We start from the raw sequence: 144,179 nt of genomic DNA, 5'->3' as shown, positions 1-144,179 counted from the left end.
ACCAGAGTGAGAATTTTAGCGTTGCCGGACCGGGAGTCCATATAGGTCAGCGAGAAAGTTCCCAGCTTATATCGGTAGCCGGTGTTGGCTTTCTCAATCTTAAATGGGGATAGGTCACGGTCGCAAAGGCTGATCTCTCCTCCCTTGGGCTAGGAAGGAGAACCTGCAGCTATTTCCCCCTCTAATTACTCTCGACATACCTTTCATGTAACCGGCGACAAAGGTAGGATATACATAGTTTTTGTTGAGAGGTATTGCACTGTGTGAATAATGCAGTAGGGAACAAGCTAATATTTGGAAGTGGAACTCGATTGACTGTAGTCCCAAGTAAGTCTGCTGCTCTTGTCTTATCTAAAACTCACAATTATTTTAGTACAAAATAATCCAACCTGGGTTTAATTGCATTGGGGTTGAATGATAAATACCTAAACAGATAGCCCATCACAAAGCTCAGAAGAGGTGTAATTTTGACTTACGAGGGTAGAATGAAATAGAAGTATATATAAATGGTTATATTACTTCAGCAGAAATTACAGGAGTCCTTTCATTTTGTACATCTATCAATCATGCATTGAAAGTGTTTATAACAAGCCGTTTGGTACATGAACAGCAGATCTTTTGACGGTATCCAATATAATTCTGGAGTGCTAACTCCATTAAAGTGGAGATGAGGTAGATGATCAGCCCTGATCTTATTGAACGGTGGAGCAGGCTAGAGGGGCCGAATGGTCCACTGCTGCTCCTATTTCTTCTGTCCTTATGTTAATCAATAATCTCACCTAATTTAACTGTTGAATTCAATCGTAAGAACATAAGAAATAGGAGCAGGATTAGCCTATTCGTCCATCCGAGCCTGCTCTGCCATTTAATAAGATAATGGCTGATCTTCTACCTCAGCTCAACTTTCCCGCACTGTCCCCATATCTCTCGGTTCCCTGAGTATCCCAAAATCTATCGATCTTGGTCAAGGCAAAATAATACGAAAGTCTGCAGTGTATTTCTGTGATAGTATAATAAAGCCACGCCAACAATTAATCTTCAAAGACTTCTAGTTAAAGCACCGATACTCGGAAATAAAGTAATAACTCATATGGACAAAATATTATTCTGCTCTCCCTGACTGCAGAATTCACAGTAGAATAAACACAACAACAACAAGAACAATTTGTATTTATATAGCGCCTTTAAATAGTAAAACGTCCCAAGTCGCTGCAGAGGAGTATTTTAAGACAAAGAAAATTGACACCGACCCACATAAGGATAAATTAGGGCAGGTGACCAAAAGCTTGGTCAAAGGTCGACTAGGCCTTTATTCACTAGAGTTTAGAAGAATGAGAGGGGATCTCATTGAAACGTATAAAATTCTGACAGGGCTAGACAGACTGGATGCAGGGAGGATGTTTCCCCTGGCTGGGGGGGTCTAGAACGAGGGGTCACAGTCTCAGGATATGGGGTAGGACATTTTGGACTGAGATGAGGAGAAATTTCTTCCCTCAGAGGGTGGTGAACCTGTGGAATTCTCTACCACAGAAGGCTGTGGAGGCCAAGTCACTGAATATATTTAAGAAGGAGATAGATAGATTTCTAGACACAAAAGGTATCAAGGGGTATGGGGAGAGAGCGGGAATATGGTATTGAGATAGAGGATCAGCCATGATCATATTGAATGGCGGGGCAGGCTCGAAGGGCCGAATGGTCTGCTCCTGCTCCTATTTTTCTATGTTTCTATATTCTAAAGAGGTAGGTTTTAAGGAGCGTCTTAAAGTAGGAAAGAGAGGAAGCGAGGCAGAGAGGTTTAGGCAGGGAATGGGTGTGAAGTATAAGTGTCTCCAACGAGGGCGAGTTTTTGTTAGGATGTTTATTGGTGTGTGAATACTGGAGGAGTGCAGAAGCTCACTTTTGGAACTGGGACTAAACTCGTTGTGACACCGAGTGAGTACCAACAAAGTGTATTGAAGTATCTACAATGCCATGTAATGTTTTATTACAAGATTCTGAGTTAAGGCAATATTATTGATCGGAAACTGTTGTGTGGTTTGTGATAACTTATAAGATGGTTCATTCATCTAACAAAAAGGAATACGTGAATTTATGAAGCTGGGGTGGATTTTCCCTTTGCATCACGATTCAGCGAAATAAATTGCCATTTAGAAGGACTACAGGCTGAATTTGCAGTGAGTCGTTAACTTGCACCAAAAAGAGTTGAAGTCAGGTTAATCTTAATACCATATGTCCTCTAAAAGATACAACGTTAAGAAAAGAATGCAATGCAATTAGATTTTTTAAAGTTGAATGGTTAGCATGCATGTCGCGGGTAATAATGAGATGCATATCCTTTGAAAATGGAGCTTCTGAGGTAGATTTGACATACTGATTGGCACTGCAACATGTATAAACCTTGTTATTTTCTAAGGCTGACAACATGTCACCATGTATTCTCGTGGTTAGCTGTTCATAAACACAATCTTATGCATGCGTATTGTGGAGTGGTTATATTTGTTAAAAATAATTATTGTGTGGCGTTAGAATAGGAATCAGAAAGGTCGGATAAGGAATAAGAACTAAATTAATGGTAGAAATATTGTTCAACAACGTACCATTTTTGGAATCTTGGCGATTTCTGCCAGAAACATGTATCTGAAGGATTTTTTTAAGTCTACAATCTCCAATAACTCGTAATCCTGAGAGAGGGTTTGTATTAAATTATTGTCTTGTATTTTATATGAAGCGTACTATCATTAACCAAGACTTGGGGGAAATAAACAGTAGTTATGGCCAATCAACACTGAAATCGATATTTTGCTTGGATTCCAGCTTCCATTCAATATTGATACAATGTCAAAGCATCCTAACTTAATATTATAATATTTTTCCAGGATATCACTCTTATTGATTATTTTTTGACAGTAGCTGGCAACCTCTGCAAATATTTTGACAACATCTTAACAATCTAGTGTGCTTGTTCCCCATATACTTGTGTACTCAAAGATATTGCATAATTCGAATGGCATTATATTAGAATTTGAGGGAGAAATAGCGTGTAACTTAAAAGTAGCAGCACGCGATGGGTATAGAAAAGACGATACATGGTGGTTCAACAGGTGATACAGTTGAGTACAACAGGTTTTTGTTAAGGCATATCACACTGTGTGATTATGGAGGAGGGCTGGAAAAGCTAACATTTGGAAAAGGAACCAGCCTACTTGTAGAACCCAGTAAGTGTGTTGCCGTTTGTTACATTAACAAATAAGATACCTTCACTATAAAACAATGAAGATAGGAACATAGGAACGGGGGGAGGTCATTTAGACCCTCGAACCTGTTCCGCCATTCACTGAGATTATGGCTGATCTGTGACCTAACTCGATATACCCACCTTTGCCCCATTCCCTTTAATACCTTCGGTTAACAAAGATATATCAATCTCAGATTTACAATTATCAATTGACCCAGCATGACCTGCTGTTCGAGGAAGAGAGTTCTAAGCTTTTACCACCCTTTGCGTGTAGAAGTGTTTCCGAACTTCACTATTCAAACGCCTGGCTCTAGCTTTTGGACTATGTCCCCTAGTCTAGACTCCCCAACCAGCGGAAATAGTTTCTCTCTATCTGCTCTGCCAGTTCCCCTTAAAATCTTGAAATCTTCGATGCTTACTGTTTTGTTGTGTTTACATGGTATATTGTTACTTGAAGTTAATTGGCAAGTTGTGCAAATACAGTTACATAGGATTACATAGGTTATACAGCACAGAAACAGGCCATTCGGCCCAACCAGTCCATGCCGGCGTTTATGCTTCACTCGGGGCTCCTCCCGTCTTTCCTCCTCTAAATCTATCGGCATAACCCTCTATTCCCTTCTCCCTCATATGCTTATCTAACCACCCCTTAAATGCATCGATACTACTCGCTTCAAACACTCCCTGTGGTAGCGAGTTCCACATTCTCACCACACTCTCGGTAAAGAAGTTTCTTCTGAATTCCCTATTGGGTTTCTTGGTGACTATCTTATAATGATGACCTCTAGTTTTGCTCTTCCTACAATTGGGCAAGTTATTAGGGGAATAATGTGGCCTTTCGCCAATGGCTGGGTTGATAAGTGCAGACCAATAACAATGGTTTGGAATAATGTTGCAAACTTTAAAAACTGTCTATAATGCGGGTTTTAAGGAGGACGTTAGCACTTTTGAGAACAGGAATAGGTTGCGGGATAATACATAGAATTAAGTCACTTGAATCGTTTTGTCCTGAAATTGTTGTAGACGATAGAAGTGCCGAGTTATCAACGGCAGAAACGTCCTCCCGACATCAAAATAGCAGGAAGGAGTTTTTGTACCGGTGATTGGTACTGTGTGAATGCTGGAGGAGGACTCGGGAAGCTAACATTTGGACAAGGAACCAAGTTAATCGTGGCACCCAGTAAGTCTTGGAAGTCGCAATTCATCACTATTCTTGACCTGGTGTCGAATTTGTTGATCTTGTTGCAAGCATGTCAGAAACTTCAAGAAAAACGAAGCAAAACATAACTATATATTTCCTGAAATCATTTTTTTTTAAACATAAAGCATAAGGAAACAGGTTTGTTGAAGTATAAAGGGCGTTCTGGAGAGGATTTGGCCTTTTTTAGTAAACATTGCTGGAGATCCTATCCCCAGAAATGGAGATAGAGGAGCCGAGGAAGAGAAGGAAAGAGTTGAAGATGGACGGTGTGAATGTACGGGAGGGATGGAAGTTGCAAGCAAAGTTGATGAAATTTTGCCAATTTAGTTGGACAGCAAAAAGTACTGACTGAGTAACTATCTAAAGCGTTGACTAGAAAGGTTTTTGTGCAGGCGTTAGGCGTTGTGTGAATGCAGGGGCAGCAACTCCACTGACATTTGGCGGTGGGACCAGACTGACTGTAGCACCCAGTAAGTAAGAGAGCATATTGTTGAATACAATCAACAGTAACAATCAATTGTTCAAGTGGTAGTTACAGGTGCACGGTTTAATAAAATATTGTTAACTTAGCCAATTAGAAAAGCAAATGGTATGTTGGCCTTTATTACAAGAGGATTTGAGTATAAGAGTAAAGACGTCTTACTACAATTATATAGGGCCCTGGTGAGACCACACCTGGAGTACTGTGTACAGTTTTGGTCTCCTTACCTAAGGAAGGATATACTTGCCATAGAGGGAGTGCAACGAAGGTTCACCAGACTGGTTCCTGGGCTGGGGGATTGTCCTATGAGGAGAGATTGAGTAGACGAGGCCTATATTCTCTAGAGTTTAGAAGAATGAGAGGTGATCTCATTGAAACATGCACAATTCTTACAGGGCTTGACAGGGTAGATGCAGGGAGGATGCTTTCCCTGGCTGGGGAGTCTAGAACCAGGGGTCACAGTCTCGTAATAAAGGGTCGGCCATTTAGGACTGAGATGAGGAGAAATTTCTTCTCTCAGAGGGTGGTGAATCTTTGGAATTCTCTACCCCAGAGGGCTGTGGAGGCTCAGTCATTGAGTATATTCAAGACAGAGATCGATAGATTTTTGGATATTAAGGGAATCAAGGGATATGGGGATAGTGCAGGAAAGTGAAGTTGAGGTAGAAGATCAGCCATGATCTGATTGAATAGCGGAGCAGGCTCGTGTGGCCAAATGGCCCACTCCTGCTCCTATTTCTTATGTTCTTAACTTATATTAATGGATTCTCATTAAATAAGGTAGATTTACTAGAGCTGTTCCAAATTATGAAGGGGTTTGACAGAGTAAATAAGGAGAAACTGTTTCAACTGACAGGAGAGTGGGCAACCAGAGGATTTAAGATAATTGGCAAAAAAAAAAGCAGAGGAGAAATGAGGAGAAATTATTTTTATGCAGCGAGTTCTTATGATCTGGAATGCACTACCTGAAAGGGCGGTGAAAGCAGATTCAATAATAACATTCTAAAGGGATTTGGAAATAAATCGAAACACCATTGATTCAATATTGGTGTTACCTTTTGTGCATTTAAATAAAAGGTACATCAATATACCAATTTATATAATATTATTTCTGTGTACGGTGAAAATAGCTGTCTGTTGCTTCTCAAACAAAGGTTGTTACAATGTTACAGCGGACAATGCGTATAGTGAAGTGTCGAGGATAAATCACAAGGAAATTAAGTAATTGGAATTATTCTAACATCACTGTTTAAATATTGCATCTCTTATTGTAACTGATTGTTGAAATGTCGTCAAAAGTGGACCACATTAGGTTAAAGGGCAGGTTCTCTTTAATGAGCTTCGGATATCCAAGCACAATCACCTGGGCTAGCGTTTGCAAGTAAACCAGTTCCGTGTTGTTCATTAATGTTAAATCACGCTAACTCGTCAGTTGTTAGTTATGTATAGCGAGGTTTCGCAAAAATGATTGTAACATCGAAAATTATCAATATGATCTCTTCAGTTAATAATGTGATCGAGGTTCCCATCACTATCATGAAGACAACTCAATGTAAAACGGATATTTTTTTGTATCTGCACGCTATGCCTAATAGTGTGCATCGTGATGACACATCCCTTGAGGGGTTTTTGTAAACCAAGTTGTCACTGTGGGAAGGATGGAAGTGGTTATAAGCTCATATTCGGAACCGGGACCAAACTCACTGTAATTCCAAGTGAGTATGGAACTGTTTATGTTTGGATTAGGAGCTGCTAGAGATGGATAAATTTACACTGACCAGCGAAATTTGAAAGTGCAAATGGGAATGGTTAGAAACAACATCAAACATTGTAAAAGTTCGATTAAGAAGCAAAGAAAGGGTACTACTGAGAAATACAGCTAGAATTTTATATTACAGTATTGACCATATCATTAACTGGCATATGTGATAGACTTGAACATGAGGAGTTCATAAATCAATTCTTAATTCAATTGTAGCAAAATTAATTAAATATGAACTGTGCTAGGTTCTGTTAGGATTGAAAGTGTTATAGTGTAGATGAGAGAACAGTCTTTCATATAATATGTGAAGTTAGCTCAGGTTAAATTCGACAGTAGGAAAGGAGATTTTAACTGACCCCATAGTGTTAGACTGGAATGTTTTGCAACCAGAACATATTCTCAGGCCACCTAAAATTAGAAGTTGTAACCGTGTATGCTGCCAAATGGAACTGCAGCCAGGGATTGTGTTATGAAATATGTTAGCGTGTGAGTTATAGCAGCGGTAGCAAACTGATTTTTGGAAATGGGACGAAACTAACTGTGGAACCAAGTAAGTGTCGCAAATGGCCATTCATTATTCATATAACTGGACGTAAACCCGGGGATAACATTTACTGAGACTTATGAGCATTTTGCATAGGGCAGGATTGGCACCCGATAATGAACAAAGGGGAAAAAGTTACATCCATTCCCTTTTCTGTGTGTGACTAATGATTAACTGAAAGAAAGCAAACACGAATATTGGCTACAGCTAATTATAATGAAGTGAATTTGCAGTTGGCACCCTCAATTTTCGTGAGAAAGAGTCCATTGTTTTGAAAATGATAAGGTAGCATTTCGTAATGGGACAAAACATAGACAGGAGCAAACTGGGGCTGCACTTTACGAATTTAAATCAGTTTCTATAATTGGAGGATTTCTGGATATGATGTTGCGATGAACGATGGCAACAATGGCACTGAAACTTTCAATTATATTCCTTCCCATCCCTTTCACGGTAGAAATATAGTTTTTGTCAATCTGGTTGTCACCGTGGGAGGATGTTACCAGTTACAAACTCATATTCGGATCTGGCACCAAAGTTACTGTACAACCAGGTAGATATAAGACTGTTTATCTCGACCATTAGATAGAGGTACAGAATCTTTAAATTCGCCGCCGTGAGATATAGTGTGGTTATATAACGATAGGCCAGGTGAAATATAGGACGAGAATTCGAAAGTAATGCTGCAATTGATCGATAAAATCTCATTAATAGTGCTTTGCTGCCAGATTTTGTATCTGAATGCTACTGTGAGTTGTGTTGGGTAGGCATTTTAGCCAGAACGAACCGAAGGCTTTGTGTTGTGCAGTATGGCACTGTGTGAGTTATACTGGCGACAGAAAACTTACTTTTGGAAGCGGAACAAAGTTGACTGTGGAACCTAGTAAGTATCACAAGATGTATTAAGTTAGCGATGTTACGGCCTATAACCCTAGGATGATCGGAAGTCCGGTTAATGAATTGAATTGACGATTATTGAGTAATTTGGATCATTTGGGTCTGAGCAACCATTAACCAAAACGAAGCAAGTAATATCGGCAAACAGGAGTTATATTGTGGTAAAGTTAGGACTCCTTGCTTGAGTTTTCCTGAAGGAATCAGTGCTATGTAAAGGCTGATGTCTGAAAGAGGGACTAAACTCATAGTGAGGCTGAGTAAATGTAAATATTTACATATTTAACTAACTTCTACAATTCGAAGATTTCTGAGCATTTTATACTTTCAGGGAACAAAGTATATTCATGTCAGGGATTGAAGATGGCCGTTGAACTCGGTCCGAACCTATTAATGTTGCTTTAAACGCAGTTTTCTCATGAAACGCCACTTTGAATTAATCTGATTTGCTCTCAGTTAGCCCAGTAACTTGTCCTTATTTAGTGTAGTGCAGCATTTTAAGAAATAACTAATGATGCGATGTCTGGCTGGGACAGGTTTTAGTATCAGCATATCAGGCTGTGTGAACTTTGCTGATAAGGTGATCTTTGGACCTGGGACCAGGCTCCAAGTTATACCAAGTAAGTGGGATGTTTCAGGGTGTGCGTTTTATGTGTTAGACCAGAAAAGAGAAGCATGGCATGGAGTGACTTGAAATATGAATCAAATCCTGTTTCAGGTGATTTTGGCTCATGATTACGTACTTTGGAATTGACCTCCTTCAAAAATGCTAAAGATATGGCGATAATTTGCATCGAGACTGTGTGAGGGAGATGAATCATTGTTCAGGAAGGGATTTTTGTTGCGGGGTGTAATGGTGTGTGAATGCTAACACCTACAAGCTGATATTTGGAGCTGGGACAAAGCTCAGAGTACAACCCAGTAAGTTATTTTATATAGCCACGTTATTTCTCTCCAATAGACTATCTGTAAAATAAATCACATTAAATCTCTTCTTTAGTCTTCCCACATATGATTAGTCATCTTCAAAATAAACTGATGTTTAGCACAATTAATACTGACTTTCTTGAAACAACCGGCACTACTTTGCACCCATCTCTGACTCTCCAAAGACTGTGGGGTGTTAGTTAGTACTGGAGTAAGACTGTACCAGTGTCTGAATGATATTTCAAATCTTCGATGAAGATGTAACCTGATGGCCTGAATGCCATTGAAATAGTTTCCATTGCTCCTAATTTTCCATAAAACATTTTTTGTGGCCCTTGCGTAATCTGCATCAATTGAAAATGGAGTTATGATTAACGTATATTACCACTTTGTTGAGTAGTTTAGAGATAGTGTGCAATGTATAGAATCTAAACGGTGGTAGCAGAATTTTAGCAATGGTGAATGTGCTTATTTTTCATTAGCAACTTGTCAAAAATAGCTTACCTCGTCTGCTAATGATCAGGAAGAAATGATAAAGTAATTGACCCATAACAAACTGACCACAGGACATGGTCTCACCTTTATTGCTTTAAATCAGTGAGTGCCTACGATGTTCACCTTATTTAGGCTTGAAGTTTGATCAAATGTTACTCTCATTTACCGATGAACAATATGTCAAACAATTTTTATCACTTAGTTGTACCATTTTATTTAGAAAGTTCCAAATGTTAGCAGGTTATTGCCAACATAATAGTCTTTAATACAATATGCCAATTATATAAAAGACTATAATGATAGACATAATCTGGAAACGATTTACCAGCTATTGACGTTAACCTCAGGATAATAAAGACGCATGACTGCAATAGAACAACCTAAGCTTTCATTAATGAAGTAACCGACTGAAATTGGGCGGGAAGTGCCAGAAATCATAGCTTCTCTCAGTTGCTGTCAGCCCACCCTGTGCGTTAGAAAGTTGTGAGATGGATCTCCACTCTCTGCCTAAAACATGGAATGCAAGTTGATAGTCCAGGGAAGTACTGAGAGAGTGTTTCACATACAGAACTACTTGGGAAGCATTCGGGGAGTTCTGGTGAACTGATATATAAATGGTAGCCTTACCTTTTTAATGTACAAGCAATGATTTATGTTTGGGTTATAAAGAGTATGAATAAAAAAGAACAGTCATATGTGCCTAATGATTATCGATGGTCATTTAAAACGGTTTGTACAGATAGTTTCACAATAATGGGATTTAGTGATACCAAGTATTCAAATGTAACCGCCAGACAGAGCAGCAATGTACTAAAGTTGTTCTGAAGGGGGTTTTTGCTAAAGGACTAAATGCTGTGTGAATGTGGGAGGTGGCAAGCTTACCTTTGGAAAAGGGACCAAGTTAACTGTTGAACCAAGTAGGTAATCATTAATAACTAAACACTCTCTATCTACTTAACATATGTATACGTTTTCTATACTGCCTACATTGTATCAACTCACTTCTCGAAATGTTCAATTAATCCTCAATATTGGAACATTTATGCCACTTCTTATTGGAGTAGGGATATCATACTTCAGGGTTATTGTCAGCATTATAGTCTTTCATATATATATTCCCTATGTAACAGTGGTATATAGGGAAGCAGCACTATCCTGAGTTCTTGTGAAGGGATATATTACTGTGTGGATTCTGGAGGACATGGTAAAATGGTATTTGGAAGCGGCACCAAGCTCATTGTTAATCCCGGTAAGAACTCAATCATAGTTACACAAAATAATCAGGCAAATTAGTTTGCAAGCAAATTATAAATTTTGGTCAAAATAATGTACAGATGGCCAATGGACACCAAATAAATCTAGCCAGAATTAAACTATAGTTTTACATTCCGTAACGAGGTGGCATTAATGTGTGTGACCGACTGAACTTAATATTGATTTAAATAAGCTGGGAATAATGCAAGATGAGTCACTTGTTAATATTTTAACTTGGAATATTGATAATCTATAAAAATAACATACAGTTGATTTTGTACATAGTCTATATGCTTGGCATCAGGTAAAGGGTTTATGCACTGGTATGTAATGCTGTGTGAATAGTCTCAATGAGCTAATATTTGGATCTGGGACCAAACTAATCGTGCAACCTAGTAAGTGAAGTTTAATTCTGCATCTTTTTGTCATGATGATGATAGTCAAACCACTGTTTTGTTAATAAGTATCGTCGGTTTGTTAAATTAACAGAAAATAATAACTGTCAGGAAAGACTGAATAGGCTGGGATCATTTCATCATTTCTCTAGAACAGAGAAGGCTGAGGTCTTTAAAATTATGAAGGGGTTTGATAGGGTAGACGTAGGAAAGATGGTTCAAATTGTGGGGGAGATCAAAACTAGGGGTCATCAAAATGAGATAGTCACTAATAAATCCAATTGAGAATTCAGGAGAAACGTCTTTACCCAGAGCGTGGTTAGAAATGTGGAACTCACTACCACATGAAGTAGTTGATGTGAATAGCACAAAGATTCATGTAAGGAGAAGGTAGATAAATACACGATGGAGAAAGGATTAGAAGGATAGGCAGAGAGGGTGAGATGAAGTAGGTGGGGGGAGGCTCGTGTGGAGTATAAACACGGGCATAGACCAGTTGGGGCGAATGGTCTCTTTCTGTGCTGTAAGCTCTATGTAAAAGTTATTTGGCATGGAAGATATTAACTTTTAGCACACCATACATTTAAAGGCAAGTGCAAACATTCCAAAACTTAATTCAATAAACAGGTGGTTCTGTAAGAAATAACAAGCGATGCAATGTCTGGCTGGGAAAGGTTTTAGTATTAACATATCAGGCTGTGTGAACGTTGCTGGTAAGCTGATCTTTGGATCTGGGACCAGACTCCATGTTATGCCAAGTAAGTGAGATGTTTAAGGGCGTTTGTTTTATGTCTTAGCACATAAAAGAGAAGCATCCCATCAGATTCTTTGAACTATGGATCAAATTAATTTTTATGTAATTTGGCTCACAACGCTGTCATTGTGTAATTTGGAAATGATCTACCTCAAGAATATCAACGGGGCGTCCTTAACTTGTATGGGGATGTGCGACGGAGATGACTCATTGTTCAGGAAGGGATTTTTGTTGAGGGGTATAACAGTGTGTGAGTGCTGACTCCTACAAGGTGATATTTGGAGCTGGGACAAAGCTCAGAGTTCAACCCAGTAAGTTACATAGATTACATAGGATATACAGCACAGAAACAGGCCATTCGGCTCAACCAGTCCATGCTGGCGTTTATGCGCCACTTGAGCCTCCTTACATCCTTCCTCGTCTAACTCTATCAGCATAACCCTCTATTGCTTTCTCCCTCATATGCTTATCTAGCCTCCCCTTAAATGCATCGATACTATGCGCCTCAACCACTCCCTCTGGTAGCGAGATCCACATTCTCACCACTCTCTGGGTAAAGTTCCTTTACATCTCCATGTTTTTTTCTCTCCAATAGACTATCTGTAAAATAAATCACATTAAATCTCTTCTTGGTCATCCCACGTATAATCAGTCATCTTCAAAATTTAGCACACTTAATACAGACTTTCTTGAAACAACCGACACTACTTTGGACCCATCTCCGACTCTCCAAATAATGCGGGTGTTCGCTAATACTGAGATAAGACTTTACAAGTGTCTGAATGACATTTCAAATCTTCGATGAAGATGCAAGCTGATGAGCTGAACGCTATCGTAATCGTTTCCATTGCCCTTAATTGTCCATTAAATACATTCAAGTAGCCCTCATATATAATCTGTATAAATTGAAAATGGAGTTGGAATTAGCGTATTTTTCTGTTTTGTCGAGTTGTGTAGCGATAGTGGGCAATTTGTAGCAACTAAACGCTGGTAGCATAATTTTAGCAGTGTATCAGTGGTGAATGTGATTATTTTGCATTAACAACCTGTCAGCAATAGTTTACCTTGTCTGCTAATGATCAGGAAGAAAGAATAAAGTAATTGTGCCATAAGAAAGTGGCCACGTGAAATGGCCTCAAATTCATTCTTTGCACACTGAAAGTGCTTTCAATATTCACCTCATTTGAGATCAGATCAAATCTTACTCTCATTTACAGCTGAAAAATATGTCAATATCTAATTATTATTGTTATTTGTTTTCAAGTAACAAATTCCAAATGTTACCAGATTATTGTCAGCATTATAGGCTTTAATATAATGTGGCAATTATATTAAATACTATAATTCTGACAATAATCTGGAAACTAATTGCAGCTATTGACATTAACTGCTGGAAAATAAAGAAACGTGATTGAAATAGAACAACCTAAGCTTTCAGTGATGAAGTACCCGACTGAAATTGGGAGAGAAAAGTGTCAGAAATCATAGCTTTGCTGAGTTGTTGTCACTCCATTCTGCGAGTTAGAATGTTGCGAGCTGCATCTCCATTCTATACTGAAAAAATGTAATGCAAGTTGATCGTCCAGCGAGATACAGAGGGAGCGTTCCACTTTTAGAAGTACTTGGGAAGCATTTGGAGAGTTCTGGTGAACTGATGTATAAATGGTAGCCTTACCTTTTTAATGTACAAGAAATAAGTCCGGCTTGGGTTTATAAGCAGAATAAATAAATAAAATATATAGTCACATAAGCCTAATAATTAGCAATAGTTATTATAAATGGTTTGGACAGATAGTTTCATAATAATGAGATTGAGTGATACCAAGTATTGAAATATAACCGTCAGAAAGAGCAGTAATCTACTAAAGTTAGTCTGAAGGAAGTTTTTGCTAAAGAGCGCATTGCTGTGTGAATGCTGGAGGTAACTATGAGCTTCTCTTTGGAAAAGGGACAAAGTTAACGGTGGAGACAAGTAGGTATTCATTAATAACTATTTACTTACATATTTGTGTGTGTTCTCTGTACTGCCCACAATGTATCAAATCATTTCTCTATACGATCAATTATTCCTGAATATTGGAACATTTATGCAGCTTTTTATTGGAGTATGGATATGATCATCCAGGTATCATGAGTGATGGTTCTGATCAGTGCAGTTAATTGTCTGCCATTATGCACCTTATTAACCTAAAATGATTACCTGAGTTGAACATGATATTGGAGTATGGATATCATAATGCAGGATTATTGCCAGCATTATAATCTTCAAATAAACACTATAATGCTTACAATCATCTTGAAACTAATTACCAGCTATTGACGTTAACGACAGGACAATAAAGACATATGACTGTAATAAAACAACCTAAGCTTTCATTAATGAACCAACCAACTGACATTGGGAGAGAAGTGTCAGGAATCCTAGGTTTGTTCAGTTGGATAGTTGCGAGGTGGATCGCCACTCTATATATAAAACATGTAATGCAAGTTGATAGTCCAGGGATGTACGGAGGGAGGGTTCTACTTTCAGGACACCTGGTGAACTTATATTTAAATGGCAGCCTTAGTTTTTTAATGCACAAGGAATAAATCATGCTTGGGTTAACAACAGAATATCTTTAAAGTAATATATGCTTAATAATTATCCATATTTATTTTAATTAATTTGTCGAGAAATTTCCATAATAATGGGATTCGATGATACCAAGTTTTAAAATATAACCGCCAGATAGAGCAGCAATGTACTAAGGTTAGTCTGAAGGGTGTTTTTGTTAAAGGGTGCAATGCTGTGTGAATGCAGCAGGTACCGATAAGCTTACCTTTGGAAAAGGGACCAAGTTAACTGTGGAGCCAAGTAGGTATTCATTAATAACTTCAGACTGTCTATTTACTTACATATCTGAGTGCGTTCTTTGCACTGCTTACAATGTACCAAAGCATTTCTCTAAATGTTCAATTACTCCTAAATATTGGAGCATTTATTCTATTTGGAGTATGGATAGGATAATTCAGGCAATAATGCAAGATTAGGCATTTGTTAATAATTCAACCTGGAACATTGATAATGCATATATATAACGTACAGTTCATTTTGTAGATAATCAATACGCTTGGCAACAGGTAAAGGTTTTCTGCATTGTGCAAGTAATGCATTGTGCATAATTTCAATTTATGATGTGCAAACCAAGTATTCAAATATAACGGCCAGACACAGCAGCATTCAACTAAAGTTAGTCTGAAGGGAGATTTTGCCAAAGAGCGCAATGCTGTGTGAATGCTGCAGGTTACAAACTAACATTTGGATCTGGGACCAAACTAATGGTGCAGCCAAGTAAGAGAAGTTTAATTCTGTATTTTCTATTATGATGATCACAGTCAAAACATTGTTCTGATAATAAGTATCGTCAGTTCGTTACAATTAAAGGTAACTATCAGCAAAGACTGAACAGGCTGGGGATCAGTTCTCTGGGAAAGAGAAGGCTGAAGGGTGATTAATAGAGGTCTTCAACATTATGAAGGGGTTAGACTTATAGAAGATCTTTCCACTTGTTGGGGAGACCAAAACTAGGGCTCCTCTGTATGATATAGTCATTAATAAATCCAATAAAGAAATCAGGAAAAATGTTTTTACCCAGAGAGTGCTGAGAGTGTGGAACTCGCTACTACATGGAGTAGTTGATGGGAATAGCATAGATGCATTTAACATAAGCACATGACGGGGAAAGGATTAGAAGGATATGCAGAGAGGGTTAGAAAAAGTAGGGAGGGAGGAGGCTTGTGTGGAGCATAAACCCGGGCACAGAACACTTGGGCTGAATGGCCTGTTTCTGTGCTGCCAATTCTATGTAATTCTATGTAAAAGTTATTTGGTATGGAAGATATTAACTCTTTGCACCTCATCAATTCAAAGGGAAAGATAAAAGTTCCAAAACTCATAAAACGGATGGTTCTTTAAGAAATAACAAGAGATGAAATGTCTGGTGATGTCTGGCTGGCGAAGGTTATAGTAATAGTATATCAGGCTGTGTGAATCTTGGTAATAATAAGCTTAGCTTCGCATCTGGGACCAGGCTCAATGTTATACCAAGTAAGTGAGATGTTTAAAGATGTCTGTTTTATGTGTTAGAGCACAAAAGAGAAGCAGGTCAACAAATTAATTAAAATGTGGATCAAATGAAAAAAGTGTCAGAAATCATAACTTTGCTCTGTTGCTGTCAGTCCATCCTTGAGTTAGAAAGTTGTGAGATGGATCCTCACTCTATACCGAAAACATGTAATGCAAGTTGATAGTCCAGCGCACTACTGAGGGAGGGTTCCACTTTCAGAACTTTCAGAAGTATTCAGCGAGTTCTGGTGATCTAATGTATAAATGGAAGCCTTAGCTTCTTGATGCACAAGCAATAATTCATGTTTTGGGTTATAGCAGAGTAAAATGTTAAAAGGCCATATATGCCTAATAACTATCAATGGTCATTTAAAATGGGTTGTAGAGAATGTTTCACAATAATGGGATTGAGTGATCCCAAGTATTCAAATATATCCGCCAGACAGAGCAGGAATGTACTAAAATTAGTCTGAAGGGAGTTTTTGCTACAGGGCGCAATGCTGTGTGAATTCTGGAGCTAACGATAAGCTTATATTTGGAAAAGGGACAAAGTTAACGGTGGAGCCAAGTAGGTGTTCATTAATAACTATAGACTGTCTATTTACTTTAATATATGGGTGTTTTCTCTGCACTGCCCACAATGTATCAAATCATTTCTGTAAATGTTCAATTAATCCTGAATATTGGAACATTTATGCCGCTGCTTGTTGGAGTATGGATATGATAATTCAGGCAATAATGCAAAAATGGGCATTTGTATAAAATATAACCTGGAATATTGATAAAGCATAAATATAACATACAGTTGATTTTGTAGATAGTCAATATGCCTGACATCGGGTAAAATGGTTTATGCACTGGTATGTAATGCTGTGTGAGTAATCTCATTAAACTAACATTTGGATCTGGGACCAGACTAATGGTGCAGCCAAGTAAGTGAAGTATAATTCTATATTTTTTATTGTGATGATCAAAGTCAAAACATTGTTTTGTTAATAAGTATCGTCAGTTCGTTACAATTAAAGGTAACTATCAGTAAAGACTGAACAGGCTGGGGAGCAGTTCTCTGGGAAAGACAAGGCTGAAGGGTGATTAATAGAGGTCTTCAACATTATGAAGGGGTTAGATTTATAGAAGATATCTCCACTTGTTGGCGAGACCAAAACTAGGGCTCATCTGTATGATATAGTCATTAATAAATCCAGTAAAGAATTCAGGAAACGGTTATTTACCCAGAGAGTGGTTAGAATGTGGAACTCGCTACTTCATGGAGTAGTTGATGGGAATAGCATAGATGAATTTAGGATGAGCACATGAAGGAGAAAGGATTAGAAGGATCCACGGTGCACAGTGGCATAGTGGTTAGCACTGTTGCCTCACAGGGCCAGGGACCAGGGTTCAAATCCGGCCTCTGGCGACTGTCTGTGTGGAGTTTCCACATTCTCCCTGTGTCTGCATGGGTTTCCTGCGGGTGCTCCGGTTTCCTCCCACAGTCCAAAGATGTGCGGGTTAGGTTGATTTGGCTATGATAAATTGACCCTTAGTGTTAGGGGATTAAATACGTGGGGTTACGGGGATAGGGTGGGATATGTGTCGGTGCAGACTCGATGGGCCGAAATGACCTCTATCTGCACTGTGGGGATTCTGTGATCTGCAGAGAGCGTTTGATAAAGTATGAAGGGAGGAGGCTTGAGTGGAAAATAAACATGGGTACACGCCAGTTGGGCCGAATGGGTTGTTCCTGTGCTGCCAATTCTATGTAATTCTATGTAAAAGCACAAAAGAGAAGCAGGTCAACAAATTAATTAAAATTTGGATCAAATGAAAGAAGTGTCAGAAATCATAACTTTGCTCTGTTGCTGGCAGCCCATCCTTGAGCTGGAAAGTTGTGAGATGGATCCTCACTCTATACCGAAAACATGTAATGCAAGTTGATAGTCCAGCGCAGTACTGAGGGAGGGTTCCACTTTCAGAACTACCTGGGAAGCATTCGGGGAGTTCTGGTGGTCTGATATATAAATGGTAGCCTTAGCTTATTAATGAAAAAAGTACGTTTATCCTTGAGTGATGAACAGAATATATTTTTAAAAATCAGAGATACCTAATAAGTAACAATGGCCATTTGAAAACTGATTCTGCAGATAGCCTCACAATTATCACATTGGGTGATACCAAGTATTCAAATATAACCTCCAGAAAGTGCATCAATGCTCTAAAGTTAGCCTGAAGGGAGTTTTTGCTAAAGGGGGCAATGCTGTGTGAATGCTGGAGGTGCCACGAAGCCTATATTTGGAAAAGGGACAAAGTTAATTGTGTTGCCAAGTAGGTATTCATTAATAACTGTAGATTGTCTATTTACTTACATATCTGAGTGTGTTCTCTGCACTGCCCACTTCTTATTGGAGTATGGATATGATAATTCATGCAATAATTGAAGAATAGGCATTTGTTAATCATTTAACCTGGAATATTGATAATGCATATATATAACGTACAGTTGATTTCATAGATAATCAACATGGTGGACATCAGGTAAAGGGTTTCTGCACTGGCATGTAATGAATTGTGCATAATCTCAAATTATAATGTACAAACCATGTATTCAAACATAGCGGACAGAAAGAGCAGCAATGAACTAAAGTTAGTCTGAAGGGAGTTTTTGCCAAAGGGCGCAATACTGTGTGACTGATGGAGGTTTCAAAGTAACATTTGGATCTGGGACCAAACTAATGGTGCAGCCAAGTAAGAGAAATTTAATTCTGTATTTTCTATTATGATGATCACAGTCAAAACATTGTTTTGTTAATAAGCATCGTCAGTTCGTTAAAATAAAGGTAACTATTAGCAAAGACTGAACAGGCTGGGGATCAGTTCTCTAGGAAAGAGAAGGCTGACGGGTGAATTAATAGAGGTCTTCAACATTATGAAAGGGTTAGACTTATAGAAGATCTTTCCACTTGTTGAGGAAACCAAAACTAGAGCTCCTCTGTATGATATAGTTACTAATAAATCCAATAAAGAATTCAGGGCAAAGTTATTTACCCAAAGAGTGCTTAGAAAGTGGAACTCGCTACTACATGGAGTAGTTGATGGGAATAGCATAGATGCATTTAAGATAACAACATGAGGGAGAAAGGATTAGAAGAATATGCAGAGAGGTTTTGATAATGTAGGGAGGGAGGAGGCTTGTGTGGAGCATAATGTCGAGCACAGACCAGTTGAGCCGAATGGGTTGTTTCTGTGCTGCCAATTCTATGTAATTCTATGTAAAAGTTATTTAGTATGGAAGACATTAACTGTTTGCACATCATAAATTCAAAGGGAAATGTAAACATTCCACAACTTAACTCAAAAAACAGATGGTTCTTTAAGAAACAACAAGTCACATAATGTCTGGGAATGTCTGGCTGGGGAAGGTTTTAGTATTAGTATATCAGGCTGTGTGAATCTTGGTAATAATAAGCTGATCTTTGGAACAGGGACCAGGCTCAATGTTATACCAAGTAAGTGAGATGTTTAAGGATGTCTGTTTTATGTGTTAGAGCACAAAACTGGAGCAGGTCCACAAATTACTTAAAATGTGGATCAAATGGAGAAAATTGTCAGAAATCATAACTTTGCTCTGTTGCTGGCAGCCAATCCTTGAGTTAGAAAGCTGTGAGATGGATCCTCAACGAAAACATGTAATGCAAGTTGGTAGTCCAGTGCACTACTGAGGGAGGGTTACATTTTCAGAACTACTTGGGAAGCATTCAGGGAATTCGGGTGAACTGATATATAAATGGTAGCTTTAGCTTATTAATGAAAAAGCTAAGCCCTGCTTGAGCGATAAACAGAATATATTTTTTAAATCAGAGATACCTAATAAATAAGAGTAGGCATTCGAAACGGTTTCTACACATAGTATCTCAATTATGGGACTGGGATTGGGTTATATTCAAATATAACCGCCAGACAGAGCAGGAATGTACTAATGTTAGTCTGAAAGGAGTTTTTGCTAAAGGGTTCAATGCTGTGTGCATGATGGAATTGGCAACAAGCTTATCTTTGGAACAGGGACAAAGTTAACTGTGGAACCGAGTAGGTATTCATTAATAACTATGGATTGTCTATTTACTTACATATATGTGTGTGTTCTCGGCACTGCTGACAATGTATCAAATAATTTCTCGAAATGTTCAATTATGCCTCAATATTTGAACATTTATGCTGCTTCTTATTGGAGTGGGGATATGATACTTCAGGGAATAATGCAAGATTATGCATTTGTTTCTAATTGAACCTGGAATATTGATAATGCATATATATAACGTACAGTTGATTTCGTAGAGAGTCAATCTGCTTGGCCTCAGGTAAAGGGTTTCCACACTGGCAGGTAATGCATTGTGCATAATGTCAATTTATGATGTGCAAACCAAGTATTGAAATATAACTGCCAGAAAGAGCAGTAATGAACTAAAGAAACTCTGAAAGGAGTTTTTGCCAAAGGGTGCAATGCTGTGTGACTGAAGGAGGTTTCAAACTAACATTTGGATCTGGGACCAAACTAATGGTGCAGCCAAGTAAGTGCAGTTTAATTCTGTAGTTTTTATTGTGATGATCACTGTCAAATCATTGTTTTGTTAATAAGTATCGTCAGTTCGTTACAATTAAAGGTAACTATCAGCAAAGACTGAACAGGCTGGGGATCAGTTCTCTGGGAAAGAGAAGGCTGAAGGGTGATTAATAGAGGTCTTCAACATTATAAAGGGGTTAGACTTATAGAAGATCTTTCCACTAGTTGGGAAGACAGGGCTCATTTGTATGATATAGTTACTCATCAATCCAATAAAGAATTCAGGAGAAGGTTATTCACCCAGAGAGTGGTTAGAATGTGGAACTTGCTACTACATGCAGTAGTTGATGGGGATAGAATAGATTTATTTAAGATAAGCACATGAGGAAGAAAGCATTTGAAGAATATGCAGAGAAGGTTTGATGAAGTAGGGAGGGAGGAGGCTTGTGTGGAGCATAAACACGGACAGCGAACACTTGGGCTGAATGGCCTGTTTCTGTGATGTCAGTTGTAATTACATGTAAAAGTTATTTGATATGGAAGATATTAACTGTTTGCTCATCTTAAATTGAAAAGAAAGATAAAAGTTCCAAAACTCATAAAACGGATGGTTCTTTAAGGAATAACAAGTGCAGAAATGTCTGGGAATGTCTGGCTGGGGAAGGTTTTAGTATTAGTATATCAGGCTGTGTGAATCTTGGTAATACTAAGCTGATCTTTGGAACTGGGACCAGGCTCAGTGTTATCCCAAGTAAGTGAGATGTTTAAGGATGTCTGTTTCATGTGTTAGAGCACAAAAGAGAAGCAGGGCAACAAATCAATTCAAATGTGGATCAAATAGAGAAAAGTGACAGAAATCATAACTTTGCTCTGTTGCTGGCAGCCCATCCTTCGAGTTAGAAAGTTGTGAGATGGATCCTCACTCTATTCGAAAACATGTAATGCAAGTTGATATTCCAGCGCAGTACTGAGGGAGGGCTCCACTTTTAGAACTACTTGGGAAGCCTTCAGCGAGTTCTGGTGATCTGATATATAAATGGTAGTCTTAGCTTTTTAATGAAAAAAGTAAGTTAAGCTTGAGTGATGAACAGAATATTTTTATTAAAATCAGATATGCCTAATAAATAACAGTGGGCATTTGAAACGGTTTCCACAGATAGCATCACAATTATGGGATTGGGTGATACCAAGAATCAAATATAACTGCCAGACAGAGCAGAAATGAACTAAAGTTAGTCTGAAGAGAGTTATTGCTAAAGGCCGCAATGCTGTGTGAATGTTGGGGGTGCCACCAAGCTTATATTTGGAAAAGGGACAAAGTTAGCTGTTGAGCCAAGTAGGTATTCATTAATAACTATAGACTGTCTATTTACTTACATATATGCGTGCGTTCTCTGCGCTGCCTACAATGTACCAAATCATTTCTCTAAATGATCAATTACTCCTGAATACTGGAACATTTATGCCACTTCGTAATGTGGTATCGATATGATAATTCAGGGAATAAGGCAAAATTTAGCAATTGTTGCTATTTTAACCCGGAATGTTGATAATGCATATATATATAACGTACAGTTGAATTCGTACACAGTCAATCTGCTTGGCATCAGTTTTAGGGTTTCTGCACGGGCAGGACATGCATTGTGCATAATCTCAATTAATGATGTGCAAACCACGTATTCAAACATAACGGCCAGAAAGAGCAGTAATGAAACAAAGTTAGTCAGAAGGGAGTTTTTGCCAAAGGCCGCAATGCTGTGTGAATGCTGGAGGTTACAAACTAACATTTGGATCTGGGACCAAGCTAATGGTGCAGCCAAGTAAGAGAAGTTTAATTCTGTACTTTTTATTTTGATGATCAAAGTCAAAACATTGTTCTGTTAATAAGCATCATCAGTTCGTTACAATTAAAGGTAACTAGCAGCAAAGACTGAACAGGCTGGGGATCAGTTCTCTGGGAAACCGAAGGCTGGAGGGTGACTTAATAGCGGTCTTCAACATTATGAAAGTGTTAGACTTATAGAACATCTTTCCACTTGTTGGGGAGACCAAAACTAGGGCTCATCTGTATGATATAGTCATTAATAAATCCAATAAGGAAATCAGGAAAAATGTTTTTACCCAGAGAATGTTAGAATGTGGAACTTGCTACTACATGGAGTGATTGATGGGAATAGCATAGATGCATTTAAGATAAGCACATGAGGGGGGAAAGGATTAGAGGATATGCAGAGAGGGTTACATAAAGTAGGCAGGGAGGAGGCTTTTGTGGAGCATAAACCCGGGCACAGAACACTTGGGCCGAATGGGTTGTTTCTGTGCTGCCAATTCTATGTAATTCTATGTAAAAGTTATTTGGTATGTAAGATATTAACTGCTTGCAGATCATGAATTCAACGGGAAAGATAAAAGTTCCGAAACTCAAACAACGGATGGTTCTTTAAGAAATAACAAGTGATGTAATGTCTGGGAATGTCAGGCCTGGGAAGGTTTTAGTATTAGTATACCAGGCTGTGTGAATGTTGGTAATAATAAGCTTATCTTTGGATCTGGGACCAGGCTCAATGTTATACCAAGTAAGTGAGATGTTTAAACATGCCTGTTTTATGTGTTAGAGCATAAAAGAGAAGCAGGTCAACAAATTAATGAAAATTTGGATCAAATAGATAAAAGTGACGTAAATCACAACTTTGCTCTGTTGCTGGCAGCCCATCCTTGAGTTCGAAAGTTGTGAGATGGATCCTCACTCTATACCTAAAACATGTAATGCAAGTTGATAGTTCAGCACACTACTGAGGGAGGGTTCCACTTTCAGAACTTTCAGAAGTATTCAGCGAGTTCTGGTGATCTAATATATAAATGGTTGCCTTAGCTTATTAATGAAAAAAGTAAGTTCTGCTTGGGTGATAAAAATAATATACTTTAAATCATAGATACATAATAAATAACAATGGGCATTTGAAAACGGTTTCTACAGATAATATCACAATTATGGCATTGAGTGATCCCAAGTATTCAAATATAACCGCCAGACAGAGCAGCACTGTACTAAAGTTAGCCTGAAGGGAGTTTTTGCTAAAGGGGGCAATGCTGTGTGAATGATGGAGGTTTCAATAAGCTTACCTTTGGAAATGGCACAAAGTTGACTGTGGAGCCGAGTAAGTATTCATTAATAACTCTAGACTGTCTATTTACTTACATATATGTGTGTATTCTCGGCACTGCTGACAATGTATAAAATAATTTCTCGAAATATTCAATTATGCCTCAATATTGGAACATTTATGCCACGTCATATTTGAGTAGGGATATGATAGTTCAGGGAATAATGCAAGAATAGGCATGTGTTTCTAATTGAACCTGGAATATTGATAATGCATATATATAACGTACAGTTGATTTCGTAGACAGTGAATCTGCTTGGCATCAGGTAAAGGGTTTCTGCACGGGCAGGTCATGCATTGTGCATAATCTGAATTAATGATGTACAAACCAAGTATTCAAACATAACGGCCAGAAAGAGCAGTAATGAACTAAAGTTAGTCTGAAGTGGGTTTTTGCCAAAGGGTGCAATGCTGTGTCAATGATGGAGGTTACAAACTAATATTTGGTTCTGGGACCAAACTAATGGTGCAGCTAAGTAAGTGAAGTTTAATTCTGTATTTTTATTGTGATGATCGCAGTCAAAACATTGTTTTGTTAATAAGTACCGTCAGTTCGTTACAATTAAAGGTAACTATCAGCAAAGACTGAACAGGCTGGGGATCAGTTCTCTCGGAAAGAGAAGGCTGAAGGGTGAATTAATAGAGGTCTTCTAAAGGGGTTAGACTTATAGAAGGTCTTTCCCCTTGTTGGGGAGACAGGGCTCATCTGTATGCTATAGTTACTAATCAATCCAATAAAGAGTTCAGGAGAAAGTTATTCACCCAGAGAGTGTTAGAATGTGGAACTCGCTACTACATGGAGTAGTTGATTGGAATAGCATAGATGCACTTAAGATAAGCACATGACGGGGAAAGGATTAGAAGGATATTCAGAGAGAGCGTTTGATAAAGTAGGGAGGGAGGAGGCTTGTGTGGAGCATAAACCCGGGCACAGACCAGTTGGGCTGAATGGTTTGTTTCTGTGCTGCCAATTCTATGTAATTCTATGTAAAAGTTATTTGGTATGGGAGATATTAACTGCTTGCACATCATTAATCCAAAGGCAAAGATAAATGTTCCAAAACTCAAAAAACGGATGGTTCTTTAAGAAATAACAAGAGATGTAATGTCTGGGAATGTCTGGCTGGGGAAGGTTTTAGTATTAGTTATTGTGAATCCTGGTAATAATAAGTTTATCTTTGGATCTGGGACCAGGCTCAATGTTATACCAAGTAAGTGAGATGTTTAAGGATGTCTGTTTTATGTGTTAGAGCACAAAAGAGAAGCAGGTCAACAAATTAATTAAAATGTAGATCAAATTAAAATGATATCAGAACTGATAACTTTGCTCTGTTGTTGTCAGCCCATCCTTCTAGTTAGAAAGTTGTGAGATGGATCCTCACTCTATACCGAAAACATGTAATGCAAGTTGATAGTCCAGCGCAGCACTGAGGGAGGGTTCCACTTTCAGAACCACTTGGGAAGCATTCAGCGAGTTCTGGTGTTCTGATATAGAAATGGTAGCTTTAGCTTCTTAATGCACAAGAAATAATTCATGTTTGGGTTACAAACAGTGTAAAAATGTTAAAAGGTCATATATGCGTAATAATTTTCAATGGTCATTTAAAATGGTTTGTAGAGAAAGTTTCACAATAATGGGATTCAGTGATAGCAAATATTCAAATAAAACCGCCAGACAGAGCAGCAATGTACTAAAGATAGTCTGAAGGGAGTTTTTGTTAAAGGGTGCAATGCTTATCTTTGGAAAAGGGACAAAGTTAACTGTGGAGCCAAGTAGGTATCCATTAATAACTATAGATTCTCCATTTACTTACATGTATGTGTATGTTCACTGAACTGCCTACAATGTATCAAATCATTTCTCTAAATGTTCAATTACTCCTAAATATTGGAACATTTATTATTTATTATTAGAGTAAGGATATGATAATTCAGGTATCATGAGTGATGGTTCTGATCAGTGCAGTCAATTGTCTGCCATTATGCACCTTATTAAACTAAAATGATTATCTGAATTGAACATGATATTGGAGTATGGATATCATAATTCAGGATTATTGCCAGCATTATAATCTTTAATTAAAGACTCTAATGCTTACAATCACCTTGAAACTAATTGCCAGCTATTGACGTTAACTACAGGACAATAAATACATATGACTGTAATAGAACAACCTAAGCTTTCATTAATGAACCAACCGACTGACATTGGGAGAGAAGTGTCAGAAATCCTAGGTTTGATCAGTTTTTGTCACTCCACTCTTTGAGTTAGAAAGTTGCGAAGTGGATCCCGCTCTATAATTAAAACTGATATATAAATGGTAGACATAGCTTCTTAATGCACAAGAAATAAGTCATGCTGGGGTTATAAACAGAATAAAAAACTTTAAAAGTCATTTATGCATAATAATTATCAATGGTTATTTAAAATGGTTTGTCCAGATAGTTTCACAATAATGGGATTGAGTGATAACAAGTATTCAAATATAACCGTCAGACAGAGCAGGAATGTACTAAAGTTAGTCTGAGGGGAGTTTTTGCTAAAGGGCGCAATGCTGTGTGAATGCTGGAGCTAACTATAAGCTTACCTTTGGAAAAGGGACAAAGTTAACTGTGGAGCCAAGTAGGTATTCATTAATAACTATAGTCTGTCTATTTCCTTATATATGTGTGTGTGTTCTCTGCACTGCCCACAATGTATCAAATCATTTCTCTAAATATTCAGTTCATCCTGAATATTGGAGCATTTCTGCAGCTTCTTATTGGAGTATGGATATGATCATTCAGGGAATAATGCAAGAATAGGCATTTGTTTCTAATTTAACCTGGAATATTGATCATCATGCATATATATAACGGACAGTTGATTTCGTAGATAGTCAATCTGCTTGGCATCAGGTGAAGGGTTTCTGCACGGGCGGGTAATGCATTGTGCATCATCTCAATTTATGATGTGCAAACCATGTATTCAAACATAACGGCCAGAAAGAGTAGTAATGAACTAAAGTTAGTCTGAAGGGAGTTTTTGCCAAAGGGCGCAATGCTGTGTGAATGATGGAGGTTACAAACTAACATTTGCATCTGGGACCAAACTAATGGTGCAGCCAAGTAAGTGAAGTTTAATTCCGTATTTTTATTGTGATGATCAAAGTCAAAACATTGTTTTGTTAATAAGTATCGTCAGTTCGTTAAAATTAAAGGTAACTATCAGCAAAGACTGAACAGGCTGGGGATCAGTTATCTGGGAAATAGAAAGCGGAAGGGTGAATTAATAGAGGTCTTCAACTTTATGAAGGGGTTAGAATTATAGAAGATCTATCCACTTATTGGGGAGATCAAAACTAGGAGTCACCAATAGGAGATAGTCACTAATCAATCCAATAAAGAATTCAGGAGAAAGTTATTTACCCAGCGAGTGCTTAGAGTGTGGAACTCGCTACTACATGGAGTAGTTGATGGGAATAGCATAGATGCATTTAAGATAACAACATGACGGGGAAAGGATTAGCAGGATATGCAGAGAGGGTTTGATAAAGTAGGGAGGGAGGAGGCTTTTGTCGAGCATAAACCCGGGCACAGACCAGTTGGGCCGAATGGGTTATTTCTGTGCTGCCAATTCTATGTAATTCTATGTAAAAGCTATTTGATATGGAAGATATTAACTGTATGCACACCATAAGTTTGAAGGGAAATGTAAACATTCCACAACTTAACTCAAAAATCGATGGTTCTTTAAGAAATAACAAGTGATGAAATATCTGGGGATGTCTGGCTGAGGAAGGTTTTAGTATTAGCATATCAGGCTGTGTGAATGTTGCTGGTAATAAGCTGATCTTTGGCTCTGGGACCAGGCTCAATGTTATACCAAGTAAGTTAGATGTTTAAGGATGTTTGTGTTATGTGCTAGAGCATAAAAGAGAAGAAAGTTAACAAATTAATTGATATTTTATCAAATGGAGAAAAGTGTCAGAAATCATATCTTTGCTCTGTTGCTGGCAGCCCATCCTTGTGTTAGAAAGTTGTGAGATGGATCCTCAATCCATACCGAAAACATGTAATGCAAGTTGATAGTCCAGCACACGACTGAGAGAGGGTTACATTTTCAGAACTACTTCGGAAGCATTTGGAGAGTTCTCGTTAACTGATGTATAAATGGTAGCCTTAGCTTATTAATGAAAAAAGTAACTTAAGCTTGATTGATGTTCAGAATGTTTAAAAAATATATATATACCTAATAAATAACAATGGGCATTTGAAAAAGGTTTCTCCACAGAGTATCACAATTATGGCATTGGGTGATACCAGGAATCAAATATAACCGCCAGACAGAGCAGCAATGCACTAAACTTAGTCTGAAGGGAGTTATTGCTACAGGGCGCAATGTTGTGTGAATGTTGGAGCTGGCAACAAGCTTAACTTTGGAAAAGGGACAAAGTTAACTGTGGAGCCAAGTAGGTATTCATTAATAACTATAGACTCTCTAGTTACTTACATATATGGGTGTGTTCTCTGCACTGCATACAATGTATCAAATCATTTCTCTAAATGGTCAATTACTCCTAAACATTTATTATTTCTTATTGGAGTATGGGTATGATCATTCAGGTATCATGAGTGATGGTTCTGATCAGTGCAGTCAATTGTCTGCCGTTATGCACCTTACTAACCTAAAATGATTATCTGAATTGAACATGATATTGGAGTATGGATATCATAATGCAGGATTAGTGCCAGCATTATAATCTTCAATTAAACACTACAATGCTTACAATCATCTTGAAACTAATTGCCAGCTATTGACGTTAACTACAGGCCAATAAAGGCACATGACTGTAATAGAACAATCTAATCTTTCATTAATGAACCAGCCGACTGACATTGGGAGAGAGGTGTCAGAAATCCTAGGTTTGCTCAGCTATTGTTAGCCCATCCTTCGAGTTAGAAAGTTGTGAAGTGGATCCCGCTCTATAATTAAAACTGATATATAAATGGTGGACTAGCTTCTTAATGCACAAGAAATAAGTCATGCTTGGGTTATAAACAGAATAAAAATTCTAAAAAGTCATTTATGCATAATAAGTCTCAACGGTCATTTAAAGTGGTTTGTACAGATAGTTTCAAAGTAATGGGATTGAGTGATCCCAAGTATTCAAATATAACCGCCAGACAGAGCAGCAATGTACTAAAGTTAGTCTGAAGGGAGTTTTTGTTAAAGGGCGCAATGCTGTGTGAATGATGGAGCTGGAGTTAAGCTTATCTTTGGAAAAGGGACAAAGTTAACTGTGGAGCCAAGTAGGTTTTCATTAATAACTATAGACTGTCCATTTACTTACATATATGTGTATGTTCTCTGAACTGCCTACAATGTATCAAATCATTTCTCTGAATGTTCAGTTCATCCTGAATATTGGAACATTTAAGCCGTTTATTATTGGAGTATGGATATGATAATTCAGGTGTCATGACTGATGCTGGATTAATGCAAGAATAGGCACTTGTTAATAATTAACCTGGAATATTGATAATGCTTAAATACAACATACAGTTCATTTCATAGATAGTCAATATGCTTGGCATCAGGGAAAAGGGTTTGTGCACTGGTATGTAATGCTGTGTGAATAACCTCAATAAACTGACATTTGGATCTGGGACCAAACTAATGGTGCAGCCAAGTAAGAGAAGTTTAATTCTGTATTTTATATTATGATGATCACAGTCAGAACATTGTTTTGTTAATAAGTATCGTCAGTTCGTTACAATTAAAGGAAATTATCAGCAAAGACTGAACAGGCTGGGGATCAGTTCTCTGGGAAAGAGAAGGCTGAAGGGTGATTTAATAGGGGTCTTCAACATTATGAAGGGGTTAGACTTGTAGAAGATCTTGACACTTGTTGGGGAGACCAAAACTAGGGCTCCTCTGTAGGATATAATCATTAATAAATCCAATAAAGAATTCAGGAGAAAGTTATGTACCCAGAGAGTGCTTAGAATGTGGAACTCGCTACTACATGGAGTGATTGATGGGAATAGCATAGATGCATTTAAGATAAGTAAATGAGGGAGAAAGGATTAGAAGGATATGCAGAGGGGGTGAGATAAAGTAGGCAGGGAGGAGGCTTGTGTGTAGCATAAACCCGGGAACAGACCAGTTGGGCCGAATGGTTTGTTTCTGTGCTGCCAATTCTATTTAAATTTATTTGGTATGGAAGATATTAACTGTTTGCACATCATAAATTCAAAGGGAAAGATAAAAGTTTCAAAACTGATAATACGGATGGTTCTTTAAGAAATAACAAGTGATGCAATGTCTGGGAATGTCTGGCTGGGGAAGGTTTTAGAAGAAGGGTTCGACCCAAAACGTCAACTCAAATTTCTCTCCACGGATGTTGCCTGACCTGCTGGGTTTTTCCAGCATTTTCTGTTGTTATTTCGGATTTCCAACATCCGCAGTATTTTGCTATCGTTTAGTATTAGTATATCAGGCTGTGTGAATATTGCTGATAATAAGCTGATCTTTGGATCTGGAACCAGGCTCAATGTTATACCAAGTAAGTGAGATGTTTAAGGATGTCTGGTTTATGTGTTAGAGCATAAAAGAGAAGAAAGTTAACAAATTAATTAAAATGTGGATCAAAGGGAAAGACGTTTCAGAAATCATAACTTTGCTCTGTTGCTGGCAGCCCATCCTTCGAGCTAGAAAGTTGTGAGATGGATCCTCACTCTATACCGAAAACATGTAATGCAAGTTGATAGTCCAGCACAGTACTGAGGGAGGGTTACATTTCCAGAACTACTTGGGAAGCCTTCAGGGAGTTCTGGTGAACTGATATATAAATGGTAGCCTTAGCTTCTTCATGAAAAAAGTAAGGCCTGCTTGAGTGATAAACATAATATATTTCTAATCAGAGATAACTAATAAATAACAATGGACATTTGAAAACGGTTTCTACAGATAGTATCACAATTATGGCATTGGGTGACACCAAGAATCAAATATAACCGCCAAACAGAGCAGCAATGAACTAAAGTTAGTCTGAAGGGAGTTTATGCTAAAAGGTGCAATGCTGTGTGAATGATGGAGTTGTCAACAAGCTTATCTTTGGAAAAGGGACAAAGTTAGCTGTGGAGCCAAGTAGGTATTCATTAAAACTATAGATTGTCTATTTACTTACATATATGTGTGTGTTCTCTGCACTGCTGAAAATGTATCAAATCATTTCTCTAAATGTTCAGTTCATCCTGAATATTGGAACATTTATGCCGCTTATTATTGCAGTATGTATATGATAATTCAGGTATCATGAGTGATGCTGGATTAATGCAAGAATAGGCACTTGTTAATAATTAACCTAGAATATTGAAAATGCTTAAATATAACATGCCGTGCATTTCATAGATAGTCAATATGCTTGGTATCAGGTAAAAGGGTTTATGCACTGGTATGTAATGCTGTGTGAATAATCTCAAAAAACTAACATTTGGATCTGGGACCAAACTAATGGTGCAGCCAAGTAAGAGAAGTTTAATTCTGTATTTTTTGTTATGATGATCACAGTCAAAACATTGTTTTGTTAATAAGTATCGTCAGTTCGTTACAATTAAAGGTAAATATCAGCAAAAACTGAACGGGCTGGAGATCAGTTCTCTCGGAAAGACAAGGCTGAAGTGTGATTTAATAGAGGTCTTCAACATTATGAAGGGGTTAGGCCTATAGACGATCTTTCCACTTGCGGGGAAGACCAAAACTAGGGCTCATCTGTATGATATAGTTACTAATAAATCCAATAAAGAAATCAGAACAAAGTTACTTACCCAGAGAGTGGTTAGAGTGTGGAACTTGCTACTTCATGGAGTAGTTGATGGGAATAGCATAGATGCATTTAAGATAAGCACATGAGGGAGAAAGGATTAGAAGGATCTGCAGAGAGCGTTTGATAAAGTAGGGAGGGAGGAGGCTTGTGTGGAGCATAAACCCGAGCACAGACCAGTTGGGCCAAATGGGCTGTTTCTGTGCTGCCAATTCTAAGTAATTCTATGTAAAAGCACAAAAGAGAAGCAGGTCAACAAATTGATTAAAATGTGGATCAAATGAAAGAAGTGTCAGAAATCATAACTTTGCTCTGTTGCTGGCAACCCATCCTTGAGTTAGAAAGTTGTGAGATGGATCCTCACTCTATACCGAAAACATGTAATGCAAGTTGATAGTCCAGCGCAGTACTGAGGGAGGGTTCCACTTTCAGAACCACTTGGGAAGCATTCGAAAGTTCTTGTGAACTAATATATAAAAGGTAGCCTTAGCTTATTAATGAAAAAAGTACGCTTATCCTAGAGTGATGAACAGAATATATTTTTAAAAATCAGAGATGCCTAATAAATAACAATGGCCATTTGAAAACGGTTTCTACACATTGTATCAAAATTATGTGATTGGGTGATACCAAGTATTCAAATATAACAACCAGAAAGAGCAGCAATGCGCTAAAGCTAGTCTGAAGGGAGTTTTTGCTAAAGGGGGCAATGCTGTGTGAATGCTGGAGGTGACACGAAGCTTATATTTGGAAAAGGGACAAAGCTAATTGTGTTGCCAAGTAGGTATTCATTAATTACTATAGATTGTCTATTTACTTACATATCTGAGTGTGTTCTCTGCACTGCCCACTTCTTACTGGAGTACGGATATGATAATTCATGCAATAATTGAAGAATAGGCGATTGTTAATAATTTAACCTGGATAATTGATAATGCATATATATAAAGTACAATTGATTTCATAGATAATCAATATGGTTGACATCAGGTTAAGGGTTTCTGCACTGATATGCAATACATTGTGCATAATCTCAAATTATGATATGCAAAACAAGTATTCAAACATAACGGCCAGACAGAGCAACAATGTACTAAAGTTAGTCTGAAGGGAGTTTTTGCCAAAGGGCGCAATGCTGTGTGAATGATGGAAGTTTCAAGCTAATATTTGGTTCTGGGACCAAACTAATGGTGCAGCCAAGTAAGTTAAGTTTAATCCTATATTTTTATTGTGAGGATCACAGTCAAAACATTGTTTGGTTAATAAGTGTCGTCAGTTCGTTACAATTAAAGGTAATTATCAGCATAGACTGAACAGGCTGGGGATCAGTTCTCTCGGAAAGGCAAGGCTGAAGGGTGATTAATAGAGGTCTTCAACATTGTGAAGGGGTTAGACTTATGCAAGATCTTTCCACTTGTTGAGGAGACAGGGCTCATCTGTATGATATAGTTACTCATCAATCCAATAAAGAATTCAGGAGAAGGTTATTCACCCAGAGAATGGTTAGAATGTGGAATTCGCTACTGCATGGAGTAGTTGATGGGAATAGCATACATGCATTTAAGATAAGCAGATGAGGGAGAAAGGATTAGACGGATATGCAGAGAAGGTTTGATGAAGTAGGCAGGGAGGAGTCTTGTGTGGAGCATAAACACGGACACAGACCAGTTGAGCTGAATGGCCTGTTTCGGTGCTGCCAATTCCATGTAAAAGTTATTTGGTATGGAAGATATTAACTGTTTGCACATCGTAAATTCAAAAGGAAACATAAAAGTTCCAAAACTCATAAAACGGATGGTTCTTTAAGAAATAACAAGTGAAATAATATCTGGGAATGTCTGGCCGGGGAAGGTTTTAGCATTAGTATATCAGGCTGTGTGAATCTTGGTAATGATAAGCTGATCTTTGGGTCTGGGACCAGGCTCAATGTTATACCAAGTAAGTGAGATGTTTAAGGATGTCTGTTTTATGTGTTAGAGCATAACAGAGAGGAAAGTTAACAAATTATTTAAAATGTGGATCAAATGAAGAAAAGTGTCAGAAATCATAACTTTGCTCTGTTGCTGGCAGCCTATCCTTGAGTTAGAAAGTTGTGAGATGGATCCTCACTCTATACCGAAAACATGTAATGCAAGTTGATAGTCCAGCGCAGTACTGAGGGAGGGTTCCACTTTCAGAACTACTTGGGAAGCATTTGGGAAGTTTTGGTGAACTGATATATAAATGGTAGCCTTAGAGTATTAATGAAAAAAGTACGTCCTGCTTGGGTGATATAAATAAAAAAAATAAAATCAGACAGGCCTAAAAAATAACAATGGGCATTTGAAAACGATTTCTACAGAGAGTATCACAATTATGGGATTGTGTGATATCAAGTAATCAAATATAACCGCCAGACAGAGCAGCAATGAACTAAAGTTAGTCTGAAGGGAGTTTTTGTTAAAGGGGGCAATGCTGTGTGAATGCTGGAATTGGCAGCAAGCTTATCTTTGGAAAAGGGACAATGTTAACTGTGGCGCCAGGTAGGTATTCATTAATAAATATAGACTGTCAATTTACTTACATATATGTGCGGTTTCCCTGAACTGCTAACAATGTATCAAATCATTTCTCAAAATATTCACTTACTGGTGAATATTGGCGCATTTATGCAGCTTCTTCTTGGAGTATGGATATGATAATTCAGGGAATAATGCAAGAATAGGCATTTGTTAATAATTTAACCTGGAATATTGATAATGCATATATATAACATACAGTTGATTTCGTAGATAGTCAATCTGCTTGGCATCAGGTAAAGGGTTTCTGTACTAGCAGGTAATGCATTGTGCATCATCTCAATTTATGATGTGCAAACCAAGTATTCAAATAAAACGGCCAGAGCGAACAGTAATGAATTAAAGTTAGTCTGAAGGGAGTTTTTGCCAAAGGGCGCAATGCTGTGTGACTGCTGGAGGTTACAAACTAATATTTGGATCTGGGACCAAACTAATGGTGCAGCCAAGTAAGAGAAGTTTAATTCTGTATTTTATTTTGTGATGATCACAGTCAAAACATTGTTTTGTTAACAAGTATCGTCAGTTCGTTACAATTAAAGGTAACTATCAGCAAAGACTGAACAGGTTGGGGATCAGTTCTCTAGGAAAGAGAAGGCTGGAGGGTGACTTAATAGAGGTCTTCAACATTATGAAGGCGTTAGACTTATAGAAGATCTTTCCGCTTGTTGGGGAGACCAAAGCTAGGGCTCATCTGTATCATATAGTTACTAATGAATCCAATAAAGAATTCAGGAGAAGGTTATTTACCCAGAGAGTGCTTAGAATGTGGAACTCGCTACTACATGGAGTAGTTTATGGGAATAGCATAGATGCATTTAAGATAAGCACATGAGGGAGAAAGGATTAGAAGGATATGCAGAGAGGGTTCGATAAAGTAGGGAGGGAGGAGGCTTGTGTGGAGCATAAACCCAGGCACAGTCCAGTTGGGCCGAATGGGTTGTTTCTGTGCTGCCAATTCTATGTAATTCTATGTAAACGTTATTTGGTATCGAAGATATTAACAGTTTGCACATCATAAATTCAAAGGAAAATGTAAACATTCCAAAACTTAACTCATAAAACAGTTGCTTCTTTAAGAATTAACACGTGAAGTAATGTCTGGGAATGTCTGGCTGGGGAAGGTTTTAGTATTAGTATATCAGGCTGTGTGGATCTTTCTGGTACTAAACTGCTCTTTGGAACTGGGACCAGGCTCAATGTTATACCAAGTAAGTGAGATGTTTAAGGATGTCGGCTTTATGTGTTAGAGCACAGAAGAGAAGCAGGTCAACAAATTAATTAAAATATGGATCAAATGGAGAAAAGTGACAGAAATCATAACTTTGCTATGTTGATGGCAGCCCATCCTTCGAGTTAGAAAGTTGTGAGATGGCTTCTCACTCTATTCCGAAAACATGTAATGCAAGTTGATAGTCCAGCGCTGTACTGATGGAGGGTTCCACTTTCAGAACTACTTGGGAAGCATTCGGAGAGTTCTGGTGATCTGATATATAAATAGTAGCCTTAGCTTATTAATGAAAAAGATAATTTATGCTTGACTGATCAACAGAAAAAAAATGTTTTAATCAGATATACCTAATAAATAACAATGGGCATTCGAAAACGGTTTCTACAGATCGAATCACAATTATGGCATTGGGTGATCCCAACTATTCAAATATAACAGCCAGAAGGAGTAGTAATGTACTAAAGTAATCTGAAGGGAATTTTTGCTGAAGGGCTCAATGCTGTGCGAATGTTGGGGGGTTCAGTAAGCTTATCTTTGGAAAAGGGACAAAGTTAACTGTTGAGCCAAGTAGGTATTCATTAATAGCTATAGACTGTCTATTTACTTACATATATGTGTGTATTCTCTGTACTGCCTACAATGTATCAAATCATTTCTCTAAATGTTCAATTACTCCTGAATATTGGAACATTTATATTGCTTCTTATTGCAGTATGCATATGATAATTCAGGTATCATGAGTGATGGTTCTGATCAGTGCAGTTAATTGTCCTACATTAAGCACCTTATTAACCTAAATGATTATCTGAGTTGAACATGATATTGGAGTATGGATATCATAATTCAGGATTATTGCCAGCATTATAATTTTTAATTGAAGACTACAATGCCTACAATCATTTTGAATCTAATGACCAACTATTGGCGTTAACTAGCGGACAATAAAGACACATGACTGTAATAGAACAACCTAAGCTTTCATTAATGAACTAGTAGACTGAAAGTGGGAGAGAAGTGTCAGAAATCCTAGGTTTGCTCAGTTGTTGTCAGCCCAACCTGTGCGTTAGAAAGTTTTGGGATGCATCCCCGCTCTATATATAAAACATGTAATAACATTTATAGTTCAGCGAGGTACTGAGGGAGTGTTCCACTTTGAGAAGTACTTGGGAAGCACTCAGGGATACCTTTATAATGCACAAGAAATAAGTCATGCTTGGGTTATTAACAGAATATTTTCTTTAAAAAGTCATATATGCTTAATAATTAAAATGGTTTGTACAGATAGTTTCACAATAATGTGATTGAGTGATCCAAGTATTCAACTGTCACTGCCAGACAGAGCAATAATCTACTAAACTTTGTCTGAAGGGAGTTTTTGCTAAACGGTGCAATGCTGTGTGAACCTTGGAGGTAACACCAAGCTTATCTTTGGAAAAGGGACAAAGTTAACTGTGGAACCAAGTAGGTATTCATTAATAACTATAGACTGTCTATTTACTTACATATATGTCTGTGTTCTCTGCACAGCCTACAATGTATTAAATCATATCTAAATTAATCCTGAATATTGGACATTTATACCGCTACTTATTGGAGTAAGGATATAGTAATTCAGGTATCATGAGTGATGTGGGAATAATGCAAGTATGGGCACTTGGAAATAATTTAACCTGGAATATTGATCATGTTTAAATATAACATATATTTGATTTCGTAGATAGTCAAAATGCTTGGCATCAGGTAAAAGGGTTTATGCAGTGGCATGTAATGCTGTGTGAATAATTTCAATAAACTAACATTTGGTTTTGGGACCAAACTAATGGTGCAACCAAGTAAGTGAAGTTTAATTCTGCATCTTTTATTCTGATGATCATAGTCCAAACATTGTTTTGTTAATAAGTATCATCAGTTCGTTACAATTAAAGCTAAATACTAACTATCAGGAAAGACTGATCAGGCTGGGGATCATTTCTCCAGACAGGGCAGAGTGGTGACCTTATCGAGGTCATTAACAGTATGAAGGGGCTTGATAGGGTAGACATAGAGAAGACCTTCGCACTTGTTGGGAAGACCAAAGCTAGGGCTCATCAATATGGGATAGGCACATAAAAATCCAATAATGGATTGAGGAGAAACGTATTTACCCAGAGAGTGTTTAGAATGTGGAACTCGCTTCTACATGGAGTGGTTGATGGGAATAGCATAGATGCACTTAAGATAAGCCCATTGGGAGAAAGGATTAGAAGGATCTGCAGAGAGGGTTCGATAAAGTAGGGAGGGAGGAGGCTTGTGTGGAGCATAAACAAGGGCACAGACCAGTTGGGCCGAATGGGTTGTTTCTGTGCTGCCAATTCTATGTAATTCTATGTTAAAGTTATTTGGTATGGAAGATATTAACTGTTTGTAGATCATAAATGCAAAGGGAAATGTAAACATTGCAAAACTTAACTCATAAAACGGATGATTCTTTAAGAAATAACAAGTGAAGTAATGTCTGGGAATGTCTGGCTGGGGGAGGTTTTAGTATTAATATATCAGGCTGTGTGAATCTTGGTAATAAGCTGATCTTTGGATCTGGGACCAGGCTCAATGTTATACCAAGTAAGTGAGATGTTTAAGGATGTCTGTTTTATGCGTCAGAGCACAAAAGAGAAGCAGGTCAACAAATTAATTAAAATGTGGTTCAAATGAAAAAAGTATCAGAACTGATAACTTTCCCCTGTTGCTGGCAGCCCATCCTTCAAGTTAGAAAGTTGTGAGATGGATCCTCACTCTATACCGAAAACATATAATGCAAGTTGATAGTCCAGTGCAGTACTGAGGGAGGGTTCCACTTTCAGAACTACTTGGGACGTATTCAGCGAGTTCTGGTGAACTAATATAAAAATGGTAGCCTTAGCATATTAATGAAAAAAGTAAGTTCTACTTGAGTGATGAAAAGCATATTTTTAAAAATCAGATATATCTAATAAATAGCAATGGGCATTTGAAAGCGGTTTCTACAGATAGTATCACAATTATGTCATTGGGTGATACCAAGTATTCAAATATAACTGCCAGAAAGAGCATCAATGTACTAAAGTTAGTCAGAAAGGAGTTATTGCTAAAGGGTGCAATGCTGTGTGAATGCTGGAAGTGGCACCAAGCTTATATTTGGAAAAGGGACAAAGTTAACTGTGTTGCCAAGTAGGTATTCATTAATAACTATAGACTGTCTATTTACTTAGATATATGCGTGTGTTCTCTGAACTGCCTACAATGTATCAAATCATTTTTCCATATGATCAATTAATCCTGATTATTGGAACATTTATGCCGCTTATTGGAATATGGATATGATAATTCAGTTATTTTGTGATGGTTATGGGTAGTGCATTTAATTGTCTGCCATTGTGCCATCTATTAAGCGAAAATGATTATTTGAAATGAACATTATCACCTGCAATCATTTGCCTTTGGGAAAACGCCAAATAATGTTGTGTATTAAACAACAACAACAACTTGTATTATCAAACAAAATTTCATACCGAGCCATATAAAGAAACATTAGAATGGCTGACCGAAAGCTTGCTCCATCGCATAGGTTTAATGGGGAATATTAAAGGAGGCAAGAGAAATAAAGATTGGGGAGGTTTAGGGAGAGAATGCCAAACCTCGATGCCTAGGTAGGTGGACCAACCAACTGAAGTTTGGAGAGGAAAATGTCAGAAATCATAACTGGGCTCAATTGCTGTCAGCTCAACATTTGCGTCAGAACATTGTGAGATGTATCCAGACTCGAGAGAAATATATAATCCAAGATGATAATCCAGGGAAGTACAGAGAGACTGGAGCACATTCAGAGGTACTTGACAATCTTTCAGAGAGCTCTGGTGAACTGATACATAAATGGTTGGCCTATATTTTTAATGAACAACTAATAAGTTATTCTTGGGCTATTAACATACTTAAAAATGTCATCTGTGCCCAATATTTATCAATGGTCATTTAAAACGATTTGTAAAGATAGTTTCAAAATAATGGGATTGAGTGATCCCAAGTATTCAAATATAACCGCCAGACAGAGCAGCAATGTACTAAAGTTAGTCTGAAGGAAGTTTTTGTTAAAGGGCGCAATGCTGTGTGAATGTTGGAGCTAACATCAAGCTTACCTTTGGGAAAGGGACAAAGTTAACTGTGCAGCCAAGTAGGTATTCATTAATAACTATAGTCTGTCCATTTACTTAGACATATATGTGTGTGTTCTCTGAACTGCCTACAATGTATCAAATCATTTCTCTATATGTTAATTAACTCCTGAAAATTGGAACATTTATATCACTTCTTATTGGAGTGAGCATATGAAAATTCATTTATTTTGTGATGGTTATGGGAAGTGCTGTTAATTGTCTGCCATTGTGCCACTTATTAACCGGAAATTATTATTTGAATTTAACATGATTACCTGGATCCATTTTCCTTTGGGAAAATGCCAAATAACGTTGTATATTAAACAACAACAACAACTTGTATTATCAACCAAAATTTCACAACGAGCCACATAAATAAATATTAGAATAGCTGATCGAAAGTTTGCTCCAGCGGATAGGTTTTATGGAGAATATTAAATGAGGAGAGAGAAATAAAGAGGTGGAGAGGTTTGGGGAGGGAATTCCAGAGATTGCTGCCTAGGTAGATGGACCAACCAACTGAAGTTTGGAGGGAAAAGTGTCAGAAATAATAACTTGGCTCAATTGCTGTCAGCTCATCATTTACGTTGGAAATTTGTGAGATGTATCCACACTCTAGAGAAACATATAATCCAAGATGATAATCCAAGGAAGAACAGAGAGACTGTAACACTTTCAGAGGTACTTGGCAATCTTTCAGAGAGATCTGATGAACTGATATATAAATGGTAGCCCTACATTTTTAATGAACAATTAATAAGTTATTCTTGGGCTATAAACAGGCTTAAAAAAGTCATGTGTGCCTAATAATTCTCAATAGTCATTTTAAATTATTTGTACAGATAGTTTCAAAATAATGGGATTGAGTGATCCCAAGTATTCAAATATAACCGCCAGACAGAGCAGCAATGTACAAAAGTTAGTCTGAAGGGAGTTTTTGTTAAAGGGCGCAATGCTGTGTGAATGTTGGAGCTAACACGCTTATCTTTGGAAAAGGGACAAAGTTAACTGTGGAGCCAAGTAGGTATTCATTAATAACTATAGACTGTCTAGTTACTTACATATATATGTGTGTTCTCTGAACTGCCTACAATATATCGAATCATTTCTCTGAATGTTCAGTTCATCCTGAATATTGGAACATTTAAGCCGCTTCTTATTCGGGTATGGATATGATAATGCAAGTATTATGAGTGATGATTTTGATCAGTGCAGTTAATTGTCTACCATTATGCACTTATTACCTAAAATGATGATCTGAATTTAACACGATTCCCTGGATCCATTTAACGCCAAATAAAGTGCTGTATTAAACAACAACAACAACTTGTATTATCAAACAAAATTTCACACCGAGACACATAAAGAAACATTAGAACGGCTGATCAAAAGCTTGCTCCAGCACGGAGGTCTTAACGAGAGTCTTAAAGGAGGAGAGAGAAATAAAGAGCTGGAGAGGTTTAGGGAGAGAATGCTCGACCTTCGTACCTCGGTAGCTGAACCAACCGACTGTAGTTTGGAGAGAAAAGTATCAGAAATCATAACTTGGCTCAATTGCTGGCCGCGCATCCTCTGCGCTGGAAAGTTGTGAGATGGATCCCCACTCTAGAGATGCAATATATAATCCAAGATGATAATCCAGGGAAGTACAGAGGGAGGGTTTCACATTCAGAGGTATTTGGAAATGTATTGCAGAGTTCTGATAAACTGATATATAAATGGTAGGCCTATATTTTTAATGAAAAAAATAAATAAGTCATGTTTAGATTATGAACAGGCTACAAATAGTCATGAGTGCATAATAATTCTCAATGGTCATTTATAATTGTTTTGTACAGAGAGTTTCACAACAATGGGATTGAGTGTTCCCAAGTATTCAAATATAACCGCCAGACAGAGCAGCAATGTACAAAAGTTAGTCTGAAGGGAGTTTTTGTTAAAGGGCGCAATGCTGTGTGAATGATGGAGCTAACAAGTTTACGTTTGGACAAGGGACAAAGTTAACTGTTGAGCCAAGTAGGTATTCATTAATGACTATAGACTGTATAATTTATCTACTTGTTCAATTAATCCTGACTATTGGAACATTTATGTCGCTACCTATTGGATTATGGATCTGATCATTCAGGTATCATGATTGAAGGTTCTGATCAGTGCAGTTAATTGTCTGCTATTGCGCACCTTGTGAAAATGAAATGATGATCTGAATTTAATACGATTACCTGCATCCATTTCCCTTTGGGACAACGCCAAATAATGTTGTGTATTCAACAACAACAACATGTATTATCAACCAAAATCAGACACCGAGCCACATAAAGAAATATTGGAATGGCTGTTCAAGAGCTTACTCCAGCGTGTAGGTTTTATGCAGAATATTAAAAGAGGAGAGATCAATAAAGAGGTGGAGAGGTTTAGGGAGAGAATGACAGCCCTTGGTGCCTCGGTAGCTGAGCCAACCGACTGAAGTTTGGAGAGAAAAGTGTCAGAAATAATAACTTTGCTCAATTGCTGGCAGCCCATTTTGTGCGTTAGAAAGTTGTGAGATGGATCCCCACTCTAGAGATGAAACATATAATCCAAGATGATAATCCAGGGAAGTACAGAGGGAGGTTTCCACTTTCAGAGGTACTTGAAAATCTATTGGAGGTTCTGATGAACTGATATATAAATGGTAGCCCAACATTTTTAATTTAAAAAAGAAATATGTCGTGCTTAGGCTACAAACAGGATACAAAATAATCATGTGTGCACAATAATTATCAATGGTCATTTAAAATGGTTTCTACAGATAGTTTCAGAATAAAGGGATTGAGCAATACCAAGTATTCAAATATAACCGCCAGACAGAGCAGCATTGTACAAAAGTTAGTCTGAAGGGAGTTTTTGTTAAAGGACACAATGCTGTGTGAACTATGGAGCTAACGATAAGCTTACCTTTGGAAAAGGGACAAAGTTAACTGTGGTGCCAAGTAGGTATTCATTAATAACTATAGACCGTCTATTTACTTATATACAATTTTGTGTGTTCTCTGCCCTGCCCACAATGTACCAAATAATGTTTCTATATGTTAATTAACACCTGTATATTGGAACATTTATATCACTTCTTATTGGAGTGAGCATATGAAAATTCAATTATTTTGCGATAGTTATGGGAAGTGCAGTTAATTGTCTGCCATCATGCCACTTATTAACCGAAAATTATTATTTGAATTGAACATGATTACCTGGATCCATTTTCCTTTGGGAAAATACCAAATAATGTTGTGTATTAAACAACAACTTGTATTATCAAACAAAATTTCACACCGAGCCGCATAAAGAAATATTAGAATAGCTGATCGAAAGTTTAAGAACATAAGAACATAAGAACATAAGAAATAGGAGCAGGAGTAGGCCAATTGGCCCCTCGAGCCTGCTCCGCCATTCAATAAGATCATGGCTGATCTGATCCTAACCGCCAATCCACTATGACAGGACTATCTCCTGAATCTAACAGAATTAGACACATGAAACAGGAGCAGGATCAGGCTACACGGCCCCTGGGCCCGCTCCGCTACCACAGGGCCATGACCGATCCGAACCTAGACTCATGTCCAAATTCCTGCCCGCTCCCCGTAACCCTTAATTCCCTTTTCTTCTAGGAAACTGTCTATTTCTGTTTTAAATTTATGTAATGATGTAGCTTCGACAGCTTTTTGGGGCAGCATATTCCATGGACCTACCACCCTCTGAGTGAAGTAGTTCCTCCTCACCTCAGTTTTGAAAGAGCGGCCCCTTATTCTAAGACTATGCCCCCTAGTTCTAGTTTCGCCCATCATCTGGATCATCCTCCCTGCATCCACCCGATCCAACCCCTTCACAATCTTATATGTTTCAATAAGATCGCCTCTCATTCTTCTGAACTCCAATGAGTAGAGTCCCAATCTACTCAACCTCTCCTCATATGTCCATCCCCTCATCCCCGGGATTAACCGAGTGAACCTTCTTTGTACTGACTCGAGAGCAAGTATGTCTTTTCTTAAGTATGGACACCAAAACTGTATGCAGTATTCCAGGTGCGGTCTCACCAATACCTCACCAATATGATCCAGCGCATAGGTTTTATGGGGAATATGAAATGAGGAGAGAGAAATAAAGAAGTGGAGAGATTTGGGGAGAGAATGCCAGATATTGGAGCCCGGGTAGGTGAACCAACCAACTGAAGTTTGGAGAGAAATGTGTCAGAAATAATAACTTGGCTCAATTGCTCTCAGCTCAACATTTACGTGAGATTGTTGTTAAGATGTATCCAGACTCGAGAGAAATATATAATCCAAGATGATAATCCAGGGAAGTACAGAGAGACTGTAGCACTTTCAGAGGTACTTGGCAATCTGATGAACTGATATATAAATGGTAGCCCTACATTTTTAATGAACAATTAATAAGTTATTTTTGGGCCATAAACAGGCTAAAAAAAGTCCTGTGTGCCTAATAATTCTCAATAGTCATTTAAAAATTTTATACAGATAGTTTCAGAATAATGGGATTGAGCAATACCAAGTATTCAAATATAACCGCCAGACAGAGCAGGAATGTACTAAAGTTAGTCTGAACGGAGTTTTTGTTAAAGGGCTCAATGCTGTGTGAATGTTGGAGCTAGAGATAAGCTTATCTTTGGAAAAGGGACAAAGTTAACTGTGAAGCCAAGTAGGTATTCATTAATAACTATAGACTGTCTATTTACTTACATATATGGGTGTGTTCTCTGAAATACCTACAATGTACCAAATCATTTCTCTATATGTTCAATTAATCCTGATTTTTGGAACATTTATGCCAGTTCTTAATGGAATATGGATATAATAATTCAGATATTATGAGCGATGGCTCTGATCAGTGCAGTTCATTGTCTGCCATTGTGAACCTCATTAAGTTAAATGATGATCTGAATTGAACACGATTACCTGGATCCATTTTCCATTGGGGAAAAGCCAAACAATGTTGTGTATTACACAACTACAACAACTTGAATTATCAAACACAATTTCACAACGAGCCACATAAATAAATATTAGGACAGGTGACCAAGTACTTGGTGCAGAACGTAGGCTTAAAGGAGCGTCTCAACAGAGGGGAGAGACATAGAGGTGGAGAGGTTTAGGGAGAGAATGACAGCGCTTTTTGCCTAGCTAGCTGAACCAACTGACTGAAATTGGGACAGAAAAGTGACAGATATCATAACTTGGCTCAATTGCTGGCATGTGTGTTAGAACGTTGTGAGGTGGATCTCCACTCTAGAGATGAAACATATAATCCAAGATGATAATCCAGGGAAGTACTGAGGGAGTGTTCCACTTTCAGAGGTAGTTGGAAATCTATTGGAGAGTTCTGATGAACTGATATTTAAATGGTAGCCCTACATTGTTAATGAAAAAAAGAAATAAGTTTTTCTTAGGTTTTAAACAGGCTTAAAAAACGTCCTGCGTGCCTAATAATTCTCAATAGTCATTTTAAATTGTTTATACAGATAGTTTCAGAATAATGGGATTGAGTGATCCCAAGTATTCAAATATAAGCGCCAGACAGAGCAGCAATGTACTAAAGTTAGTCTGAAGGGAGTTTTTGCTAAAGGGCACAATGCTGTGTGAATGCTGCTGGTATCAATAAGCTTACCTTTGGAAAAGGGACAAAGTTAACTGTGGAGCCAAGTAGGTATTCATTAATAACTACAGACTGTCTATTTACTTACATATATGTGCGTGTTCTCTGCACTGCTGACAATGTATCAAATCATTTCTCTAAATGTTCAATTAATCCTGAATTTGCAACATTTATGCCGCTTCTTATTGGTGTGAGCATATGATAATTCAGTTATTTTGTAATGGTTAAGCGAAGTGCAGTTAACTTTCTGCCATTGTGAACCTCATTAACTTAAAATGATGATCTGAATTGAACATGATTACCTGGATCCAATTTCCTTTAGAAAAAGCCAAATAATGTTGTGCATTAAATGACAACAACTTGCATTATCAACCAAAATTTCACACCGAACCACATAAGAAAATATTAGAATCGCTGTTCGAAAGTTTGCATCAGCACGTAGGTCTTAAGGAGAGTATTAAAGGAGGAGAGAGAAATAAAGAGGTTCAGAGGTATAGGGAGAGAATGCCAGAGCGTTGTGCCTAGGTAGGTGGACCAACTGACTGAAGTTTGGAGAGCAAATTGTCCGAAATCATAGCTTGGCTCAATTGCTGTCAGCACAACATTTGCGTTGGAAGGTTGTGAGATGTATCCACACTCTAGAGAAATATATAATCCAAGATGATAATCCAGAGAAGTACAGAGAGACTGTAGCACTTTCAGAGGTACTTGGCAATATTTCCGAGAGTTCTGATGAACTGATATATAAATGGTAGCCCAACATTTTTAATGAACAATTAATAAGATATTCTTGGGCTATAAACAGACTTTAAAAAGTCATGTGTGCCTAATAATTCTCAATGGTCATTTAAAATTATTTGTACAGATAGTATCAAAATAATGGGATTGAGTGTTCCCAAGTATTCAAATATAACCACCAGACAGGGCAGCAATGTACAAAACTTAGTCTGAAGGGAGTTTTTGTTAAAGGGCGCAATGCTGTGTGAAGGCTGGAACTAACAAGCTTATCTTTGGGAAAGGGACAAAGTTAACTGTGGAGCCAAGTAGGTATTCATTGATAACTATAGACTGTCTATTTGCTTACATATATGTGTTTGTTCTCTGAACTGCGAAAAATGTATCAAACCATTTCTCTATATGTCCAAATGATCGTGAATATTGGAACATTTATGTCGCTTCTTATTGGAGTATGTATGATAATTCAGTTATTTTGTGATGGTTATGGGAAGTGCAGTTAATTGCCTGCGATTGTTCACGTCATTAACTTAAAATGATGATCTGAATTGAACACGATTACTTGGATCCATTTCCCTTTGGGAAAATGCCAAATAATGTTGTGTATTAAACAACAACAACAACGGAGTTCTGATGAACTGATATATAAATGGTAGCCCTACACTTTTAATGAACAATTAATATCTTATTCTTGGGCTATAAACAGGCTAAAAACAGTCACGTGTGCCTAATAATTCTAAATGGTCATTTAAAACGATTTGTACAGATAGTTTCACAGTAATGGGATTGACTGATACCAAATATTAAAATATAACCGCCAGACAGAGTAGCAAATGTACAAACGTTAGTCTGAAGGGAGTTTTTGTTAAAGGGGGCAATGCTGTGTGAATGATGGAACTTACAAGCTTATCTTTGGAAAAGGGACAAAGTTAACTGTGGAGCCAAGTAGGTATTCATTAATAACTACAGACTGTCTATTTACTTAAACATATGTGTGTGTTCTCTGAACTGCCTACAATGTACCAAATCATTTCTCAAAATGTCCAACTAATCCTGAATAGTGGAACATTTATGCCGCTCCTTATTGGAGTATGGATATGATAATTCAGTCATTATGAGTGATGGTTCTGATCAGTCCAGTGAATTTTCTGCCATTATGCATCTTCTTAATCTAAAATGATGCTCTAAATTGAATAGGATCACCTCCATCCATTTCGTCAAATCATGTTGTTGATTAAACAACAACAACTTGCATTATCAAAAAAAAATTCAAACGGAGCCACATAAAGAAATACTAGAAATACTCAGCAGGTCAAGCAGCATCTGTAGCGAGAGAAACAGGGTTCACGTTTCAGGTCGATGACACTTCGTCAGAACTGGCGATATTCTGAGGAAGGGTCATCCACCTGAAACGTTAACTCTGTTTCTCTCTCTACGAATGTTGCCTCACCTGCTGAGTATTTCCAGACTTTTCTGTTTTTACTTCATATTTCCAGCATCCGCAGTATTTTGCTTTTGTAAAGAGATATTAGAATGGCTGATCAAAAGCTTGCTCCAGCACGTAGATCTTAAGGAGCGTCTTAACGGAGGAGAGAGAAATACAGGGGTGGAGAGGATAGCGGGAGAATGACAGCCCTTGGTGCCGAGGTAGCAGGACCAACTGACTGAAATTGGGACAGAAAATTGTCAGAAATCATAACTTGTCTCAATTGCTGGCAGCCCATCCTGTGTGTTGAAAAGTTGTGAGATGGATCCCCACTTTAGAAATGAAACAAGTAATCCAAGATGATAACCCAGGGAAGTACTGAGGAAGGGTTCCACTTTCAGAGGTGCTTGGAAAGTTATTGGATAATTCTGAAAAACTGATATATAAATGGTAGCCCAACATTTTTAATGAAAAAAATAAATAAGTGAAGCTTAGGCTATAAACAGGCTAAAAATAGTCATGTGTGCGTAATAATTACGAATGGTCATAAGAAATGATTTGTACAGATAGTTTCACAACAATGGGATTGAGTGATCCCAAGTATTCAAATATAACCGCCAGACAGAGCAGCAATGTACTAAAGTTAGTCTGAAGGGAGTTTTTGTTAAAGGGCTCAATGCTGTGTGAATGTTGGAGGTACCAATAAGCTTATCTTTGGAAAAGGGACAAAGTTAACTGTGGAGCCAAGTAGGTATTCATTAATAACTGTAGACTATTTACTTACATATATGTGTGTGTTCTCTGAACTGCTGACAATGTATCAAATCATTTCTCTATATGTTCAAGTACTCCTGAATATTGGACCATTTATGCCACATCTTATTGGAGTATGGAAATGATAATTCTGATAATCTGCGTGATGGTTCTGATCAGTGCAGTTCATTGTCTGCCATTGTGCACCTTCTTATTTTAAAATGATTATCTGAATTGAACATGATTACCTTTTGGATTTTGCCAAACAATGTTGTGCAAGAAGAACTTGTATTATCAGACAAAATTTCACACTGAGCCACCTTAGAAATATTAAAATGGCTGATCAAAAGCTTGGTGCACAACGAAGGTTTTAAGAAGCGTCTTAAAGGATGAGAGTGGGATAAAGAGGTGAACAGGTTTGGAGAGGGAATTTCCAAAGGTTGCTGCCTAGGTAGCTGAACCAACCGACCGAAGTTTAGAGAGAAATGTGTCAGAAATAATAATTTGGCTCAAATGCTGACAGCCCATCCTGTGCATTAGAAAGTTGTGAGATGGATCCACACTCTAGAGAAATATATAATCCAAGATGATAATCCGGGGAAGTACAGAGAGACTGGATGACTATCAAAGGTACTTGGCAAGCTTTCAGAGAGTCCTGATGTACTGATATATGAATGGTTGCCCTACATTTTTAATGTACAATTAATAAGTTATTCTTGGGTTATAAGAAGGCTTAAAAATGTCATGTTTGCTCAATAATTCTCAATGGTCATATGAAACGATTTGTACATATAGTTTCATAATAATGGAATTGAATGATACGAAGTAGTCAAATATAACCGCCAGACAGAGCAGCAAAGTACTAAAGTTAGTCTGAAGGGAGTTGTTGCTAAAGGGCGCAATGCTGTGTGAATGTTGGAGCTAAGAAGCTTATCTTTGGAAAAGGGACAAAGTTAACAGTGGAGCCAAGTAGGTAGTCATTAATAACTATAGACCGTCTATTTATTTACATAGATGCGTGTTTTATCTCCACTGCCCACAATGTACCAAATCATTTCTCTATATGTCCAATTAATCGTGAATATTGCAACATTTATGTCGCTTCGTTTTGGAGTAAGCATGTGATAATTCAGTTATTTTGTGATGGTTATGCGAAGTGCAGTTAAATGTCTGTCATTATGCACCTCATGAAATTAAAATGATGATCTGAATTGAACATGATTACTTGGATCCATTTTCCTTTGGGAAAATGACAAATAATGTTGTGTATTAAACAACAACAACAACTTAATTCTGATGAAAGATATATGAATGCTTGCCCTACATTTTAATGAACAAATAATAAGTTATTCTTGGGCTAAAAACAGGTTAAAATAGTCATGTGCGCCTAATAATTCTCAGTGGTCATTTTAAATGGTTTGTACGGAGAGTTTCACAATAAAGAGATTGGGTGATACCAAGTATTCAAATATAACCGCCAGACAGAGCAGCAACGTACAAAATTAGTCTGAAGGGAGTTTTTGTTAAAAGGCGCAATGCTGTGAATGATGCAAGTAAGAAGCTTATCTTTGGAAAAGGGACAAAGTTAACTGTGGTGCCAAGTAGGTATTCATTAATAACTATAGACTGTCTATTTACTTATATATATATGTGTGTGTTCTCTGAACTGCCCACAATGTATCAAATCATTTCTCTATATGATCAATTAATCCTGACTATTGGAACATCTTTATTGGAGTATGGATATGATAATTCAGCTACCATGCGTGATGGTTCTGATCAGTGCAGTTAATTGTCTGCCATTATGCACCTTCTTAACCTTAAATTATTTTCTGAATTGAACATGATTCCCTGCATCCATTTTCCTTTGGGAAAATGCCAAATAACGTGGTGCAATAAGCAACAACAACAAATTGCATTATCAAACATACTTCGCACCGAGACAAATAAAGAAATATTAGGATGACTGTTCAAGAGCTTGCTCCAGCGCACAGGTTTTAAGGCACGTCGTAAATGAGGAGGGTGAAATAAAGAGATGGAGAGGATTAGGGAGAGAATGCCAGACCTCGGTGCCTCGGTAGCTGAACCAACCGACTGATATTGGGAGAGAAAAGTGTCAGAAATCATAACTTGGCTCAATTGCTGGCCGCTCATCCTCTACGTTAGAAAGTTGTGAGATGGATCCCCACTCTTGAGATGAAACATATATCCCAAGATGATAACCCAGGGAAGTACTGAGGGAGTTTTCCAATTTCAGAGGTACTTGGAAAGTTATTGGAGGGTTCTGATGAACTGCTATATAAATGGTAGCCGAACATTTTTAATCAGCAATTAGTAAGTTATTCCTGGGCTATAAACAGGCTTTAAAATGTCATGTGGGCCTAATAATTATCAATAGTCATTTAAAATTGTTTGCACAGATAGTTACACAATAATGGGATTGAGTGATACCAAGTATTCAAATATAACCGCCAGACAGAGCAGGAATGTACTAAAGTTAGTCTGCAGGGAGTTTTTGTTAAAGGGCTCAATGCTGTGTGTATGCTGGAAGTAACAGCAAGCTTATCTTTGGAAAAGGGACAAAGTTAACTGTAGAACCAAGTAGGTATTCATTTATGACTATAGACTGTCTATTTACTTAAATATATGTGTGTTCTCTGCACTGCCTACAATGTACCAAATCATTTCTCTATATGTCCAATTAATCCTGAATATTGGTACATTTATTTCGCTTCTATATGATAATTCAGTTATTTGGTGATGGTTCTGATCAGTGCAGTTAATTGTCTGCCATTGTGAACCCAATAACTTAAGATGATGATCTGAATTGAACATAATTACCTGGATCCATTTTCATTTGGGAAAATGCCAAATAATGTTGTGTATTAAACAACAACAACAACGGAGTTCTGATGAACTGATATATAAATGGTAGCCCTACATTTTTAATGAACAATTAATAAGTTATTCTTGGGCTATAAACAGGCGTAAGCTAGTCATGCGTGTCTAATAATTCTCAATGGTCATTTAAAACGATTTGTTCAGATAGTGTCACAATAATGGGATTGAATGATCCCAAGTATTCAAATATAACCGCCAGATAGAGCAGGAATGAACTAAAGTTAGTCTGAAGGCAGTTTTTGTTAAAGGGCGGAATGCTGTGTGAATGATGGAGGTATCAACAAGCTTCTCTTTGGAAAAGGGACAAAGTTAACTGTGGAGACAAGTAGGTATTCATTTATGGCTATATAAACTGTCAATTTACTCACATATATGTGTGTGTTCTCTGCACTGCCCACAATGTACTAAATATTTTCTCCAAATGTCCAATTAATCCTGAATAGTGGAATATTTATGCCACTTCGTATTGCAGTATGGATATGATAATTCAGGTATTATGAGTGATGGTTCTGATCAGTCCAGTTAATTTTCTGCAATTATGCATCTTCTTAATCTAAAATGATGATCAAAATTGAACAAGATTACCTCCATCCATTTCCCTTTGGAAAAACGCCAAATAATGTTGTGTATTAAACAACAACAACAACTTGCATTATCAAACACAATTTGACACCGTGCCACATAAAGAAACATGAGAAATACGCAGCAGATCAGGGAGCATCTGTAGAGAGAGAAACAGAGTTAGCGTTTCAGGTCGATGACCCTTCGTCAGAACTGGCGAAATTATGACGAAGATTCATCCACCTGAAACCTTAACTCTGTTTCTCTCTCTACGGATGCTGTCTGACCTGATGAGTGTTTCCAGAATTTTCTGGGGTTTTTTCATATTTCCAGCATCCGCAGTATTTTGCTTTTGTAAAGAAATATTAGAATGGCTGATCAAAAGCTTGCTCCTCCAACACGTAGATCTTAAGGAGCGTCTTAAAGGAGGAGAGAGAAATAAAGAGGTGGATAGGTTTAGGGAGAGAATGACAGCCCTTGGTGCCGAGGTAGCTGAACCACCCGACTGAAATTGGGAGAGGCAAGCCTCAGAAATCATAGCTTTGCTCAATTGCTGGCAGCCCATCCTGTGCGTTAGAAAGTTGTGAGATGGATCCCCACTCTAGAGGTGAAACATATAATCCAAGATGATAATCCAGGGAAGTACTGAGGGAGAGTTCCACTTTCAGAGGTACTTGGAAAGTTACTGGAGAGCTCTGAAAACTGCTATATAAATGGTAGCCCAACATTTTTAATGAAAAAAATATATAAGTCATGCTTACGCTATAAACAGGCTAAAATAGTCATGTGTGCATAATAATTATCAATGGACATTTAAAATGATTTGTAGAGATAGTTTCACAAGAATGGGATTGAGTGATACCAAGTATTCACATATAACCGCCAGACAGAGCAGGAATGTCCTAAAGTTAGTCTGAAGAGAGTTTTTGTTAAAGGGCTCAATGCTGTGTGAATGCTGGAGGTATCAATAAGCTTACCTTTGGAAAAGGGACAAAGTTAACTGTGGAGCCAAGTAGGTATTCATTAATAACTGTAGACTATTTACTTACATATATGTGTGTGTTCTCTGAACTGCTGACAATGTACCAAATAATTTCTCTATATGTTCAATTACTCCTGAATATTGGAACATTTATGCCACGTCTTATTGGAGTATGGAAATGATAATTCAGATAATCTGAGGGATGGTTCTGATCAGTGCAGTTAATTGTCTGCCATTGTGCACCTTTTTATTTAAAATGATTATCTGAATTGAACATGATTACCTCTTGGATTATGCCAAATACTGTTGTGCATGAAACAACAACAACTTGTATTATCAAACAAAATTACACACCGAACCACCTACAGAAATATCAGAATGGTGATCAAAAGCTTGGTTCAACACGTAGGTCTTAAGGAGAGTCTTAAAGGAGGAGAGAGACATAAATATGTGGAGCGGTTTGGGGAGAAAATGCCAAACCTTGTTGGCTCAGTAGCTGAAACAAACGACTGAAATTGGGAGGGGAAATTGTCAGAAATCATAACTTGGCTCAATTGCTGGCAGCCCATCCTGTGTGTTGGAAAGTTGTGAGATGGATCCCCACTCTAGAGATGAAACATGTAATCCAAGATGATAATCCAGGGAAGTACTGAGGGAGGGTTCCACTTTCAGAGGTACTTGGAAAGTATTGGAGAGTTCTGATAAACTGATATATAAATGGTAGCTCTACGTTTTAATGAACAATTAATAAGTTATTCTTGGGCTATTAACAGGCTTTAAAAAGTCATGTGGGCCTAATAATTTTCAATTCTCATTTTAAATGATTTTACAGGTAGTTTCAAAATAATGGGATTGAGTGATACCAAGTATTCAAATATAACCGCCAGACAGAGCAGCAATGCACTAAAATTAGTCTGAAGGGAGTTTTTGTTAAAGGGCGCAATGCTGTGTGAATGATGCAACAAGGAAGCTTATCTTTGGAAAGGGGACAAAGTTAACTGTGGTGCCAAGTAGGTATTCATTAATAACTATAGACTGTCTATTTACTTATATATATATGTGTGTGTTCTCTGAACTGCCCACAATGTATCAAATCATTTCTCTATATGATCAATTAATCCTAAATATTGGAACATTCTTATTGGAGTATGGATATGATAATTCAGCTACCATGCGTGATGGTTCTGATCAGTGCAGTTAATTGTCTGCCATTATGCACCTTCTTAACCTTAAATTATATTCTGAATTGAACATGATTCCCTGCATCCATTTTCCTTTAGGAAAATGCCAAATAACGTGGTGCAATAAGCAACAACAACAAATTGCATTATCAAACGTACTTCACACCGAGACAAATAAAGAAATATTAGGATGACTGTTCAAGAGCTTGCTCCAGCGCACCAGTTTTAAGGAGCGTCGTAAATGAGGAGGGTGAGATAAAGAGAGGGAGAGGATTAGGGAGAGAATGCCAGACCTCGGTGCCTCGGTAGCTGAACCAACCGACTGACATTGGGAGAGAAAAGTGTCAGAAATCATAACTTGGCTCAATTGCTGGCCGCCCATCCTGTGCGTTAGAAAGTTGTGAGATGGATCCCCACTCTAGAGATGAAACATATAATCCAAGATGATAACCCAGAGGAGTACTGAGGGAGGGTTCCAATTTCAGAGGTACTTGGAAAGTTATTGGAGGGTTCTGATGAACTGATATATAAATGGTAGCCGAACATTTTTAACGAGCAATTAGTAAGTTATTCTTGGGTTTTGAACAGGCTTTAAAATGTCATGTGTGCTTAATCAATGGTCATTTAAAATTGTTTGTACAGATATTGACACTATAATGGGATTGAGTGATACCAAGTATTCAAACATAACAGGCAGACAAAGCAGGAAAGTATTAAAGATAGTCTGAAGGGAGTTTTTGCTGAAGGGCGCAAAGCTGTGTGAACTATGGAGCTAACAAGCTTATCTTTGGAAAAGGGACAAAGTTAACTGTTGAGCCAAGTAGGTATTAATTAATAACTATAGACTGTCCACTTACTTGCATATATGTGTGTGTTTTCTGCACTGCCTACACTGTACAAATCATTTCTCTATATGTCCAATTAATCCTGAATATTGGAACATTTATGTCACTTCTTATTGGAGTATGCATATGATAATTCAGTTATTTCGTGATGGTTCTGATCAATGCAGTAAATTGTCTGCCATTGTGAACCCAATAACTTAAAATGATGATCTGAATTGAACATAATTACCTGGATCCATTTTCCTTTGGAAAATGCCAAATAATGTTCTGTATTAAACAACAACAACGGAGTTCTGATCAACTGATATATAAATTGTAGCCCTACATTTTTAATGAACAATTAATGCGTTATTCTTGGGCTATAAACAGGCTTAAAAAGTCAATGTGCCTAATAATTATCAATGGTCATTTTAAATGGTTTGTACAGATAGTTTCACAATAATGGGATTGAGTGATACCAAGTATTCAAATATAACCGCCAGACAAAGCAGCAATGAACTAAAGTTTGTCTGAAGGGAGTTTTTGCTAAAGGGCGGAATGCTGTGTGAATGTTGGAACTAACAGCAAGCTTATCTTTGGGAAAGGGACAGAGTTAACTGTGGAGCCAAGTAGGTATTCATTAATAACTATAGACTGTCTATTTACTTAAACATATTCAATTAATCCTGAATATTGGAACATTTATGTCGGTTCTTACTGGAATATGGATATGGTAATTCAGTTATTTTGTGATGGTTATGGGAAGTGCAGTTAATTGTCTGCCATTGTGCACCTCATTAAGTTAATATGATTATCTGAATTGAACAGGAGTGCCAGGATCAATTTTCCTTCGGGAAAACGCCAAACAATTTAGTGTATTCTACAACAACAACAACTTGCATTATCAAACAAAACTTCACACCGAGCCACATAAAGAAATATTAGGACAGGTGACCAAAAACTTGGTGCCAGAACCAATGTTTTAAGGAGCGTCTTAAAGGAGGAGAGAGTCATAAAGAGCTGGAGAGGCTTAGGGAGAGAATCAACTTTTGGAGGGGAAAATTGTCAGAAATCATAACTTGTCTCAATTGCTGGCCGCACATCCTGTGTGTTGGAAAGTTGTGAGATGGACCCTCACTCTAGACATGAAACATATAATCCAAGATGATAATCCAGGGAAGTACAGAGAGACTGGAGCATTATCAGAGGTACTTGCCAATCTTCCAGAGAGTTCTGATGAACTGATATATAAACGGTAGCCCTACATTTTTAATTAACAATTGATAAGTTATTCTTGGGCTATAAGCAAGCTTAAAATAGTCATGTGTGTCTAATCATTCTCAATGGTCATTTAAAATGGTTTGTACAGATAATGTCACAATTATGGGATTGAGTGATCCCAACTATTCAAATATAACCGCCAGATAGAGCAGGAATATATTGTCGTTTGCCTGAAGGGAGTTTTTGTTAAAGGGCGGAATGCTGTGTGTATGATGGAACTAACAAGCTTATCTTTGGAAAAGGGACAAAGTTAACTGTGGAGCCAAGTAGGTATTCATTAATAACTATAGACTGTCTATTTACTTAAACATATGTGTGTGTTCTCTGCACTGCCCACAATGTACCAAATCATTTCTCTAAATGCCCAATTAATCCTGAATGGTGGAACATTTATGCCGCTTCTTATTGGAGTATGGATATGATAATTCACGTATTATGAGTGATGGTTCTGATCAGTCCAGTTAATTTTCTGCCATTATGCAACTTCTTAATCTAAAATGATGCTCTAAATTGAAGACGATCACCTCCATCCATTACGCCAAATCATGATGTGTATTAAACAACAACAACAACTTGAATTATCAACCAAAATTTCACACCGTGCCACATAAAGATATCTTAGAAATACTCAGCAGGTCAGGCAGCATCTGTAGAGAGAGAAACAGAGTTAATGTTTCAGGTCGATGACCCTTCATCAGAACTGGCGAAATTATGACGAAGGTTCATCCACCTGAAATGTTAACTCTGTTTCTCTCTCTCTACGGATGCTGCTGAGTGTTTCCAGCATTTTCTGTTTTTATTTCATATTTCCAGTATCCGCAGTATTTTGCATTTGTAAAGAAATATTAGAATGGATGATCAAAAGCTTGCTCCTCCAGCACGTAGATCTCAAGGAGCGTCTTAAAGGAGGAGAGAGATATAAAGAGGTGGAGAGGTTTAGGGAGAGAATGACAGACCATGGTGCCTAGTTAGCAGGACCAACCGACTGAAATTGGGAGAGACAAGTGTCAGAAATCATAGGTTTGCTCAATTGCTGGTCGCCCATCCTGTGCGGTAGAGAGTTGTGAGATGGATCTCCACTCTAGAGGTGAAACATATAATCCAAGATGATAATCCAGGGAAGTACTGAGGGAGGGTTCCACTTTCAGAGATACTTGGAAATCTATTGGAGAGTTCTGATAAACTGATATTTAAATGGTAGCTCTACTTTTTTAATGAAAAAAATAAAATAATTCATGCTTAGGCTATAAACAGGCTAAAATAGTCATGTGTGAATAATAATTACCAATGGTCGTTTGAAATGGTTTGAACAGATAGTTTCACAACAATGGGATTGAGTGATCCCAAGTATTCATATATAACCGCCAGACAGAGCAGCAATGTAGTAAAGTTAGTCTGAAGGGAGTTTTTGCTAAAGGACGCAATGCTGTGTGAACTATGGAGCTAACAACAAGCTTACCTTTGGAAAAGGGACAAAGTTAACTGTGGAGCCAAGTAAGTATTCATTAACAATTTTAGACTGTCTATTTACTTAGATATATTTGTGTGTTCTCTGAACTGCCTACAATGTATCAAATCATTTCTCTATATGATCAATTAATCCTGACTATTGGAACATTTATGCTGCTTCTTATTGGAATATGGATATGATAATTCAGGTATTTCGTGATGGTTATGGGAAGTGCAGTTAATTGTCTGCCATTGTGCATCTTATTAACTTAAAATGATTATCTGAATTGAACATGATTACCTGGATCCATTTTCCTTTGGGAAAATGCCAAATAATGTGTATTAAAAAGCCACAACTTGAATTATCAAACAAAATTTCACACCCAGCCACATAAAGAGATATTAGGACAGGTGACCAAATGCTTGGTCCAGAACATAGTTTTTAAGGAGCGTCTTAAAGGAGGAGAGAGACATAAAGAGCTGGAGAGGTTTAAGGAGAGAATGACAACCCTTGGTGCCGAGGTAGGTCGACCAACCAACTGACATTGGGAGAGAAAAGTGTCAGAAATAATAACTTGGCTCAATTGCTGGCAGCCCAAACTGTGCGGTAGAAAGTTGTGAGATGGACCCCCACTCTCGAGAGGAAACATATAATCCAAGATGATAATTCAGGGAAGTACTGAGGGAGGGTTCCACTTTCAAAGGTACTTGGAAAGTTATTGGAGTGTTCTGATGAACTGATATATAAATGGTAGCCCTACATTTTTAATGAACAATTCATAAGTTATTCTTGGGCTAGAAACAGGCTTATAAAGTCATGTGTGCCTAATAATTATCAATGGTCATTTAAAATGATTTTTACAGGTAGTTTCACGATAATGGGTTTGAGTGATACTAAGTATTCAAATATAACCGCCAGACAGAGCAGGAATGTACTGAAGTTAGTCTGAAGGGAGTTTTTGTTAAAGGGGGCAATGCTGTGTGTATGCTGGAGTTGGAGATAAGCTTTTCTTTGGAAAAGGGACAAAGTTAACTGTGGAGCCAAGTAGGTATTCATTAATAACTATAGACTGTCTATTTACATATATATATATATATATTATATATATATGTGTGTGTGTGTGTGTGTGTGTGTGTGTGTGTGTGTGTGTGTGCGTGTGTGTGTTCTATGCACTGTTTACAATGAATCAAATCATTTCTCTATATGTTAATTCACTCCTGAATATTGGAACATATATGCAGCTTTTTATTGGAGTATGGATATGAAATTCAGATATTATGAGTGATGGTTCTGATCAGTGCAGTTAATTGTCTGCCATTGTGACCTTATTGACCTAAAATGATTATCTGAATTGAACATGATTAACTGCATCAATTTTTATTTGGGAAAACGTCAAATAATGTTGTGTATGATAAAACATCAGCAATTTACATTATCTATCAAAATTTCACACCGGACCACATAAATAAAGAAACATTAGGACAGGTGACCTAAAGCTTGGTGCAGACCGTATGTTTTAAGGAGAGTCTTAAAGGAGGAGAGAGACATAAAGAGGTGGAGAGGCTTAGGGGGAGAATCAACTTTTGGAGGGGAAAATGTCAGAAATCATAACTTGTCTCAATTGCTGGCCGCCCATCCTGTGTGTTAGAAAGTTGTGAGATGGATCCTCACTCTAGAGATGAAACATATAATCCAAGTTGATAATCCAGGGAAGTACAGAGAGACTGGAGCACTATCAGAGGTACTTGCCAATCCCTCAGAGATTTCTGATGAGCTGATATATAAATGGTAGCCCTACATTTTTAATTAACAATTAATAAGTTATTCTTGGGTTATAAGCAGGCTTAAGATAGTCATGCGTGTTTTTAATGATTCTCCATGGTCGTTTAAAATGATTTGTACAGATACTGTCACAATAATTGAATTGAGTGATCCCAAGTATTCAAATATAACTGCCAGACCAAGCAGCAATATACTAAAGTTAGTCTGAAGGGAGTTTTTGTTAAAGGGCGGAATGCTGTGTGAATGATGCAACTAACAAGCTTACCTTTGGAAAAGGGACAAAGTTAACTGTGGAGCCAAGTAGGTATTCATTAATAACTATAGGCTGTCTATTTACAGAACCATCACTCATAATATCTGAATTATCATATCCATACTCCAATAAAAAGCTACAAAATATATGTGTATTTTCTCTGCACTGCCCATAATGTATCAAATAATTTATCTATATGATCAATTAATCCTGAATATTGGAACATATACGCCATTTCCTATTGCAGTAATTATATGATAATTCAGTTATTTTGTGATGGCTCTGATCAGTGCAGTTGATTGTCTACCACTGTGAACCACATCAACTTAAAATGATGATCTGAATTGAAAATGATTACCTGGATCCAATTTTCCTTCGGGAAAATGCTGAATAATGTTGTGTATTAAACAACAACAACTTGAATTATCAAACAAAGTTTCACACTGAGCAACATAAAGAAATATTAGGACAGGTGACCAAGTGCTTGGTGCAGAACGTAGGTTTTAAGGAGCGTCTTAAAGGAGGAGAGAGACATAGAGGTGGAGAGGTTTAGGGAGAGAATGACAGCCCTTGGTGCCGAGGTTGGTGGACCAACCCACTGACATTGGGAGAGAAAGGTGTCAGAGGTCTTAACTTGGCTCAATTGCTGGCCGCCCATCCTGTGCGTTGGAAAGTTGTGAGATGGATCCCCACTCTACAGATGAAACATATAATCCAAGATGATAATCCAGGAAGTACTGAGGGCGGGTTCCACTTTCAGAGGTACTTGGAAACCTATTGGAGAGTTCTGATGAACTGATATATAAATGCTAGCCCTACATTGTTAATTAACAATTAATAAGTTATTCCTGGGCTGTAAACAGGCTTAAAAATTCACGTGTGCCTAATAATTATCAATGGTCATTTTAAATGGTCTCTACAGATATTTTCACAATAATGGGATTGAGTGATACCAAGTATCAAATATAACCGCCAGATAGAGCAGGAATGTACTAAAGTTAGTCTGAAGGGAGTTTTTGTTAAAGGGCACAATGCTGTGTGAGCTATGACAAGCTTACCTTTGGAAAAGGGACAAAGTTAACTGTGCAGCCAAGTAGGTATTCATTAATAACTATAGACTGTCTATTTACTAATATATCTCAGTGTGTTCTCTGCACTGCCTACAATGTACCAAATCATTTCTCTATATGTCCAATTAATCCGGAATATTGAAACATATAAGGCACTTCTTATTGGAGTATGGATATGATAATTCAGTTATTTTGTGATGTGATGGGAAGGTCAATTATTTGTCTGCCATTATGCACCTTATTAACCTAAAATGATGATCTGACTAGAACATAATTACCTCCATCCATTTCCCTTTGGGAAAATGCAAAATAATGTTGTTTATTAAACAACAACAACTTGTATTATCAGGCAAAATTTCACGCCGAGCCACATAAAGAAACATTAGAATGGCTGATCGAAAGCTTGCTCCAGCGCATAGGTTTTAAGCAGAATATTAAATGAGGAGAGTGAAATAAAGAGGTGGAGAGGTTTGGGGAGGGAATTCCAGAGCTTGCTGCCTAGGCAGTTTAACCAACTGACTGAAGTTTAGAGAGAAAAGTGTCAGGAATAATAACTTTGCTCAATTGCTGTCAGCCCATCCTGTGCGTTAGAAGGCTGTGAGATATATCAACACTCTAGAGAAATATATAATCTAAGATGATAATCCAGGGAAGCACAGAGACACTGTAGCACTTCCAGAGGTACTTGGCAATCTTTCGGAGAGATCTGATGAACTGATATATAAATGGTAGCCCAACATTTTTAATGAACAATTAATGCGTTTTTCTTGGGCTATTAACAGGCTTTAAAATGTCATGTGCGCCTAATAATTATCAATAGTCATTTAAAATGCTTTGTACAGATAGTTTCAAAATACAGGAATTGAGTGATGCCAAGTATTCAAATATAACCGGCAGACAGAGCAGGAATGTACTAAAGTTAGTCTGAAGGGAGTTTTTGATAAAGGGGACAATGCTGTGTGAATGCTGGAAGTATCACCAAGCTTATCTTTGGAAAAGGGACAAAGTTAACTGTGTTGCCAAGTAGGTATTCATTAATAACTATAGACTGTCTATTTACTTAAATATATATGTGTGTTCTCTGCACTGCCTATCACATCATTTCCCTATATGTCGAATTAATCTGCAATATTGGAACATTTATGCCACTTCTTATTGGAGTATGGATATGATAGTTCAGGTGTTATGAGTGATGGTTCTGATCAGTGCAATTAATTGTCTGCCATTGTGCACCTTAGTAACATAAAATTATTATCTGAATTGAACACGATTACCTGGATCCATTTCCCTTTTGGAAAATGCCAAACAATGTGGGGTAAAAAAAAACAACGTGTATTTATAGCGCCTTTAACCTAGTAAAACTTCCTGAGTCATTTCACAGGAGAGTAACCAAAAAACGTTTTACACCGAGCCACAGAAGGAAATACTAGGATAGGTACTTGGTCAAGGATGTAGGCTTCAAGGAGCATCTTAAAGGAGGAGAGAGAGGGTTGGAGAGGCTGAGAGGTTTAGGGAGGCCATTCCAGATCTTTGCTGCCATAGGTGGACCGATGGAAATCTGGGATGTGCAAGAAACCAGAATTGGAGCAGTGCAGATATCTCAGAGTGGTGTAGGGCTGGAGGGATTTGAACAATAAAGTTGAACTGTGAAGGATTACTATGTTTCTGTTGGTAACAACATTGTTTTCGGGTAGTGCAAGTTTCAGAAGGATTTAGCTAAATGTCAATCTTTGCAAGATCTATGCGAACAATACAATGACAAAAGAAAGTAATATAACTGGGCAAGCATTATACCTCTGTAATGTGGGATCACTATTGCATTGGTCACTAATAAAATGCCAATATTATTAATTGTTCGATCTAACTTTCTACCAATATGTATTTACGACAACTTATTCCTAAAAGATTTAATGACATGTAACATTTAAACATCTTGAACTTCCATGCGCAGATTGGGTGACCGCTTTGCAGAACGCCTCCATTAAGTCCGTAAGGGTGACCCCGAGCTTCCGTTCGCCTGTCACTTTAATTCTCCACTCCACTCCCACTCTGACCTCTCAGTCCTCGACCTCTTACACTGTTCCAACAAAGCTCGACGTAAGCGCGAGGAACCGCACCTCATCTTTCGATTAGGCACTTTACAGCCTTCTGGACTCAACATCGAGTTCAACAATTTCAGACCATAAACTCGGCCCCTATTTTGTCTCTCTCTCACATGGCAGCTGTCGATCATTCTGCCATTGCCATTTACACTTCATCTAGAGCCATCTTTTGTTTCTTAACTTGTCCCATTACCATCTCCCTTTGTCTTGCACCTTTTGTCTCTTAATCTCTCCTGCCTTCCATCCTATCACAGAACTTCCCTTTTGTCCTTTCCTCCCTCCTCTCCCTGCCCCTACACTTGCTTATAAACCTGTTGCATCTCCAACTTTTCCCAGTTCTGATGAAGGGCCATTGACCTGAAACGTTAACTCTGTTTCTCTCTCCTCGATGCTGCCTGACCTGCCGAGTAATTCCAGCATTTTCTGTTTTTACTTCAGATTTCCAGCGTCCGCAGTATTTTGTTTTTAAACTTCCATATCCTGACTGGGGGGATTGGGGGTGGCGAGTGCAACTAGGGATGCATATTGTTTTTCCTGGAAGGATAATATTGTGTGAATAACGGACCACCCAAGATTGTATTTGGAAATGGCACAAAAATAACTCAGGGGCTTAGTAAGTATCGGCCCTTTAGAACACAAAAGAAGTTATTTTTCAGGGCCATTCATTTTTCTTGCAAATTGGAGTGTAATCACCAATTGCATTGTGTTGGGACTATAATATGCCCTACTGGAAGGGTGGTTTGGAAGCCGAATTATACTTATGACAAATTGACAATAAATGTATAAGGAATGCATTCTAATTGGAGTTCAATACAGTTAGTGACAAATTATATTGAGGTGCAAATGGAGTTCCTTGTTATTACCATGGGGTTTTTGAAAGGGGCGTATTGCTACGAGACCCCTTGAACCAAAACTAAACTTACCTTTGAAAGTGGGATCAAAATCTTTGTAGAACTCAGTAAGTATTTATTTAAATGTACATGCTACGGTAAGTTAAGTTGTATATAAGCAAGTGATGGGCATAAATATATACTTGACCAACATGATCAGAGTTCTGACGGAAGGTCATTGACCTGAAACGTTAACTCTGTTTCTCTCTTCACAGATGCTGCCTGACCTGCTGAGTGGCTCCAGCATTTTCTGTTTTTATTTCAGATTTCCAGCATCTGCAGTATTTTCTTTTTGTATAATGATTAGAGTTGACATGGAGAAAGGATTGATAAATATTCAGAAGTAAAATACTGCGGATGCTGGAAATCTGAAATGAAAACAGAAAATGCTGGGAATATTCAGCGGGTCAGGCAGCATCTGTGGAGAGAGAAACAGAGTTATCAACATTTCAGGTCGATGACATTTCATCAGAACAGGAAGAGGTTCGAGATTTAACAGTTTATAAGCAAGTACAAAGCCAGAGAAAGGGGGGTTGGAGGAGTTGCTAAATATTAATTGAAAGGGAAGACAAGTAACACAATTCTCTTTATGCTACACGGTATTATAACAAGATTAGAATTCTCTATTCGGTAACCTGGACAGATCTGTTTTCTGTTGAGAATTAGACCCGAGAATTAGGAGAATAGGTTTTTGCACTGGCATATAATACTGTGCGGGGTATGGCAATGAGTTCACATTCGGACCTGGAACCAAGTTAACAGTAATGCCAAGTAAGTTAAGTATTATAATATGTAGACTCAGTAAAATAATAGTTATTAGATGACGATTTAGAATGTTAGTTACAGAATCCGAACTGCAGCTATCTGCTTTGTCCCATTGAAACGCTTAGCCAAGTCATGTAATACAGTTCTAGAGCTTGCTGCGTGTTCATTGCCATTGGCCAGCTGCAACTAGTATAATAGGTTGGGAATATTTACAGATATAAGGTGGAATGATGATACACACTCAATACAATATTATTACAATGGTGGGATGAGTTAACCAACATTAAACAAATAAAGCTGTCAAGGAATGTCTTTTGATAATCTACATTGATGCCTCTATATCTCTATGTATCGATGTGCCTGGATCAATAGATCGATAGAGAGAGAGAGAGATAGAGAGATAGATAGATAGATAGATAGACAGATAGATAGGTAGACAGATAGATAGACAGAGAGATAGATAGACAGAGAGAGAGATAGACAGAGAGAGAGATAGACAGAGAGATAGATAGATAGATAGATAGATAGATAGATAGATAGATAGATGGGCAGAGAGACAGACAGACAGACAGATGGCTAGATAGACTAAATAAACTAAAGAGACAGAAACATAGATAGACAGACAAATTCAAATATATATGTAAATTAACCTCTTAGGTAAAATAGCAGGTTGTTACTTTAAATTTCATCGGTAAGATAGACAAGGAATAATAATTAACTCAGAAGGCTTTTGTTAGTCGGTGTAGGACCTTGTGAATGATTGGAACTACAAGCTCATTTCTGGGACTAGACTAATCGTGGGACCCAGTAAGTATTGTGCTAGGAAAGAATAATGACACAAATCTGATTGAAAGAAATTAAAGAATTATCATGAATGATCCAACAAAGATAACAATTAGATTGTTTAGTTATTTCAATTCATTGAAATAAAAATGAGAATGAATGTGTAGTGACGGTGGTACATAGGGAAGCAGCACTATCCTGAGTTCTTGTGAAGGGATAAATTACTGTGTGGATTCTGGAGGATATGGTAAAATGGTATTTGGAGGTGGCACCAAGCTCATTGTTAATCCCGGTAAGATCTCAATAATAGTTACTCAAAATAACCCTGTAAATTAATTTGCATGCAAGTGAAAATTCTGGTCAAAATAACGTACAGGTCCATGGACACCAAGTAGATCTAGCCAAAATTAAACTATAGTTTTACATTCTGTAATGAGGTAGCGTTAATGTCTGAGACAGACTGAAACTATATTAATTTGAATGAGCTGGGAATAATGCAAGATTAGCCACTTGTTAACATTTTAACTTGGAATATTGATAACCCATAACTATAATATACAGTTTATTTCGTATCTAGCCTATATGCTTGGCATAAGGTAAAAGGGTTTATGCAGTGGTATGTAATGCTGTGTGAATAAACTCAATAAGGTAATATTTGGATCTGGGACCAGACTAATGGTGCAACCAAGTAAGTGAAGTTTAATTCTGTACGTTTTGTCATGATGATGATAGTCAAAATATCGTTTTGTTAATAAGTATCGTCAGTTCGTTAAATTAACAGTAAATAATAACTATCAGGAAAGACTGACAGGCTGGGGGTAATTTCATCAGTTCCCAAGAACAGAGAAGGCTGAGAGGTGGCCTGATAGGGGTTTTTAAATTATGAAGGGGTTTGATAGAGTAGACGTAGAGAAGATGGTTCAACTTGAGGGGGACATCAAAACTAGGGGACAACAATATGAGATAGTCACTAACAAATTCAGTAACAATTCAGGAGAAACTTCTTTACCCAGAGAGTGTTCAGAATGTGGAACTCGCTACCACATGGAGTAATAGATGGGAATAGCATCGATGCATTTAAGGAGAAGTTGGATAGGCACACGATTGAGAAAGGATTAGAAGGTTAGGGTGGGCTGAGGCACGTGTGGAGCATAAACACCAGCACAGACCAGTTGGGCTGAATGGCCTTTTTCTGTACATGAAATGCTATGTAACTTATAAAGCGCTGGTTAGGCCACAACTGGAATATTGCATCCAGTTCTGGTCACCACACTTTAGGGAGGATGTGAAGGCCCTTGAGAGGGTGCAGAGGAGATTTACCAGAATGATTCTGGGGATGGGGGATCTTAGCTACAAAGACAGGTTGGAGAAGCTGGATTTGTTTTCATTAGAGCAAAGGTTCAGGGGTGATTTGATAGAGGTGTACAAGATTATGACAGATTTGGATAGGCTAGATGGGGAAAGGCTGTTCCCACTAGTTGATGGTATAAGGACTAGGGGACACAGATTTGAGGTTTTGGGCAACAGATACAGGGGGGGCATGAGGAAAAACTTTTTTGCACAGCGAATGATGACCTGGAACTCACTGCTGACGGAAGTGGTGGAAGCAGAGACACTCAATGTTTTCAAGGGGAGACTGGATAGGCACTTGAGGGAATTAACTTGCAGGGCTACGTGGATGGAGCGGGGGAATGGGACTGACTGGATTGCTCTACAGAGAGCCAGCACGGACTCATTGGGCCGAATGGCCTCCTGCTGCGCCATATGACTCTATGACTCTAATTGTATGTACAAGTTATTTGGTATGGAAGATAGTACCTCTTTACCCATCATAAATTCAAAGGTAATCATTCTAAAACTTAACGCAAGAAATGGATGGTTCTTTAAGAAGTAACAAGTGATGTAATGTCTGGGAATGTCTGGCTGGGGAAGGTTTTAGTATTAGTATATCAGGCTGTGTGAATCTTGCTGATAAACTGATCTTTGGATCTGGGACCAGGCTCAATGTTATACCAAGTAAGTGAGATGTTTAAGGATGTCTGTTTTATGTGTTAGAGCATAAAAGAGAAGCAGGTCAACAAATTAATCAAAATGTGGTTCAAATTAAGTTTTGCATAATTTGTCAGAAATCATAACTTCGCTCAGTTGCTGTCAGCCCATCCTGTGCGTTAGAAAGTTGTGAGATGGATCCTCACTCTCTACCTAAAACATGTCATCCAAATAGATAGTCCAAGGCAGTACTAAGGGAGGGTTCCACCTTCAGAACTACTTGGGAAGCATTTGGGGAGTTCTGGAGACCTGATAGATAAATGGTAGCCGTAGCTTTTTAATGAACAGAAAACAGGTTATGCTTGGGTTAGAAACAGAATAAAGAAAGAAAACACTCATGTGTGCCCAATAATTATCAGTTATCGTTTAAAATGGTTTGTGCACAGAGTTTCACAGTAATGGGATTGAGTGATCCCAAGTATTCAAATGTCACTGCCAGACAGAGCAGGAATGTACTAAAGTTAGTCTGAAGGGAGTTCTTGCTAAAGGCCGCAATGCTGTGTGAATGCTGGAGCTGGCTATAAGCTTATCTTTGGAAAAGGGACAAAGTTAACTGTGGAGCCAAGTAGGTATTCATTAATAACTATAGACTGTCTATTTATGTACATATATGTGTGTGTTCTCTGTACTGCTGATAATGTATCAAATGTTGTCTCTATACGTTCAATTAATCCTGATTATTGGAACATTAATACCGCTTATTATTGGAGTATGGAAATGCTAATTCAGTTATTTTGTGATGGTTCTGATCAGTGCAGTTAATTGTCTGGCATTGTGCCCCTTATTAACCTAAAATTATTGTCAGAATCAAACATGATTACCTGGATCCATTTTCCATAATGAGGTACACTAAACAACAACTTGGATTTATACAGCGCCTTTACCCTCATAACGCGTTTCAAGGCGTTCCACATGAGCGTTACCAAACAAAATATCACACCGAGCCATATGTGGAAATATTAGGAAAGGTGCTTGGTAAAGGACGTAGGCTTATGGGAGCCTCTTAAAGGAGGGGAGAGAGGGTTGGAGAGGCGGAGAGGTTTAGGGAGGGAATTCCAAACCTTGAGATCTGAAGGCATGGCCGCCAAAGGTGGACCGGTGGAAATCTGGGATGCGCAAGAGGCTAGAATTGGAGGAGTGCAGATTTCTCAGAGTGGTGGAGGGCTGGAGGAGGGTGTGGAGATGGGGAGGGGCGAGGCCATGGAGGGACCTGAGCAATAATGTCATTTTCAGGAACATTCATTTTTCTTTGCAAACTGGAGTATAGCCATCAATTACATTATTTGGGGGCACTCTAATATGTCCTATTGGAAGGGTGATCTGGCAGCAGAGTTATACTTATGACAACTTGGATTTGAGCTCAGTACAGTTAATGACAAAATGGAGTTTGTTCTTATCACCATGGGGTTTTAATAAGGGGCGCATTGCTGAGACTCTTTGAATGAAGACTGAGCTCACCATTGGAAGTGGGATTAAAATCTTTGTAGAATCGAATAAGTAGTTCTTTAAATTTATACGATATGGTAAGTTAACGTTGTATATAAACATGTGGTGGGCATCAACATATATATAACCAACATGTTTAAAGTTGATATGAAGAAAAGATTATTACATATTCAAATACTGCAGATGCTGGAAATCTGAAGTAAGAGCAGACGATGCTGGACACACTCAGCAGGTCTGTGGGGAGAGAAGCAGTCAAGGTTTCAGGTCGATGACTTTTCATCAGAAATGGAAGAAGTTAGTGATGTAACAGTTTATAAGCAAGTACAAAGCCAGAGAAAAAAGGGGTGAATGAGTTGCTAAATATTAATTAAAAGGGAAAGCGAGTAAAACAATTCTCTTTATGCTACACGGTATTATAACAAGAGCTATTCCATAAAGTGGCCAAATCTATTTTCTGATAAGAATTAGGAGAATAGGTTTTTGCACTGGCATATCATACTGTGCGGACTATGACAATAAGCTCACATTCGGACCTGGAAGCAAGTTAACAGTAATACCAAGTAGGTTAAGTATTTTATATGTAGACTAATTAAAATAAGAGTTCTTAGATGACGATTTAGAATGTTAGTTGCAAAGTCCGAACTCCAGTTATATACGTTGTCTCAAGCCCTAGGCAACTCAGGTAATACAATTCTAGAGCTCGTGTGTGTGTCACTCTTGGTCATCTGCATCTAGGATAAAAGATTTGGAAAACTTATAGATATGAGGTGGAATTACAATATACATTCAATGTAACAGGTTGGGGCTCATATCTCTAAAACAGAGAAGGCTGAGGGTTGACCTGATAGAGGTCATTAAAATGATGAACGGGTTCGATAGGGTAGATGTAGAGAGGATTTTTCCACTTGAGAGGGAAGTCCAAAACGAAGGGCCATCATTATAATAGATCCAATAAGGAATACAGAAAACAATGTCTTTACCCAGAGAGCGGTGAGAATGTGGAACTTGCTACCACATGGGGATGTTGAGGCGAAAAACATACATGCATTTAAGGGGAAGTTAGATAAGTACAGTAGGGAGAAAGGAATAGAAGGATATCTGATAGATTTTGATAAAGAGGGGTGGTGGGGGGAGGAATATGGACCGAATAGCCTCTTCTTTCTGTACTGTAACTAGTATGTCATGTAATATTATTTAAATATTAGAATTATTTCATGAACACTGAACAAGCATAATTGCCATGGGGTGCCTTTTAGAATATAATGAATAGGAGCAGAGGTGGGCCATTTGGCCCCTCGAGCCTGCTCCACCATTCAATAAGATCATTGCTGATCCTCCACCTCATCTCCACTTTCCTGCATTCTCCCCATATCCCTTGATTTCCTTAATATTCAAAAATCTATCGATCTCTGATATGCACTGATGCCTCTACATGTGTGTGCATCTATGTGCCTGTCTATGTAATGCAAGAAACACAGTTGTTTTTCCAATCAGTAGGTAGGTAGATAGATGGAAAGATAGATAGATAGATAGATAGATAGATAGATAGATAGACAGATAGATAGACAGACAGATAGATAGATAGACAGACAGACAGACAGATAGATAGACAGACAGACAGACACAGACAGACAGATGAAAACAGGTAAAATAGGTGACTGTTACTTTAATTACATCGGTAAGATAGACAAGGAATAACAATTAACTCAGAAGGTTTTTGTTAGTCAGTGAATGTTAGCCTTGTGAATGATTGGAACTACAAGCTCATTTCTGGGACTAGACTAATCGTGTGACCCAGTTAGTATTGTACGTTGAAAGAATAATGACACAAATCTGATTGAATGAAACTAAAGAATTATCATGAATAATCTAGCAAAAATAACAATTAGATTGTTTACTTATTTCAATTCATTGAAATAAAATTAGTATAAATGTGTAGTGACGGTGGTACATAGGGAAGCAGCACTATCCTGAGTTCTTGTGAAGGGATAAATTACTGTGTGGATTCTGGAGGAACTGGTAAAATGGTATTTGGAGGTGGCACCAAGCTCATTGTTAATCCCGGTAAGATCTCAATAATAGTTACTCAAAATAATCCTGTTAATTAATTTGCATGCAAGTGAAAATTCTGGTCAATATAACGATGGTCAATGGACATAAAGTAGATCTAGTCCAAGTTAAGCTATATTGTTACATTGTGTAAATAACAGCATTAATATGTGAGACCGACTGACCGTATATTGGTTTGAATGAGCTGGGGAAAAGTTCAAGATTAGGCACTTATTAATATTTTAACCTGGAATATTGATAAACCATTAATATAACATACACTTGATTTCATAGATAGTCAATATGTTTGGCATTAGGGAAAGGGTTTCTGCACTGGTGTGTAATGCTGTGTGAATAATGCCAATAAGCTAACATTTGGATCTGGGACCAGACTAATGGTGCAGCCTAGTAAGTGGACTTCAATTCTGTTTTGTTTTTAAATTATGATCATGATAGCCAACATATCGTGTTGTTAATAAATATCATCAGCTCGTTAAAATTAAAGATAAATAATAACTATCAGGAAAGACTGGAGAGGCTGGGGTACTTTTCTTTACAAAAGAGAAGGCTGGTGGGTGACTTAACAGAGGTATTTAAAATTATGAAGGGGTTTGATAGGGTATACGTGGAGAAGATGGTTCCACTTGTTGGGGAGTCCAACGTAAGGGGCATTAATATAAGATAATCACTAATAAATCCAATAGGGAATTCAGGAGAAACTTATTTACCCAGAGAGTGGTTAGAATGAGGAACTCACTGCCACGTGGAGTAGTTGAGACGAATAGCATAGATGCCTTTAAGGGGAATCTAGATAAAGACATGAGGGAGAAGGGATTGGAAGGACATGCAGAGAGGGTTAGATGAAGAAGTTTGGGAGGGGACACCTCTGGAGCACCAACAGGGGCATAGACCAGTTGGGCCGAATGGACTGTTTCTGTGCTGTGAATTCTATGCAATTCTATGTTAAAGGTATCTGGTATTGAAGATATTGACTGTTTGCCCATCATAATTTTAAAGGCAGAGGTGAACATTCCAAAGCTTCACTCAAAACACTGACCATTTATGCCAATGAAATACATGCAACAATTCCTGTTAAAGAAACCCAATATTGCTAAGAGTATTTGTTACTGGGGCTTTCGTTGTGTGAGTGATAGGATCAAGCTCGTATTTGGAAGAGGGACCAGCCTCGCTGTAGAACCCAGTAAGTCCAGAACTATTCTCATTTTCCCCTAAACCCTTACCAAATACAAACGTTTCCAACGATGAAAGCTATTATTTGGAAAGAGGCAATTGCAATAGTTTTTCACTCTGGAGTCTGATTATTTTGATAAGACTTTAGTAAATATGCTGTGTTTTATGGCATGTGATATTTGGTTTAACTCTCAAACAAGAATGAAGTTTACAATAGTTGAGTTCTCCAAATAATTAGTTCCTCATCAAGTGATTTTCACTTTGCCAATTTTCAAAAATATCATATTAGTTTTTTTTTAATTATTTGTTCCTGGGATGTGGGCATCACTGGCAAGGCCAGCATTTATTGCCCATCCCTAATTGCCCTTGAGAATGAGGGGGTGAGCCGCTGTTTCAGAGGGCAGTTAAGAGTATTGCTGTAGGTCTGGAGACTCATATAGGCCAGACCAGGCAGGACGGCAGATTTCCTTCCCTAAAGGATATTCGTGAAACAGATGGGTTTTTATGACAATCCGATAGATTCATGGTCACCATTACTGACACGAGCTTTTTTTAAATTCCAGATTTATTTAATTAACTGAATTTAAATTCCCCAGCTGCCATGGTGGGATTTGATCTCTGGTTAAAAGGTATACTATAGATTTTGAAAGATTTGAAAAACTTGCATTTATATAGCGCTTTTCACGGCTTCAGGTTGTCCCAAAGTGCTTTACAGCCAATTAAGTACTTTTGAAGTGGAGTCACTGTTGTAACCTAAAAGAGGTCAAAGCTATATGTGCACAGCAAGCTCCCACAAACAGCAATGTGATAATGACCTGATAATCGCTTCTTTAATTTTGTGTGTTGAGTGATAAATACTGGCCAGGACACCGGGGACAACCTTGAGTAGTGTCTTGGGATCTTTTACATCTACATGAGAGGGCAGATGGAGCCTCGGTTAAATACCTCATCCAAAAGATGGCGCCTCCGACAGTGCAGCACTCCCTATATTAGACTAAGGTGTCAGCCTAGATTTTGTGCTCGTGTCTCTGGAGTAGTACTTGAACCCACAACCTACTGGCTCAGAGGCGCAAGTGATGCCATAGAACCACAGCTAATACATCAAAATAGGCAGTAACTTTAAAAAATTCCATCCTTGTTTTCAAAGCCCTCCATTGCCTCGCCCCTCCATATCTCTGGAACATGCTCCAGCCCTATAATCCTTCAAGACCTCTATTCTTTTCTAATTTCCTGTGCCCTTCCATTGGCGGACCTGCCTTCAGCTGCCTAGGCCCTAAACTCTGGAATTCGCAGCCGAAACCTTTCTGTCCTTTACCTCACCCTCCGCCTTTAAGGCATTCCTTAAAACCTACCTCTGTGATCAATTTTGAGTCACCTGTCCTGACGGTTTATTACTTTGAAGGAGCGATATAAATGCAAGTTGTTGTTACCGTTATAAGATTCGTAAATAATTCCACGTCACAATATACTTTTGAAAAATTAATTCCTGGGATGTGGGCGTCGCTGGCAAGGCCAGCATTTATTACCCATCCCTAATTGCCCTCGAGAAGGTGGTGGTGAGCCGCCTTCGTGAACCGCTGCAGTCCGTGTGGTGAAGGTGCTCCCACAGTGCTGTTAGGGAGGGAGTTCCAGGATTTTGACCCAGCGACAATGAAGGATCGGTGATATATTTCCAAGTCAGGATGGTGTGTGACTTGGAGGGGAACTTGGAGGTGGTGGTGTTCCCATTTGCCTGCTGCCCTTGTCCTTCCTTCTAGGTGGTAGAGGTCTCGGGTTAACTTCAATTGCAATTTTAAATCATAGACTTTACCTGCAATGCTGCGAAACTGGGATTATAGAAAAAGTCACTAAATATGAATTATAGTAGGAAAAAGTATTTTAAAATGGATGATGCGTTGGCCAGATTTGTTAAACAATGCATGCAACATTTTTGAAAGTTAGTTTAGCGTGACTAGAACTTCATTTTGTCTCGTTACGGACAATGTGGAACAGAGGTTCATTCAAAGCTCTTGGCTAAGAACAGGAATCTATTACTCTGAAGTAGATTCCCATATTGTACAAGGCAGAGATATTTCAAATGTACAATAGAGATGGAGCGAAGGCGTGAAGTGAATTAGTTCTAATTGTCCTCAACTTAAAATTACTGACTTTGTTACGAATAATCTGCATTCATTAGTGAAATGGGCCGTTCTAATTTGTAGCTAACTCTTTAACTACAGTTCTATGAGGTAGAACCAGAACGAAACATAAGCCAGTATCATAGAAACAGATTTTGTCTGAGGCTGTAGCAGTGTGTGACTACTGGAGCAACTGGGGTGCTGACCTTTGGAAGCGGGACCAAGCTAATTGTACAGCCAAGTACGTAATTTACTAAACTAAGTTACACTGCCAAAACGTACTAACAACTGTCCATATGTAAGATGTATTTCAAATATTACCACTCGTTTTAATAACATGTAAATAAGGTAATATTTAATATGGGTAGACACTGGGCAAGATGGATCAAGCACAGGAGTGGAGTTGAAAATAAAATAAGGATCAAGTGCTGCTCAAGAGTATGTCATTGAACAGAAGATTTCATGTTGCCTTATCCAGCACAACGGCACGGAAACACTCTTGGAAGTTAAGATTAGTTGCTCCTGGTGGTCTCAATGATTTTATTGTGGAGATAGCTTCCATTATATGTTGAAAAAGCAAACGGGATCCTTAACTGTATAAATAGAGGCATAGAGTACAAAAGCAAGGAACTTACAGTAAACCTTTATAAATCGCTGGCTAGTCCTCAGCTGGAGTATTGTGTCCAATCCTGGGCACCACGCTTTATAAAGGATGTCAAGGCCTTGGAGAGACTGCAAAGGAGGTTTACTAGAATTGTACCAGGGATGAGGGACCTCAGTTATTTGGAGAGACTCGAGAAGCTGGGATTGTTCTCCTTAGAGCAGAGAAGGTTAAGAGCAGACTTGGTTGAAGTGTTCAAAATCATGAACGCTTTTGATAGAGTAAATAAGGAGACGCTGTTTCCAGTGGCAGAAGGGTTGGTAACACAGATTTAAGATCATTGGCAAAAAACAAAACAAGGGAGGAGATGTGAAGATTGGAAAAACTAACTTAAGTGACATACAATGTGACAAGTCTATTTCGTCTTACTGGTGCAATGATATTAATCAAAGACCTAGATGTACATGGATGGAAATAGAATATATTGCCTTTTTGTTGTAACAGAGCATTTAGCACCAATTATATGATTTAGTAGATTTGGACTAAAGAAACTGCATTGCTTCAATCGGGATGAATTGTAAAATCATTTAGGTAAATGAAGGGATCACAAAATCAGCCATGGGTTTCTTGTGGGAGAGTGCAGTACTGTGTGAATCAAGGAGGGAACCGTAACCTACAATTTGGAAGAGGGACTAGATTAACTGTACAGCCACGTAAGTATCTTACCGAACATAATTAAACGTTTAACCCTACCTGCCATTTGCACATCTGTACAATTTAGCAGCAACATTCAAAGGTATTTGAACAGATTTTGGGTCATTTAGTGGATTGTGCAGTTCGAGTCCAAGGCGGGTATACTTTGTGATATATAAACTGTGCAGGGGTTAGAAGCAGTAAATATGAAACCCATAGGGAGAGGACAATTTTAGGACTGTATAATTCTTCAATGTTGAGATAGATAACACGTGGAAACACACTTGGAAGATAACACAGGTTAGACTAGATATGTGAGTTTTTCAAAATGTGGCAATGGCTCCAATCAAAGTAAGCAACTGGATGGAATTTTACACACTACTTTATACCAATATTCCAAAGCTCAATAGAATAAGCAAGATTTATAATTAATAGCTTGATTCAATATTTGGTGGACAGTTGACCAGTTGCACTCAATGGTACAACGCATGACTAAAGTACTCTAAACTCAGAGAGAGAGAGAAAAACATGGAGCAAAAGAGAGGTAGCGAGGGACAGATTAGAAAAACACACAGCAGAATGTTAGAGATTGCTTTCACTCATGCGAGTTTGTGTTAGGGATCATAACCACTGGATGAATTACAAAAGGAAATTTGAGGTAACAAAGCTCTGTAAGAATTCATCAAGGTGCATAAATGGCCTCTCTTCATTATCATAGCCTTTGGGTTAGATGCTTTGTTATACGACTAAAACTTAGTTACTTAAAGTAGGATAAATTGAAGGAACAAATGACATTTAAGGGGCCATTATAGTAACTAGTTCGCAGTTTTTGAAAGCAGATCAGGCGGACATTCTGGATTGGCCAGTCAGTATTTTTTGTAACAGAATAAGGCACTGTGTGAAATATGAAGGCAACTACAAGATAATATTTGGAAGCGGGACGAAAGTAATTGTAGAACCCAGTAAGTGTTAATACTTTTATCACGTGTTCCATCTTTCAATAAAAATAAACTGCATCTGATTAATTGTAAATGTGAGCCTAAAGCAAACTTGAAAATGGCATGAGATATAATCTCCATCGTCTATGGAATTAAAGGCAAAATGTGCTATGAAATTTTCATTAGGCAGTTCAGTCAAATATTTCCCACCTACAGAATTATTTTTTACATCTTGGTGGGGAACTGTTAATACAATCGGATAGATAGATAGATAGATAGATAGATAGATAGATAGATAGATAGATAGATAGATAGATAGATAGATAGATAGATAGATAGATAGATAGATAGATAGATAGATAGATAGATAGATAGGTAGATAGATAGATTGATAGATAGATAGATAGATAGATAGATAGATAGATAGATAGATAGATAGATAGATAGATAGATAGATAGATAGATAGATAGATAGATAGATTGATAGATAGATAGATAGATAGATAGATAGATAGATAGATAGATAGATAGATAGATAGATAGATAGATAGATAGATAGGTGGGTAGATAGAGAGAGAGAGAGAGATAGACAGACAGACAAATTTGTTTTGCCAGTTGTACTTCAGAAAGTAGAAGCACCAACATAATATTTAATTGCACTCATCAATGTATCCTATACAATGCACTTCACCACTGATCATGTCACATAGTTTTGGTGTGGCCCTGTGATACTGTGTGAATGATAACTCCAAACAAACATTTGGATCGGGAACCAGACTGACCGTAACACCGAGTAAGTCAACCTTTCCCCCCTTTAAAACAATTGATTTGTTATTCCCGTGTGTCAGAATTAGCGCCAAGAGAAATTTAGAAATTAGCAAGCAAATATACACGACAGTATGTAAGAACAGAAATATTGGAGAACTATACGTTACAAAACAACAATAAACTGTGGGTGTGGGAGGGGGGCAATCAAGACTAATAAAAATGCAATTCACAGTTTTAATGTCCAACTATTAAAAAATAGGAATAGATAACTCGGGGACATTCAATGGCAAAGAAGCACAATCCCATATTGGATCGTTGGTGGGTTCATGTACTGGGAAGCCATGAGCTCTGGGAATTTGGCAATCAACCATCATTCTGGTGTGAAGCCAGGATTAAGCTGACGCTCCCACTGTTTCTGCATACTGTTATATTTTGGGCACGATAATACATGTGTCGTTGGGGTAAAATATATGTGCAAGAGCCAATTTTGCACACTGCTTTATACCAATATTGCAAAGCTCAATAGAATAAGCAGGAGTTATAATTAATAGCTTGCTCCAATATTTGCTGGCCAGTTGGCCAGTTGCAGTTAATGGTACAATGCCTGACTAAAGTTCTCTAAACTCAGAGAGAGAAAGGAAAACATAGAGTAAAAGAGAGGTAGTGAGGGAAAGATTAGACAAACACACTGCAGAAAGTTAGAGATTGCTTTCACACATGCATTGTTGTGTTAGGGATCATGCATATTGGATGAATTGCAAAAGGAAACTTGAGGTGGTATAAAATTAAATAGAAACCTATCGAATGATTCCCTTTCGACAGTGTAGAGACTATCATGATTTTTTAACGTGCCATATTCTGTTATAGAAACAAAGTTCTGTAAGAATTCATCAAGGTGCATAAATGGCCTGCCTTCATCATCGTAGCCTTTGGGTTTATAACTGTGGAATTAGATGGTTTGTTATACGAATAAAACTTAGTTACTTAGTGTAGGATAAATTGAAGGAACAAATGACAGTGAAGGGGCCATCATGGTAACTAGTTTGCAGTTTTTGAAGGAAGATGAGGTGGACATTGTGGATTGTCCAGTCAGTATTTTTTGTAACAGAATAAGACACTGTGTGAAATATGATGGCAACTACAGGATAACATTTGGAAGCGGGACTAAGTAATTGTAGAACCCAGTCAGTGTCAAAAGTTTTATCACGTGTTCCATCTTTCTGTTAAAATAAACTGCTTCTGATGAATGAAAAATGTGAGCCTAAAACCAGCTTGAAAATGGCATGAGATGTAATCTCCATCCTCTATGGAATTAAAGGCAAAATGTGCTACGACATTTTCGTTAGGCAGTTCAGTCAAATATTTCCCACTTTCAGAATTATTTTTTACATTTTGGTGGGGTACTGCTAATAAATTCAGCTGGATAGATAGATAGATAGATAAAGAGATAGATAGCTGGATGGATAGATAGATAGATAGATAGATAGATAGATAGATAGATAGATAGATAGATAGATAGATAGATAGATAGATAGATAGAGAGAGAGAGAGAGAGAGATAGATAGATAGATAGATAGATAGATAGATAGATAGATAGATAGATAGATAGATGCATAGACAGATAGCTACATACATAAATACATAGGTAAATATATAGATAAATACAAAGAGAGATAGATAGATAAATGCATACATGCATGGATAAATAAATACATACATAGCTAAATAATGCAAAATGTCAAAATATATGTTACTTTTTAAAATATTTAGCAGGTGATAATGTGTTTTGCCAGTTGTACTTCTGAACGTAGAAGCACCAACATAATATGTAATTGCACTCATCAATGCATCCTATACAATGCCCCTCACCACTGATCATGTCACATAGTTTTGGTGTGGCCCTGTGATACTGTGTGAATAATAACTACAAACAAACATTTGGATCGGGAACGAGACTGATCGTAACACCGAGTAAGTCAACCTTTCCCCCCTTCAAAACAAACGATTTGTTATTCCCGTGTGTCAGAATTAGTCCCAAGGGAAATTTAGAAATTAGCAAACAAATATGCACGACAGTATGGAAGAACAGAAATATTGGAGAAATATAAATTATAAAACAACAATAAACTGTGGGTGTGGGGGGGGGAATCTAGTCTAATAAAAATGCAATTCACAGTTTTAATGCCCAACTATTAAAAAATAGGAATAGATAACTCGGGGACATTCAATGGCAAAGAAGGGCAATCCCATATTGGATAGTTGGTGTGTTCATGTACTGGGAAACCATGAGCTCTGGGAATTTGGCAATCAACCAGTATTCTGGTGTGAAGCCAGGATTAAGCTGACTCTCCCACTGTTTCTGCACGCTGTTATATTTTGGGCACGATAATACGTGTGTCGTTGGGGTAAAATATATGTGCAAGAGCCAATTTTGCACATTACTTTATACCAATATTGCAAAGCTCAATAGAATAAGCAAGAGTTATAATTAATAGCTTGCTCCAATATTTGCTGGACAGTTGACCAGTTGCAGTCAATGGTACAATGCATGACTAAAGTTCTCTAAACTCAGAGAGGGAAAGGAAAACATAGAGCAAAAGGGAGGTAGTGAGGGAGAGATTAGACAAACACACTGCAGAAAGTTGGAGATTTAGGGATAGGGTTACATGCTTTGTTGTGTTAGGGATCATAAATACTGGATAAATTGCAAAAGGAAATTTGAAGTGGAATAAAATCAAATAGAAACCTATCGCATGATTCCCTTTGGACAGTGTAGAGACTCTCATGATTTTTTAACCTGGTATATTCTGTTACAGAAACAAAGTTCTGTAAGAATTCATCAAGGTGCATAAATGGCCTGCCTTCATCATCGTAGCCTTTGGGTTTATAACTGTGGAATTAGATGGTTTGTTATACGACTAAAACTTAGTTAATTAAAGTAGGATAAATTGAAGGAACAAATGACATTGAAGGGGTCCTTATGGTAACTAGTTTGCAGTTTTTGAAGGAAGATGAGGTTGACATTGTGGATTGGCCAATCAGTCTTTTTTGTAAGAGAATAAGACACTGTGTGAAATATGAAGGCAACTACAGGGTAAAATTTGGAAGCGGGACTAAAGTAATTGTAGAACTCAGTAAGTGTTAAAACTTTTATCACGTGTTCCATCTTTCAGTAAAAATAAACTGCATCTGATGAATTGCAAATGTGAGCCTAAAACAAGCTTGAAAATGGCATGAGATATAACCTCATAAACAGACAGACAGACAGACAGATAGATAGATAGATAGATAGATAGATAGATAGATAGATAGATAGATAGATAGATAGATAGATAGATAGATAGATAGATAGGTAAATATATAGATAAATACAAAGAGAGATAGATAAATAAATGCATACACACATAGCTAAATAATGTAAAATGTCAAAAATTGTGTTACTTTTTAACATATTTAGCAGGTGATAATGTGTTTTGCCAGTTGTACTTCAGAAAGTAGAAGCACCAACATAATATTTAATTGCACTCATCAATGTATCCTATACAATGCCCCTCACCACTGATCATGTCACATAGTTTTGGTGTGGCCCTGTGATACTGTGTGAATAATAATGACAAACTAACATTTGGATCAGGAACCAGACTGACCATAACACCGAGTAAGTCAACCTTTCCCCCCTTCAAAACAATTGGTTTGTTATTCCCGTGTGTAAGAATTAGCGCCAAGAGAAATTTAGAAATTAGCAAGCAAATATGCACGACAGTATGGAAGAACAGAAATATTGGACAACTATAAGTTATAAAACAACAATACACTTTGGGCGTGGGGGGGGGGTAGAAAATCAAGTCTAACAAAAATGCAATTCACAGTATTAATGTTCAACTATTAAAAAATAGGAATAGATAACTCAGGGATATTCAATGGCAAAGAAGCGCGATTCCATATTGGATAGTTGGTGTGTTCATGTACTGGGAAGCCATGAGCTCTGGGAATTTGCAACCAGTATTCTGGTGTGAAGCCAGGATTAAGCTGACTCTCCCACTGTTTCTGCACACTGTTATATTTTGGGCACGATAATACGTGTGTCGTTGGGGTAAAATATATGAGCAAGAGGCAATTTTACACATTACTTTATACCAATATTGCAAAGCTCAATAGAATAAGCAAGAGTTATAAATAATAGCTTGCTCCAATATTTGCTGGGCAGTTGACCAGTTGCACTCAATGGTACAATGCATGACTAAAGCACTCTACACTCAGAGAGAGAAAGGGAAAATAGAGCAAAAGCGAGGTAGTGAGGGAGAGATTAGACAAACACACTGCAGAAAGTTAGAGATTGCTTTCACACATGCTTTGTTGCGTTAGCGATCATAAATACTGGATAAATTGCAAAAGGGAACTTGAGGTGGAATAAAATTAAATAGAAACCTATCGAATGATTCCCTTTCGACAGTGTAGAGACTATCATGATTTTTTAACCTGATATATTCTGTTGTAGAAACAAAGTTCTGTAAGAATTCATCAAGGTGCATAAATGGCCTACCTTCGTCATCATAGCCTTTGGTTTAATAACTGTTAGATGATTTGTTATACGACTAAAACTTAGTTACTTAGTGTAGGATAAATTGAAGGAACAAATGACATTGAAGGGGCCATTATAGTAATTAGTTTGCAGTGGACATTGTGGATTGTCCAGTCAGTATTTTTTGTAACAGAATAAGGCAGTGTGTGAAATATGATGGCAACTACAAGATGACATTTGGAAGCCGGACTAAAGTAATTGTAGAACCCAGTAAGTGTTAAAACTTTTATCACATGTTCCATCTTTCAGTAAAAATAAACTGCATCTGATGAATAGTGAATATGAGCATAAAACAAGCTTGAAAATGGCATGAGATATAATTTCCATCTTCTATGGAATTAAAGGCAAAATGTGTTACAAAATTTTCATTAGGGCGTTCAATAAAATATTTCCCACTTTCCGAATTTTTTTTTACATCTTGGTGGGGTACTGCTAATAAAGTCAGGTAAATAGACAGATAGACAGACAGACAGACAGACAGACAGACAGATAGATAGATACATACATACATATACATACACAGACAGATAGACAGATAGATAGATGCATAGACAGATAGCTACATATATACATACATGACTACATAGGTAAATACATAGATAAATACAAAGAGAGAGAGATAGATAAATGCATACATGCATGGATAAATACATACTTACATAGCTAAGTTATGTAAAATGTAAAATAATGTTACTTTTTAAAATATTTAGCAGGTGAAATTTGTTTTGCCAATTGTACTTCAGAAAGTAGAAGCACCAGCATAATATTTAATTGCACTCATCAATGCATCCTATAAAATGCACCTCTCCACTGATCATGTCACGTAGTTTCTGTGTGGCCCTGTGATGCTGTGCGAATAATGACTTCAAACAAACATTTGGATCGGGAACCAGACTGACTGTAACACCGAGTAAGTCAACCGTTTCCCCCTTTGGACAGTGTAGAGACTATCATGATTTTTTAATGTGTCATATTCTGTTGTAGAAACAAAGTTCTGTAAGAATTCATCACGATGCTATTGTTATGCTTTGGGCACGATACTATGTGTGTCGTTGGGGTAAAATATATGTGCAAGTGACCCAATTGCAAGCAGTATCCATAAGAGGTGTTAAGAGGAAAGGGGATAACTGTGTAAGAATCCAAACGGGGAAGAGGCAAAGGATGATACCGAGTAGATCAATATTGCATATAGCCAGGGCAGTTGCTGTAAAATTTTATGACAAACACATGAGACTGAATGAAAAATGGTTGCTCGTTATCCAACTTCGTCCATGGATGCAAACCAGCTTGTTTGACAAAACGCCTGTTCATTGATCACTTACTCACATCAGGCAGATGTTTTCAAAAGAAGCTGGCGCTCAACATTAGGAAATTAACATCAGGCGCCTGCATGCCAGAGTTTGGAAGTAGAACCATGCTAACAGTGCAGACAATTAAGTGACATTATTGGAGTTTTCAGTGACGTAAACATAAATAGATTTAGCCTCAGTCAGTGAATGGTTAGTATCTGTTGTATCCATGATAATCTTCCAGTAACATACATTTGGCGAGGTGCGATTTTATACCTTAACTACACTGTGGAGTTATTTAGAACCCTCGGTAGGCAAGAAATATGTATCAAATATGACAATTGGAATGATTAGTAAAATCTTAAGAATGCAATCATTTTTTTTTAAATCAACTGATTATTGAGCACATACAAGTATAAATCGCTTGTTAGGCCACAACTGGAGTATTGCGTCCAGTTCTGGTCACCACACTTTAGGGGGTGCAGAGGAGATTTACCAGAATGGTTCCGGGGATGGGGGATCTTAACTACAAGGACAGGTTGGAGAAGCTGGATTTGTTTTCATTGGAGCAAAGGAGGTTGAGGGGTGATTTGACAGAGGTGTACAAGATTATGACGGGTTTGGATAGGCTCGACGGGGAAAGGCTGTTCCCACTAGTTGATGGTAGAAGGACTAGAAACTGATCAATTATATTCCAGTGTAGAATAAAAGTGTATTTCAACAATGGAGTTTAATGAATGGATGGCCAGATTCGGTTAAAGTTGAAACAGGAAAAGAAATGCTGTTTAGAGAGCTGGAAATAGCAAGAAATCAAAGAGAGAAATGTAGAAAATAGATAGTAAAACTACAAAAGATAATAATAGAAAGATTAAGAGGTAGTGTGGAGGAAAATTAGTTAAGAAAATAAACTCATAATAAGCAATAAAGGATTGGTTAGTGGTAAGATGTTCGTTAGCATAAGGGTATGACCAGCAAGAGATGAAGAAAATATGGCTTTATTGAAAAATTGCAGATACTTTGCCTCGTGTTACATAGGGGAGATTGGCATACTCGATTGATTCCTGGGATGAGAGGGCTGTCCTATGAGGGGAGATTGAGTAGATTGAGCCTATTCTCTCTGGAGTTTAGAATAATGAGAGGTGATCTCATTGAAACGTTTAAAATTCTTACCGGGCTTGACAGGGTAGATGCTGAGAGGCTGTTTCCCCCCTGGCTGGAGAGTCTAGAATTAGGGGGTCATGGCCTCCGGATAAGGGGTCGGCCGTTTATGACTGTGGTGAGGAGAAATTTCTTCACTCAGAGGGTTGTGACTCTTGGGAATTCTGTACCCCAGAGAGCTGTGGATACTCAGTCGTTGAGTACATTCAAGACCGAGATCGATAGATTTGTGAACACTAAGGGAATCAAGGTTATGGGGATCGGGCAGGAAAGTGGAGTTGATGCAAAATTTCAGCCATGATCTTATTGAATGGCGGAGCAGGCTCAAGCGGGCCGTACGGCCTACTCCTGCTCCTATTTATTATGTTCTTATGGAACCTCGAGCCACCAGAGCTGGCTGTGGAACAGTCAGATTCTTCAAAGAAAAAAAAACAATTAATCAAAGTCCAGGTAGACAAAACCTGAAGACCTGATGGTTTACAGGCATGGCGCATGATACAGAAAATTAACATTGTTTCTGGCTATAAATCACTGGTTAGGCCTCAGTTGGAATACTGTGTTCCATTCTGGGCACCACACTTTAGGAAGGATGTCAAGTCCTTAGAGATGGTGCAGAGAGCTTTTGCTAGAATGGTACCAGATGAGGGACTTCAATTATGTGGAGCTATTGGAGAAACTGGGATTGCTCTGCTCTAGGGCAGGGAGATTTAATAGAGGTGTTCAAAATTATGAGGGGTTTTGATAGAGAGGGAGAAACTATTTCTATGAGTGAGAGAGTGGGATTAGAGGAGGTGGGTTGTGTATGACAAGCATGGCTGTAGACTTGATGGGCTCAAAGGTCTCTATCTCTGTCTTCTAATATTCTGTTATTGGCAGGTCGCGTTTAGAGACAGGAGAAGTGCTACAGTGCAGCAATTTCCATACATAGACCTGGTACTGATTGATCTGCCTTAAGATCTTTCAGAAAGTGACATTTGGCGTTACAGTATAGGGGTAATTTGAGACATATAATATGGTAAGTGCAGTATGCTTGCGAGGAACAGGTGACTTTGGACCTATGGTTCCTAAAGCTCTCCTTGTTCTCGTGTCATTTCCGGTTTTGTTGTAGACTAATCAATAGCGGTCAATTGTTATGATTAATTAACAACTCCATTATTTTATCATGCGACTATCAGGATGGGAGAAGGCTAACTAGAATCACAGAATCATAGAATGATACAGCGCAGTAGGAGGCCATTCAGCCCATCATGCCTGTGCCGGCTCTTTGGTAGAGTTATCCGATTAATCCCAATCCCCTGTTCTTTCCCTATAGCCCTGTAAATGATTCCCTTCAAGCATTTATCCAATTCTCTTTTGAATGTTACTCTTGAATCTGCTTCCACCACCCTTTCAGGGTATGATCCTCTAATGACTTTGGAATTTAAAAAAAAATCGTTTATGGGATGTGGGCGTCGCTGGCAAGACCAGCATTTATCACAACAACTTGCTGTGTAAAAAAAATGTTTCCTCATTTCCTTAAATCTCTGTCCTCTGGTTACCGGCCCATCTGCCACTGGAAACAGCTTCTTTTTATTTACTCGACCAAAACCATTAATAATTTTGAACACCTCTGTGAAATCGATCCCGTGGGCTTTAAATTTGTGAACAAGTCTATTATGTGACTAGAAGGACAAGGGCAGCAGGCGCATGGGAACACCACCACCTCCAAGTTCCTCTCCACGTCACACAATGTCCTGACTTAGAAGTATATCGCCGTTCCTTCATCGTCGCTGAGTCAAAATCCTGGAACTTCCTCCCTAACAGCACTGTGGGAGTACCTTCACCACACAGGCTGCAGTGGTTGAAGAAGGAGGTTCAACACCACCTTCTCAAGGGCAATTAAGGATGGGCAATAAATGCTGGCATTGCCAGTGACGCCCACATCCCATAAACGAGTGTTTTTTTTAATTCCATAGTCATTAGAGGATCATACAGTGCATGAGGAGACTCTTTGGTAGAGCTCTCCAACTAGGCCCACTCCCTCTGCTCTTTCCCCATAGTCCTGCGATTTTTCCCCTTCAAGTATTTACTCAATCCCTTTTGAAAGTTACTATTGAATCTGCTTCCACCACCCTTTCAGACAGTGCGTTCCAGATCACAGCAACTCGCTGTGTAAAGACAAATCCCCCTCCTGTCCCCTCTGCTTCTTTTCCTAATGATCTTAAATCTGTGTCCTCTGGTTACCCAGCCCTCTGCCATTGGAAGACGTTCCTCCTTATTTACTCTAACAAACCCCCTTCATGATTTGGAAGACCTCTATTGAATCTATCGGTGAGCTTCTCTGCTCCAAGGAGAACAAACCCAGCTTCTCCAGTCGTTAGGTGAAGCAGTTATACTTTAATTTGGACAGTGAAGGATGAGTCAGCCTAGTGGTTAAAGACTGTAAGATGGTGATGATGGCTTCAATGCTAAATTATGGGATGTTGTGTTTTAATTATTTACTCGTTGTCTATCAACAGAAAGGAACAATCCTTTGAAACCATTGGTCTACGTCCTCCCTCCACCCAAAGGCATCACCGATCAGGCTTCAGCCGTGTGCCTGGTGACGGACTTCTTCCCCAACAACATCAACGTGTCCCTAAATGCCGGGGGCAATGACCAGCAACGAACCTCAGAGGATGCCTCCGTGTCGATCCCCGATCGGAGCTACAGCCTGGTGGGATTCCTGACCGGTTCTCGGTCCGAGCTGAAGGAGGGGCTCAGTTGCACAGCTTTCACCGAGGGTCAACGTCACGAAGAATCAAAAGCAGAGACTGGTATGTTCACTGATTTTATACATTAAGATCATAATTGGAAATGGTTATTGTTATTGCTATTATCGCTAATATTATTACTAATATTTTTCAGGTGATTCTAAGGCATCTTGCATCCAGATTGAAGAAGAAGAAAGTGGAAGTGAGTACATTGCTTGTGTGTGTGTGTAGGTGTGTGTGTGTGTGTGTGTTTGTTTTTGTTTGTGTCAGTGTGTGTGTTTGTGTATATGCGCACGTGTGTGTTTGTGCATGTATCTATGTATGTTTGTGTGTATCTATGTTTATGTTTGTGTGTATTTGTGTGTAAGTTTGTGTGTGTGTTTGAGTGTGTGTATGTTTGTGTGTAAGTGTATGCTTGTGTGTGCATGTTTGTTTTGTGCATGTTTCTGTGTTTGTTTGTTTATTTGTGTGTATGTTTGTGTGTTTGTATATCTATGTATATTTGTTTGTGTGTGTGTATGTTTGTGTGTGTATGTTTGTATGTATGTTTGTGTGTGTGTGTTTATGTGTGTGTGTTTATATAGCTATGTATGTGTGTGTTTGTGTATGTTTGTGTGCATATTGTGCATGTGTGTGTGCTTGTGTGTGTGTGTCTGTGTGTGTGTTTGTGTGTGTGTGTTTGTGTGTGTATGTTTGTGTGTATGTTTGTAGGTATGTTTCTGTGTGTGTGTGTATATTTGTGTGTGCGTATGTTTGTGTGTGTATGTTTGTAGGTATGTTTTTCTGTGTGTGTGTATGTTTGTGTGTGTATGTTTGTGTGTGTGTATGTTTGTGTGTGTATGTTTGTGTGTATGTTTATGTATGTATGTTTGTGTGTGTGTGTATATATATATATGTGTGTGTGTGTGTGTGTGTATATATGTGTGTGTGTTATTAAAATCGGGTATGCGCAAGAGGCTAGAATTGGATGAATTCAAAGATCTCGGAAGGTTGTAGGGCTGGAGGAGCTAGGAAGGGGCGTGACCATGGAGGAATTTGAAAATAACGATAAGAATTTTAAAACTGAGGGACCGGGAGCCAATGTAAGTCAGCAAGCACAGGGGTAATGGGTGAACGGGACTTGGTGCGAGTTAGGATATTAAGGAATTGGGTCCTTTTACTCTGGTCTTGGCTGTCAGGCATGTCCCCGAGGTAATAGCTCATTGTAAATATAGAAAGCGGTTGCCTTAATTGTCTTCAACTTTCTGAAGGAATAATTTTCAAAACAGCCAAATTAAGAACAGTGTTCACCCTGATTGATCATTCACTGGCATACGTTAACATATGAGAGAAGATTAAGCATTTATTAATGTAAAACAATTCATTGTTTTCGATATTCTCCTTACTTTCTTTTTGTTTTTCCTCTTCTCACAGACGAACACACGAATCTTCTTTCTCTGACAGTCTTTGGCTTAAGAATTCTCTTCCTTAAAAGCATCGTATTCAATGCCTTGATGACTGTCCGTGTTTGGATCTCATGAGGTGAGAGGCAAGATATGGCATTTACCAACTAGTGTATCAAAGATTAAAGCCTCTCCTTTAGGCAGTCTGCTTTGCATAAACCTTTACCTGCAAAGAACAAAGGTTGAGAAAGAATATAAAGAACATAATTCGTAATAACAATAGTCAGAATATATATTTAAATTGAATGAGATTAAAGAATGAACTTAGACAGATGATTTCATGATCTTGGGATGTCCCAAATTGCTTTCTTATGAAGTGTAATTGCTGTTGTAATGTAGGAAACGCAGCAGCCTATTTGTGCACGGTAAGATCTCACAAACAGCAATGAGATAAATGACCAGACAATGGGCCGTATTTTGCGACCCCGACACATGCGTACGAGGTGCGTACACACCCATAGGGGCTGCACAAGGTCCGGGTTTAGGCATGCGCAGAAACACGGAACTTGAGATCCGCTTGACAGACCCTCTGCATCCCTGGGAGATGGGTCCCTACAGGTGGAGAGTTGAGCTATTTGCCGATTAAGGATCGGTGATATGCTTCCAAGTCAGGATAGTTTGGGACTTGGAGGGGAACTTGGAGGTGGTGGTGTTCCCATGCGTCTGCTGCCCTTGTCCTTCCAGGTGGGAGAGGTCACGGGATTGGGAGGTGCTGCCGAAGAAGCCTTGGCGAGTTGCTGCAGTGCATCTTGTAGATGGTACACACTGCAGCCATGGTATGCTGGTGGTGGAGGGAGTGAATGTTTAAGGGGGTGGATGGGGTGCCAATCAAATGGCTGCTTTGTCCTGGATGGTGTCGAGCTTCCTGGGTGTTGTTGGAGCTGCACTCATCCAGCCAAGTGGAGAGTATTCCATCACACTCCTGGCTTGTGCCTTGTAGATGGTGCAAAGGGTTGTTTTAGTGATGTTGGTTGTGGGATTAATATTGGCCAGTACTCTCTAACAGGCTATCGTTTAAGGATTATCAGGTTGTTTTTATGCTGAACACGTTTACTTTGCGATAAAGGGTGATACCAGAACTGAAAGTTTATCCCCATCAGGAAAGATTGGATAGGCTGGGGCACTTTTCTCCAGAAAAGAGAAGGCTCAAGGGGTGACCTGGTTGAGGTCTTTAAGATTATGAAAGGGTTCGATAGGGTAGACATAGAGAAGGTGTAGGGGAGACCAAAACTAGGGGCTATAAATATAAGATAGTCACTAATAAATCCAATAGGGAATTCAGGAGAAACCTCTTTCCCCAGAGAGTGGTGAGAATGTGGAACTCGATACCACAGAGAGTATTTGAGTCAACTAGCATAGATGCATTTAAGGGGAAGCTAGATAAGCTGTATATTCTATGTAAACCTGTGTAATTCTGAGGGAGAATGGAATAGGATATGTTGATGGGGGTTAGATGAAGCGGGGTGGGAGGAGGTGTGTATGCAACATAGACCTGTTGAGCCAAATGGCCTGTTGCTGTGCCGTACATTCCATATAATCCTCTTTTAATATGTTAAAGATATGAGCTCAGTTCTGGTAGCACTGAGATGAATAATGATGAATAATTTTGCTTGGGGGGTGGGGCAATCCTGTATGCTGTAATATACTAAAAACCATCTGTTACTTCTTTCTCCATCTAGAGGGACAGTTGATCACAAGAACAGAAGGAATTGTGCGAACATGGTGATGAAGGCTGAGAGATGTTTGGTTTGATTGTGATGCAGAATAATGTTTACAGCTGATACAGTATATCCAAAGGCAATATTTTACATGTAACATACATATATGTGTTTGTATGTAATAGTTACTTTTTTCAAAGAATCTCCACGATTGTACCTTTGTGTAATTTCTATCCTGTCCTCTAGAACCGTCGTATAACTTACTGAGAATAATCTCATGTGTTTAAAGCTTTTCTCATACTCATATTAAAAGTAGAGTCTGCATTATTATAAGATTTAGATTTAACCTTCTTTGTACATTGAACCACATGCCTTATGATTAGGCTCTTGGAATATGAATGTCTTATCCCGTGAACGTGTTCCTACAGAATGTCTCAGTCCAGTGTTTTACTGGGAAGGATAAAAATCTGAAATAAAATCTCCAGGCTGAAAAATCATAGAATGACACAGCACAGAAGGAGGCCATTCAGCCCATCGTGCCTGTTCTGGCTCTTTGAAAGAGCTACCCAATTAGTCCCACTCCTCTGCTCTTTCCCCATAGCCCCTTTTTGATAGTTACTTTTGAATCTGTTTTCAGGCAGTGCATGCCAGGTCACAACAATGTGCTGCTTAAAAAATAATTCTCCTCAGCTCCCCTCTGGTTCTTTTGCCAATGATCTTAAACCTGTCTCCTTTAGTTACCGACTCCCCCCTGCCAGTGGAAACAGTTTCTCCCCATCTACTCTATCAAAACGCCTCACAATTTTGAACACCTCGATTGAATCTCCCCTTATGCTTCTCTGCTCTAAGGAGAACAATCCCAGCTTCTCTGGACTCTCCATGTAACCGAAGTCTCTCATCCCCGGTGCCATTCTGGTACATTTCTGCTGCATTCTCTCCACGTCCTTCCAAAAAATGCGGTGCCCAGAATTGGACTCGAAACCCCAGCTGTTAGGTTACAAAAAATATTGGAAGCAATCATGCTGCTGCCTCCATTCAAACATCCCAAGGTAATTCAGGAGAACACCCTATGTGTGTGTATGCAAATATTCTAAGAGACTAGTTTAAAGGAAAATGTACTGTATCAATAGAATATCGAATATCTGGCTTCATTGTAGAATTATAAGAGAACATTTGAATTTTAGATGCTTCTTGCTGGCTTAGATATAACATTCCTTGGTATTGTTACATTTTAAGAAGCACTTCTGTGAGCTTTTCAGAATTGTTGAGTCCTGCTCGTAAACTTTGCCAATAAAACATGTTTGCTACTTTTTATGCGGATCATTAGTCATTTGTTTTCATTCAGAAATACGTAGTCCTATCTATAATATATCCAAAACCTTAAGTCTGCATGCACTTCTTATCTACCGAACATCACTTCCTGTTGCCACTGCTTTGTCAAACTTTTGAACGTAGGAACAGGAGAAGGCCATTTAGCCCCTCGAGCCTGTTCCACCCTTCAATGAGATCGCAGCTGATCTGTGTCCTTTTTTTAAAATTCGTTTATGGGGTGTGGGCGTCGGTGGTAGGGCCAGCATTTATTGCCCATCCCTAGTTGCCCTTGAGAAGGTGGTGGTGAGCCACCTTCTTGAACCGCTGCAGTCCGTGTGGTGAAGGTACTCCCACAGTGCTGTTAGGGAGGGGGTTCCAGGATTTTGACCCAGCGACGATGAAGGATCGGCGATATACTTCCAAGTCAGGATGGTGTGTGACTTGGAGGGGAACTTGGAGGTGGTGGTGTTCCCATGCACCTGCTGCCCTTGTCCTTCTATTCTTCTAGGTGGAAGAGGTCGCGGGTTTGGGAGGTGCTGCCAAAGAAGCCTTGGCAAGTTGCTGCGGTGCATCTTGCTGGTGGTACACACTGCAGCCATGGTACACCGGTGGTGGAGGGAGGGAATGTTTAAGGTGGTGGATGGGGTGCCAATCAAGTGAGCTGCTTTGTCCTGGATGGTGTCGAGCTTCTTGAGTGTTGTTGGAGCTGCACTCATCCAGGCAAGTGGAGAGTATTCCATCACACTCCTTACTTGTGCCTTGTAGATGGTGGAAAGGTATGGAAATTCCATATACCAGACTTTGCCCCATATCCCTTAATACCTTTGGTTAACAAACATTTATCATTCTCAGATTTACAATTAACAGTTGACCTAGGATCAACTGTCGTTTGCGGAAGTGAGTTCCAAACTTCTACCAGACTTCATTCAACTTTTTAGGGCCCAAAATAAATGGCTATGTCCATGTTAACAATGCACACTGCCTATGTAAAGTTGGTGTCCGCCCTGGGTCAGTTGGTATCTCTATCACTTCTGAGTCACAAGATTGCCAGTTCAAGTCCCACTCCAGACATTTGAGTATGAAATCTAGGCTGACACTCCAGTGCAGTACTGAGGGAGTGCTGCACTGTTGCTGGTGCTGTCTTTCAGATGAGACTGAGGCCCCGTCTGCCCTCTGAGGTGGATGTCAAAATCGCCCCGGCCACTATTTAGACTCATAGAAATTTACAGCACAGAAGGAGGCCATTCAGCCCATCATGTCTGCGCCGGCCGTAAAAGAGCTCTCCAGCCTAATCCCACTTTCCAGCACTTGGTCCGTAGCCTTGCAGTTTACAACACCACAAGTGAATATCCAAGTACTTTTTAAATGTGATGAGGGTCTCTGACTCTACCACCCTTTCAGGCAGTGAGTTCCAGACCCCCACCACCTACATTTATAGTGTATTCCCTTGCCTTGCTGGCCCTCCCCAAATGTAACACCTCACACTTCTCCGGATTGAATTCCATTTGCCACTTTTCTGCCCACCTGACCAGTCCATTGAAAAAAGTTCCCCTCAGCTCTCCTCTAATCCTTCCACCAATTACTGTAAATCTTTGCCCCCTCTTTATTGACCTCGCTGCTGGGGGAAATAGGTCCTTCCTCTCCACTCTATCTAGGCCCCTCATAATTTTATACACCTCAATTAGGTCTCCCCTCAGCCTCCTCTGTTCCAAAGAAAACAACCCCAGCCTATCCAATCTTTCCTCATAGCTAGAATTCCCCAGCCCAGGTAACATCCTCATAAATCTCCTCTGCACCCACTCTAGTGCAATCACACCCTTCCTGTAATGTGGTGACCAGAACTCTATGCAGTATTCTAGCTGTGGTCTAACTAGTGCTTTATATAGTTCTAGCATAACCTCCCTACTTTTATATTCTATGCCTCAGCTAATAAAGGAAAGTATCCCGTATGCATTCTTAACCACCTTATCTACCTGTCCTCCTACGTTCAGGGATCTGTGGACATGCTCCAAGGTCCCTCTGATCCACTACATGTTTCAGTATCCTACATTTATTGTGTATTGTGCCTTGTTAGCCAACCCCAAATGCAGTACCTCCCACTTCTCTGGATTGAATTCCATTTGCCACTTTTCTGCCCACCTGGCCAGTCCATTGATATCTTCCTGCAGTCTGCAGCTGTCTTCCTCACTATCAACCACACAGCCAATTTTTGTAGCATCTGCAAAATTCTTACTTACCCCCTACATTGAAGTTTAAATCATTGACATATATAGAATCATAGAGATAGGAACAGGAGTAGGCCATTCGGCCCTTCGAGCCTGCTCCGCCATTCAATGAGATCATGGCTGATCTTCATCTGAGATCTTAGCTGATCTTACCAGTTCAGTACCCCGTCCCCACCTTTTCTCCGTAACCCTTAATCCCCTTAGCCTTCAGAAATATATCCAATTCTCTCTTGAAAATATTTATTGAATTAGCCTTCACAGCCCTCTGTGGCAGGGAATTCCACAGGCTCACCACTCTTTGAGTGAAGAAATTCTTCCTCATCTCTGTTTTAAATGATTTGCCCGCTATTTTTAGACTGTGGCCCCTGGTTCTGTGCTCCCCTGCCATTGGAAACATTCTCTCTGAATTCAGCCTGTCCAGGCCTGCCATAATTTTATATGTTTCGATGAGATCCCCTCTCAATCTTCTAAACTCCAGTGAGTACAAGCCCAAACTATTCAATCTCTCCTCGTAGGTCATTCCCGCCATTCCAGGTATCAGCCTGGTGAATCGCCGCTGCACTCTTTCCATGGCAAGAACATCCTTCCGCAGATGGGGCGACCAAAACTGTACACAATACTCCAGATGCGGTCTCACCAGCACCTTGTACAGCTGTAGTAAGGTATCCCTATTCCTATACTCGAACCCCCTTGATATGAAGGCCAACATACCATTTGCCTTCTTAATCGCCTGTTGCACCTGCATGCTCTCCTTCAGTGACTGGTGCACAAGAACACCCAGGTCCCTCTGCACTTCCCCATCTCCCAATCTATTGCCATTTAGATAATAATCTACCCTCCTGTTTTTACCCCCAAAGTGGATAACCTCGCATTTATCCACATTATAGTGCATCTGCCACGTATCCGCCCATTCCCCCAACCTGTCCAAATCGCACTGTAGCCTCCTGACATCCTCATCAGAGCCCACCCCTCCTCCTAGTTTAGTGTCGTCAGCGAATTTGGAAATATTGCATCCAATTCCCTGATCCAGATCATTTATATATATTGTGAACAGCTGGGGTCCCAGGACAGATCCTTGCGGCACCCCGCTGGTCACTGCCTGCCACTCCGAAAACGAGCCGTTTATTCCAACTCTCTGTTTTCTATCCGCCAGCCAGTTCTCTATCCACGTTAATACTTTGCCCCCAATCCCATGAGCCTTAATTTTGCATGATAATCTTTTGTGTGGAACCTTATCGAAGGCTTTCTGGAAGTCAAGGTACACCACATCCACTGGCTCTCCCCCATCTATTTTACCAGTTACTTCCTCAAAAAATTCCAGCAGATTAGTCAAACACGATTTACCCTTTGTAAATCCATGTTGACTCTGTCCGATCCTTTCCCCATTTGTCAAGTGCTCCGCTATTTTATCCTTAATAATGGACTCTAGCATTTTGCCCACAACCGATGTAAGGCTTACTGGTCTATAATTCCCTGCTTTCTCTCTACCCCCCTTTTTAAATATTGGGGTAACATTAGCTACCCTCCAATCCACGGGTACTGTTCCCGAGTCAATGGAGTTCCGGAAGATGATCCTTAGAGCATCTGCTATCTCCAGGGCCACCTCCTTAAGTACCCTAGGATGTAGTTTATCAGGCCCCGGGGATTTGTCGGCCTTCAGTCCCCTCAACTTACCCAACACCATATCCCTAGAGATACTAATTTCTGTCAGCTCCTCCCTCTCATTGGTCCCTATGTTTGCCGATATTCCTGGGAGGTTATTTGTGTCCTCCTTTGTGAATACAGAACCAAAGTATGAGTTTAATTGGTCTGCCATTTCCTTATTCTCCATTATATATTCTCCCGAATCGGACTGCAAGGGACCGACTTGGGATTTTACCAGTCTTTTCCTCCTGATATACCGATAAAAGCTTTTGCAGTCTGTCTTTATGTTTGCTGCAAGTTTACTTTTGTATTCTATTTTCCCCTTCCTGATTAATCCCTTTGTCCTCTTTTGCTGTATCCTGTACTGCCCCCAATCTTCCGGTCTGGTGCTTTTTTTTGCCAGTTGATATGCCCTTTTTTTTGATTTTATGCTGTCCCTAATTTCCCTCGTTATCCACGGTTGAGCCACCTTTTTAGGTTTATTTTTATGCCAAACCGGTATAAACATGTTCTGGAATTCTTCCATTCTATCTTTGAATGCTTGCCATTGTCTATCCACTGTCAATCCCCCCAGAAACACCACCCAATCAATCTTACCCAATTCCCGTCTCATACCCTCGTAATTCCCTTTATTTAAGTTCTGGACCTTAGTCTCTGATTCAATTTCCTCACTCTCCATCTCGACTGAGAGCTCGATCATATTATGATCGCTCTGACCCAAGGGGCCTCGTACAAGAAGATTGTTGATAAGTCCCTTCTCATTGCACAATACCCAGTCTAAAATGGCCTGATCTCGAGTCGGCTCCTCGACATATTGGTCCAGATAACCGTCCCGAAAACATTCCAGGAATTCCTCCTCCTCAGAATTTTTACTAATTTGGGTAGTCCAATCAATATGTAAATTAAAGTCACCCATGATGACAGCTGTGCTCTTATCGCACGCTTCTCTAATTTCCCTTTTTATGCCTTCCCTCACCTCCATATTACTATTTGGAGGCCTATATATCACACCCACTAACGTTTTCCTCCCCTTGCTATTTCTCATTTCTACCCATACAGATTCCGTTTCATCCGAGTTAATATCCTTCCTTTCCATTGCATTAATCCCCTCCTTTACCAGCAATGCTACCCCACCTCCCCTACCTTTTTGCCGATCCTTCCTAAATATTGTATATCCCTGGATGTTAAGTTCCCAGCCTTGCCCACCCTGCAGCCACGTTTCTGTAATCCCAATCAAATCATACTTGTTTACCTCTATTTCCACAACTAATTCATCCACCTTGTTCCTAATGCTTCTAGCATTAAGATACAAAGCCTTCAGGCTTGCTTTTTTCACACTCTCATTATGAATTAGTTTGGCCCTTTGTGTTTCTCTCCTTTGCTTATTGCTTCTCACCTTTCTACCATCTATTTCTGACTTCATACCAGGAAAAGCAAGGGACCGAGTACTGAGCCCTGCAGACCCCCACTGGAAACAGCCTTCCAGTCACAAAATCACCCGTCGACCATTACCCTTTCCTTCCTGCCACTGAGCCAATTTTGGATCCAACTTGTCACTTTCCCTTGGATCCCATGGGCTTTTACTTTATTGCCCGGTCTGCCATGTAGGACCTTGTCAAAGGCCTTCCTAAAATCCATGTAGACTACATCAAACATGCTCCTCTCATCGACCCTCCTTGTTACCACCTCAAAAAATTCAATCAAGTTAGTCAGATGCGACCTTCAACCACGGCAGCTGATGGAATTTAAATTCAATTCAATTTAATTCTGGAATTAAATGTTAGTCTTAGTAATGGCGACCATGATACCATTGTCGATTGTTGCAAAAACCCATCTGGTTCACTAATGTCCTTTAGGGAAGGAAATCTGCTGTCCTTACCTGGTCTGGCCTACATGTGACTCCAGACCCACAGCAATGTGGTTGACTCTTAATGCCCTCTGAAATGGCCTAGCAAGCCACTCAGTTGTAAACAACCGCTACAAAAAACAATAAGAATAAAACCGGACGGACCACCCGGCATCGACCTCGGGACCGGAAATGACAATGACAATGGCAAACACAGCCCTGTCGACCCTGCAAAGTCCTCCTTACCAACATCTGGGGGCTTGTGCCAAAATTGGAAGAGCTGTCCCACAGACTAGTCAAGCAACAGCCTGACATAGTCATAATTACCAAATCATACCTTACAACCATTGTCCCAGACACCACCATCACCATCCCTGGGTATGTCCTGTCCCACCGGCAGGACAGACCCACCAGAGGTGGTGGCACCATGGTATACAGTCGGGAGGGAGTAGCCCTGGGAGTCCTCAACATTGACTCAGGACCCCATGAGGTCTCATGGCATCAAGTCAAACATGGGCAAGGAAACCTCCTGCTAATTACCACCTACCCTCTCCCTCAGCTGATGAATCAGTACTCCTTCATGTTGCACACCAGTTGGAAGAAGCACTGAGAGTAGCAAGGGCACAAAATGTCCTCTGGGTGGGGGACTTCAATGTCCATCACCAAGAGTGGCTCGGTAGTACCACAACTGACCGAGCTGGCCAAGTCCTAAAGGACATAGCTGCCAGACTGGGTCTGCGACAGGTGGTGAGGGAACAAACAAGAAGGAAAAACCTACTTGATCTCGTCCTCACCAATCTACCTGCTGCAGATGCATCTGTCCATGACAGCATTGCTGGAAGTGACCACCGCACTGTCCTTGTGGAGATGAAGTCCCGTCTTCATGTTGAGGATACCCTCCACCGTGTTGTGTGGCACTACCACCGTGCTAACTGGGACAGATTTCGAACAGATCTGGCAACTCAAAACTGGGCATCCATGAGGCGCTGTGGGCCATTAGCAGCAGCAGAATTGTATTCAACCACAATCTGTAACCTCATGGCCCGGCATATCCCTCACTCTACCATTACCATCAAGCCGGGAGATCAACCCTGGTTTAACAAAGAGTGCAGGAGAGCATGCCGGGAACAGCAACAGGCATACCGAAAAATGAGGTGTCAACCTGGTGAGGCTACAACACAGGACTACTTGCATGCCAAACAACGGAAGCAACATACGATAGACAGAGCTAAGCGATCTCACAACCATCGGATCAAATCAAAGCTCTGCAGTCCTGCCACATCCAGTCGTGAGTGGTGGTGGACAATTAAACAGTTAACAGGAGGAGGAGGCTCCAAAAATATCCCCATCCTCAATGATGGTGGAGCCCAGCACATGAGTGCAAAAGACAAGGCTGAAACATTTGCAACTATCTTCAGCCAGAAGTGCCGAGTGGATGATCCATCTCAGCCTCCTCCTGAGGTCCCCAGCATCACAGATGCCAGTCTTCAGCCCATTCAATTCACTCCACGTGATGTCAACAAACGGCTGAAGACACTGGATACTGCAAAGGCTATGGGCCCTGACAACATTCCGGCAATAGTACTGAAGACTTGTTCTCCAGAACTAGCTGCGCCCCTAGCCAAGCTGTTCCAGTACAGCTACAACACTGGCATCTACCCGGCAATGTGGAAAATTGCCCAAGTATGTCCTGCCTACAAACAGCAGGACAAATCCAACCCGGCCAATTACCGTCCCAGCAGTCTACTCTCAATCATCAGCAAAGTGATGGAAGGTGTCATTGACAGTGCTATCAAGCTGCACTTACTCAGCAATAACCTGCTAACTGACGCCCAGTTTGGGTTCCGCCAGGGCCACTCAGCTCCTGACCTCATTACAGCCTTGGTCCAAACATGGACAAAAGAGCTGAACTCGAGAGGTGAGGCGAGAGTGACTGCCCTTGACATCAAGGCAGCATTTGATCGAGTGTGGCATCAAGGAGCCCTAGCAAAACTGAACTCAATGGGAATCAAGGGGAAAACTCTCCATTGGTTGGAATCATACCTAGCACAAAGGAAGTTGGCTGTGGTTGTTGGAGGTCATTCATCTCAATCACATGACATCACTGCAGGAGTTCCTCAGGGCAGTGTCCTAGGCCCAACCATCTTCAGCTGTTTCATCATTGACCTTCCCTCCATCATAAGGTCAGAAGTGGGGATGTTCGCTGAAGATTGCACACTGTTCAGCACCATTCGAGACTCATCAGATATTGACGCAGTCCGTGCCCATATGCAGCAAGACCTGGACAACATTCAGACTTGGGCTGACAAGTGGCAAGTAACTTTCGCACCACACAAGTGCCAGGCAATGACCATCTCCAACAAGCGAGACTCTAACCATCTCCCCATGACATTCAATGGCATTACCATCGCTGAACCCCACTATCAACATCCTGGGGGTTACCATTGATCAGAAACTGAACTGGACCAGCCATATAAATACTGTGGCTACAAGAGCAGGCCAGAGGCTCACCACCATCTTCTCAAGGGCAATTAGGGATGGGCACTAAATGCAGGCCTAGCCGGCGATGCCCACATCCCATCAATGAATTAAAAAAAAAAATTTAATCAATGCTGTCTGTCCTTGATTAATCCGTGTCTTTCTAATGATGATTAATACTGTCTCACAGAATTTTTCCAATAATTTGCCCACTACCAAGGTTAGGCTGACTGACCTGTAAAATGGCCGGTATCGGAGCAGACGCCCATTATGCGCAGCACCTGTTATTCAGTTGCATTGAGTGCAATGGAGCTGAATATCAGACACTGCGTATAACGGGCGGCCGATCTGTTACTGCCCATTTTGCGCCACCATCCGAGATGAATTTCTAACCCAGCGACTATTAAAGAAGGCCTGAAAAGGTCTGTTCACTGGTACGATTATTCTCAATTCTAATTGATGAAGCACTCCATGAAAAAAGAAAGACTTGCATTTATATAGCGCCTTTCACGACCACTGGACGTCTCCAAGTACTTTTGAAGTGGAGTCACTGTTGTAATGTGGGAAAAGCAGCAGCCAATTTGAACACAGCAAGCTCCCACAAACAGCATTGTGATAATGACCAGATAATCTGTTTTTATTATGATGCTTCAGGGATAAATATTAGCCAGGACACCAGGGATAACTCCCCTGCTCTTCTTTGAAATAGTGCCATGGGATCCTTTACGCCCACTTGAGAGAACAGACAGGGCCTCGGTTTAACGTCTCCATCTAAAAGATGTAACCTCCGACAGTGCAGCACTGGAGTGTCAACTTAGTTTTATGTGCTCAAGTTTCCAGAGTGTGGATTTGAACCCACAACCTGCTGACTCAGAAGTAAGTGTGCTACCAACTGAGCCATAGCTGACAGGGTTAAGGACATCTCCTCTGGACTGGAGAGAAACTTGGAGTGGGAGGGGGAGGATCCAGTTGTCGTGGTCCATGTTGGTACCAACGACATAGATAGGACAAGGAAGGAGGTTCTGCTGAGGGAGTTTGAGCAGCTAGGGTCCAAATTAAAAAGCAGAACCACAAGGGTAATAATCTGGATTATTACCTGAGCCACGAGCGAATTTGGCTAGGACAAATAAAATTAGAGAGTTAAATGCGTGGCTCAAAGACTGGTGTGGGAGAAATGGGTTTTGCTTCCTGGGACACTGGCACCAGTACTGGGGCAGGAGGGAGCTGTTCCGTTGGGACGGGCTTCACTTGGCCAGTGCTGGGACTAGAGTCCTGGTGGATCATATAACTAGGGCTGTAGAGAGGGCTTTAAACTAACTAGTTGGGGGGAGGTTCCTAGAGAGCAAATAATAAAAATGACAACAGAAAAAGTCATAGACTTAGGTAGCAGTGGGGAAATTAAAAACCAGAACGTGTCAGGAAGGGGCAGAAGGTATGGAGTAAAAGGTAAAGTAATAAAAAGGGCAAAAGCAGGAACTAAGTGTCACAAAACATCTTTGAAAGTTCTCTATCTGAATGCACGTAGCATTCGTAACAAAATAGACGAGTTAATGGCACAAGTAACTACATATGGGTATGATCTTGTGGCCATTACAGAAACGTGGCTGCAGGGTGACAATGGGAATTAAACATACCAGGTTATTTAACGATCAGGAAGGACAGGCAGGAAGGAAGGGGAGGTGGGGTGGCTATGTTAATAAAGGAAGGAATCACTGTAATACAGAGAAATGATATTGGGTCAAAAGATCAGGATAATGAAACAGTTTGGGTGGAGGTAAGGAATAATGAGGGGAAAAAAACACTAGTGGGCATAGTCTATAGGTCTCCGAACAGTGGCAACTCTGTTGGATGGAGTATCAATCAGGAAATAGTTGAGGCTTGTAATAAGGGAACATCTAAAATTATGGGGGATTTTAACGATCATATTAATTGGACAAATCAAATAGGGCAGGGCTGCCTTGAGGATGAGTTCATTGAGTGTATTAGGCATGGGTTTCTTGAGCAGTATGTAACTGAACCGACCAGGGGGCAAGCAACCTTAGATCTGGTCCTGTGTAATGAGACAGGATTAATTACAAATGTCCTAGTAAAGGATCCCCTTGGAATGAGTGACCATAACATGGTTGAATTCCATATTCAATTAGAGGCTGAGAAGGTTGGATCTCAAACAAGCGTGCTGAGCTTGAATAAAGGAGACTATGAAGGTATGAGAGCGGAATTGAGTAGAGTGGATTGGGAAAATAGATTAAAGGGTAAGACGATACATGATCAGTGGTGTACATTTAAGGAGTTATTTTACAACTTCCAGAAAATATATATTCCACTGAGAAGAAAAGGGTGTAAAAGAAAAGACAGCCATCCGTGGCTAAGTAAAGAAATTAAGGATAGTATTCGACTAAAAACAAGGGCATATAAGGTAGCCAAATCTAGTGGGAGGATAGAGGATTGGGAAAACTTTAAAAGACAGCAAAAAATAACAAAAAGATTGATTAAGAAAGGGAAGATAGATTATGAAAGTAAATTAGCAAAAAATATAAAAACAGATAGTAAGAGGTTTTATAGTTATATAAAAAGAAAAAGGGTGGCGAAAGTAAATGTTGGTTCCTTAGAGGATGAGACCGGGAAATTAATGGTGGGAAATATGGAGATGGCAAAAACACTGAATGAATATTTTATATCAGTCTTTACAGTAGAAGACACTAAGAATATCCCAACACTGGACAAACAGGGGGCTAAAGGGGGGGAGGAGCTAAACACGATCAAAATCACTAAGGAAGTGGTACTCGGTAAAATAATGGGATTCAAGGCTGATAAATCACCTGGACCTGATGGCTTACATCCTAGGGTCTTGAGGGAAGTGGTGGTAGGGATTGTGGATGCATTGGTAATAATTTTCCAAAACTCCCTGGACTCGGCAAAGGTCCCGGCAGACTGGAAAACTGCTAATGTAACACCCTTATTTAAAAAGGGCAGTAGACAGAAGGCTGGAAACTATAGACCGGTTAGCCTAACATCTGTGGTAGGTAAAATTTTGGAGTCCATTATTAAGGAGACCGTAACAGGACATTTGGATAATCATAATTTAATAGGACAAAGTCAGCATGGTTTTATGAAGGGGAAGTCATGTTAGACAAATTTGCTGGAGTTCTTTGAGGAAGTAACATATAGGGTGGATAAAGGGGAACCAGTGGACGTAGTGTATTTAGACTTCCAAAAGGCATTTGACAAGGTGCCACACAAAAGATTATTGCTTAAGATAAAAAATCACGGGATTGGGGGTAATATTCTGGCATGGATAGAGGATTGGCTATCTAACAGAAGGCAGAGAGTTGGGATAAATGGTTCATTCTCAGACTGGCAATCAGTAACTAGTGGTGTTCCGCAGGGGTCAGTGCTGGGTCCCCAACTCTTTACAATCTATATTAACGATTTGGAGGAGGGGACCGAGTGTAACATATCAAAGTTTGCAGATGATACTAAGATGGGAGGGAAAGCAGTGAGTGAGGAGGACATAAAAAATCTGCAAGGGGACATAGACAGGCTAAGTAAGTGGGCAGAGATTTGGCAGATGGAATACAATACTGGAAAGTGTGAGGTTATGCACTTCGGCAGGAAAAATCGTAGAGCAAGTTATTATCTTAATGGCAAGAAACTGGAAAGTACTGAAGTACAAAGGGATCTGGGGGTCCTGGTGCACGAAACTCAAAAGGTTAGTATTCAGGTGCAGCAAGTGATTAAGAAGGCCAATGGAATGTTGGCTTTCATTGCTAGGGGGATAGAATATAAAAATAGGGAGGTATTGCTTCAGCTGTACAAGGTATTGGTGAGACCGCACCTGGAATATTGCATACAGTTTTGGTGTCCATACTTAAGAAAGGACATACTTGCTCTCGAGTCAGTACAAAGAAGGTTCACTCGGTTAATCCTGGGGATGAGGGGATGGACGTATAAGGAGAGGTTGAGTAGATTGGGACTCTACTCATTGGAGTTCAGAAGAATGAGAGGCGATCTTATTGAAACATATAAGATTGTGAAGGGGTTGGATCGGGTGGATGCGGGGAGGATGTTCCCGATGATGGGTGAAACTAGAACTAGGGGGCATAGTCTTAGAATAAGGGGCTGCTCTTTCAAAACTGAGATGAGGAGGAACTACTTCACTCAGAGGGTGGTAGGTCCATGGAATATGCTGCCCCAAAAAGCTGTAGAAGCTACATCATTACATAAATTTAAAACAGAAATAGACAGTTTCCTAGAAGTAAAGGGAATTAAGGGTTACGGGGAGCGGGCAGGAATTTGGACATGAGTCTAGGTTCGGATCGGTCATGGCCCTGTGGGTAGCGGAGCGGGCCCAGTGGCCGTGTAGCCTGATCCTGCTCCTATTTCGTGTATCTAATTCTGTTAGATTCAGGAGATGGTTCTGTGATAGTGGATTGGCGGTTAGGATCAGATCAGCCATGATCTTATTGAATGGCGGAGCAGGCTCGAGGGGCCGATTGGCCTACTCCTGCTCCTATTTCTTATGTTCTTATGTTCTTATGAGACCTAGACGACATTCAGGCTTGGGCTGATAAGTGGCAGGTAACATTCATGCCACACAAGTGCAGGCAACGACTATCTCCAACAAGCGAACGTCTAACCACCGCCCTTGACATTCAATGGCATTACCATCACCAAATCCCCCACCACCTCCTGGGGAGCAACATTGACCAGAAACATAACTGGACCAGCCACATAAATACCGTGGCAACAAGAGCAGGTCAGAGGCTGGGCATTCTGCGGCAAGTATCTCACCTCCTGACTCCCCAAAGCCTTTCCACCATCTACAAGACACAAGTCAGGAGTGTGATGGAATACTCTCCACTTGCCTGGATGAGCGTAGCTCCAACAACACTCAAGAAGCTCAACACCATTCAGGTCAAAGCAGCCCGCTTGATTAGCACTCCCTCCACCACTGGCGCACCGTGGCTGCAGTGTGTACCATCTACAAGATGCACTGCAGCAACTCACCAAGGCTTCTTCGGCAGCACCTCCTAAACCCGCGACCTCTGCCACCTTTTTTTTTTAGAAGGGCAGCAGGCGTAGGGAACACCACCACCTCCAAGTTCCACTTCAAGTCACACACCATCCTGACTTGGAAGTATGTCCTGGGACTCCTTACCTAACAGCACTGTGGGAGTACCTTCACCACACGGACTCAAGCAGTTCAAGAAGGTGGCTCACTGCCAAGGGCAATTAGGGATGGGCAATAAATGCTGGCCTTGCCAGCGACATCCACATCCCATGAACAAATTTTTAAAAAACTGTTGACTCTGGACTGCACGTGTGCAATGACACAGGAGGTTAACTATTTGGGACAAATTTTGAAAAATTGGACACATGTTTAATTCATTTAGGCAGATCCAGGTCTCATCTCACTCTCCTGCCGCTTCCCATACATTAACTCACGACACTGCTGCCCTTAATTAGGAACATAGGTCCATCTAAGGACGGATATCCTTGCCTTTGAGGTGGTGCAACAAAGGTTCACTAGATTGATCCCTGAGATGAGAGGGCTATCCTATGATGAGAGATTGTGTAGATTGGGCCTATACTCTCTGGAGTTTAGAAGAATGAGAGGTGATCTCATTGAAACATACAAGATTCTGAGGCGGATTGACAGGGTAGATGCTGAGAGGTTGTTTCCCCTGGCTGGAGGGTCTAGAAGTAGGGAGCATAGTCTGAGAATAAGGGGTCGGCCATTGAAGACCGAGATGAGGAGGAATTTCTTCACTCAGAGGGTTGTGAATCTTTGGAATTCTCTGCCCCAGAGGGCTGTGAATGCTGAGTCTTTGAGTATATTCAAGGCTGAGATAGATAGATTTTTGGACTCTAGGGGAATCAAAGGATATGGGGATCAGGCGGGAAAGTGGAGTTGAGGTCGATGATCAGCCATGATCTTATTGAATGGCGGAGCAGGCTCGAGGGGCCGTATGGCCTACTCCTGCTCCTATTTCTTATGTTCTTATGTTCTTATAGGAACAGGAGTAGGCCATTCATCCCCTAGAGCCTGTTCCACCATTCAATTAGATCATGGCTGATCTGTATCTTAACTCCATCTGCCCGCCTTCATCCTGTAACCCTTAATACCATTACCGAAGAAACATCTATCAATCCAAAGGGAAAGTAATGCAGATGCTGGCAATCTGCAATGTCAACAGGAAGTGCTAGAAATACCCAGCAAGTCAGGCAGCATCTGCGGAGAGAGAAACAGGTCCGTCACTTTTGATCAGAACTGGAAAATGTTACAGATATAACAGGTTTTAAGCAAGTACAGAGGCAGGGAAAAGGGGGAGGGCAGGAAAGAACAAAGAAGGTCTGTGATAGGATGGAAGGCAGGAGAGATTAAATGACAAAAGGGATGTTGGTGCAAGGCAAAAAGGGGATGGTAACGGGACAAGTAAAGAAACAAAGGATGGGTGTAGAGGAGGTGGAAATGGCAACAGCAGAATCACTACCAGCAGCTGCTGTCCGAAAAAAGGGGAGCAGTGGTTATGATCTGAAATTGTTGAACTCGATGTTGAGTCCAGAAGGCTGTAAAGTGCCTAATCGAAAGATGAGGTGCTGTTCCTCGAGCTTACGTTGAGCTTCATTAGAATAGTATAGGAGGCCGAGGACAGAGAGGTCAGGGTGGGAGTGGGGCAGAGAATTAACATGGCAAGCGACCGGAAGCTCAGGGTCACACTTGCGCATTGAATCTCAGTTTTGACATTTTCAATTGACTGCCAGCTAGTCCGGTACCATGACCACTCGGTTGCCATTACCCTGGGATGTACCATTTTGGTGAATTGCACAAGCATTCAAGATATTAATTTCTGGGTCCAATTGTAACTTGTGGACACATTTTCCTTTTAATCGTTGTCCAAACGTTGATCTGTACATTTCTTATTCACGAAACTTGATTTGACTCGTGCAATTGGCATATATTAAAAATTACACCCGGTCTACTAGATTAACACTCATGTATCTGCTACAGTCGTCCAGACGCACTTCCTCAAAATGCATATTTTCTTGCCTTTCAATCAAGAATTAGAACTAAAAATGTTCGTGACTCAACCCTCTGCGTTTCTCAGTCGTATAACACCTTGGGGGAGAAGATGCAATTGGTCATTTGGTACCTACAGCTCAGTTGGTAGCACACTCACCCCTGACCCCCCAAAGCCTTTCCACCATCGACAAGGCACAAGTCAGGAGTGTGATGGAATACTCTCCACTTGCCTGGATGAGTGCAGCTCCAACAACACTCAAGAAGCTCGACACCATCCAGGACAAAGCAGCCCGCTTGATTGGCACCCCATCCACCACCTTAAACATTCACTCCCTCCACCACCGGCGTGCCGTGGCTGCAGTGTGTACCATCTACAAGATGCACTGCAGCAACTCACCAAGGCTTCTTCGGCAGCACCTCCCAAACCCGTGACCTCTTCCACCTAGAAGGACAAGGGCAGCAGGTGCATGGGAACACCACCACCTCCAAGTTCCCCTCCAAGTCACACACCATCCTGACTTAGAAATATATCGCCGATCCTTCATCGTCGCTGGGTCAAAATCCTGGAACTCCCCCCCTAACAGCACTGTGGGAGTACCTTCACCACATGGACTGCAGCGGTTCAAGAAGGCGGCTCAGCACCTCCTTCTCAAGGGCAATTAGGGGTGGGCAATAAATGTTGGCATTGCCAGCGATGCCCAGATCCCATAAACGAATTTTTAAAAAAGGTTGTGGGTTCAAGTCCCACTCCAGAGACTTGAGCACAAAAATCTAGGCTGACACTCCAGTACAGTGCTGAGGGAGCGCTGCACTGTTGGAGGTGGCGTTTTTCGGATGAGACGTTAAACCAAGTCTGTCAGTCTGCTCTCTCAGGTGGGACGTAAAAGATCCTATGGCACAGTTTCGAAGAAGAGCAGGGATTTTCTCCCCAGTGTCTTGGCCAATATTTACCCTTCAATCAACATCACAAAACAGATTATCTGGTCATTATTACATTGCTGTAAGTGGGAATCTTGCAGTGCGCAAACTGGCTGCCTTGTTTCCGACATTACAACAGCGACGACACTCCAAAAATACTTAATTGGCTGCAAAGTGCTTTGGGACGTCCTGAGCTCGTGAAAGGTGCCGCATAAATGCAAGTCTTTCTTTATTTAGTTTATGGGTCAAATTGAAGGAATGAATAAACCCAGGTAGGAGTCCACTGTCACACACAACCAGAAAGATCTGCAATACTCTAACGCACGGTTGGCGATTGACCGATCGCTCTAAATCATTAATAAAGCCTAGCAGGTTAGGTCTATTTTAGGCCGCTCCAGATGTGATCTAACCAAGGTGTTACATAAATTCAGCAATATCCTGCTGCTTTTGCATTCTAATCCTCCAGAAGTGAACCCCAGTACTTTGATTTCAGTCTGTCTGGCCATATCAACTTTTACTGCTCCTTTTAGTGATTTCTGCACTCCAGATCTCTTTGCACCTCTGTCCACTTCAGATCCTTATCTTAAGAGGCTTCTTTATTCTTCCTACCGGAATACAATAAAAATGTTCTGTCTCTCCTCCCTTCTTGTTCTTACTTTCCTGTTTTATCTTAGAATTTTGCTAATTTGAAAGGGGGTGCAAGAACAGAGAGAACTGGGGGTGTACGTACACAAGCCTTTGAATCTGGCAGGACAAGTTGAAACATAGAAACATAGAAAAATAGGAGCAGGAGTAGGCCATTCGGCCCTTCGAGCCTTCTCCGCCATTCAATATGATCATGGCTGATCCTCTATCCCAATACCATATTCCCGCTCTCTCCATGCCACTTGATGCCTTTTGTGTCTAGAAATCTATCTATCTCCTTCTTAAATATATTCAGTGACTTGGCCTCCACAGCCTTCTGTGGTAGAGAATTCCACAGGTTCACCACCCTCTGAGTGAAGAAATTTCTCCTCATCTCAGTCCTAAATGTCCTACGTCGTATCCTGAGACTGTGACCCCTCGTTCTAGACCACCCCCCCACCCCAGCCAGGGGAAACATCCTCCCTGCGTCCAGTCTGTCCAGCCCTGTCAGAATTTTATACGTTTCAATGAGATCCCCTCTCATTCTTCTAAACTCTAGTGAATACAGGCCTAGTCAATCCAACCTCTCCTAATACGACAGTCCTGCCATCCCAGGAATCAGTCTGGTGAACCTTCGCTGCACTCCCTCTTTGGCAAGTATATCTTTTCTTAGGTAAGGAGACCAAAACTGCACACAGTACTCCAGGTGTGGTCTCATCAAGGCCCTGTTTAACTGCAGTAAGGCATCCTTGCTCCTGTAATCAAATCCTCTTGCAATGAAAGCCAACATACCATTTGCCTCCCTTGAAGGCATACAGGATCCTTGACTTTATAAATCAAGGCATAGAGTATAAAAGCAAGGAATTTATGCTAAACCTTTATAAAACACTGGATAGGCCTCAGCTGGAGTATTGTATCCAATTCTGGGCACCACACTTTAGGAAGGATTCCAAGGCCTTGAAGAGGTTTTTTTTTTATTCGTTTATCGGATGTGGGCATCGCTGGCAAGGCCAGCATTTACTGCCCACCCCAATTGCCCTTGAGAAGCTGGTGGTGAGCGACCTTCTTGAACCGCTGCAGTCCGTGTGGTGAAGGTACTCCCACAGTGCTGTTAGGGAGGGAGTTCCAGGATTTTGACCCAGCGACGATGAAGGATCGGCGATATACTTCCAAGTCAGGATGTTGTGTAACTTGGGGAGGAACTTCCAGCTGATGTTGTTCCCATGCGCCTGCTGCCCTTGTCCTTCTAGGTGGAAGAGGTCACGGGTTTAGGAGGTGCTGCCGAAGGAGCCTTGGCGAGTTGCTGCAGTGCATCTTGTAGATGGTACACACTGCAGCCACGGTACGCCGGTGGTGGAGGAAGTGAATGGTTTAAGGTGGTGGATGGGGTGCCAATCAAGCGGGCTGCTTTGTCCTGGATGGTATCGAGCTTCTTGAGTGTTGTTGGAGCTGCACTCATCCAGGCAAGTGGAGAGAATTCTATCACACTCCTGACTTGTGCCTTGTAGATGGTGGAAAGGTTTTGGGGAGTCAGGAGGTGAGATACTCGCTGCAGAATACCCAGCCTCTGATGCAGAAGAGACTTGCTAGAATGGTACCAGGGATGAAGGACTTCAGTTATGTGGAGAGACTAGAGAAGCTGGGTGTGCTCTCCTTAGAGCAGAGAAAGCTAAGTGGAGATTTGATAGAGGTGTTCAGTATCATGAACGGTTCTGATAGACTAAATAAGGGAAAACTCTTTCCACTGTCAAAAGGGGTGATAATCAGAAGACACAGATTAAGGTGATTGGCAAAATAACCAGAGGCGACATGAGGAAACATTTTTTTTATGCAGCGAGTTGTGATCTGGAATGCACTGCCTGAAAGAGTGGTGGAAGCAGATTCAATAGTAACTTTCAAAAGAGAATTGGCTAACTACTTCAAGTGGAAGTATTTCCAGGGCTATGGAGAAAGAGCAGGGGAGAGTGGGACTATTTGGATAGCTCTTTCAAAGAGCCGGCACAGGCATGATGGGCCGAATGGCCTCCATCTGTGCTGTATCGTTCAATTATTCTATGACCATCATAACCATCATCATCATCGTCACATCATCATCACCATCAGCATCCTCAAATAAATTAGGATTATCCAGCTGTTACATAACTAATAAACCCGCGATCTCTACCACCTAGAAGGACACAGGCAGCAGGCGCATGGGAACACCACCACCTCCAAGTTCTCTTCCAAGTCACACACCATCCTGACGTGGAAATATACGTAGTATTACATAGGACATACTGCACAGAAATATGCCATCCGGCCCAACCAGTCCATGCCGGCGTTTATGCTCCACTTGAGCCTCCTCCCGTCTTTCCTCATCTAAATCTATCAGCATAACCCTCTATTCCCTTCTCCCTCATATGCTTATCTAACCACCCCTTAAATACTATTCGCTTCAACCACTCCCTGTGGTAGCGAGTTCCACATTCTCACCACTCTCTGGGTAAAGAAGATTTTTCTGAATTCCCTATTGGATTTCTTGGTGACTATCTTATATTGAGGCCTCTAGTTATGCTCTTCCCCACAAGTGGAAACATTCTCTCTGTATCCACTCTATCAAAAAAAATTCATAATTTTAAAGACCTCTATTAGGTCACCCCTCAGCCTTCTTTTTTCAAGGGAAAAGAGACCCAGCCTGTTCATCCTTTCCTGATATGTATACCCTCGCATTTCTGGTATCACCCTTGTAAATCTTCTCTGCACCCTCTCCAGTGCCTCTATATCCTTTTTATAATATAGCGACCAGAAATGGACACAGTTATATCAACTGTTTCTTCATCGTTGCTGGGTCAAAATCCTGGAACTCGCTCCCTAACAGCACTGTGGGAGTACCTTCACCACACGGACTGCAGCGGTTCAAGAAGGTGACTCACCACCACCTTCTCAAGGGCAATTAGGGATGGGCAACAAATGCTGGCCTTGCCAGCGAGGCCCACACTTCAAATAAATCAATTAAAACATCAGTAAGGAAACAAAACTGACAACTCCACAACCCCTTCTGCACATTTCATGCCAGGCCCGCCATAGGGTTGTTTTTCTTGAAAAAACCAGGGCAGAGGGGAATCTGATGTCCATTTATTGATATTTGGTTCTTCAATTACTTAACAGAGTAAATCCGTGGCAGCTTACAGACACTGGGGGTGTTGGCCTTGATATTATTATCACTGCAGTGTCAGTTCTGGCTCAGTGGGCAGCACAATCGTTTTAGAGTCATGAAGGTTGTGGGTTCAAGTCCCACTCCAGGGACTTGAGCACATTAAAGCTAGGCTGATGCTCCGAGGGAGTGCGGCACTGTCGGAGGTGTTGCCTTTCAGTCGAGACGCTAAATGGGGCCCTGTCTGCTCTCTCAGGTGGATATAAAAGATCCCATGGCCACTATTTCGAAGAAGAGCAGAGGGAGTCATCCTTGGGGCCAATATTTATCCCTCAACCAACATAACAAAAACAGATTATCTGGTCATTATCACATTGCTGTTTGTTGGAGCTTGCTGTGCACAAGTTGGCTGCTGCATTTCCCACATGACAACACTTCAAAAGTACTTAATTGACTGTAAAGTGCTTTGAGATGCTCAAAAGGACTTGGGTGTCCTTGTACATGAGTCACTGAAAGTGAATGTGCAGGTGCAGCAAGCCATTAGGAAGGCAAATGGTATGCTGGCCTTCATTAGAGGAACCCTGCACTGTTGCAGATCTTGCCGAATTCAACAACAAGGCGCAAAAATGTGTCCAGTTCTGGCTGGGCTATGTATAGACTGTCCGTGGACATGATAAGAAGAGATTACAAGAGGATTTGAGTACAGGAGTAAAGAAGCCTTACTCCAATTATACAGGGCCTTGGTGAGACCACACCTGGAGTACTGTGTACAATTTTGGTCTCCTTACCTAAGGAAGGATATACTTGCCATAGAGGGAGTTCATGAGATTGATTCCTGGGATGGCGGGACTGTAGTATGAGAAGAGATTGATTAAACTAGGCCTGTATTCTCTTGAATTCAGAAGAATGAGAGGGGATCTCATTGCAGCATACAAAATTATTACAGGACTTGATAGGGTGGATGCTGGGAGAATGTTTCCCTTGGCTGGGGAGTCTAGAACCAGGGGCCACAGCCTCAGGATAAAGGATAGGCCATTCAGGACTGAGATGAGAAGAAATTTCTTCACACAGAGGGTGGTGAATCTTTGGAATTCTCTACCCCAGAGGGCTGTGGAGGCTCAGTCATTGGGTGCATTCAACACAGAAGTTGATATATTTCTGACTAGTAAGGGCATCAAGGGATATGGCGATGGGGCCGGTGAATGGAGTTGAGGCAGAAGATCAGCCATGATCTCATTGAATGGTGGAGCAGGCTCGAGGGGCCGAATGGTCCACTCCTGCTCCTATTTCTTAGGTTCTTATGTGATGTCCGGTGGTCGTGAAAGGCGCTACATAAATGCAAGTCTTCCTTCTCTTTCTTACCATTAAATTAGGTGATGGATTGTTTCAGAAAAACGTGGTGATAATAAAACTGTTTCCATTATTATCTACTTGCTGAAGTTGAACCGGGTTCGCTGCAAGCCCAGTGATCTCTGTTGCTTCTACTGATGTTTGCGAATCTATTGTTCTATCATGTAGGTCAGGCAATCTGCAACTTGCTGCTCGGCGATGGATGTGACTTTGACCCATTTAGACATGTGTTGGCAGGATGTGGGAGGAGGAACCGGGGCCGGAGGACAATGGAAACTCAAACGCAATTGTGTGTGTGTGTGTGTGTAAGTGTTTTTTCCGACGGTAAAAGTAGGTCAGGCAGAGAAGAAGGCGGAGTCACAGGTGTTATTGACACCCGCGCGGAAATGGAAAGTCTGCAGAAATACCTCCCCCTCCAAGACAGTATTTGATGTGGGGGGGATTTTTTTTTCCGACGGGTTGCAAAGGCTGAGCTCACCTCCTCAGCTGCGAACACGCAAGCGGAATTCAGTTACACCGCAAGGAAGCGGCTTGCAGCTTGCTAAAGGTGCAAAAACGCCCCAATTCACCATCTCTCAGAACTCTTTTCTTTCATGAAGTTTTAAAGCATTAATTTGCAGGCAATAACTATTCCACTGAACATTGCCCAACAACAACAACAACATGCATTTGGTGTTCCCCACTGCTTTTTTTGATAAATATAAATGACCTGGATATTGGAATAGAGTAGAATTTCTAAATTTGCCGATGACACCAAACTTGGGGGTGTGGCGAACAGTGACCACAACAGGACATAGAAAGGCTAACAGAATGGACACTTAATATACAAGTTACATTTAATGGCACAGTTTTAAAGAGTGTGCAGAGACAGAGGGACCTGGGAGTTAATGTGTATATGTCCCTGAAGGTGACAGGACATATTGAGAGAGTGGTTAACAAAGCATATGGGATCTTGGGCTTCATAAATAGAGTACAAAAGTAGAGAAGATATGCTGGACCTTTATAAAGCGCTGGTTAACATAGAAACATAGAAACATAGAAGATAGGAGCAGGAGTAGGCCATTCGGCCCTTCGAGCCTGCTCCACCATTCAATGAGATCATGGCTGATCATCCAAATTCAGTACGCTGTTCCTGCCTTCTCCCCATATCCCTTCATCCCTTTAGCCTTAAGAAATATATCCAACTCCTTCTTGAATATATTTAATGAATTGGCCTCTACTGCCTTCTTTGGCAGAGAATTCCACTGGTTCACCACTCTCTGGGTGAAGAAATTCCTCCTCATCTCTGTCCTAAATGGCTTACCCCTTATCCTTACACTGTGACCCCTGGTTCTGGACTCCCCGACCATCGGGAACATCCTTCTAGCATCTAGTCTGTCTAGTCCGGTTAGAATTTTATAAGTTTCGATGAGATCCCCTCTCATTCTTCTAAACTCCAGCGAGTACAAGCCCAATCGACCCAATCTCTCCTCATATGTAATTCCTGCCATCCCAGGTATCAGCCTGGTGAATCTTCGCTGCACTCCTTCCATGACAAGAACATCCTTCCTCAGATAAGGTGACCAAAACTGCACACAATACTCAAGATGTGGCCTCACCAAGGCCCTGTACAACTGCAGCAAGACATCCTTGTTCCTGTACTCAAACCCTCTCGCTACGAAGGCTAACATACCATTTGCCTTCTTAACCGCCTGCTGCACCTGCATGCTTACTTTCAGCGACTGGTGCACAAGGATGCCCAGGTCTCATTGCACTTCCCCTTCTCCCAATCTATTGCCATTTGGATAATAATCTGCCTTCCTGTTTTTGACACCAAAGTGGATAACCTCGCATTTATCCACGTTATATTGCATCTTCCATGCTTCTGCCCAATCACCAACCTGTCCAAATCATACTGGAATATTGCGTCCAGTTCTGGTAACCACATTTTAGGACGGATGTGAAGGCCCTTGAGAAGGTGCAGAGGAGATTTACCAGAATGGTTCCGGGGATGAGGGATCTTAGCTACAAGGACAGGTTGGAGAAGCACATTCAAATGATTTGGATGAGGGAACCAAATGCAATATTTCCCAGTTTGCTGACGGCACGAAACTAGGTGGGATTGTGAGTTGTGAGGAGGATGCAAAGAGACTTCAAGGCGATTTAGACTAGTTGAGTGAGTGGGCAAATACATGGCAGATGCAGTAAAACATGGATAAGTGTGAAGTTATACACTTCAGTAGGAAAAACAGAAAGGCAGAGTATTATTTAAATGGTGATAGATTGAGAAATGTTGATGTACAGAGGGACCTGGGTGTCCTTGTACACCAGTCACTGAAAGCAAACATGCAGGTGCAGCAAGCAGTTAGGAAGGCAAATGGTATGTTGGCCTTCATTGCAAGAGGATTTGAGTACAGGAGCAAGGATGTCTTACTACAGTTATACAGGGCCTTGGTGAGACCACACCTGGAGTACCGTGTACAGTTTTGGTCTCCTTGCCATAGAGGGAGTGCAGCAAAGGTTCACCAGACTGATTCCTGGGATGGCAGGACTGTCGAATGAGGAGAGATTGGGTCGACTAGGCCTGTATTCACTAGAGTTTAGAAGAATGAGGGGACCTCATTGAAACATATAAAATTCTGACAGGGCTAGACAGACTGGACGCAGCGAGGATGTTTCCCCTGGCTGGGGGGTCTAGAACGAGGGGTCACAGTCTCACGATATGGGGTAGGATATTTTGGACTGCAATGAGGAGAAATTTCTTCACTCAGAGGGTGGTGAACCTGTGGAATTCTCTACCACAGAAGGCTGTGGAGGCCAAGTCACAGAATATATTTAAGAAGGAGATAGATAGATTTCTAGACACAAAAGGCATCAAGGGATATGGGGAGAGAGCGGGAATATGGTATTGAGATAGAGGATCAGCCATGATCATATTGAATGGCGGAGCAGGCTCGAAGGGCCGAATGGCCTACTCCTGCTCCTATTTTTCTATGTTTCTTCTATGTTTCTAAGCTGGATTTGTTCTCATTAAAGCAAAGGAGGTTGAGAGGTGATTTGACAGAGGTGTACAAGATTATGACAGGTTTGGATAGGCTAGACTGGTTTGGATAGGCTGTCCCCACTAGTTGATGGTACAAGGACTAGGGGACACAGATTTAAGGTTTTGGGCAAGAGGTACAGGGGGGATGTGAGGAAAAACTTTTTTACGCAGTGAGTGGTGATGACCTCGAACTCGCTGCCGACAGAAGTGGTGGAAGCGGAGAGACTCGATGTTTTCAACGGGAGACTGGATAGGCACTTGAGGGAAATAAACTTGCAGGGGATAGAGCAGGGGAATGGGACTGACTGGATTGCTCTACAGAGAGCTGGCATGGACTCGATGGACCGAATGGCCTCCTTCTGTGCCTTTATGACTCTATGACTCTATATAGCATCTTAGTAAAATGTCCCGACAAGTGTTAGAAAGCAAAAGTTGACACTTATGAAATAGAAGCAGGAGTAGGCCATTCGGCCCCTCGAGTCTGCTCCACCATTCAATAAGATCATGGCTGATCTGATCTTGGTCTCAACTCCACTTTCTTGCCAACTCCCCATAACCCTTGATTCCCTTGTTTTTCAAACATCTGTCTGTCTCCGCCTTGACTATATTCAATGACTCCACTTCCACAGCTCTCTGGGGTAGAGAATTCCAAAGATTCACGACCCTCTGAGAGAAGAAACTCCTCCTCATCTCCCTCTTAAATGGGTGACCCCTTATTCTGAAACTATGCCCCGTAGTCCTAGATTACCCCATGAGGGGAAACATCCTCTCTGCATCTAAGACATCGAGCCACATATGGAGATATTAGGACAGATGACCAAAACCTCGGCCAAAGAGGCAGGTTTTACGGAGTCTCTTAAAAGAGGAGAGAAAGGCACAGAGAGGTTGAGGAAGGGAATCTCAGAGCTTAGGGCTCTGGCAACTGATGGCATGGCCACCAACAGTGAAGCAAATGGAATGGGGGATGCGCAAGAGGAGAGAATTGGAGCAACACAGAGATCTTGGAGGGTTGTAGGACTGGAATACGTTACAGAGATAGGTAGGGTAGTAGGGCTGGAGGAGGTTACAGAGAGAGGGAGGGTGGTGGGGCTGGAGGAGGTTACAGAGATAGGGAGGGCCATTTCAGAGGGCAGTTAAGAGCCAGCCACACTGTTGTCGGTCTGGAGTCACATATAGGCCAGACCGGGTAAGGACAGCAGATTTCCTTCCCCAAAGGACATTAGTGAACCAGATGGGTTTTTACAAAAATCCAATAGTTTCATGGTCACCATTACTGATACTAGTTTTTTATCCCAGATATATTTAATGAACTTGATTTAAATTGACAAACTGCCATGGTGGGATATTAGCTCACGTCTCCAGATTTATAGTCCGGGCCTGCTAGGATTACTACGCCAGTAACAGAAACACTGTGCTACCGAACCCCCAAAGCCCACAGCTTAGGGCCCAGGCCGCCAATGGTGGAGCAATTAAAATCGGGGTTGCGCACGTGGACCGAATTGGAGGAGCGTGGAGATCTTGGAGGGTTGTAGGGCTGGAGGAGGTTACAGAGATCAGGAGGGGCGAGGGCCATGGAGGGATTTAAAAACAAGGAGGGAGAACATTAAAATTTCCTCTCTCAGGAAAGTGTAACCATCCTCCAATATCTGCCTCTTCCTTCAATTGATAAATGTCATGAATATGCATTTTGAGACCATTTCTTTCTGGTTCAGCTTTTCAACCACATGGCCTATTACTTAACATAAAAATATAGATACATAGAAGATATGAGCAGGAGTAGGCCATTCGGCCCCTCGAGCCTGCTCCGCCATTCAATGAGATCATGGCTGATCATCCAAATTCAGTACCCCGTCCCTGCTTTCTCCCCATATCCCTTGATCCCTTTAGCCTTAAGAAATATATCTAACTCCTTCTTGAATATATTTAATGAATTGGCCTCAACTGCCTTCTGTAGTAGAGAATTCCACAGGTTCACCACCCTCTGGCTGAAGAAATTCCTCCTCATCTCTGTCCTAAATGGCTTACCCCTTATCCTTAGCCTGTGACCCCTGGTTCTGGACCTATTTTTCTCCCTCCTGTTCTTCAGTCCCATCACGTATGCATTGGGGTGTAACTTACTCGGACAGAATCTGTTGCTCACAGAAGTGTGTTGTGCAGGTTTCAAGTCAAGTTTTAATCATAATATTAATGTTACGACAGTTAACATCATAAACAGAGATCCTGATTGAGGACCATTGACTGGAAAGAAATTCACTGACTGTGCACCATAGAATCATAGAATGATACAGCACAGAAGGAGGTCATTCGGCCCATCGTGCCTGTGCCGGCTCTTTGGTAGAGCGATCCAATTAATCCCACTCCCCTGCTCTTTCCCCACAGCCCTGCAAATGTTTCCGCTTCCCGTATTTATCCAATTCCCTTTTGCAAGCTATTATCGAGTCTTGTTCCATCAGCCTCTCAGGCCGTGCGCTCCAGATCACAACAACTCACTGCGTAAAATAGAAATAAAAACAGAAAATGCTGGAAATACTCAGCAGGTCAGGCAGCATCTGTGGAGAGAGAAACAGAGTTAACGTTTCAGGTCGATGACCCTTCGTCAGAACTGGAAAAAGTTAAGATGTAACAGATGTTAAGCAAGTGTAGGGACAGGGAAAGGGGGGAGGGGAGGAAAGAACAAAAGGGAAGGTCTGTGATAGGATGGAAGGCAGGAGAGATTAAATAACAAAAGGGATGATGGTGCAAGGCAAAAGGAGATGGTAATGGGACAAGTAAAGAAACAAAAGATGGGTCTAGAAGAGGTGAAAATGGGAATAGCAGAATCATCAACAGCTACCATTTGAAAAAATGGGGGCAGAGGTTATGGTCTGAAATGGTTGAACTCGATGTTGAGGCTGTAAAGTGCCTAATCGAAAGATGAGGTGCTGTTCCTCGAGCTTACGTTGAGCTTCACTGGAACAGTGTAAGAGGCCGGGGATGGAGAGATCAGAGTGGAAGTGGGGCGGAGAATTAAAGTGACAGGCGACCGGAAGCTCGGAGTCACCCTTACCGACTGAACAGAGGTGTTCCGCAAAGCAGTCACCCAATCTGCGTTTGGTCTCCCCAATGTAGAGGAGATCGCATCGTGAGCAGCGAATACAGTATACTAGATTGCAAGAAGTACAAGTAAATCGCTGATTCTCCTACAAGGAGTGTTTGGGGCCCTGGACAGTGGGAAGGGAGGAGGTAAAAGGGCAGGTGTTGCATCTCCTGCGCTTGCACGGGAAGGTGCCAGGCGAAGGGGAAGGGGTGTTGGAGGTGATAAAGGAGTGGACCAGGGTGTCGTGGTATGCTGAAAGGGGAGGTGAGGGGAAGATGTGTTTGGTGGTGGGATCACGCTGGAGGTGGCGGAAATGGCGGAGGATGATTTGTTGAATGTGGAGGCTGGTGGGGTGAAAGGTGAGGACAAGGGGAACCCTATCGTGGTTCTGGGAGGGAGGGGAAGGGGTGAGAGCAGAATGTGTGGGAAATGGAACTGACATGGTTGAGGGCCGTGTCAACCACAGTAGAGGGGAATCCTCGGTTAAGGAGAAAGGAAGACACATCGGTTGCACTAGTGTGGAAGGTGGCATCGTCAGAACAGATGTTACAGAGATGGAGAAACCGGGAGAATGGAATAGATTCCTTACAGGAAGCGGGGTGGGAGGAAGTGTAATCCAGGTAGCTGTGGGAGTCAGTGGGCTTATAGTGGATGTTGGTTGATAGTCTATCCCCAGAAACGGAGACAGAGAAGTCGAGGAAGGTGACGGAAGTGTCAGAGATGGACCCACTGAAGGTGAGGGAAGGGTGGAAATTGGAAGCAAAGTCAATGAAATTGTCTAGTTCAGGGCGAGAGCAGGAAACAGCACCGATACAGTCATCGATGTACCGGAAAAAGAGTTGAGGGAGGGGACCTGAGTAGGACTGGAACAAATAATGTTCCACATATCCCACAAAAAAGCAGGCATGGCTAGGGCCCATGCGGGTTCCCATAGCAACACCCTTAATTTGGAGGAACTGGGTGGAGTCAGAGGGGAAGTTGTTCAATGTGAGAACAAGTTCAGCCAGTCGGAGGAGAGTGGTGGTGGATGGGGACTGGTTGAGCCTCAGGCCGTCCTGGTGGGGGATGGAGGTTTAGAGGGATTGGACGTCCATAGTGAAAAGAAGACGGTTGGGGCCAGGAAACTGGAAACTGTTAAAGTGGCAGAGAGCGTCGGAAGAGTCGCGGATGTAGGTGGGAAGAGACTGGACAAGGGGAGAAAAAATAGAGACGAGATAGGAAGAAATGAGTTCCGTGAGGCAAGAACAGGCGGAAATGATGGGTCTACCAGGGCAGTCTTGTTTGTGGATCTTGGGAAGGAGGTAGAAGCGGGCTGTGCGAGGTTGGGGAACTATGAGGTTGGTGGCCGTGGAGACAAGATCTCCAGAGGAATTGAGGTCAGTGACAGTCTTGAAATTATTTTCCACATGACACCTCTGGTTCTTTTGCCAATCACCTTAAATCTGTGTCCTCTGATTATCGACCCTTCTGCCAGTGGAACCGCTTTCTCCTTATTTACTCTATCAGAACCATTCATGATTTTGAACACCTCGATCGAATCCGAAGTCCCTTATCCCTGGAACCGTTCTAGTAAATCTAGACTATTGTATCGTTTGTGTTGCACAGATGGAGAATATCAACTTCGCAGCTTAGAAAGATATGAAAGAAAAATGAAGTTAAGCTGTTGGGGTTTGTAATGGATGATGGCAAATTCATGTGTGACACTGTCAGTTTAGTGGTCTTACAGTGCCCCCTGATGACTTGTATTTATAGAGCATCTTTAACATAGTAAAACATCCCAATGCGCTTCCCAGGAGCGTAAATCAGACAAACTTTGACACCGGGCCACCTAAGGAGATATTAGCACAGGAGACCAAAAGCTCGGTCAAAGAGGCAGCTTTTAAGAAGCGTTTTAAAATAGGAGAGAAAGTTCAGAGAGGTTTAGGGAGGGAATGCCGGAGCTAAGGGCCCAGGCAGCTGAAGGCATGGCCGCCAATGGTGGAGCAATTAAAATCAAGGATAGAAACATAGAAACATAGAAGATAGGAGCAGGAGTCGGCCATTCGGCCCCTCGAGCCTGCCCCGCCATTCAATGAGATCATGGCTGATCATCCAAATTCAGTACCCTGGCCCTGCCTTCTCCCCATACCCCTTGATTCCTTTAGCCTTAAGAAATATATGCAACTCCTTCTTGAATATATTTAATGAATTGGCCTCAACTGCCTCCTGTGGTAGGGAATTCCACAAGTTCACCACTCACTGGGTGAAGAAATTCCTCCTCTTCTCTGTCCTAAATGGCTTACCCCTTATCCTTAGAGTGTGACCCCTGGTTCTGGACTCCCCGGCCATCGGGAACATCCTTCCTGCATTTAGTCTGTCTAGCGTAAGAGGCCAGAATTGCAGGAGTGCACAGATCTCAGAGGGTTGTGGGGCTGGAAGATGTTACAGAGATAGGGAGAGGGCGAGGCTGTGGAGGGATTTGAAAACAAGGATGAGAATGTTAAAATTGATATTATAAGACTTCCATTTACTCTCTGAGGAGAGTGTAACCGCCCAGATAGAGAACAGAAACTTCCTACTTAGAAAAATATGAATGGAAAATGGAGTTAGGGTGATTCAGGTTTGTAATGGATGATGTTATAATTTAAACAAAAATCAACACAGATTCCTACACGAAGCGATGCCAGTTTAGTGGTCTTGCAGTGCCCCCTGGTGATTTAGCTTTATACAGTGCCTTTAACGTAATAAAACGTCCCAAGGCCCTTCGCAGGAGAAGTTCTCAAACAAAAACTGACACCGAGACACAGAAGGAGATATTAGGACAAGTGACCAAAAGCTCAGTCAAAGAAGTAGGTTTTAAGGAGCGTCGCAAAAGAGGAAAGTGAGGTAGAGAATCAGAGAGGTTTAGGGAGGGAATACCAGAGCTTATCCATCTACCGGGATGTTGTCGGGGCCCACAGCCTTTGCTGTATCCAGGGCGCTCAGCAGTTTCCTGAGAGCCCGTGGAGTGAGCCGAATTGGCTGAAGACTGGCTTCTGTGATGGTTGGATCCTCAGGAGGAGGCCGATAAGAGTCGTCCTCTCGACATTTCTGGCTGAAGATGGTTGCAAACGCTTCAGCCTTGTCTTTTGCACTTGCCGAGTGTGGCAGCAAGGAGCCCTGGTAAAACTGAAGTCAATGAGAATCCTGGGAAAAACTCTCCACTGGGTGCAGTCATACCTAGCACAGAGGAAAGTGGTTGTGGTTGTTGGAGGTCAATCATCACAGCCCCAGCTAATGCTGCAGGAGGTCCTCAGGGCAGTGTCCTAGGCCCAACCATCTTCAGCTGCTTCATCAATGACCTACCCTCCAACATAAGGTCAGAAGTGGGGATGTTCGCTGATGACTGTACAGTGCTCAGTGCCATTTGCAACTCCTCAGATAATGAAGCAATCCATGCCCGCATGCAACAAGACCCAGACGATGTTCAGATTTGGGCTGAAAAGTTGCAGGTAACTTTCGCGCCACACAAGTGACAGGCAATGACCATCTCCAACAGGCGAGAGTCTAACCACCGCTCCTTGACATTCAATGGCATTACCATCACCGAATCCCCCACCATCAACATCCAGGGGGGTTACCATTGACCAGAAACTTAACTGGACCAGCCACATAAACACTGTGGCAAAAAGAGCAGGTCAGAGGTTGGGTATTCTGCGGCGAGTGTCTCACCTCCTGACTTCCCAAAGCCTTTCCACCATCTGCAAGGCACAAGTAAGGAGGGTGATGGAGTACTCTCCACTTGCCTGGATGAGTGCAGCTCCAACAACACTCAAGAAGCTCAATACCTGATATACCTATCAATTCGTCCAATAAAAAGCGACGAGTTAGGAACGTAACTAAAGGTTTTTATTGACTAAATAACAGAGCCCACCCTCGTGGGTGATCGGGTCCAACAAGGAGGAATACCAGCCAGTCGACTACCTTTATACCTGGGCAGGTAGGTGGAGCCATGGGCGGAGTTGGAGGTGGTCAGCCCAGGTATAACAGCGCGACAAGAGGCGACCTCGTATCGTGATACAACAGTGATAACGGTGATAACAATACAACAGTGATAACTATAGTGTAACGATAAAAGTGGTTTACCACATTCACCCCTTGTTTAGATTTGAGTCCGGCGGGGTGAAGTGTACTACCAGTTCTGGTATGTCAGTCTGTCCGGAGGCCTCGTAAGCCTCTCCGATCGTCGCAGCGGCGGTGCTGCATTATCCGGTGTTAGTGCTGGTGTCTGCGTGGTCGGCGAAGGCTCGTGGGGTTCCGGCATGCCGTCTACCTGGGCTGGAATTGGGGGGGTGGTGGTGGGGGGTAAAGGTGGTGTCTCCGGAGTGCCCGAGGGTGCGAGGTCTCGTAAGGAGACAGTGTCCTCCCGCCCGTCTGGGTAAGCCACGTAGGCGTACTGGGGGTTGGCGTGCAGGAGGTTCACCCTCTCGACCAGGGGGTCTGTTTTATGGGCCCTCACGTGCTTTCGCAGCAAGACGGGCCCCGGAGAGGTCAGCCAGGTTGGTAGAGTGGTTCCCGTAGTCGACTTCCTGGGGAAAACAAACATTCGTTCATGGGGGGTGGCGTTAACGGCAGTGCAAAGTAGTGACCGGATGGAGTGCAGCGCTGTCGGGAGGACTTCCTGCCAGCGGGAGGTTGGGAGGCCCTTAGACTTTAAGGCTAAGAGGACGGCCTTCCATACCGTCGCGTTCTCTCTTTCCACCTGGCCGTTCCCTCGGGGGTTGTAGCTGGTGGTCCTACTTGCTGCAATACCTCTCGCTAGTAGGAACTGACGGAGTTCCTCGCTCATGAAAGAGGAGCCCCGGTCACTATGTATATAGTTTGGGAACCCGAACAAGGCGAAGAGGTCGTTCAGGCATTTAATGACCGTGGTACTGGTCATGTCTGGGCAGGGGAAGGCAAAGGGGAAACGGGAGTACTCATCAACAATGTTGAGGAAGTACACGTTACGGTCAGAGGACGGGAGGGGCCCCTTAAAGTCGATGCTCAGGCGCTCGAAGGGGCGGGTGGCCTTGATCAGGCTTGCTCTGTCCGGCCTAAAGAAGTGCGGTTTGCACTCGGCACAGGTCTGGCAGTTCCTGGTTATGGTCCTGACCTCCTCGATGGAGTAGGGCAGGTTGCGGGCCTTAATGAAGTGGTAAAGTCTGGTGACCCCGGGGTGGCAGAGGTCGTTGTGGAGGGTCTGAAGTCTATCACTTTGCGCGCTGGCGCATGTAATTCATGACAGAGCATCGGGGGGTTCGTTCAGCTTACCTGGCCGGTACAAGATATCATAATCGTAGGTGGAGAGCTCGATTCTCCACCTCAAGATCTTGTCATTCTTGATTTTGCCCCTCAGCTTGTTATTAAACATAAAAGCGACCGAACGTTGGTCGGTAAGGAGGGTAAATCGTTTGCCTGCCAGGTAGTGCCTCCAGCGTCGTACCGCCTCCACAATCGCCTGGGCCTCCTTCTCGACCGACGAGTGTCGGATCTCAGGGCCCTGTAGGGTCCTTGAGAAGAAGGCCACCGGTCTCCCCTCCTGGTTAAGGGTGGCGGCTAGGGCGAAGTCGGATGCATCGCTCTCGACTTGGAAGGGGATGGACTCATCCACTGCGTGCATAGTGGCCTTGGCAATGTCTCCCTTAATGAGGGAGAAGGCTGCGCATGCTTCCTCCGTAAGGGGGAAGGATGTGGACTTCATGAGGGGTCTGGCTTTGTCCGCATAATTGGGCACCCATTGGGCATAGTAGGCGAAGAGCCCCAGGGTTCTCTTAAGTGCCTTAGGGCAGTGGGGGAGGGGTAGCTCCATGAGGGGGCGCATTCTTTCGGGGTCGGGGCCGATGAGTCCGTTCTCTACTACACAGCCAAGGATGGCAAGGCGCGAGGTGTTAAACACACATTTCTCCTTATTGTAGGTGAGGTTCAGCCGTTGGGCTGTACGGAGGAATTTCTCCAGATTCACGTCGTGGTCCTGCCGGTCGCGGCCGCAGATGGTGACGTTATCTAGGTAGGGGAATGTGGCCTGCAGTCCGTTCTGGTCAACCATCCGGTCCATCTCCCTTTGGAAGACCGAGACCCCGTTGGTGACACCGAAGGGGACCCTAAGGAAGTGGTATAGGCACCCATTCGCCTCGAAGGCGGTGTACTGGCGGTCCTCGGGGTGGATAGGGAGTTGGTGGTAGGCCGACTTAAGGTCGATGGTCGAGAATACGCGGTATTGTGCAATCTGATTGACCATGTCAGATATGCGGGGAAGGGGGTATGCGTCCAGCTGGGTGTATCTGTTTATGGTCTGGCTGTAGTCGATGACCAGGCGATTTTTATCGCCGGTCTTAACGACCACGACCTGGGCACGCCAGGGGCTGTTGCTCCCCTCGATGATGCCCTCCTTCAGGAGACGCTGCACCTCAGAGCTAATGAAAGCTCTGTCCCCAGCGCTGTACCGCCTGCTCTTGGTAGCGACGGGTTTGCAGTCGGGGGTGAGGTTAGCGAACAGGGAAGGTGGCGGCACCTTGAGGGTGGATAGGCTGCAGGTGTTACGCGGTGGGCGGTTTAACCTTCGCTGGTTGTCGACTGTGAGTGGGGGGAGGGGTCCACCGTATGCTAGGGTTACACTTTGGAGGTGGGATTGGAAGTCCAGCCCTAGTAGGACGGCAGCGCAGAGCTGGGGGAGGACGAGGAGTTTAAAGTTTTTATACTCTGTACCCTTAACCGACAAGGTCACAGCACAGTAGCCGCTAATGTCCGTGGCGTGGGACCTCGATGCCATCGAGATTCGGTTGCACGTTGGCAGGACAGGGAGGGAGTAGTGGCTCACCGTGTCTGGGTGGATGAAGCTCTCCGTGCTTCCGCTGTCGAACAGGCAGGTCGTGGCGTGGCCGTTTACTTTGATGTCCATCATCGACTTGGACAGGTGGTGTGGGCGGGCTTGATCCAGAGTGACGGAGGCTAGCGTGTAGGTAAGCGAGTCATTGTCGTCTGCGGGCGAGGCGGTCGTCGGGTCCGGGGGCCCGGTGGCAGTCGGGCGTGGTGGGTAAAATGGCGTCTCCCACGAGGTAGGACAAAATGGCGGAGAAGATGGCTGCCCCCATAACTCACATGAGGCACTATTGGGGTCGGTTGCCTTGATCAAAGATGGCCGCCCCCATGACTCACGTGTGGGGATACTGGCCTCAGTTGCCGTGAAAGAAGATGGCCGCCCCCACAGTTCGCATGAGGCACTGCTGGCCTCTGAAGATCCGCTCCTGCAGGCCTTGGAGAAGTGGCCTTTCTTCCTGCAGGTTGCGCAGGTAGAGTTCCTGGCTGGGCAGCGCGACCTCGGGTGCTTCTCCTGGCCGCAAAAGAAGCAGCCGGCGGCCCGATCGCGGGTGCCCGATGTCGGAGCCGGTACCGGGGGTGGCGGGCCCGGTCGGGTCCGGGACGCCGACGCTGAGGTAGGTCCCGGGGGCGGCGCTGCGAAGGGTATTGCGGTAGGGGTCGGGCCCGAGTCCCAGGGTCGCGAGCAGTACCTGGAAAACGCCTCCTGGTCCTGATGGGCCACCTCCAGGGAGAGAGCGAGGGCTTCAGCTTTGTCCAGGTCGAGGTCTTTAGCTTCAAGCAGTCTTTGCCGTGAGTAGTCGGACCGTAGGCCTTTCACAAAGGCATCGCGGATATTATCTTCCGTATTTTCAACAGCCGTCACCGCTTTAAAGTCACAGTTCCTGCCGAGTGCTCTTAGCGCCCGTAAATATTCAGCTACAGACTCTCCTGGCTGTTGCGGGCGGGATCTTAGGAGGTGCCTGGTGTACATGTAATTTACCGGGCTGCGGTACTGCTGTTTCAGTAGGTTGATAGCGGCCTCGTACGTAGTCGTGTCCTGGATGAGTGCGTATACTCTCGGGCTCGCTTGGGCGTTCAGAAGTCTTAGTTTGGATCTCTGCGGGGCGCCGGATTCTTCCAGGTAGGATTCGAAGCAGTCCAGCCAGTGTTTGAAGTTGAGGGCTGCGTTTGCTGCCTGTGGGTTTAGATCCAGGTACGGTGGTTTGAGGGCTTGCAGCCAAGCCGGCTGGTGTGGCTGTGCTTCTGGGAGGGCTTCTGGCTGGCCAGTAGTAGACATCTTTAAAATTTAGTCAATAAAATTGATATACCTATCAATTCGTCCAATAAAAAGCGACGAGTTAGGAACGTAATTAAAGGTTTTTATTGACTAAATAACAGAGCCCACCCTCGTGGGTGATCGGGTCCAACAAGGAGGAATACCAGCCAGTCGACTACCTTTATACCTGGGCAGGTAGGTGGAGCCATGGGCGGAGTCGGAGGTGGTCAGCCCAGGTATAACAGCGCGACAAGAGGCGACCTCGTATCGTGATACAACAGTGATAACGGTGATAACAATACAACAGTGATAACTATAGTGTAACGATAAAAGTGGTTTACCACAATACCATCCAGGGCAAAGCAGCCCGCTTGATTGGCACCCCATCCACCACTTTAAACATTCCCTCCCTCCACAACCGGCGTACCGTGGCTGCAGTGTGTACCATCTACAAGATGCACTGCAGCAACTCGCCAAGGCTTCTTCGGCAGCACCTCCCAAACCCGCGAACTCTCGTACCTAGAAGAACAAGGGCAGCAGGCGCATGGGAATACCACCATCTCCAAGTTCCCCTCCAAGTCACACACCATCCTGACTTAGAAGTATATCACCGTTCCTTCATCGTCGCTGGGTCAAAATCCTGGAACTCCCGCCCTAACCGCACTGTGGGAGTACCTTCACCACACGGACTGCAGCGGTTCAAGAAGGCGGCTCACCACCACCTTCTCAAGGGCAATTAGGGATGGGCAATAAATGCTGGCCTTGTCAACGATGCTCACATCCCATGAACAAATAAAAAAAATGTATTTAATAACTTGATTTAAATGAACAAACTGCCATGGCGGGATTTAAACTCACATCTCCAGATTTTTAGTCCAGACCTCCAGGATTAACAAGATAGCATAACACTGCAGATGCTGGAAATCCGAAATAACAACAGGAAATGCTGGATAAACTCAGCAGCATCGGTGGAGAGAGAAACACAGTTAACGGTTCAGGTCGATGACCTTTCGTCAGAACTGGAAAAAAAGCAGGAAATGGAAAGCAAGCTCCAGGATAACTAGTCCAATAACAGAACCACTGAGCTACCGAACCCCCAAATCCCACAGTTTAGGGCCCAGGCAGCAGAAGGCACGGCCGCCAATGGTGGAGCGATTAAAATCGTAGATGCGCGAGAGGCCCGAATTGGAGGAGCGCACAGATCTCGGAGGGTTGTAGGGCTGGAGGAGGTTACAGAGATAGAGAGAGGCGAGGGCCATGGAGGGATTTAAAAACAAGGATGAGGATTTTTAAATTGAAGTTTTAATCGGATGTATTAATGTTACGACAGTGAACATTTTCAGTCCGTTTAATATCATAAACAGAGATCCCTATTGAGGACCATTGACCAGAAGGAAATTCACTGACTGTGAAACATAGGATCATAGAATGATACAGCTCAGAAGGAGGCCATTCGTCCCATCGTGCCTGTGCTTGCTCTTTGGTAGAGCGATCCAATTAATCCCACTCCTCTGCTCTGTCCCCACAGCCCTGTCATATTTTTTCCCTTCAAGTATTTCTCCAATTCCCTTTTGAAAGTTATTATTGAATCTGCTTCCACCAGCCTATCAGGCCGTGCATTCCAGATCACAACCACTCGCTGCGTGAAATTGTTTACCTCATGTCACCTCTGGTTCTTTTGCCAATCACCTTAAATCTGTGTCCTCTGATTATCGACGCTTCTGCCAGTGGAACCAGTTTCTGCTTAATAACTCTATCAGAACCATTCGTGATTTTGAACACATCAATCGAATCCGAAGTCCCTCATCCCTGGTACCCTTCTAGTAACTCTAGACTATTGTATCGTTTGTGTTGCACAGCTGGAGAATATCAACTTTACACCTTAGAAAGATAGGAAAGAAAAATGAAGTTAAGCTGTTGGGATTTGTAATGGATGACGACCAATTCATGTGTGATACTCTCAGTTTAGTGGTCTTGCAGCGCCCACTGGTGATTTATCTTTATACAGCACCTTTAACATAGTAAAATGTCCCAAGGCCCTTCGCAGGAGAAGTTCTCAAACAAAAACTGACACCGAGACACAGAAGGAGATATTCGGACAAGTGACCAAAAGCTCAGTCAATGAAGTAGGTTTTAAGGAGCGTTGTAATAGAGGAAAGTCAGCTGGAGAATCGGAGAGGTTTAGGGAGGGAATTCCAGAGCTTATCCATCTACCGGGATGTTGTCGGGGCCCACAGCCTTTGCTGTATCCAGGGCACTCAGCGGTTTCCTGAGATCCCGTGGAGTGAGTCGAATTGGCTGAAGAATGTCTTCTGTGGTGGTGGGAACCTCAGGAGCAGGCCGATAAGGCTCGTCCACTCGGCACTTCTGGCTGAAGATGGTTGCAAACACTTCAGCCTTGTCTATTGCACTCACCGAGTGTGGCATCAAGGAACCCTGGTAAAACTAAAGTCAATGGGAATCCGGGGAAAAACTCTCCACTGGCTGGAGTCATACCTAGCACAAAGGAAGATGGTTGTGGTGGCTGAAGGTCAATCATCACAGCCCCAGGACATTACTGCAGGAATTCCTCAGGTCAGTGTCCTAGGCCCAACCATCTTCAGCTGCTTCATCAATGACCTTTCCTCCAACATAAGGTCAGAATTGGGGATATCCGCTGATGACTGCACTGTGTTCAGAGCCATTCGCAACTCCTCAGATGATGAAGCAGTCCGTGCCCACATGCAATATGACCTGGATGTTGTTTAGACTTGGGCTGATAAGTGGTAAGTAAAATTAGCACCACACAAGTGCCGGGCAATGACTATCTCCAACAAGCGAGAGTCTAACCACCTCCCCTTGACATTCAATAGCATTACCATCGCTGAATCCCCCCACCATCAACATCCAGGGGGTCACCATTGACCAGAAACTTAACTGGACCAGCCACATAAATACTGTGGCAACAAGAGCAGGTCAGAGGCTGGGTATTCTGCGGCGAGTGTCTCACCTCCTGACTCCCCAAAGCCGTTCCACCATCTACAAGGCACAAGTCAGGAGTGTGATGGAATACTCTCCATTTGCCTGGGTGAGTGCAGCTCCAACAACACTCAAGCAGCGCGACACCATCCAGGACAAAGCAGCCCGCTTGATCGGCACCCCATCCACCACCTTAAACATTCACTCCCTCCACCACCAGCATACCATGGCTGCCGTGTGTACCATCTACAAGATGCACTGCAGCAACTCACCAAGGCTGCTTTAGCAACATCTCCCAAACCCGCGACCACCTCCACCTAGAACAACAAGGGCAGCAGGCGCTTGGGAACAACACCACATCCAAGTTCCCCTCCCAGTCACACACCATCCTGACTTAGAAGTATATCGCCGATCCTTCATCGTCGCTGGGTCAAAATCCTGGAACTCCCTCCCTAACAGCACTGTGGGAGTACCTTCACCACACGGACTGCAGCGGTTCAAGAAGGTGGCTCACCACCACCTTCTCAATGGCAATTAGGGATGGGCAATAAATGCTGGCATTGCCAGCGATGCCCACATTCCATGAAACAATAAACAAAAATGTATTTAATTAACTTGATTTAAAGTGACAAACTGCCATGGTGGGATTTAAACTCACGGCTCCTGATTTTCAGTCCAGACCTCCAGGATTACTAGCCCAGTAACAGTACCACTGTGCTACCGAACCCCCAAATCCCACAGTTTAGGGCCCAGGCAGCAGAAGGCACGGCCGCCAATGGCGGAGCAAATAAAATAGTGGATACGCGACAGGCCCGAATTGGAGGAGCGCAGAGATCTCGGAGGATTATAGGGCTGGAGGAGGTTACAGAGATAGGAAGGGGGTGTGGGCCATGGAGGGATTTAAATACAAGGATGAGAAGGTTAAAATTGATATTATAGGACTTCCATTTCCTCCCTCGGGAAAGTGTAACCGTCCTCCAAAACCTGCCACATCCTTCATTTGATAAATGTCATGAATTTGCATTTTGAGACCATTTCTTCCTGGTTCAGCTTTGGCCTATTATTTAATCGGACCTATTTTTCTCCCTCCTGTTCTTCAGTCCCATCACGTATATGTTGGGATGTGACTTACTCGGTCTGAATCTGTTGCTCACAGAAGCGTGTTGCACAGATTTCAAGTTAATTATTAATCGGATGTATTAATGTTACGACAGTGAACATTTTCAGTCTGTTTAACATCATAAACAGAGATCCGTATTGAGGACCATTGACTGGAAGGAAATTCACTGACTGGAACCATAGAATCACAGAACGATACAGCACAGAAGGAGGCCATTCGGCCCATTGTGCCTGTGCCGGTTCTTTGGTAGAGCGATCCAATTAATCCCACTCCTCTGCTCTTTCCCCACAGCCCTGTCATATTTTTTCTCCTCAAGTATTTATGCAATTCCCTTTTGAAAGTTTTTATTGAATCTGCTTCCACCGGCCTCTCAGGCGTGAAATTGTTTACCTCATGTCGCCTCTGGTTCTTTTGCCAATCACCTTAAATCTGTGTCCTCTGATTATCGACCCTTCTGCCAGTGGAACCGGTTTCTCCTTATTTACTCTATCAGAACCATTCATGATTTTGAACACCTCGATCGAATCTGAAGTCCCTCATCCCTGGTACCATTCTAGTAAATCTAGACTATTGTATCGTTTGTGTTGCACAGCTGGAGAATATCAACTTTACACCTTAGAAAGATAGGAAAGAAAAATGAAGTTAAGCTGTTGGGATTTGTAATGGATGACGACCAATTCATGTGTGATACTCTCAGTTTAGTGGTCTTGCAGCGCCCACTGGTGATTTATCTTTATACAGCACCTTTAACATAGTAAAATGTCCCAAGGCCCTTCGCAGGAGAAGTTCTCAAACAAAAACTGACACCGAGACACAGAAGGAGATATTCGGACAAGTGACCAAAAGCTCAGTCAATGAAGTAGGTTTTAAGGAGCGTTGTAATAGAGGAAAGTCAGCTGGAGAATCGGAGAGGTTTAGGGAGGGAATTCCAGAGCTTATCCATCTACCGGGATGTTGTCGGGGCCCACAGCCTTTGCTGTATCCAGGGCACTCAGCGGTTTCCTGAGATCCCGTGGAGTGAGTCGAATTGGCTGAAGAATGTCTTCTGTGGTGGTGGGAACCTCAGGAGCAGGCCGATAAGGCTCGTCCACTCGGCACTTCTGGCTGAAGATGGTTGCAAACACTTCAGCCTTGTCTATTGCACTCACCGAGTGTGGCATCAAGGAACCCTGGTAAAACTAAAGTCAATGGGAATCCGGGGAAAAACTCTCCACTGGCTGGAGTCATACCTAGCACAAAGGAAGATGGTTGTGGTGGCTGAAGGTCAATCATCACAGCCCCAGGACATTACTGCAGGAATTCCTCAGGTCAGTGTCCTAGGCCCAACCATCTTCAGCTGCTTCATCAATGACCTTTCCTCCAACATAAGGTCAGAATTGGGGATATCCGCTGATGACTGCACTGTGTTCAGAGCCATTCGCAACTCCTCAGATGATGAAGCAGTCCGTGCCCACATGCAATATGACCTGGATGTTGTTTAGACTTGGGCTGATAAGTGGTAAGTAAAATTAGCACCACACAAGTGCCGGGCAATGACTATCTCCAACAAGCGAGAGTCTAACCACCTCCCCTTGACATTCAATAGCATTACCATCGCTGAATCCCCCCACCATCAACATCCAGGGGGTCACCATTGACCAGAAACTTAACTGGACCAGCCACATAAATACTGTGGCAACAAGAGCAGGTCAGAGGCTGGGTATTCTGCGGCGAGTGTCTCACCTCCTGACTCCCCAAAGCCGTTCCACCATCTACAAGGCACAAGTCAGGAGTGTGATGGAATACTCTCCATTTGCCTGGGTGAGTGCAGCTCCAACAACACTCAAGCAGCGCGACACCATCCAGGACAAAGCAGCCCGCTTGATCGGCACCCCATCCACCACCTTAAACATTCACTCCCTCCACCACCAGCATACCATGGCTGCCGTGTGTACCATCTACAAGATGCACTGCAGCAACTCACCAAGGCTGCTTTAGCAACATCTCCCAAACCCGCGACCACCTCCACCTAGAACAACAAGGGCAGCAGGCGCTTGGGAACAACACCACATCCAAGTTCCCCTCCCAGTCACACACCATCCTGACTTAGAAGTATATCGCCGATCCTTCATCGTCGCTGGGTCAAAATCCTGGAACTCCCTCCCTAACAGCACTGTGGGAGTACCTTCACCACACGGACTGCAGCGGTTCAAGAAGGTGGCTCACCACCACCTTCTCAATGGCAATTAGGGATGGGCAATAAATGCTGGCATTGCCAGCGATGCCCACATTCCATGAAACAATAAACAAAAATGTATTTAATTAACTTGATTTAAAGTGACAAACTGCCATGGTGGGATTTAAACTCACGGCTCCTGATTTTCAGTCCAGACCTCCAGGATTACTAGCCCAGTAACAGTACCACTGTGCTACCGAACCCCCAAATCCCACAGTTTAGGGCCCAGGCAGCAGAAGGCACGGCCGCCAATGGCGGAGCAAATAAAATAGTGGATACGCGACAGGCCCGAATTGGAGGAGCGCAGAGATCTCGGAGGATTATAGGGCTGGAGGAGGTTACAGAGATAGGAAGGGGGTGTGGGCCATGGAGGGATTTAAATACAAGGATGAGAAGGTTAAAATTGATATTATAGGACTTCCATTTCCTCCCTCGGGAAAGTGTAACCGTCCTCCAAAACCTGCCACATCCTTCATTTGATAAATGTCATGAATTTGCATTTTGAGACCATTTCTTCCTGGTTCAGCTTTGGCCTATTATTTAATCGGACCTATTTTTCTCCCTCCTGTTCTTCAGTCCCATCACGTATATGTTGGGATGTGACTTACTCGGTCTGAATCTGTTGCTCACAGAAGCGTGTTGCACAGATTTCAAGTTAATTATTAATCGGATGTATTAATGTTACGACAGTGAACATTTTCAGTCTGTTTAACATCATAAACAGAGATCCGTATTGAGGACCATTGACTGGAAGGAAATTCACTGACTGGAACCATAGAATCACAGAATGATACAGCTCAGAAGGAGGCCATTCGGCCCATTGTGCCTGTGCCGGTTCTTTGGTAGAGCGATCCAATTAATCCCACTCCTCTGCTCTTTCCCCACAGCCCTGTCATATTTTTTCTCCTCAAGTATTTATGCAATTCCCTTTTGAAAGTTTTTATTGAATCTGCTTCCACCGGCCTCTCAGGCGTGAAATTGTTTACCTCATGTCGCCTCTGGTTCTTTTGCCAATCACCTTAAATCTGTGTCCTCTGATTATCGACCCTTCTGCCAGTGGAACCGGTTTCTCCTTATTTACTCTATCAGAACCATTCATGATTTTGAACACCTCGATCGAATCTGAAGTCCCTCATCCCTGGTACCATTCTAGTAAATCTAGACTATTGTATCGTTTGTGTTGCACAGATGGAGAAGATCAACTTCGCAGCTTAGAAAGATAGGAAAGAAAAATGAAGTTAAGCTGTAGGGGTTTGTAATGGATGATGGCAAATTCATGTGTGACACTGTCAGTTTAGTGGTCTTACAGTGCCCCCTGATGACTTGTATTTATAGAGCATCTTTAACATAGTAAAACATCCCAATGCGCTTCACAGGAGCGTAAATCAGACAAAATTTGACACCGAGCCACCTAAGAAGATATTAGCACAGGAGACCAAAAGCTCGGTCAAAGAAGCAGCTTTTAAGAAGCGTTTTAAAGTAGGAGAGAAAGTTCGGAGAGGTTTAGTGAGGGAATGCCGGAGCTTAGGGCCCAGGCAGCTGAAGGCACGGCCGCCAATGGTTGAGCGATTAAAATCGGGGATGTGCAAGGGTCATAGAGTCATGACAACACAGAAGGAGGCCATTCGGCCCATCAAGTCCATGCCGGCTCTCTGCAGAGCAATCCAGTCAGTCCCATTCCCCCGCTCTACCCCCCGTAGCCCTGCAAGTTTATTTCCCTCAGGTGCCTATCCAGTCTCCCCTTGAAAACATTGAGTGTCTCCGCTTCCGTCGACAGCGAGTTCCAGGTCCTCACCACTCGCTGCGGAAAAATGTTTTTCCTCACGTCCCCCCTGTGTCTCTTGCCCAAAACCTTAAATCTGTGTCCCCTAGTCCTTGTACCATCAACTAGTGAGAACAGCCTTTCCCCATCTAGCCTATCCAAACCCGTCATAAGAGGCCAGAATCGGACGAGTGCAGATACCTTGGAGGGTGGTGCGACTGGAGGAGGTTACATAGAAACATAGAAGAAGATAGGAGCAGGAGTAGGCCATTCGGCCCTTCGAGCCTGCTCCACCATTCAATGTGATCATGGCTGATCATCCAAATTCAGTACCCTGTCCCTGCCTTTTCCCCATATCCCTTGATCCCGTTAGCCTCAAGAAATATATCCAACTCTTTCTTGAATATATTTAATGAACTGGCCTCCACCGCCCTCTGTGGCAGAGAATTCCACAGGTTCACCACTCTCTGGGTGAAGAAATTCCTCCTCATTTCAGTCCTAAATGGCTTACCCCTTATCCTTAGACTGTGACCCCTGGTTCTGAACTCCCCAGCCATCAGAAACATCCTTCCTGCATCTAGTCTGTCCAGACCTGACAGAATTTTATAGGTTTCGATGAGATCCCCTCTCAATCTTCTAAACTCCAGTGAGTATAAGCCCAATCGACACAATCTCTCCTCATACGTCATTCCTGCCATCCCAGGTATCAGCCTGGTGAATCTTCGCTGCACTCCCTCCATGGCAAGAACGTCCTTCCTCAGGTAAGGCGACCAAAACTGCACACAATACTCAAGGTGCGGTCTCACCAAGGCCCTGTACAACTGCAGCAAGACATCCTTGTTCCTGTACTCGAACCCTCTTGCTACGAAGGCCAACATACCATTTGCCTTCTTAACCGCCTGCTGCACCTGCATGCTTACCTTCAGCGACTGGTGCACAAGGATCCCCAGGTCTCTTTGCACTTCCCCTTCTCCCAATCTATTGCCATTCAAATAATAATCTGCCTTCCTGTTTTTGCCACCAAAGTGGATAACCTCACATTTATCCACATTATAGTGCATTTGCCATGTTTCTGCCCAATCACCCAACCTGTCCAAATCCTACTGGAGTTTCCCGACATCCTCCTCGCAGCTTACCCTCCTGCCCAGCTTTGTGTCATCTGCAAATTTGGAGATATTGCATCCAATTCCCTCGTCCAGATCATTAATATATATTGTGAACAGCTGGGGTCCTAGGATCGATCCCTGCGGTACCCCACTAGTCACTGCCTGCCACTCGGAAAACGACCCGTTTATTCCAACTCTTTGCTTTCTGTCCGCCAACCAGTTCTCTATCCAAGTCAATACCTTGCCCCCAATCCCATGTGCCTTAATTTTGCACGCTAATCTCTTGTGTGGGACCTTATCGAAAGCCTTCTGAAAGTCCAAATACACCACATCCACTGGTTCTCCCTTATCTATTTTACCAGTTACATCCTCAAAAAATTCCAGTAGATTAGTCAAGCATGATTTACCTTTTGTAAATCCATGTTGACTTTGTCCGATCCTGTCACTGCTTTCCAAGTGCTCTGCTATTACATCTTTTATAATGGACTCTAGCATTTTCCCCACTACCGATGTCAGGCTTACCGGTCTATAATTCCCCGCTTTTTCTCTACCACCTTTTTTGAATAGTGGGGTAACATTAGCTACCCTCCAATCCATGGGTACCGTTCCAGAGTCTATCGAGTTCTGGAAGATGATCAGTAATGCATCTACTATTTCTAGGGCCACTTCCTTAAGTACCCTGGGATGTAGACCATCAGGCCCTGGGGATTTATCGGCCTTCAGTCCCATCAATTTTCCTAACACCATTTTCCTACAAATACTGATTTCTTTCTGTTCCTCGCCTTCATCCGACCCTATGTTCCCCGACATCTCTGGGAGGTTATTTGTGTCCTCCTTTGTGAAGACAGAACCAAAGTATGCATTTAGTTGGTCTGCCATTTTCTTGTTTCCCATTATAAATTCCCCTGATTCTGACTGCAAGGGACCTACGCTTGACTTCACTAATCTTTTTCTCTTCACATATTTATAAAAGCTTTTACAGTCAGTTTTTATGTTCCCTGCAAGCTTACTCTCATATTCTATTTTCCCTTTCTTAATTAATCCCTTTGTCCTCCTTTGTTGACTCCTAAACTGCTCCCAATCCTCAGGATTATTGCTTTTTCTAGCCAATTTATATGTCCTCTCATTGGATCTTATGCTATCCCTAATTTCCCTTGTTAGCCACGGTTGAGTCACCTTTTTTGTTTTATTTTTACGCCAAACTGGGATGAACAAATTCTGTAGCTCATCCATTTGGTCTTTGAATGTTTGCCATTGCCTATCCACCATCAACCCTTTGAGCGCCATTCCCCACTCAATCCTACCCAACTCGCTCCTCAGACCATCGTAGTTTCCTTTATTTAAATTGAGGACCCTTGTCTCTGAGTCAACTACTTCATTCTCCATCTTAATGAAGAATTCGATCATATTATGATCGCTCTGACCCAAGGGACCTCGCACAACAAGATTGCTAATTAATCCTTTCTCGTTGCATAATACCCAGTCTAAGATGGCCTGTTCTCTGGTTGGTTCCTCGACATATTGGTCCAGGAAACCATCCCGTAAACACTCCAGGAATTCCTCCTCCACAGTATTGTTACTAATTTGGTTGGCCCAATCTATATGTAGATTAAAGTCACCCATGATGACTGCTGTGCCCTTATTGCACGCTTCTTTAATTTCCCTTTTAATGCCATCCCCAACCTCCACCTTATTGTTTGGAGGTCTATATACCACTCCCACTAATGTTTTTTTCCCCTTAGTATTTCTCAATTCTACCCATACAGATTCCACATCATCAGAGCTAATATCCTTCATTACAACTGTATTAATCCCTTCTTTAACCAGTAATGCTACCCCACCTCCCTTTCCTTTTTGCCTATCTTTCCTGAATATCGAATACCCCTGGATGTTGAGTTCCCAGTCTTGGCCATCTTTGAGCCACGTTTTTGTAATCCCAACCAAATCATATTCGTTTACCTCTATTTGCGCAGCCAATTCGTCCACCTTATTACAAATGCTCCTCGCATTAAGACACAAAGCCTTCAGGCTTGTTTTTTTAACGCTCTTAAACTTATTAGAATTATTATTTACTGTGGCCACGTTTGATTTAAATCGTTGATTTCTCTGACTGCCACATTTGTTTTTCTCCTTCCTATCTTTTGCTTTTATCCCTGTTTTCCTTTCCTCTGTCTCCCTGCTCAGGTTCCCAACCCCCTGTCATTTTAGTTTAAACCCCCCCGAACAGTGCTAGCAAACCTCCCCGCAAGGATATTTGTCCCGCTCTGGTTCAGGTGCAACCCGTCCGACTTGTACAAGTCCCACCTTTCCCAGAAGCAGGCCCAGTGATCCAGGAAACTAAAGCCCTCCCTCCTGCACCAACTCTTTAGCCACGCATTCATCTGCTCTATCCTCCTATTCCTATACTCACTAGCACGTGGCACCGGGAGTAATCCAGAGATTACAACCTTTGAGGTCCTGCTCTTTAATCTGCTACCTAGCTCCCTAAATTCTTGTTGCAGGACCTCATCCCTCTTCCTACCTATGTCGTTGGTCCCAATGTGAACCACGACCTCTGCCTGTTCACCCTCCCCCTTGAGAATGCTCTGCAGCCATTCAGTGACATCCTTGACCCTGGCACCAGGGAGGCAACAAACCATCCTGGAGCCACGTCTACGGCCACAGAACCATCTATCTGTTCCCCTTACGATAGAATCTCCTACCACTATTGCTCTCCCACTCTTTTTCCTCCCTTCCTGAGCAGCAGCAACACCCCCAGTGCCAGGAAGTTGGCTGCTGCTGCCTTCCTCTGGTGAGTCATCCCGCTCAACAGTATCCAAATTGGTATACCTGTTTAAAAGGGGGATGGCCACAGGGGTCTTCTGCACTACCTGCCTGCTTCTACTGCTCCGCCTGGTGGTCACCCATTTCCCTTCTGCCTGTGCAGCCCTACCCTGTGGCGTGACCAACTCATCAAATGTGTAATCCACGACCCTCTCAGCATCGTGAATGCTCCACAACCCATCCATCCGCAGCTCCAGCACCTCAATACGGCCCATTAGTAGCCGCAGCTGGATGCATTTCTGGCACACGTGGTCATCAGGGACACTGGCAGTGTCCCTGAATTCCCACATAGAGCAAGAGGAGCATAACACGGGGCTGGGCTCTCCTGGCATGACTTACCCCTTTAATTAATTTAAATTAATTCAATACCACCAGTTAAAAATATACTCTAGGGCGCTTATTTACCAACTGTCCCCACTAAACCACAGAGGCCCAAGGAAATATAAACCGCAGAATTTAATCTTGTAATAAAAGAAATACTCACCAACCAATCACTTACCTGCTTCCTGGTGACGTCACACTTGGATTACTTTTTACCTCTCTCCCCTGCTGTTGAATTGGTCGCTGCTGCTCTCCCAGGTCCAAGGTCTTTGACCTCACCTCTGCTGAATCCGCTGGTTTTAAGTGCCGCTGGTCGCGCTGCTGCTCTCCCAGGTCCAAGGTCTCTGACCTCACCTCTGCTGAATCCGCCGGTTTTAAGTGCCGCTGGTCGCGCTGCTGCTCTCCCAGGTCCAAGGTCTCTGACCTCACCTCTGCTGAATCCGCCGGTTTTAAGTGCGAGATAGCGAGAGGGTGAGGCCCTGGAGGGATTTGAAAACAAGGATGAGAATGTTAAAATTGAGATTATAGGAGTTTCCATTTCCTCTCTGAGGGCAGTGTAACCGCCCAGACAGAGAACAGAAACTTCCTACTTAGTAAAATATGAAAGAAAAATGGAGTTAGGGTGATTCAGGTTTGTAATGGATGATGTCATAATTTGAACAAAAACCAACACAAATTCCTACACGAAGCAATGCCAGTTTAGTGGTCTTGCAGCGCCCCCTGGTGATTTAGCTTTATACCGCACCTTTAATGTAGTAAAATGTCCCAAGGCCCTTCGCAGGAGAAGTTCTCAAACAAAAACTGACACTGAGACACATAAGGAGATATTAGGACAAGTGACAAAAAGCTCAGTCAAAGAAGTAGGTTTTAAGGAGCATCGTAAAAGAGGAAAGTGAGGTAGAGAAGTGGAGAGATTTAGGGAGGGAATTCCAGAGCTTATCCATCTACCGGGATGTTGTCGGGGCCCACAGCCTTTGCTGTATCCAGTGCGCTCAGCAGTTTCCTGAGATCCCGTGGAGTGAGTCCAATTGGCTGAAGAATGTCTTCTGTGTTGGTGGGAACCTCAGGAGGAGGCCGATAAGGCTCATCTACTCGGCACTTCTGGCTGAAGGTGGTTGCAAACGCTTCAGCCTTGTCTTTTGCACTCACCGAGTGATGCATCAAGGAGCCCTAGTAAAACTGAAGTCAATGGGAATCCGGTGAAAAACTCTCCAGTGGCTGGAGTCATACCTAGCACAAAGGAAGATGATTGTGGTGGTTCATGGTCAATCATCACAGCGCCAGGACATTGCTGCAGGAGTTCCTCAGGTACCTATCAATTCATTCCATGAAAAGCGACGAGTTAAGATAGTAACTATAGGCTTTTATTGGCTAAATAACAGAGCCCACCCTCGTGGGTGATCGGTTCCAGCAAGGAAGAATACTAGCCAAGCAATCACCTTTATACCTGGGCAAGCAGGCGGAGCCATGGGCGGAGTCAGCTGAGGTATGCCTAGGTATAACAGTGTGCGAGGCAAGAGGTAACCTTGTGCAGGTGATAACAACAGTGTAACAATAACAGTGGTTTACCACATTCACCCCTTGTTTAAAATTGAGTCCGGCGGGGTGAAGTGTACTACTAGTTCGTGTATGTCAGTCTATCAGGAGGCCTCGTAAGCCTTTCTGACCGGCGCAGCAGTGGCGGCGGTGGTGCCGTATCCGATGTTAATGCTGGTGTCTGCGTGGTCGACGAAGGCCCCTGAGGTTCCGGCATGCTGCCTACAGGAGCTGGATTTGGGGGAGTGGTGGGGGATAACGGTGGTGTCTCGGGGTGCCCGAGGGTGCGGGGTCTCGCAAGGAGACTGTGTCCTCCCGCCCGTCTGGGTATTCCACATAGGCATACTGGGGGTTGGCGTGCAGGAGGTTCACCCTCTCGACCAGGGGGTCCATTTTATGGGTCCTCACGTGCTTCCGCAGCAGGACGGGCCCCGGAGAAGCCAGCCATGTTGGTAGCGAGGTTCCCGTAGTCGACTTCCTGGGGAAAATGAACATTTGCTCATGAGGGGTGGCGTTAATGGCAGTACAAAGCAGTGACCGGATGGAATGGAGCGTTGCCGGGAGGACTTCCTGCCAGCGAGAGGTTGGGAGGCCCTTAGACTTTAGGGCTAAGAGGACGGCCTTCCAAACTGTCGCGTTCTCTCTTTCCACCTGGCCGTTCCCCCGGGGGTTGTAGCTGGTGGTCCTGCTCGCAGCGATACCTCTTGTGAGCAGGAACTGGCGAAGTTCCTCGCTCATGAAGGATGAGCCCCGGTCGCTATGTATATCGTTCGGGAACCCGAACAAGGCGAAGAGGTCATTCAGGCATTTGATGACCGTGGTACTGGTCATGTCTGGGCAGGGGATGGCAAAGGGGAAACGGGAGTACTCGTCAATAATGTTGAGGAAGTACACATTACGGTCAGAGGACGGGAGGGGCCCCTTAAAATCGATGCTCAAGCGCTCAAAGGGGCGGGTGGCCTTGATCAGGCTTGCTCTGTCCGGCCTATAGAAATGCGGTTTGCATTCGGCACAGACTTGGCAGTTCCTGGTCATGGTCCTGACCTCCTCGATGGAGTAGGGCAGGTTGCGGGCCTTAATGAAGTGGTAAAGTCTAGTGACCCCGGGGTGGCAGAGGTCGTTGTGGAGGGTCCGCAGTCTATCAACTTGCGCGTTGGCGCATGTACCTCATGATAGAGCATCTGGGGGCTCGTTGAGTTTACCCGGCCGGTACAAGATATCGTAATCGTAGGTGGAGAGCTCGATTCTCCACCTCAAGATCTTGTCATTCTTGATTTTGCCCCTCAGCTTGTTATTAAACATAAAAGCAACCGAACGCTGGTCGGTGAGGAGGGTAAATCGTTTGCCTGCCAGGTAATGCCTCCAGCGTCGTACCGCTTCCACAATCGCCTGGGCCTCCTTCTCGACAGAAGAGTGTCGGATCTCAGGGCCCTGGAGGGTCCTTGAGAAGAAGGCCACAGGTCTCCCCGCCTGGTTAAGGGTTGCGGCTAGGGCGAAGTCGGATGTGTCGCTCTCCACTTGGAAAGGGATGGACTCATCCACCGCGTGCATTGTGGCCTTAGCAATGTCTCCCTTTATGAGGGAGAAGGCTGCGCATGCTTCTTCTGTCAGGGGGAAGGAGGTGGACTTCATGAGGGGTCTGGCTTTGTCCGCGTAATTGGGCACCCATTGGGCATAGTAAGCGAAGAGCCCCAGGGTTCTCTTCAGGGCCTTTTGACAGTGGGGAAGGGGAAGCTCCATGAGGGGGCGCATTCTTTCGGGGTCGGGGCCGATGACTCCGTTCTCTACTAAGCAGCCAAGGATGGCAAGGCGCGAGGTGTTACATATACATTTCTCCTTATTGTAACTGAGATTCAGCCGTTGGGCCGTACGGAGGAATTTCTCCAGATTAACATCGTGGTCCTGCTGGTCGCGGCCGCAGATGGTGACGTTATCTAGATAAGGAAACGTGGCCTGCAGCGCGTTCTGGTCAACCATCCGGTCCATCTCCCTTTGGAAGACTGAAACCCCATTGGTGACGCCGAAGGGAACCCTAAGGAAGTGGTAGAGGTGGCCATTCGCCTCGAAGGCGGTATACTGGCGGTCCTCAGGGCGGATAGGGAGTTGGTGATAGGCCGACTTAAGGTCGATGGTGGAGAATACCCGGTACTGTGCAATCTGGTTGACCATGTCAGATATGCGGGGAAGGGGATATGCGTCCAGCTGGGTGTACCGGTTTATGGTTTGGCTGTAGTCGATGACCAGGCAGTTTTTATTGCCGGTCTTAACGACTATGACCTGGGCACACCAGGGGCTGGTGCTCCCCTCGATGATGCCCTCCTTCAGGAGACGCTGCACCTCAGAGCTAATAAAAGCTCTGTCCCCGGCGCTGTACCGCCTGCTCTTGGTAGCAACGGGTTTACAGTCGCGGGTGAGGTTAGCGAACAAGGAGGGGGGCGGGACTTTGAGAGTGGAGAGGCCGCAGGTGGTATGCAGTGGGCGGTTTAAAAACTGCTTGTTGTAGACTGTGAGTGGAGGGAGGGGTCCACCGTATGTCAAAGTGACACTTTGGAGGTGGCATTGGAAATCCAGCCCTGGTAGGATGGCAGCACAGAGCTGGGGCAGGACGAGAAGTTTAAAGTTTTTATATTCCGTGCCCCTAACCGACAGGGTCACCACACAGTATCCGCTGACGTCTGTTGAATGGGACTTCGACGCCATCGAGATCCGATGGCGCATTGGCCGGACAGTGAGGAAGTAGCAGCGCACTGTATCTGGGTGAATAAAACTCTCCGTGCTCCCGCTGTCGAACAAGCAGGTCATGGCGCGGCCGTTTACCTCGATGTCCATCATGGACCTGGACAGATGATGCGGGAGAGCTTGGTCCAGCGTGACGGAGGCCAGTGTATGGCTGAGTGTGCTGCTGTCGTCGGCAGGTGAGGCGGTGGTCGGGTCTGGAGACAACATGGCGGCCGAGTGCGGCGGACAAAATGGCGGAGAAGATGGCCGCCCCCACGACTCACATGAGGCACTGCTGGCGTCTGTGGCCTTGATCAAAGATGGCCGCCCCCACGACTCACATGAGGCACTGCTGGCGTCTGTGGCCTTGATCAAAGATGGCCACCCCCACAACTCACATGAGGCACTGCTGGCGTCTGTGGCCTTGATCAAAGATGGCCACCCCCACAACTCACGTGAGGCACTGCTGGCATCTGTGGCTTTCCCTCTGCAGGCATTCGCGAAGTGGCCGTTTTTTCTGCAGCCGGAGCAGGTCGCGTTCCTTGCAGGGCAGCGCGCCCTTTGATGTCTCGCCTGGCCACAGAAATAGCAGCTGGCGGCCCGATCGCGGGGCTCCGCTGCCGCAGCAGATCCCGGGGGTAGCGGTCCCGATCGATTCCGGGACACCGACGCCATAGTAGGTCCCAGGAGCGGCGGTGTGAGGGGTATTGCGGCCGGAGTCGGGCCCGAGTCCCACGGTCGCGCAGCACTGTACCCGGAGTACGCCTCGAGGTCCCGATGGGCCACTTCCAGGGAGCGAGCGAGGGCTGTAGCTGCTTTCAAGTCGAGGTCCTTTGATTCAAGCAGTCTTTGCCGTGAGTAGTCGGACCGAGGGCCTTTCACGAAGGCATCACGGATATTTCCTTCAGCATGTTGTGCAGCCGATACAGCTTTAAAGTCACAGTCCCTGCCGAGTGTTTGTAGCGCCCGTAAAAATTCATCTACAGACTCTCCTGGCTGTTGCGAGCAGGATCTTAGGAGATGTCTGGCATACATTGAATTTACTGGGCTCCGGTACTGCTCTTTTAGCAGGTCGAGGGCCTCCTTGTATGTAGTAAGGTCCCGGATGAGTGCAAATACTTTAGGGCTCACCTGGGCGGTCAGAACTCTTAGCTTGTCGGCTTCCGATGGCATGCCGGAGGCTACCAGGTAGGATTCAAAGCAGCTCAGCCAGTGGTCGAAGTCGAGGGCTGAATTCGCTGCCTGTGGATTTAGATCCAGGTACA

At 41.9% G+C, this 144,179-nt stretch overlaps 1 protein-coding gene across 1 annotated transcript; it reads left to right on the top strand.

The window, feature by feature from the left end:
- The first annotated feature begins 34,534 nt into the window (after positions 1 to 34,534).
- Positions 34,535 to 90,942, top strand: LOC147118364 (uncharacterized). The gene is made up of 5 exons (XM_085984414.1): positions 34,535 to 34,578; positions 86,297 to 86,593; positions 86,685 to 86,732; positions 87,944 to 88,051; positions 89,652 to 90,942. Exons 1-4 carry the CDS (start codon positions 34,566 to 34,568, stop codon positions 88,048 to 88,050), a joined length of 465 nt encoding a protein of 154 aa, XP_085840540.1. The 5' UTR covers positions 34,535 to 34,565; the 3' UTR covers position 88,051; positions 89,652 to 90,942.
- Positions 90,943 to 144,179: the final 53,237 nt, after the last annotated feature.

The sequence above is a fragment of the Somniosus microcephalus genome, chromosome 4, assembly GCF_052327205.1.
Source record: "Somniosus microcephalus isolate GS21.2 chromosome 4, FLI_Smic_1.0, whole genome shotgun sequence".
NCBI lineage: Eukaryota > Metazoa > Chordata > Chondrichthyes > Squaliformes > Somniosidae > Somniosus > Somniosus microcephalus.
The sequence above is the reverse complement of the archived record's forward strand: the minus strand, read 5'-3'. Positions and strand labels throughout refer to the sequence as shown.

Bases quoted from the DNA above. Each gene is read 5' to 3' on its own strand.
- LOC147118364 (XM_085984414.1), top strand. The intron at 86,594-86,684 runs GTATGTTCACTG...AATATTTTTCAG, and splicing joins AGAATCAAAAGCAGAGACTG to GTGATTCTAAGGCATCTTGC. The intron at 86,733-87,943 runs GTGAGTACATTG...CTCTTCTCACAG, and splicing joins TGAAGAAGAAGAAAGTGGAA to ACGAACACACGAATCTTCTT.